Below are 144179 nucleotides of genomic sequence, written 5' to 3'. Positions count from 1 at the left end.
TGCTTTAAATACTATTAAGATTGAGAACAAAAATTGGTGGTTTTTAAAGAGAAGCCATTTTCTACTGGTGAAGTATATTTTTCTTATGCTAAGTTCAACTTTGAAGAAGAGATTATTCCAGAAATCCACCCAACTTCAGTCCCATCATTTGGAAGCCCACCATATCAAGAAGAACTGAGCTAATGTTCTCCTAAAAAGACTAGAGTGCTTGCCAAGCAAAATTCTAATAAGGGTAAAAGGAAGACTCTAATGCTATTATCCATACAAAAGGTGGAAAAAAGGAAGCAAGGCTAATGCCAAGCCAATACCCAAACTGCCTTATGTTCGAAAGACTCATAAGGCAGAAGTACCATTACCATTCCAAGAAATGTGCTAGCATATTCAACAAGCTTCTCCAATAGTTGACAAGAAGAGTTCATGTACTACATTAGGTGAGTCAACTATTGCCAAGCCTCCATAAGAAGAGTTCATGCAAGCTAAATCATCCAAAGTAGGTGATGACACATCTATCCAAGACTCCAAAGAATGGTTTGATCCCAAAGTCCAAAAACTCTTTAGAAATGCTAAGTATAGAAAAGGTGAACCAAGGAAGTTAGGGGAGTTCCATTTGACAATCATAGGGAAAATTCTACAGGCCCTAACAATGACTTAGCTAAAGCTACAGAGGGAAGGTTATGCCATTTTTTAATCCAAATCAAGAATTGGTTATGCCCCAAAGAAACTAGTGTACATTTCAAGGAAGAACACATCCTTAAACCGGATAACATCAAAAGCTCTCAATGAGTTTGAAGTAAAGAGTTCCTCTCAAGCTCAAGTCTCGATGTTTAATCTAATTGAAGAATCTACACCATGAGTTTCAGGGTTTAAACAACTCCACCAACAAACTACAACAAAACTTCAATTAACATCTTCACTCCAACACAACTCCATCTTCTCTTGACTTGGTCTACAAACTATAGATGTTGTTTCTTTGTAGGAAAAAAGTCCAAGAAACAATACAAACAAAGCATACAATAGGCAACCTCAAAAGAAAGTAGTGATATCTGAAGTGGTGTTAACCTTAAATGAACATATAATGCTCCTAGATAAGAACCTAAACTCTCTATAATGTTCCTAGATAAAAGCCTAAACTATCTACAATACTCCTAAGAGTTTAAATTACTAAAATCAATGTAATGCTCTTGGCCATGAGCCTAAACTATGAATGACCAAACAAAATAAAAAAAATAAAGTTTCATTATCTCATAATCAACAAAAGTCCATGGAAATATATTTTCATTAACAATAAACTCAAAATAAGAAAAAAGAGGGGAAACATGGCTCTATACTTTATCCAATTTAAGGAGTTGAGTGTTTGCTTCCTATCATTTGCTTATTCCTTTAAACATTGAAGGGTCTTATGATGAGCAACAAAACAAGTTGGGATTGACTCTTACCTTTTCATCTTTGCTTCTATTGATTCAAAATCAAGCTTTACAGACTTAATGGTGGCCTCCTTAGAAGGTAGTGCTATTATCAAGTCATATTCTTTTTCCCACAATTGGTGTAATTCTTCTTCCAACATAATGCACTTCTCCTTTTTTTAAAAAAAAAAGAATGGCAAGGTTAATCACATGCTCTTCTTGAGATATGGTCAAAGAAGACGATGTAAATTCTAACATATTTGCTAGTTGTTCCTTATGTTGCACCCATTCTATCATAAGCATATTTCACCCTATGGCTGTCTTGAGCTCCAATTGTCACCTAAGAAATAATAAGAGCTTTTAAGGATGAGGGATCTCTATCAAGTCTAGAAATGGCATGGTAAGTAGTAGAAGCATCTTCTTGGATCTTAGGAACTTGGTCAAATGGTGCATCTTTAAGTTTGACTAGCAAAGTGTGGCCCAATGTCCTTATGGCTTCTTAAAAGGGGCTAAAAGGGATTCCCTTCGTTTTCACCAAATTAACATCAATGGCAAGTTGATACCCTAAAGGCTTTGGAGAATGCTCCATCCCATTGTTTGCAACTTTTAAAACCTAATGGAAAATCATTTAATTAGAAAGAATACCTTCATAAAGGAAGTGATAAAAAAATCAAAGAGATTAAAAATATTACCAATTTATCTCATTGCATAAGTTTGAAGGTTGAAGAGCAATCGATGGAGTGAACATCAGAAGATAGCCTCAGGACTTAGACAATACTACCTTATGGGATTTGTACCTTGTACATCAACTTTAAGCTCCACTTGAGGTTATCAATTACACATTCTTACCTCTTGGAGTGGGAAGGACATGATTGACTTGTGTCAACCCTATCATGATTGACGATTGAAAAATCTGTCTTTGACTTGTCACTTTGCGAAACACTTTTTCTCTTCTTTACATGGAGTTCACAATCACCTGTCCTTTGGCGCTTGAACTTACAATGATCATTGTTGCGATCACTACCTTCCACCTCTTTAGTAGCTTCAATTGGCAGAGCATTCACCTCTTGTGGAAAATCTATGGATCTTGATCCCTTACGTGAGATTAATGACATAGGTGGCCTCAAGATGGGGTCTGATCACTAAGAATGCTTAAACAAGGAACATCCTTCTCACTAAAATTCTCAAGGGAAAAAAGGTCCTATGCGACATCACCTTCACTATTTGAGGTTTTAATAAGAGGGTTAAGACTGAGTATTTTCTTGCTTATGGGATCCATGTTATTAGAAAGATCCTTTGGACTATGATCAATTGGTGCTTAATGGTTCTAGCCCACTAAGCTGCATAACACTTTGTTACATGGATTTTATTATTTGAAGTAGGCCACTAAGTGATTGTTGCTTTACACAAAGATCCCTTGTAAATGTTGCATTTACATAAGAACACAAGTTACTTCAAAGTTGTTGTCCTAATGTCCTTTTGTAGAATCTTTGGTAGATCCTAACAATATGCAAACTATCTAGCAAAGCGATGAGGGCTATATGGTTCCACTATGTAATGGCTTCCTCTTCTCAAAGCCAAGTAGCATGAACAAAGACTAACAAGATACTCAAAATCATCACAATTCAAGATATGGCTTGAATCATCAAGAAGGGTTGTCAAACAACTTTCCTTTTTTTTTTCATTGACAACTGATACATCATAAGTCATGTTTTGGTTGTGACCCCCATAACAACACATTAAAGGCTTACTTGGTGCTTTATCAGAAGAACAATAAGTTTGAAAGCACATAGCCAACCATGCGAAGACATAGTGCCAAGGAAATATTACATACATGCACTAGGTCCATTTGCATGCATAGATATACAATTCAATCCATTATATGCTAGCTAAGACAAGAATAGCAAGATTGAAGTGTATGCCTCTAGCCATTAGGCTAGCCACTTTGAAAGTCTTAAGATGGATGAAGTATCCATGCAAGCTTGGTAAAGCAAAGCTCATAACCATGTAGCAAGGAATGCTGCCAAAAACACTTCATCCTCATTAGGGTTGTCCATACCAAGATCATTAAATACAGACCGATACATCCTACCCTTGATCATAGCATCTCGCTAGGTTTAGCAAAACCGCATTTATCTCACCTCTTTGATGGGATACCATGACCCCTAATAAATGCACGAGATCCTTGCATGGAACTCACTAGGAGTAGTGAGATCAGTCTTGTTCTATACTTACAATGAGGTACTACGGTCCCATTACTACCATATACTTATCCATTGTCTCACATGGTTTAAATTGAATAATATCCATCAAGTAAATAGGACTAAATGACTATTTTCAATGTAGTATCTCTACTAATAATATATAACATTGGAAATTGAGAAAGGTTTACTTCCCCTAATCTCAAAGTCCAATGTCACACTCTCTTTAATGATGGGCCCTGAGAAAATAATTTACAAACCATTTTCAAAATAAACTATTTATTTATATATAATACAAATATTGTAAATCGATTTCAAAACACATTGAAATCTACTGTATCAATTTTGTAGTTTCCATAAAAAAGAGTATGTTGGGAATACTCTCTTTATTTGACAAAGTGGTAGGTCCTATCACAATGATTACTAGAATATATATCATCCTAATATGCTCCATCATGCCTAGGTATTGACCCCAAAATTGCCTTACTAATTGTCATATAAAAATAGACAAGTTTGATACTCAATTTGGTATCATTATCAAGTCTAAAGACAACAATCAAACTACTCCACTAATTGAAAGGTTTAGGAGCATATTGAAATGGTCAAGTATAATGTTTCATAAACACCCATACTTATATAGTTATACCTTGGGTCAAATCCTAGATAGTTGAGACAAATTGCACCACTATTAGGTAGTATAAGTCATGCTTGTCTTATCAGAATAAATTGTCATAGTTCGTTCATTGATTTAGAACACTTTAGCCTATATACCGGTCATGAATGTCTCTATACATAATTTTATAATGTATATCAAGTTACATAAAGGTATACTCAATAACACCTGTAATGAACCAACAAAACCGAAATCTTATTCATAATAATATTAGTTTACATCACATTTGGATCTTGAGGGCATACACTATCTAACAACCAAGAAATCCTGCACCTTTAAGTATGGGAAGAACATGAAACTTCCAAATTAGATAGTTTTTACTGTCTAATCTTGATCGCGATGAGGTTGGTGAGACTATCTTAATTGTGAAGAAGATTATGCATCCTGATTGGAAGCTCCAAAAGTCATATGAGATGTTATTGCAACAAATTCAAACAGCCAAGAAACAAAGCACAAGAAGGTTTAGGTATCAAGCACTAATACCAAGAAGCAATTTGAACTGAGGAAGTAAAATCAATGTTCAATCTTCTGAGTCATCAAAATATCTATTTATATCTTCTCTTGAAGGTTGTTTACATCCAATGAAATGGTTATGTATAAAAAGAAGTAGATAAGTTCTTTATAGAAACATGAAACTACTAATGAGGATAACAAGAGAGAGATCTTGTTGATATGTTGGTGTGGGTTCCAGTGTAGGCCTGGTCATGTGCTTCATTATTTGTATATCTAGCAAAAAGCATAGTAAAACTATGAAAGCTTTGACAAATGTGATCTTGGGTTCTTAATATAAAAGCAAGAAACATAGATCTTGAGAGGAGGATGCAATGAAGAAGATCCAAGATGGAAAAAGATTTTTCAAAACAATAAGCTCAAAAGAAAATGAGCTCAAAAATTCAGTGGTTAAAATCTGCACAGTTGAATTATAGACAATGAGCTCAAAAATTGTTATTATATTATATCATCCAAAGGAATACCAACCTTCCAACCCTAAGTATCAATATCAAATTGAAGGAAGGTATAGCACAAGGGAGGACTTCTCAGATTATAGGTAAACAGTGTGGATATTCCTATATACAAAGTTTGAAATTCTAACATGTGCATATAACAAAATAGATCAAGCAACAATAGTAGGGATTAGAGATGAAGGTTACAAGGGGGCAAAGGTTAGGGGAGGCTTGCACAACGACAGGAGAGAGACTCCCATAATGCGAGAGGAAAATCCATATGCCTAACTTAGATTAGGGTTGTAAACCAATCAGAATTGAATATAATTGTCCTTACTGTTCATCCTAACCTAGATTCATTTTGCATCATTTATTACACTCCCCTTATTTTCTTATATCTCTTAGGCCTTGTTTGCTTTTCAATAAGTTACTTACCCGAGTAAATGCAAATACCTAGGCAAGTTTTTAATGAGAAACACTTACCCGGGTAAGTGCATTTACCCATGCTCTTTTATTTCCCATGTAAATAAGGTAACGACCATTTTAGCCATAAAAATTTATTATTAAAAATGAGCATTTTTGCCTCATTCAAGTGTTAGCAACTTTCCCCCCAGGTGGGAAAGTTATTTACCCACCTAGGAGATGGGTATCACTTACCGTAGTAAGTGATGCACAGGAAAATAAACTTTCCTTGGACCCTATTTAAATCTAAAAAATGAACACAGGGTTCTTCGTTAATGGGAACCAAAATCCCATTAACCAACTTTCCCTCTCTCAAAATCCAAAAAAAAGAATGCCCCCTTAATGTGTTTTCATTATTCGTCAAAATTCTATAGTGATCTAAAACAATTTTGATCAATAACCCTAAACCAAAATGCTAAATGTTTGTTTGCTAGTCCTAAAATTCAATTCAAATTTCTATTTAGCATAAAGCCATACACTTTCATCCCTAATGCCTATCCAGCCAAATGTTTAAGGGTCACTTACCAAAACACCCCCTATAGTTTTATGAGTTTACTAAAACCTACCCTATAGTTCGTGTTTGTCTTAACAGACTTATAGTTTGCAATCAATTTACTTAATCGACCTTCCATTATATGAGAGTGGAAAATGACTGTTTTGATCATAACATCAATTCAAATAAATTTAATCAAAAGAAAATAAAAATAAAAATGCTAATTTTGCCCCTCATAAGACATGAACAACCACTCTATTTTGTTATATTTGGTCATTATTTTCTATACAAAAAAAAAGTATTAGGGGTACTTTGGAATAAACAACTATGGATACATTACCCTTAAACATTTTCCACTCAGTTTATGGGTACTTTCGTAATAAACAGCCATGGATCTATGCCCTTGAACATTTTCCACTTAGTTTATGTGATCATGGTACTATTTTTAGATGCCAAACCAAATAGTTTTTAATGAAAGGTCAATTAAGTAAATAGGTTGCAAATTATGAGGGGTGTTTTAGTAAAATAAAAACTATAGGGTACGTATAAGTAGACTCATAAAACTATAAAAGGTGTTCTAGTAAATGACCCAATATTTAATTATACTCAAATTTCCTAATCAGTCCAGCATCATTAAGATCGTGCTCAATATCTTACCCATTTATAAAAAAGAAGAAATGGATGAATCGTCCGTCCAACACCTTGATTTTATATTTCCAGTCCTACCCCTCCCTGATTTTATATTTTCAATTGTATCCCCTGAAGAAAATGAGACAAGTAAACACTTTGATTTTATATTTCCAATCCTACCCCTCCCTGATTTCATATTTTCAATTGTATCCCTTGAAGAGAAAGGAACAAATAGATTTTCATATTTCCAATCGTATCCCCTGAAGAGAATGGGGCAAGTAAATTTTGGGCGAACACCTTAGACTCCAACACCCTGATTTTATATTTCCAATCCTACCCCTCCCTGATTTTATATTTCCAATCGTATCCCCTAAAGAGAATGAGACAAGTAAACACTCTGATTTTATATTTCCAGTCCAACCCCCTCCCTGATTTCATATTTTCAATCGTATCCCCTAAAGAGAATGGAACAAATAGATTTTCATATTTCCAATCGTATCCCCTGAAGAGAATGGGACAAGTAGATTTTGGGCGAACATCTTAGACTCCAACACCCTAATTTTACATTTCTAATCCTACCCCCTCCCTGATTTCATATTTCCAATCGTATCCCCTCTTAAAATGCCTGAAGAGAATGGGACAAGTAGATTTTGGACGAACACCCTGATTTGTCCCATTCGTAATATTGGGCAAAACACCCTCATTTGATCCATTCGTAATAGCAAATGCATGTTTCTCCCCTTCTCACCCCTACAATGCTGTCGGTTGTCCTACTTGGCAAACACCCTGTTATTGGCATTGGAAAACAGGAAGTTTCTCTTCTCCATTTCACGAATGATTTTGGTGCTAAGAGGCAAATAAGAGAAAGGCAGCAGAGGGTGTTTCGGCATTGACACTTGTCACGTATGGAACTCCAAGTGTTTATTTTCTTGGATTTCGAAGATAATCGGACTTATTGCGCTAAGAGGAAGAAGACCGAAGCGAAATGCATGTTGAAATACTTCTCAGCAGTGTTAGGATTTTCCCCATCTCAGTGGTAAGATCCTTTTAGGTTTAGGTTTTTTGTTTTGGTTTATCAACAATTTAGTTGTTCATAAATTTTTCAATATTTTGGGTTTTTTAGCTCAGACCTCCCAACAATGTAGTTGGGTTTTGATTTTTACTTTTTAGCAGCAAGTGAGAAATTTTCTATTTTGGTTTATCAACAATGTAGTTGTTGATAAATTTTTCAGTATTTTGGGTTGTTTAGTTCAGGCCTCCTAACAATGTAGTTGGGTTTTGATTTTTACTTTTTAGTAGCAAGTGAGAAATTTAAAAAATCCTTAGTTTTTGTTTGTCGGATGTTTTGGTTTATTAGCAATCTAGTTGTTGATAAATTTTTCAATATTTTGGGTTTTTTAGCTCAGGCCTCCCAACAATGTAGTTGGGTTTTGATTTTTACTTTTTTAGCAGCAAGTGAAAATTTTGAAAAATTCTTACTTTTTTTTTGTCGGAATAGTTCTCAGCAGTGTCAGGATTTTGCCCATCTTAGTGGTAATTTCTAACCTTTGTTTTTCTCATATATCTTTTTAGGTTTAGGTTTTATAAATAGATTTCCAAATTAAATAGAATTTTCTGTTTTGGTTTATCAACAATGTAGTTGCTGATAAATTTTTCAGTATTTCGGGTTTTTTAGCTCAGGTCTCCCAACAATGTAGTTGGGTTATGATTTTTACTTTTTAGCAGCGAGTAAGAAATTTAAAAAATTCTTACTTTTTGTTTTGATTTTCTCCACTATAACTTAGGTTTCTTATGTTTCTTTTTCTCTTGTGAAAGTCTAAAAATTTTGAGATTTTAGACTCTTTTCTAGAACATCAAGGTACTTTATATAACTTTGACTGAAATAATAACTAAAGTTACATGTCATTCTCATTTATCTTTTAGGTTTTTAATGAATATAACTGCATTATTCAATTGATTTTAATTAGATTTTATAAAAAGATATCCTGTTTTGTGTTTTTTGTTCCTATTTTTTGTGATTAAATTAAATAAAATTTTCTGTTTTGGTTTATGAGCAATAGATTACTGAATCATGAATGGAATTTTTACTATTTTGGTTTAACAATAGATTTTTATTGATCGGGTATAGGTATTTTAGTTCATTAACACTGAAGCATATTCAAAGAGGGTTAAAATCAATATCAATTTCGGTGGTTCAACTGATGGTAGTTTTTCAGCATTTTGGGTTTTTTAGTTCAGGCCTCCCAAAAATGTAGTTTGGTGCAACATAATGATAGGTAAGGATTTTTAGCAGCAAGTGAGAAATTTCAAAAATTCTTACTTTTTGTTTTGATTTTTCTCCACTATAACTTGGGTTTGTCTACTATAATGATAGGTTTCTTTTTCTTATGTTTCCAACTAGCACCCAAAACAAATGTTGTTTATTTATCCCTTTGCTTAGCCAATGCATCTGTCATTGCATTGGCTATTCTTGCTACCCAATTAAAACGATGCAAATCCCTTTACAACCTCTATCTCCCTCATGATGCTTCAATATAGTCATCTCAAATAATGACTTCTGCTATTCAATAGTTAATTAATTAAATTAACATAATAGCTTAGTTTAATTCTAACTATTAATAGTAATTATTTTCATAAGTTTTAAGTTATCACAAAAGAGGAAATCGGTTAAGAGTGGCATCTCCAATTCTCCATAAATTTTGTTTCATTGGGATGAAGTGTATCTGTATATAATGTCGTTGAATGTAATTTTATCATTGATTTGGTGAATTAATGTTTTAATCTAATGCACTTGCAACCAACATTTTATAATTATAAAATTTGGATCTTAGCATTTTGTGAGAACAAGGTTCAAAGTATCATTACGTATCGGCCGATACGTGTCGTTCCGGGACCCTTAGATATGCCCCTACAGTGGGTGTATCAGAGGTCTAGCCGGTTCAAGGGATGGAGGGGTCCTAGACCGGCTCCCCTGAACTAGTTTTGAAAAAAAAAATAAAAAACAAGTAAAAAGCACAAGTATCAAAATGCCCAATATGCCCATACTAGCATATCGAGCGTATCGATATTTTGAACCTTGTGTGAGGATAGTCTTTTTTTATGTATTATATAATTGTCTTAGGACTTGAACAGTATATCAACTTTCATTTATGCCTGAGATGTAAAAGCATAGTCAAACATCACCAATACCATGTGCATCGCACGGGCCATTCCACTAGTTATAAAAAAAAAAAAGAAAAAAAGATCGTACACGAAAGGTTATGGAGAAAACAATAAATAAATAATATATGAAAAGTGATAACAAAATATTAGGGCAATTTTCGGTAACCCAACTGAAATAAAACGAGAAACCATTTGAATTTCAAGTACATCATAAATCCAAAAGAAAAAAAAAAAAAAAAACAAAATGGCAGGTAAGCTCAAAAATCAATAGTTTAATTAATTTAATGGCAAAATTACTACCAAAAAAATTAATTTTATGGCAAAAGAATGGCAAATACAACTTAACCTGAAACCAGCCTGAACATTACTATTTACATATTAGATTGTCTATACACTTGAGTATGAATGTAACTTTGGTCAAATTAGAACTACGAAGGCATATTTGTAGTAACGAGTTTCCCTTGAAGCCTTGCAACCCGTTCCTGCATGTGAAATGACTACAGAATAAGTCAACAGAAAAAAAAATCTTTATATATTTATAAGGTCAACAATATTTTTGGAACGGAGTTTTGTGCAATCAAAAAACGTCCAAAAAATGAACATGATAGAAATGTGAATGCTGATATGGATTAATGAAAAAAACTATAAAGGATGGGGCACAGAAAATGAATTTATTTGAATAAAGTTAGGAGTAGCTCGAATAGGGGGAAAAACAAGGGAAACTAGACTAAAATGGTTTAGTCATGGTCAGAGGAGCATCTTTAACGCCAGTAAGAAGTAATCTGTAAACAGAAGGGACTAGAAGAGTTATGGGCAGAACAGAAAGGATATGGGTTAGGTAATGAGAAATTATTTAGGGAACCCATTACTTAAAAATGGATAAGGAACCAAATAGCACAGAATATAGGAATGGGATTCATGTAGCTGACCCCGTGTAGTTGAGACAACACAATGATATATATAGCCTGATCAAGTTGTTAAGAATTCAGTGTTGCAACCCTATTATAGTTGTTAACATCTAGATGAAATGCAAGTTTTCTTTGATGGATCAAGATGAACATTGCAAGCTCTGGCTGACGTGTGTGAGAACGCAAGTTTGAGTCTGAGACCAGCCACATGTGTAAGAAATGCTAAAGGTGCTTTTTTTAAAATGATCAAGGTAACATGAAATATGTATTTGTGCTTCAAATCTAGAAATACCACCAGAATCTGACCATTGACAACCATATTTCAGAAAGAACAATAGAACAAAAGGTGCATGCTTTCAAGTTTGAATGCAACCTATGCATGGGCCACTTACTTGATGTAATGGCAATGAAAATTGGGGACTGAGAAGCATGAGAATACAGATCCAAATCTCACAGTAGTCACTTTGTGCAAAAAAGACTAAAGTTCATATCCAGTCCACCCCTCCCAAGACCCAGGTAGCTAGGACCAACATTTGGTATTGTCCCAGTTGAAGTTGGGATGCAGTACCATCTTAAGAGTGAAGAATATAAACAAAACAGCAACAGTTTCTTGGTCCAATTTTATACTCTTTCCTGAAGACTACCTCAGGCCATGTCATGATGGGAATGGAGAACCCTCCATAGTTGTATCATGGACAAAGTTGCACCCAGGACAAAGTTGTATTCAAATCAAAAAGAGATTGTTCAGTTTTTTGGATCAGAGCAATGTGTGTGTGTTTTGGGTGTTGCAACTTTTTACGCCATTTTCCTTGGGACAGAAACACACAGCTTATGTTTAGGAAGGGAAGAAGTATTTTGCATGAATTATTATGGTACTGACTTCAAGGTGGCACCCATGGAAAGTGGGTTCTGATTTTAGTATTTTACTAAGGGTGGGCCTTGGCGCAACAGTTGGGTTGCTCCATTACGACCTGGGTGACCAGGGTTCAAAGTTTCAAATCTTGGAAACAGCCTCTGTATGTGCAGGGGTAAGGCAGCATACTGTCCCACCCCAGATCCCAATCATGACTCCTCTTCTATTTCAGTTTTTGGAAGAAATGAATGAAACCTTGAAAGATTTTGAACGGCGAATCGAGGGATCAATTTGTAAAGCAGTTAGATATGATTTCTCAGCTGCATCAAAATCTTCAATAGCCAAAAATGCATCACCTTGAGAGAGATAAGCCTGCAGCATTTAAACTAGTTAGCATCTAAAAAGGATGAGGCTTTTAGAAACAAATTATTTTGGGGTACAATTCCAAGCTGAGGAAATGTAAAGGAATAAAGGCAAGGCTAACATTTGTAATGGGGTGCAAGGAACAAAATATGTAATATAAATTCTTTTTTCATTATGTAATGAAGTTATTTTACCAATCAAAAAAATGGTTGTATCCATCAAAGAAAGACATTTTTTAATGGTTGGAACTCATTGTCCACCTAATAGAGTAGTCCTCTGGGACCCATAGGGTTGGCTACGTCTCTGCTTGAGAACCCTCCTGTATATTTCATATGTATATATAAAGGCTAGATTAGGTAATGTATTATATATGTATATAAAGGCCATTACTCCCAGCTATCTGGGGTCTTGGGGCGAGGGGGACTGTATACAGACCTTTTTTGGCACAAATGCTCTCATATAAATCATTTGTTTCCTTCATATTACATGCAAACAAATACAGCCTAAGGAGGAGGAAAGTACTGAAGCATGCTTGTTGGTTCCAAACTTGTAAAATGCTCTGCCCAATGAACAGTAACCCTTACCTGAGGGTATTGAGGAGCTATGGTAAAAGCTTCTTTGGCATCTTCAAGAGCCCCAGAATAGTTACCCATTGCTAATCTTGCAGCAGACCTGAAAAGCAAGGAAAAAAAAAGGAAACAAAGAAAGGAACTAGTAACAATGAAATTCCATCTAGTGTAATAGCATCAGAGAAGGAAAGAAACTATCCATGAATGTTCTAGGAATGGATCAAACTTCCTCCAGCATTCATGTCAGGTCCCTGATGAAAAGTAAGACAATGATCAAATGTGAGATAAGTTGAGAGAAGAAAAACACAAGTCTGTTTATGTGACCCCAAAGGATTGGAGACCTAGACCTAGATACTACAGAGCATATACAACTATACAAGACTCAAAATTGATATATTGTTGTAAACTTGTCATATTAAGCTGGAAATGGCAAACCACCAGCTCCTCTGAAGTATTACCAGAAAAAAAAATATAAAGGTATTTTTAACAAAGTGAAGCACATCGGTTGATTCAGTCATTTCCCTAAATTGATTACTCTTTTTACATGGAAGAAAATAAAAATTTTTGAGAATATGAATTCAGCCAACCTGCTTTTATAAATAATATGCAAGCCTCCAAGAGGTTTAAGATCAATAGCCTGCAACCATAAGACACATGGCATGGTTAGTGCCATATTCATCTCAATCCTTCTAAATTCAGGATGATCATAAACAGTGGTGAATGGCGATATCCCCCCTCCATACCAAAACAATAATAAATTACAAGTTACAAAATCATTAGCCTTTCTACAGTAGGAAGAGGAGGTTTCAAAATAAGTAGGCAATGCAAATTTAACAATAATAGGAGTAAAAGCCAGGGTACAAGTAGGATTGGAGACCAAGAGATAACTCAATGTGACCTCTTCCATTACCTTGGTTGAATAATTAATAACAAAGTGGAGATTGAGCATGTTGCCAATAGAGTTCATGGTTGTCAAGGCAACACCCAGGCGACAAAGTGCTCATGGAAGGTCACCTTGCTTAAACACCAAACTATTTTGTACATGGCATTGTTAATTATTTTTATATTCTTTACTTTTGAAATTATAATAATAAAATAGATTTTTTAAACAAAAATATTCATTTTGTGGGTTTATATATTAGTTTCTTTTTATTTTTTTCTTATTTGTTAGGGTTCAATCAACACACATGTTGGTGTTTGGTTTCTTGAACCTTTGAGAACTTAAGCTATCCCAATAACCAAGGAAGAACTTAAAATTTTGTCCAATCAACACATTCTTCCACACTTTCTTTTCTTCTTTTCCTAGGACAAAAATAGGCGCTCAACCCCTATATTTTTTGAATTTTCTTTTCTTTCTTATTATGCAAACTTAAAAGAAAAGAAAAAGAAGTGTAAAAGAAGGAAAAGGTGAAGGCTGGAGCATATATCTCATAAAGCTCCAGCATGTTACAGACATAACTCATCCTAGTAGGCTGGTACGACTTAAGCTCTTGGTGAATAAGTTTGCTAGTTAATCTTCTAATCTCACATATGATGTGACAACATCTCCACTTGTCACCTTTTCTTTTACAAAATGACAATCAACTTCAATGTATTTAGTCCTTTCATGGAAAACTGGATTGGAAGCAATGTGAGTGGAAGCTTGATTATCACAAAAGAACATCAATCTCGTAGAGAATATGCTTTAGCCAAATTAATTCACAAGTGGTGTGTGCCCAATGTTTTAAAAGTGCAAAGTGCATAAAAAGCACAAGGATCATTTTGCACCCAAGGCATGAGACGCGAGGCGCAAGATGAGGCATGCACCTTTTAGAAGCAAGGCAAAAAAATGCAATAAAAATGCTAAAACTATGGTATGAGACCACATGAACTTTCCAATATGGAACTAAATGTTCACAACCAATGGATAAACTTGAAGAGTTTATCCTGACAAAGTTGACATTCTCACACCACCCAAGTAATGAAGCAATCAGTCTGCTCAGGTTGTAACCTAAGGTGTGAGGATGTGTGTTTACTAGAAACATTTAACCAGACCATATCAGAGTAAAAATGTATTTTCTGACAGCTTTGTACTCTGAGAAGAGAGCATTACTGTACCTATTTTTTGGATACAATTTTGTGTTCTTTTGATAATTAACTTTTTGACCAAAGTTAATGCATTGGAGCATAAGATAGTTGGAGCATTTAATGATGGGCCCACACTTTTGCACCGATTTCAAACAAACAAGATGAATGCAAAAACGGTTTAAAATGTGAATCATGTTTGCATTCATGAACCGAAAAATAAGTAAATATGTAGTGTACATATTTGCATTTGCATTGCAACCAAACACAGCCTAGATATCTCACTTAATGTCCTAATGTATTTAGAATTCATATTAGGAATAAGGTAGTTAGGAGTCTTAGTGAGAAAGGTTTCCTATTAGTTTCTAATTAGTTAGATCCTTGACTAGTTTGACTAGGAAAGTTTCTAATTAGTTAGAACTCCTAGATAGTAGGAAAGTGGGCTGAAGTTAAGAACTCCCTAACTACTCTAATTTCCTAATAGGATTAGGAGGTTTAGTTATGAAGGGATTAAGGCACATCTTTAATATTTTATATTAATTAACTATATTAAAGAAAAGTAAGTGTGACAAAGAACAATCCTTATATTGATGATAAAAAAAAATGCAAATTTAAAACCAACCCAATATTGGAGTAATTTTCCTGTTTGGTGGTGAGCCAACATTCCAACCTTTTAGGTCAAATTTGTCAACCTTTGATGTCATAATTAAATAATAATAAAAATTATAAAAGAGAAAAGCACAGAAAAATATAAACAATATAAAAAAATTGTAGAAAACATCTCTAATATGTATGTTCATCATATCAAACAAAAATAAGTATAACAAATAAGAATAATTTTTATAGACAGAGAAATATAAAAGAATTATAGAAATTTTTGAAAATATATTATTTACTATCATCGTCATAAAAAATTACCAAGTGCAAATCACGTGGCACTTACTAGTGTATACAGAGATCGTTAACCCCTCCTCTCCACTTTCGCCCGTTTTGGAGTGGGAACTAGTCAACTAACGAACTTGTGTAAAGAAACAGGTCTTTCTCCGTGTATGGGAGGACACTAAGATGGACAGAGCGGGAATACAGAGGATCACATCCCAAAGAACCACCCCAGGTAAAATTCCTATTTATAACACCTGAAAAAATTCAATAATTGTCGCTATAGTGCTACCATTGCCTTGTTAACATTTTTACCTTTTTGCTTCATTGCTTTGTTAACTTTTAAGATTAACCAAAATAGAAAAATAAGGGAAAAAATCACATAAAACAACTGCTAAAGTAACTATCGTAACGGTATTTTCAACTGGAAGATTTGCAAAATGTTAAGTCATGACAAATTGAATACCTCAGAGAGTAAAGCCTCAGCCTCAGATAAGTTACTCTTCTCCAGCTCCTCCTCACCTCTCTTTCTTAGCGCAAGTGCCTCGAGATTCTTGGAAGCTTCGGACAAGTCCTTGCCGCAGAAATTTAGAAGTACTTCGGCGGCACGAAAGGCGGTTCCGCAATGACCGACAAAAATTGCATCAGGCAGGAAGACGAGGTTGGGTCCAGAGCCGCACCGGCCCAAGCAGCCACAGGAGTTGATTGAGATATCAGGAGGAGCGAGACCGGACAGAATTTCTAAGGTTCGCAGCGATCCCTGTCGACGGCAAGTCCTATTCGTGCAAACCCTAATTTCGAGCTCCGCCTTTACTGCATAATTGGGAAAAGGTGATTTGGGCTTGAAAAAACTGAGATCAAAGGGAGAAGAGGGATTCTTAGTGGGTGGAGAATTGAAAGACAATGTCGATAGTAATGGCGACAAGAAAAGGGAGATTTGAGGTTTGTTGGAGTATTGAGGGACAGTTTTGGGGTGGAAATTGAAGTAGCTTACACTGATTTTCATCTCAAGCGTATCTCGGTCTCTCAAAACACAAACAGAACACTCACTCACGTTCGTCTGCTGGTTTATTATTCTCGTTTAGTCGTTTGTTTTCTATGGACATCGTGACAACTAACAAGATAATCGGATTTGATTAAATAAAGGGATATTTAGTGTTCTCCACCTCAGATTTGATAAATTATTTTCTACCCCTAAAATTAAAAGGTCATTTATGAAGGACAAATTACAAGGACCTCCTGTACTGTGGCGTCAGTGAAAAGACCTTTTGCTTCTTTTCGATAAAGATCCCTTTAAACTTTGGCCATTAAACAAAACCCCTTTAGCATATCCTAATTAACTTCAAAAAAGATTCCATTTGATTGTTTAAAGTTTTTTAAATTTCTAAATTACCTTTTCTAATTTATTTTATCAGGCTTTTTTCCTCATCCTAACAAGGCTGAGAGGTACTTTTGGTGAATAAGTAGATAGGCTTTAGTCCAGGTAGAGGTAATGGAGTTAGTGTATTGTCCAATAAAGAGGGGGTCTTAGTCATTGACCCCATAATATAGGGGTCCTTGTAATTTATCCTTTATTAAAATACCTCCTATAATTTTATAGATTTATTAAAACCTACTTCTTGGGAAAATTCTACTTTACTACTTTAATCTTTGGGGGTAATGTCAAGTTAGTACCTGAACTTTCAAATGTATCACTGCAATACCTAAACTTTCAAAAAGTGTCAAATTAGTCTCTGTCGTTAACCGATCGTCAGTTATCTATTCAAAAATGTCAAAATTACCCTTTAAATGAAGACACTATTCATTGCCTTCTACCATAAGACTGAACTGGTTATCTTCCAAGAAAAATAGAGAAAAACATAAAATATAATAGAGGAAAACAATAACTAAAAGCAAAGAAATAACTAGACAAGAATGTGTTTCAGATCTAAAGGTAGAAGACAAATTTCATTAGTCTAGAATCTCAAACACCTCAACCAATTTAGTCTCAAGGTAGAAGACAATGAATAGTGTCTTCTTTTGAAGGGTAATTTTGATATTTTCAACAGATAACTAACAGTTGGTTAACGAAAGGGGCCAACTAAACACTTTTTGAAAGTTTAGGTACTATAGTGAGCTGTTTGGAAGTTCGGGTACTAACTTGACACTACCCCAAAGTTCAGGGTACTAAAGTGGAATTTTCCCTTTTGCATTTTATTAAAGCACCCCTTATAGTTTGAAAGCTACTTAATTAATAGACCTTCTATTAGATGACATTGGAAAATAATAGTTCTGACCCTAATGTCCATTTGAATAAATTTAATCAAAAGAAAATAAAAATTAAAGTACTATTTTGCCCCTAGTAAGACATGACGAACCACTCTATTTGGTCAATTTTGAAATAAACAATCATTGGGCCATGAACTTGAAAACATTTTTCATTCGGTTTAGGTTATTATGTTACTATTTTTAGATGGCAAAACAAACACTTTTTTAGTGAAATGTTGATTTAATAAATAGATTGCAAATTATAAGGGGTGTTTTAATAAATGAAAACTATAGCATAGGTTTAAGTAAATCCATGAAACTATAGGGGGTGTTCTAGTAAATTAACCTTAATAAAAAGATAAAATTAATCTAGATTTGTAGCACTCCTCAAACCAACCTCATCGTGCATCTCATCCGTGTATTGGAGACATCTTCCATGAATGGCAACATGCAAATACAAGAGATGTTCTTGATATACCATTGCAACATAGAGCGCTATGATATATATATATATATATATATAAGTATGTATAAACATGTATTTTATCAATAAATAATATATACTTATGTTCTACATGTAATATATGTATTACAAACGGGGACTTGTACATGGGGTACCCTTCCTTGTTCCTCGCCCCTATAAATCAAGACACTTTACTCCATCCCCACCTCGACCCCATTGGTGGGGTGGGTTCGAGGTGACGCACCCATTCCTCATCGAGGATGGGGAATCCCCAAATTTTTCCCACCCTAAGATAATCACCTAAAAAAATCAAATTTATAGACGTATGCAAATAGGATTATAGGAATTTGATTATGACAATTCGGGGGTATTTTAGGAATTGGATTATGACCAATTTGGGGGTATTTTATAAATGAAATTATGGGATCCTAGGACTATAAGAATATGAGAAAAACTTAGAGATATTTTAAAAATCAATATTAAATCTATGAATATTTTACTAATTTACCATCGGGTTTGAGGAATTATATGCAAATCCCATCCCTAATTTGGGGCAAAAATATTTTTCCTGTCTCCACCCCATCTCTGCTCGTCCCCGTTTAAGATTTGAGAAAACTTGCCCCATTCGGGGCAGGGCAAGGTAGGGCCCCAGTTTTATAGGGAAAATTGCCATTCTCACAACTCTGATAATTTTTTATAACTAATCAACTAATAGTAAATTAAATAACAATATTTTATGATAATTTCCAAAAAAAATATTGAAATTACAATTGATTGGTAGTAATGTATATAGTAAATTAATTATTTACAATAACAATAAATTAATGTAAATTATTTAATTTTTAAGCATAAATTATTTACTATTAATCAAAGTAAATATAATTATAGTAATTAATGTAATTATGGTAAATTATATTATTTTTAATTAAAAGTAAACTATTTTTTGTTAATTAATGTAAAACCAAGTATGGTCGAAGTCAAACAAGTGGTCTAGATCAGTGTGGATAGACTTAATAATTTTCCTAAATTATTTATTAAAATAATAATAATGGATTGTTATTTAAATAATAATGAAACAACTTCTAATAAATTGGTTTCCTAATTTTTTTTAAATTATTTAGTCGAATAATAATGGATTATTGTTTAAAAATTTGGAAAATATCTAAAATTTTGAGCCCAAGGTTTTTCAAAATTTTCTAAGATTCACTAAGAAATTTCCAACCCCAAAATTTTGGAAAACATTTGAAATTGACCAATACATGTTTGAAATTTGAAAAAAAAAAAAAACACATGTTACTTCATAGGCTAGTAGGAAAGGTACGATTTATTATTTTGAATTAGAGCCAATGTAATATAACTAATATTGGCACAAGCCGCACAACACATGTTGTGTATATGTTTATGGAGCAGAAAAAGGAATACTCAATATATAAGGACAAAACAATTGGTTTTCACCACCATGCTATACTCAATCCTCAAAAGTCTATCTGAAAAATCTTCTTCCTTCTTTGTTATTTTGTGTCTAGGGCTAGGGTTATTTCCTTTGTTTTAGGGTTAGTAAAGAAGAATAAAGGGTTAAAGAGTCTCTGAAGGATCGATTTTTAAAAGAAATATTTAGGTTGGACATAAAAGTTAAAGAGAAGAATAAAAAAGGTTGTAGGACACTAGATTCTAATTATGTTTTTCACCTATACAAGAGAAACTGTTCTAGGATTGGACGCTACAAGGGTAAGATAGCTCCTGCAAGTCTATCCGATTAAAGATATAGGTTGTACTTATAAGTCCTGCTGTTGTAAAGGTTTTTTTGGCACCTGAAAGTCTAATTAGTGTAAAGGTTTGGATGGCACCCATAAGTCTAGCTGGTTTAGTGTAATTCTTAGGTGTTGTGATTGAGGCAAGGAGGTATGCCTAATTTGGTCGAATCTCTATAAATCTTTTGTGTGCACTTTATTTTTTCTTGTTCTTGCATTTGTTCTTGATACTTTATCTTGAAATTTTTGCACATATTGCAATATAAACATTCTTGCTCTCCATCTTCATTATATTGCAATCAAGGTTTAAATTATCGGTATAGTTTGATACGCCATATAGGGTGTATCAAACTTTAAGGTCACATACTATTTTTTTTAGTTTTTTTCAACATGTTCAGGGGGTTAGTATAAGGCCTGGCTACCCCCTAAAATAGGTCTTACCTTGAAGCACCCTATATTTTGCATATTGGAAGTGTTTATTATGCTTTAAGAGACCCAAAAAGGTTAGACCTTGATGGTGGGAAGCATAGAGTTTCAAATTTCCTTTAGCCAAATCAGGATAGAATCGAATCCCTAAGGGAGAAAACAATTTAATTTCTCTATGTATTGATCTATGATAATCAACCAATTTGATTTTCAAGACATGGAAAGAATGCTTCCTAGTATGAATGCCACAAACTCAGCTCCCAATGTGGTGTAGCACACCCAAGAAATCAGCCAAACTCAAGCTCCAAGCTGAAGATTGCGCAACCCAATTCAAGAACTCGTTGTAGGTCAACTTTGTGAGAATCGAACCTCACTGATTTGCACTGTAATGGATTGATTAAATCTCCAATGGATTGCAGCTGTTAGTCACTCGAGAGACTAGGGTTTTTGCTAGAAAAACTTAGAAGATAAGAGATGAAAGGTTTTTGGGAGAATTGTTGTTGACGATATTGTTATCTCTCAACTCTCCTACACTCTATCTTATATAGAACTGGACTACTAGAATCCTAAAAGGAGTTTTCCAATGATTTCCAACTATTTTGGAGAATTTCTAATTGAAATAAAATTCTAAAGTAATTAGAAATTCTATGTAATGAAATTGCTAATTGAATATGAACAAATGTTTTTTAATAAATTTAGTTTTATTAATAATTTGTAGTAATTTTAATAATTTTTGTTCTTTTTATTATTTTTAAATAAAATTTTGATTAATTTAAATAAATAAAAATAATTATAAAATCTAACATTTTTATTAATTCCATTAATAATTAACAATTATATAGGAATGACAACGGGGTGGGTTCAGGGTAGGGCACCGCATCCCTTTTCCTACTCCATAGTCAAGACACTTTACCCCATCCCCACCCTGTCCCCAGTGTCACGTGGGTTAAGGGCAAGGTAACCACTCCTCAATGTCGGGCGAGTTTAGGGGCAAGGCACCTCATTCCTCATCAAGGATGGAGAACCCTCAAATTTCCCTGCTGCGTCCCCAGTATTGGGTGGGTTCAAGTAGAGGTATAAATTGGGTCGTGTTGGGTTGGCATGACACGACTCGCATGTCGCCCGCACGAAGTACGAGTCATGCCGTGTTGGCTTACGAGGTGTCCCGAGCCGTGCCTCCCTCCTCTAGGATAATAAATATACTTTTGTTTATAGTTATTTTCTATAATTATTAATTGATATAAGTGAAATTAGTTATTTACAATATTATTTAGTTATTGAAATAATATTGTTATTTAAATTCTTAAAATATTAATTATTTATTAAATTTGATAATCCATAAAATTATAATTATACTATTATTACATAATTCGTTATTAATTTTTTAAAATATTAAATTATTATTAATATAAATATTATGAATTCTATTATAATTATTTTTCTACTTTTAAGATTTTTTTTTAAATTTATTACATAATTTCGTTATTTTAACTATTTGAAATTTTATCATGTTAAATATTTTTTTATTTAAATATTTAAATAATATGTAAAATATTAAAAAATTTTCATTGTTTGAATTTTATTTATTTTAATGTTATTATGTAATATTAAATATTTTTTATATTATTTAGCTACTTTTAATGTTTTTTATTTAAGATTTTTTAGTTATTGAAATATTTAAATAATGTTTTATTTTTAATGTTAAATTTATTATTTTAATAACATTTAAATTGAATAATTCGTAAAAATATAATTTATATTGTTACTACATAATTTCATGATGAATTTTGTAAAAAATATAGAATTATTAATAATATGAATATTATTAAATTATTATTTTTTTTTGTGTTTTGAATAAATATTTTAAATTTAGTATATAATTTCGTTATAACATTTAAATAGTTCTCAATGTTTTTAATTGAAACTTTCTTTAGATAGATATAGATAAAAGGTGGGGGAGAGGATAAATAGGAATTAAAGATAGTTTAGGAGAGAACCTTTCTACTAAATTTGAGATAATTTAAGAGATAAATAGGAGTTCGAGATAATTTAGGAGATAAATAGGAATTAGAGACAGTTTTGGAGGAAGTGGGGGAAGTGGTGCCATTTGGCTAAACATTAGAAAAGTAAATCCCTCTTTCTTTATGGTTGTTAGAAATAATTAAGCATATGTGATTTCCTTATTGGTTTAATGGGTAATTATGTGAAATTAAAAAAACAAAAAATTTAAAAACAGAAAATTAGGAAGGGGGTTTGAAGCAAGGAGAGGTATGGTGACGTGGACAGACCAATTTTAATATATATATATATATACATATATATTTATATTTAAATAATGTTTTATTCTTAATGTTAAATTTTTATTATTTTAATAACATTTAAATTGAATAATTCGTAAAATTTTAATTTATATTGTTACTACATAATTTCATGATGAATTTTGTAAAAAATATTGAATTACTAATAATATGAATATTATTAAATCTATTAATTTTTTTGTGTTTTGAATAAATATTTTAAATTTAGTATATAATTTCGTTATAACATTTAAATAGTTCTGAATGTTATTAATTGAAACTTTCTTTAGATATTTTTAATTGAAATATTTTAATATATACATACATATATATATATATATATATATATATATATATATATATATATATATATATATATATATATATATATATATACTTCCTAGTTAAACTATGTAAGTTGCTAGTCAAACTTGCCTTGTTGGAATGTTACCAAAGCTTTCAAGTGAATGTTTATTCTCACATGACCGACCAACCTCCTTGGTTTTTTTCCTTGTATGGCATGGGACCCATGAAGCTCTCAAGTTATACCACATGGGTTTGACCCATATGTTGAAACACATAGGCCGAGTTCACTAAGTGATTCTTAGTAAATCATCCCCAATCCAATTGTGATTAAATTTGGCCCAATACTTTGTTGCAAGTGGGATTTGGGTTTCATCCATCGTATGAACCCAAATCCAAGGGTTTAACTTGAGAAAAGTACCCATCCAGTTTCAGCCCAAATAGACATTTGCTTTCAACCTCCCATCCCATAATATTAATACATTGCCTTATAGGGAAGAACCTCTTCCCCAAGTAAAGATGTAGTATCACACCCTCTACTTAGATAGATCTTGGGATCAAAACTTTTTACAAATCCTTATAAAAATAAAGTATTTATGGATATAAATACATTTTGCAAATTGATCTCAAAAGCATGTTGAATCTGCTATCAATAGTTTTGGTTTCCATAAAAGAGAGTGTAAATTAAAATATTCTCTTTGTTTGACAAAGTGAATGATCCTATTACAATGATCACCTACACTAGTGATATTCCAAACTACTCCAACATACCCAAGTATTTGATCCCTAGTAGGTGTTAGTGGTTAGCATATCAAATGTAGTTTAGTTTAACACTTAGTACAGTATCATTATTAAGTTAAGGGTTAAGTGCAACTTTCTAATTTTACCCATTTATCTCCAAGGTGCAGGGCATAATTAGAAATGGTCTTTGTTTAGTGTTTCACTAAACACCCACTCATTGTACCTCATGTCTAATCCTAGTAGTTGAGAGAAACTGCCTAACTAATTTGGCAATACAATTATGTTAGCCTTGACATTATAAACTCTTCAAGTTTATCAACTGGCTAAGAATATTTTAAACTAACATAATTCTCATAAATGTTGAGTTTAAGGGGTAATTAGAAAACATACTAAAATACATATGAAATAACAATATTTTGATTTATTTCACTAATAAAGATTAGATTACATTAGTATGGTTAAAGTTGAAGCCATATGTTGCCTAACAGCTCCCATTTGCATTCAAGTGCAATTAAGAGTTGTAGTCTCGTACTATCCACATTTTTGTCAAACACTTTCTACATGAATGGCTTAGTTAATGGGTTTACAACATTACCCACATATGCTACATTGTATATCTGGATGTCACTTCTTCAACTATCTCCTCAAAGATGTGGTACTTCCTTTCGATGTGTTTAGATTTCGAGTGGGCTCTTAGGCTTATTAACTTGAGCAATGTCTTTAGTGTTGTTACACAAAAATGAGATGGGTGATGTGCTAATGGGTATGATTCCTAGTTCTTGGAAAGTTTTTTTTTTTTCCATCTATACTACTTTTTTTGTAGCTTTACTTGCAATGTTATACTCAACTTTGATTGTGTAATGCATTTGTGGAACCTTATTTTCTACTTCTTTAACTAATTATTCAAGATCTTGACAGAAAGATATATGTAGATGTAGACTTTCTATAATTTGGATTTGATTAGAAGTCATCATTTGCATATTCAAAAATCTATAGTGAACTATCGTTGAATATGAGATAATAGTTTTTTTGTTCTTTCTAATTATTGAAGTATTTTTTTACTACAATCCAATGCTCCTATCCTAGGTTTAATTGACATCTACTTATTATACTAACAACTTACGTAATATTAGGCCGAGTGTACAACATGACACTCTTTTTATAGTAGTATATATGTTATATGATATAAAATATTTTATATGTAATATCTTGTATTAAAGGTTGTAGGACCAAAGTATGGTCTAAGCCTAGGCTATAGCCTTTATCATAGGTGGTAAATCTAGTCTAGACTGGCCCATAATCACCTTTAGTTCATAAACTTGGTAAATCTAGTCTACCAAGGAAGACCACCAAAGTATGGTCTGACCAAAGTGTTGGCAATGCGTTGAATATGGTCAGGTCAAGTGTAGACCTAAACCTAGGGGTGTAATTGGATCAAATTTGAATTGGATCAGGCAATACCAAATTCGAATCCAATTAAATATTCGAATACTCTATTCAATTTGAATTCGATTAATTAATTATTTTAGGTAATTAATAAATATATAAAATAAATATTTTATTTATATAAAGTATATAAATATATAAATAATTCATATAATTTAATTATTATATATAAATTATATGAGACATTTAAATATTTTATATATTATATATAAGAATTAAATAATCAGTTGAATTCGGATATTTATCGAATCGAATAAGGTTATATTTGAATTCAACTGATTAGATATTTGAATTATCTGATTCCGATTTGATTATGTCGAATCTTGAATTCGAAATTGGATTTCGAATACCGTTGACACCCCTACCTAGACCCAACTTGACAAGTAAATTTGCATAATTAGTTTTGAAGTAGACCTATAGAATTTGTAATCGAAACAATTAGATTTGACCCATTAAGACTAGGGGTGTCAACGATATTTAAAAATCCGATTTCAAATTTGAGATTTGGCATATTCAAATAGAATTTGGATATGGCTTGATTCAATTCGATAAATATCCAAATTCAATCGATTATTTAATTCTTATATATACTATATAAAATATTTTAATATTTTATATAATTTATATATAATAATTAAAAAATATAAACAATTTATGTATTTATATCCTTTATTTATTAATTACATAGAATAATTAACTAGTCGAATTTGAATCGTATATTCAAATATTTAATCAAATTCGAATTCGAACGTTGATTTTCAATATCCATCATATATTGAATCAAAATCGGATATTGAATTTTCTAATCATATTCGGATTTGGATTATGCCTGATTCAATTCAAATTTGGTTCGCTTATACCTCTAATTAAGACCCATTTACAATTGATAGTTATATTTTTAACTTGTAAATTAACAACAAACCCACTTATTTGTTAAATTAATATATTTGGATGTCATAATATGATAATATTATTGAGAAAAATAGGTATTACACTAGAGGTATATTTGTAATATCCCAATATGGATGCACAGAATTATATATACTGGTGGTTTAGGTCTTAATTAATTTGGAACAACCAAAACTGAGCTAACCCAATTATAATTGGAACATATAATACCCATGCCTTATATTATTGGGTTGGTTTTTGAGTCTATTAGATTTACCTCTTGAGTCCCCAGCTAGTTAATAGTTCTACCTACTTGTAACTAGGGGTGAAAATGGGCAGTCTTAGCACGCATGATAATGGTTATAACTCGTGCTTATTTCAAATTAGGCCTATGCCTCGAAGTATAATGTTGAAAAAGTATGATCTCAGAACTATGAGTACAAAGTATTTTGTCATGTATAGTCTAATACGCTTCATATAGTGGGTTACTAATACACCAAATATATAAGCTTTGGTGCTTCGACCTATTTCATGGGTAAAAAAAAGTCTAAAACTGATATCTCTGAATAGGTTTGAAAATAAAAGTAAAAAATAAAAAGGGGGTGTGTAGGGTTAAAACATCCAATACGCAGCATATTGGTGTGTATTGATACTTGGAACCTAAGATGAATACCATTATTACTTTTTATGATAATGATTCATTGGTTGTATAATAGAGCCCTATGCATTATATAATGTAGAATATCATATATAATATATACTACCTATGCATATTATAATTTTATATAATATACTCTTTATCTAAGCCTTCTCTCAATTACATGGGATTGGCTAATTTAGTCCTGTTTCACCATTCAATTCTAATTTTGCATCTATTATTAAGTTATTGGTGATAAATCATTTCTTATTTCTTATTACTCTTTATCTAAGTCTTTTATGCATATGATTAAGCCATTTCAATCTATTTTCTCTCATTTTATTACTTATTATTAGAGCTGTAAAATAGACCATGCCGCCTATGGCCCAACACGATTTTGAGCTGATCTGGCATGATTATGGGGTTGTGTCGGGCCTGGGGTTTTACGTCCATGAGCTGGCATGACATGGCATGACTGAGTGGGTCGTGCTCGTGCCGTATGCTATAATTATATAATAATATATAGTATATAATATATTAATAAAATAAATAATTGTTTTCAATTTTATTTAATTATTGTATAAATAAACAATTGTGTATATCAAAATTCATATAAAATAAAAATTTTAAGATTCTTTTTAATTTTTTTTCTAAATAATCCTTTCATAGCTTTGGCTCAGTCCATGACTCGACTTGGCCCAAGGCTCGGTCCACAAACGAGCCTGACCCGTGGCATGGCACGGGTTGTGGGCTGTGCCGGGCCGACCCCCCAAAACATCCCAAGGGAGGGAGGCACACATGGACTATGTCGTGCCGACCCAACATGATCCATTTTACAACTCTACTTAGTACATCATCATCATCAACTCTACTTCATATGACTTCGTTTTTCTCCTTTTTGACAAGGTTTTCAAAGCGCTATTGTCCCCATCGGTAGGACCATTTGATCCATAAACTGGCCATGCATGTTTCTGCCTTTCTGGCTCCTATTAAGGCCTAATCTAGTATTTTGTATGAAATGATTGATTTGGTTAAACAATTGTTGACTTGGATGGTTCACTGGTTAAACTGTCGAACCATTTGAATCAGACAATTGTTTGCAGGTTGATATCTATATATTTATTTTATCAAAAATTAAAAACCCAAACACTTTTATTCAATTTTTTGTTCCATAGGCTGTGTTCGGTTGTTGTGCAATTTTATTTGTACCAGTACAAATACATGGGAGTGCAAATGTAAAAAAAAATGCAAATTCTTGTTTAATTATGTTTTAGATTTTACTTTATTCTCCCTCATGTCTTAATTTACTTCATTTGTACTGCAACCAAACAAAATAAGCTAAAATTTGAAACAAAAATAGGCCAGAATTTACACTCAAATCATTTGCACTGCCATGGTTTTGCTTCAATGCAATTTTTTTTGTTTTACAATCAAATACTGAAGAAAATGGAGATCCATCATATGGATGGCCGAACCGTGCAGGGTGGTTGGGCGAAATTTCAAAAATTTCTTTCTCCCTTCTGGGAATCCTATTCCCTAATTTAGAAAAACTGCATTTTTAAAAGTTCGTTCTTGAAACAAACTAGACCAAATATGAAATCAAGATTAAGGGAGGGATATACCTGATATGGAATCCACGCAAGTATCTCCCAACGTAGGTGTTCACACCCAAAGAGGTCACCAAATCCCACTTCCATTGAAGATGATATAGCTTAGGATGAGGCAGGATCAGCAAAGCAATCTTTCAACAAGAATGACAATCCTTCAGCAAGGATCACGTAGGGGATGTGAGCACAACTTAAGATTTGATTCTTCAAGCAAGAATCAAAATCAAAAACAATTCTTGATTAGTCCAAGAATGGAGATCGAACTGGGTAGGGTGGCAAGAATAGAGAGAATATCTGGATTCAACAAGAGTGTTTAATAGAAGGATTTCTCCCTCTATTTATAACCTCTCTGGATCAGCTTCCTAATCCTATCAGGAAAGGGTTCTTTGATCAAAATCTTTATTTGGATCTGAACTCTTAAGTGGATAAGACATATCTTATCATCTTGCTGATCCAGAAGCAGATATAAACTCAAATTCGCGCATAATTAATTAATCAAATTAAGCCAGTTCGAAATGAGTTTTAGGCCCATTAAGTTATCAGACTCACTTTCCCTTTAATTTGCTAGCTAGCTTGGCTTTCTTTGTATGGCGTAAGACCCTAACATTGATCTCCACAAAAGCTATATGGGTTCAACCTAGCCTCTGTTACAAGGCCTGGCTGAATTCACTACTAAAGACAGTGAACCCCTGAGCCCATCAGTATGGTCTCTTAGCAGGCCCAACATTTACACTAAATGGTCCTTAGGTCCAGTCACCTTATGAAGGCCCAAGGACTATGGACTTAAGTGAGATTAGCCCTTCAGGTAAAGAAACCCAATTAGTCTTACACTTAACCTCTCAACCCATAATGATCAAACACTACATGACAAGAGAGAACATCTCCCTTGGCTACAAGGTGCAGTGTTGCACTCTTTCACATGGATCACAGGAATTAAAACATTTTGCAAACATTTTTGTAAAACCATAATATATATATATATATATATATATATATATATATATATATATATATATATATATATATATTGCAAAACAAATCTCAACAAGTTTGAAATCAACTGTCAACAATTTAGGTTTCTATCAGAGAGTGCATTCCCTGATCATTCACTTTGTCCGACAAAGAGCCTGATTTTGTCACTATGATCATCCACTCAGGTGAATTCTCAGACCGCCCCAATATACCCAGGTTTTGACCCCGCTAAGGATCTCATTGATTGGCATATCAAAGACAACCCAATACAACACCTAGTGCAGTACCATAATCGAGTCTAGAGGTTAAGTGTAACTTTCCAGTTTTGCCCATCTGTCTCCAAGGTCCAGGTCATAACTGGAAAATGGTCCGGTTCAGGGTTTCAAGCAAACCCACACTACATGTGCTTCAAGTCTCACCCTGGCACCTGAGACAAGCCACCCCAACTGACTTGGTAACACATTAGTGTCAGCCTTGGCAGGATAAACCTCCCCAGGTCTATCCAACGGTTGTGAAGATTCTAAACTAACACGAGTCTCATAAGTGTCAAGTTTAAGAGTATTACACAGAAACACACCATATATAGCATGAATCAATTACGTATTATTATTCATTAATAAATGTCAAAAGTACATCAATCTGATTGGAGCTAAGGACATACATTGTCTAACAAATACAGCAATAGACAAAAGCTAACTTTTCTGAGTTTTGAACAAGCATCGATCCACACCCAACATCTCTCTCTCTCTTGCATGAGCACCCCCTAATGTACATAAATCTAAACATCTTAGCCTATGAAATTAGTAATTCTTAGGAGGACACGAGAAGCATATCCTCTAAAACATGTAGCAAAGGGGAGGTTGTGTTATATTTCTAAACATTTAACGTCACGGGTTGACCATTTAACACAGAAAATTGAATGCAAAAATGGTTTCATGTCCGGGTCAATTTTTGAAACATGCTTTTTGATTTTACCATACATCCATCTAAGCATTTCATTTTTGTCAAGCCTTTTTTTTTATATGTTGTTTTTTCTACCCCATACTAATGGGGTGGGTCTAGTTTGGGCTAGGGTATATCAAACTTGTTCTGGTTATTAATCAGGAAAATAAGAGCTAGAAATGAACTATTTATTAATTGAGACAATTGGATATGTCCAATTAGACTTGATTATACTAAACACTAGACATGTTGACGGGCCGGGCTTCAGGCCTAACTTTCCACTGTGTCGGGTTTGGGCCTTGGACTGGGCCCATTCAAATTTTGACAAAAGTCAAGCCCGAGCCTGACCCATGAACAGGTCTACTCGACACCCATAATTAATAAAACAATTTAGAACATTATTTTGATAATGTAATCTTAATAAAAAATTAAAATACTAAATTACGTATATATGTGTTTTTATCCATAATCATCTCATCTATCTCATCTACCTTTTAACCATGATTATCTCATATACACTTTTAGATATAAAATATAGCAAAAATTACAAAAAAGACATATTTCTCTATTATAAACTACATAGGTAGTGCTTGGAACCAACACCATTTATTGAGTCACATTTTCTCAGAAAATGGTGCTGCATAAGCATTTTGTTTTCTTAGGTTTTTTATTTGGTACCATTGTATTACTACCACATAGGCATTTTTCAATGCCATGTCAACACAACATTAGAAAAAATGGGAAAACACTAAAAATGACATTTTCTCGTAGCACACCTTTCATGATTTCTAATACATGGTCTGATAAAACTTTTTTTTTTGAAAAAATGGCAATCAAACAAAGATGTTTTCCTAAAAACGGATTTATGATGTGACACTAATTGATTTGTATATTGATTTGCAATGGCATCAAACCAGCCATAACAATTATTAATTGGGACAAAATTAGATAAATAGAACTAGCATAATTAATATTTTTTGGGAAAATTCCTGATTAGTTCCTTGTACTTTGAGTCTAGTGCCACTTTGGTCCCTGAACTTTAAAATGCGATAATTCAGTATCCAAAATTTCAAAATGTGCCAATCCAGTAACTACTGTTAACCAACCCATTAACTAATTGTTAAGTAGCATTTGAAAAGACACAAATGCCCTTCGAATGTCATCTAATTCTCTTTACCAACCATCCAGACGTTGATAAAAAATGAACAGTCACAAATCCTTGCCTCTTCTATTCAAAAAAAGTTTGGGTAACGTCTCACCACCCCACCACACCAACATGATTATTTTTTCATGGAATATCTGGGGAGTAAATAACCCAAAGTCAGTGAGGAGTCTCAAAAGCCTGTGCTACAAAGAAAAACTAGATGTCCTCTTTTTGTATGAAACCTGTTTTAATGCAAACAAAAGTTGGGAACTGTCAAAAAGCTTGAACTACAAATACTTTTGCTATCAAGAAGCAGCATGACAGTTAGGGGGTCTTTTCTGTAGTTGGAAGGATAATCTCCAAATCACGGTTCAATTTGTATCTTATCACCTCATCCATTTGAAAGTAGAAAATTATCCACCGAACCATACATGGAATCTATTGTTTTTCTATGGGCACCCCCAGAAGAATCATAGAAAACATTTATGGGCTGAACTTACCTTCTTGGCAGAAAACATACAAACACCTTGGATCCTAATAGGGGATATTGAAGATATTAATCTTCCCCAAGACCAAAAGAATTATAGAAATGCCACTCCCAAACTATCCAAACACATGCAATCTTTCATCACCCAATTTCAGCTCTTGGATTTCACATACATAGGCCTACCCTTCACATGGACCAATGGACAATCAGGCTCAGCTAAAGTACTTGTGCATCTTGACAGAGTCCTAGCTACACAGAAATGGTCATACATATTCCCAAATTCTGTTCTGTCTCAGACCATGGACCCATTAAGTTAGACACTCACCCATTAAGTTCCCAAATTCCTCAGAGGCTTGAACTTATCAATTCATGGCAACACATGCTTTAAAGTCACCACCAAGCTCAAATATTGCAAACAACTCCTAAAGACATGGAACAGGAATTGTTTTGGTCGCATCCAATATCATCTGAGCCACCTACCACAGAAATTTTCAGTTCTCTAGATGAGTAATACCATTGCCCCAACTGATTCAGATTTAAGGTACCTCTAGAAACAACACCATTATTGGCTCCAAAAGGAGGAGTAACTTCAAAGACTCAAGTCTGGAGAGCTTTGATTACAATTGGGTGACAAGAATTCAAAATATTTTCACCAGGTGGTGAAGCAAAAAACCCTCAAGAATAACACTTTTTGGATAAAAGAATCAAATGGCGAGTGGACATCAGATAAAGAAAAGGTCTCCAAACCTTTCAGTCTTACATTTGGAACATACGGGGAGAAAAAGAGAACTTTAATTATGCTACCATGGCAAGCCTCACTCTTCCCCAATTACAAGAGAGCATGTATGTTTTCTCTTACAACCCCCAGAAATTGAGGAACTGAGAAGAATTACTAAATAGATGAATCCTCATAAAGCACCGGGTCCAAATGGTTTCATAGCCTACTTCTACCAATTTCATTGGCCCACCATTGAGAAAGATATATTTGATATTCTTCAAGACTATTTCCAGATAGAACAACTTCCAGAGACAATCAATAACACCAAATTGGTGTTTATACCAAAATGCACCACATCGGTGGACTTGTCCAATTATAGGCCCATAAGTCTTTGTAATTTCTTGTACAAAATCATACCTAAGTGGTTAGTTTTTCGGTTACAGTCCATATTATTAGAGATTATCTCTCCTTTCTAGTATGGATTTCTGAAGATCAGACAAATCTCAAATAATGTCCTTTTGGCCAAAGAAATAATCCATCACATGAACAACCTCAAGAAGTGTAAAGGCTATAAGGAAATAAAATTGGACATGTTCAAAGCTTTCGATAGAATGGGGTGGAAGTTCATTGTTGAGACACTCAACAAAATAAATTTTCCAACAAAGTGGGTTAATCTCATCCATCAATGTATTTGAACCCCTACTTATTCAATTAAGTTAGGAGGGGAAGTTTATGAACATTTTCAGCTCAACAAAGGGTTAAGACAAGGTGACCCCTTGTCTCCATATTTGTTCATTTTAGGAATGAAAGTCCTCACACAACTTATGAATAAAGCTTCATCTTAGGGGAGTATTCATGGGGTGAAACTAACAAGGGATGGGCCAGAAATTCATCATTTACCTTTTGCCAATGACATTATCTTGTTTTGTCAGGCGGAGATCAATCAAGTTCACATCCTCAAAATAATCTTAAAACAATTTGAAGTTCTTTCTAGTCAAAAAATCAATTTCAGCAAGTCATCTATCATGTTCAATAAGAACATTCCAAGACACCACCAAAAGTTCTTTGCCAAGTTACTACATATAAAGAAGCAAATGGGTGGGTCTAAATTCTTGGGGATAAAACTTGGAACCAATGACAAAAGTTGTGGCACTTATAAAGATCTTCTTGAGAAGATAAAAGCCAAAATTGACTCATGGAGTTCTAAGTTGCTATCTCAAGCAGGGCAAACTACACTAATAAAATCTGCGGTACAAGCATTGCCTGTGTACCCAATGCAAACCACCATACTTCCATCCAAAATACTTACATCACTTGACAAACAATTAAGAGACTACTGGTGGTGTAATTACAAAGGAGGGTCTAAACATACCATTTCCTGGGAAAAAATGTTCCTTTCAAAGTCAGCGGGAGGCTTGGGACTCGGACATAGTTTTCAGATGAACCAGGCAATGTTTAGTAAATAGATTTGGCGACTTCTCACCACAAATACTCTTTGAAGCCAAGTAAATAGAAACAAGTACTTGAAGGATGAGAGTATTTTTGAAGCACCAAAAGGACAGAAATGTTCCTTATGGTGGAAACAAGTCCATGGTATGTTTAAAAAACTCAAGTCCAATTGTCTTTGGATAATAAGAGATGGGTCTAATATCAAAACTTTTTAGGACCCTTGGATCCCTTCCCTACCAGATGGGGTACCGTTGCCTAAACCATAAGGTTCCTCATTTGATTGGAAATTAAGAGTAAAAGACCTTCTAAATGTTGATGGTTCTTGGAACAATCAATCTCTTCAAAATTTAATTCACCTTGATAACATCCAGAACATCTTATAGGTTCAACATCCAAAGCTTGAATCAGATGAACTAATTTGGAAGGGTTAAAAAAATAGGGACTTTATAAGTATCTTCAGTATATCATTTTCTGAACAACAAGAACCTTTCAATGTCTTCACCACATTTTGATAGGAAACTTTTGTGGAAAACAAGAATTTTGTTTAGATTCCAAATTTTCATCTAGAAGCTACTTTGGGATGGAATTCTCACAAAAAAGACAAATTTTCATGCACAGGTGGGTATTAATCCAGAAAAAAAATAAAAATCAGACCCCCTCTCCACCATATCTTCAAGGGCTGGGTCAACTCAGTAAGAGCTATCAATAGCAAAGAAAATATGTATTATCTTTTGGGGAAATGCTGCATTTTGCTTTATATCTATATGAATGTTTTCATAATATTTCTGGAATTTTGGTTGGACAAAAATTACCCTTTTATTTAATATTTTCTGAAGTATAAATAAGGGCAAAACAAGTATTTCATGTGTTTAATAAAACATATTTAAAGACTGTAATTGCTCTTTCACATATTTAATAATCATATTTAAAGACTATAATTGCTCAATCTTCATTGAATATAATTTTGGTAGGCAAAAATTACCCTTTTATTAATATTTTCTGAAGTATAAATAAGGGCAAAACAAGTATTTCATGTGTTTAATAATACGTATTTAAAGATTGAAATTAAAGACTATAATTGCTCTTTACATGTTTAATAATCATATTTAAAAACTGAATTAAAGACTGTAATTGCTCAATTTGTATTGAATATTAAACTGGTTATCGCTAAGTCTTCATATGTCCTAAACCCCATTTCACTTAACCTAATTTCCTGATCTGTTTCCTTTATCAGATCTCTGGGTCATTAGATATTTGGGAAATGCTAAAGTTTATGGGTTCAAAGCCCTCCAATGTCCAGCATGTCCAGCACATGGGAGAGGGAGCAAGTCCTAGAAAGACAAGTTCAAAAAGTTCTCCAAGTACGGGAAGGTGGTGGATCATCAGATCATTCGTGATCATGCAACCAAAATTTTGGAAACTTTAGATTCATTATATTTAACACTGAACGAGTTGTAGATGATACGTTAGCTAAGGTGAGTTTAATGAAACTGTTATTCAGGAAGTCATTATGTACAGCAATATGGTTTTACTTCATATTGCAACATGTAACTTCTAATTAAAAAATTTAAAAAACAAGTATTTTATAAGGTGCTTGATAAAACCTATTTAAAGATTGAAATTAATGAAGATAACTTCTCAACATGAATGGTAATTGAAAGTGCCCAAAGATCAAAGTATATTTAATATTACACTCCTCTATCATTATTGTAAATGATGTATTACAAGTGTCTTTCATTTCATGTATATTTGTCCTAAATTTTCATTGAATCCCATGTTCTCAATTGGTCATTGCATTGAAAGAATAATGAGTTTTTTTTTTTTTTTCATTTAAGGTATATTGCTGAAACCTCTCATGAAAATTTTGACCATTGCCTCCTTTGAAATTTGGTAATTGCAATCACTTTCCCTAAACTTTCTGGCACAGTTGTAAGTAGATCTCTTGTTAGAATCCTGTAATAATAGACACAAAAATGTTCAAAATACCCTACAGTTACTATTGAGGATGATTTCTGTGGAAAAACAATACAAATTTTATGAACAAAAGAAAAGAGTAATTACATGGGTATTTTGGTCAGTTCCATGTCTCTTGTTAGAGGATTCTAATAGAGGGGGGTCTATTTGCAATTGTATTAATTAGAAAGTTTAGAGGAGGTGATTGTAATTACCAAACAACAATTTACCCTTTCTTTTTAATTAGTAGTGCTATGTATTCAATTAATGTCAAGTTAACATCGAATGACCAAATCTTAGTGATAATTTAATTGGTCATCCACCTTCTCAAAGGGACAAAAAGGTAGAAGCGATTGTGCCAAATTGGAAAATGACGTGTACACTTGTAGAATTATTCCAGTCACCCATTTCTATATCTTTCAAAAAGATCATCCATTTTTTTATAAGATACATTACAATGACACATTTCAATGCTTATTTGTTTCTATGAATCGACACTATTCACTCTAATTTTAGGGATATGCTTAGCTTTATAAACATGGGATTAGGGATACTTTGATGGGTAGGGATGGCCAATTGTAGTTTAGCTCAGCCCGACCTACTTGGTTTGCAAATTCTTAAGCCTAGGCAATTAAATTTCTCTAAAGCCTAGTCTAAATTAGACTCACATCAATGTAGGTAGGGTCCGGGCAAAGCAAGCCCTATGTTGACAAACCCAACCCATCGCAAAAGTTGTTTGTATATTTATAATATATACTATAATATTGGTATAATGCCTTATTTATTTGTATAGTATCTTACATTTTTTATGATAATCATATAGTATTTTTCTTATATGGCATAGTATTTTACCAAATATATGTATATATGGTACAATATATTAATATGATAATCATATATGTATATATTAATATGATAATATGATAATATGATAATATTTATGATAATCATAATGTATATATGCTGTAATATGTTAATATGCACACCACAAATTTTCAAATATATTTTATGCAATTTTCTAAGCTTATTTCCTATAATTTGACTATAAAGTAAAGTAAATTTCATTTGTTTTAAAATACAAGTCCTATATATTCATATGGGCCAACCCGGATGCTGGGACCGAACTTGGATATGTATTATTAGGCCTAGGCAGGCCTCAAGGCTATTAACTACTTGTAAAACTTGACTTGACTCTTGATCATCACTATTGATGGGTTGGGTAGGTGTAGATTTGGTCCAATCTGAACTTGACCCAAAGCCCAATTAAGGCTAATCTGATCCAAGCCCAATTAAGTCATTTTGCTTATTTTATTAGTGCATTCAACAAATATCAAAATAACCCTAGAAAGGATCACTAAAGGGCTTTTAAAAAATCTCAACATATTTATGAATAACTAAAAACTCCATGCTCATCATAATAGATTTGATACCCTTAGGGTAATTATGCATGAAGATTTAGGGTCTATCTAGCAAGTCTTTGTAGAAGATCTTTTGAGTGTTTCAAAGATCGGTAGACCACAAAACAATCATTTTCCATTTGACAATGAAAGATGGGAAACCAAAAAGACCCATGTCCCATAAAGCTTAAGGAAGTCCAACATGGTTGAAAATGAAGGAGCTTCAAATTGAAGTTTCCTATCTTTATGCACTTAAAATCTTTCATTTAATAGCTTGGTAGACTACAATTGATTGGGATACTTATTACTCGAAAGTCTTGACATTTAAATACATATCTCTAATATTATATATTAGTCATATTAAACAAAGATAAGTGTGATAAACACTAATTATTTTTATTAATGATATAGATGAAATAGAAAATTTAAAATTGGTCTAAGAATTAAACCGAATTCTCCTCTTGATGGCAAGATAACAATCCAACCTTTTAAACCAAATAGGAAATCCTACATGTCAAGTAAAATTGAAAAAGATAGAAATACAAAAAAAATATAATGTATGTATATTTTGTAAAAAAACATGAGAGTACATCTCTCATTTTTTTTATGAAGGAAGGATGATAATAAGCTATAGTAATTAAGAAAATAGGGATGATGAACAAACAAAAAGCAACCCTTTAAACTAAAGGTAGACATGCATAGTTAGAAAAAAATGTTCTCTAAAAAGACCAAAATTTGCCAATGAGTGAGCTGCTTTGTTAAATTCCCTCAAGATCCATCTCTAGGAAGTCAAATATCTACACCTTGGTCCCTAGCCTAGTTGAATAAATGCTTACATGGGACCTTGGAAGCTAACCACCTAATTGTATTTGCAAAATCTCCTTTAATCATAAATGAACTTTAACCTTAGTAGTTTAGCTATTTGAAGACCGATGAACAAGGCTAGGATCTCTACCTTCATGGAACTTGTAGTCCTAATAGGCCCTCTAAAAGCCCAAACCTCTAATTGGCAAAAAAAAAAAAAAAAAAAAAACTCCCCCTACACCAGCTAATCTAGGGTTACCCAAGGACCTACCATCAATCTGAGAACGATGCCATTTGTGTCAAGTGAGGGTTGTCTACTAACTACAACAACTAGGTTCCTTTTTATATCTTCCACACTAATTCCCATGAACTTCTTACTATTGGAAGCCCAAAAATTACAATGACTCACTATGTGCTCAAGAATCTCCTCAAAAGATCTATTCTTTTTCTCAAAAATGTATAGGTTGCAGTCCTCCCAAATGGACCACATGATAGCTTGAGGAACAAAATTCTAATATAATTTCCCTCTCTTTTCTAAGCCTCCATGCCTCCATTGGAAAATTAGATTGCAAACATGATTCAAACTAATTCAATTCAAATTGAAAAGAAGAAATAAAAGCTAGACATTTTTACTCACATCGCAATACACATAAATGATTTTTTGAAGTATGAGCACTCCGATCTAACTGATTGAGTGAGATGCAAACATCAGAAAGTAAGGACTTTAAGTGATAAAAGTCCAAATTTTCATGGTCTCTAAGGGTTCAACACCAACTAAAGGTCCAAGAGACAATTTAGTTGGAATTTGACATAAAGCTTAAAATCATGCTTTCAGGGTTGAGCGGAAGATGAAAATGATAAAGGAATTGTAAGGCTAAAGGACTACTATGCCTCACCACATATCTATCTGAACTTTAACTTGGGACCCATTACCTACTAAGTATTTGATGCGGTTAAAAACCAATTGATAGATTTTAGTTATACCTTTCTAGATTGAATGAGCTCGAACTTTATTCATGCGGAGGTTGTTATCCCACCCATTGGGATGTAATCTAAGTGCAGAACTATCTTTCCTAATTGGAAACAAAAATATGTGTGAAAAAATATGATTTTTTTGTACTAATAATGATAGTGGAATACACTAAAATTGACCCAAAAGTAATCTGGTTTTACCATTTATGGAAGTGGTGGGACATTTCAAACCACCTACGTCATGCGGGTTATTCCATAATGTTATAATTAACTAATAAAAGTTTATAAAGTAAATAGAAATGCAATAGATCATAAATAAAAAGAAATTATATAGAAAAATATGGGTACATATCTAATATTATGTATTCATCATATCAAGAATATAAATATGATAAATAAAAAATATTTTTATTAATGATGAAAATAAAATAGAAAAATAAATGAAAAAGAAAATTAATATTTGACTTGTTACCCCATCAAGTAGGTCAAATAGTTAAGGGAGAATGACGGTTCAGCGCAGGGTCAGAATTTTTAGGCCCAAAGTACAGTTAGGGTAGGTGCCGGCTCGGAATTGATGCCAATTCACAGGCAGGCATTGGTGTATAGAGTGGGGTTTTTTCGACATTTTGAATGTTTATAGATCTATCGTGGAATTCAGATATTTGCATTGGGCCTGTCCGTACTTTTTCGAATAGTTAAACAATTCAAATAGTTGGGTCACCATATTATCAACCAAGCTAATGGCTTTTTATGAGCAAGTAATTTGATGATAAATGGACCCAAAATATTGGTGTGATTGGTTGATTTGACCATGGGTATTAAACATGTCTTTAATATTATATATTCATCATTATTAAACAAAAATATGTTAAAAATTGAGAATTGTTGTGATTAATGATGAACATAAGAAGAAGACAAAAGAAAAGAAAGTAAATGTATCATCCATAGCCTATTGACTTGGTCAAATAGATCATTGGTTTCATCGGTACACAGTATGCTTCTATTATTATAATTATTGTTCTTATTTTTTTGCTATTATTGTTGTCATTTGAAGCAATCACAGTATCACGTGCATTTGCACGTGCACGTTTACTAGTGATATGAAAAGCAAGAAATAAACTGCTATTTGAAAAAGATCTTATTTCTCCATAAATGACAATGAATAAAGGAAAGTTCTACTTCACTTCCCATTCAGTCAGCCAAATCGAAATGTAATCGTAAACCAAACAACAAATCATGCTACCTTGTGTACATTATACATTGATGGCTCTTACGGTAATGCAGGAGAAGCATTCATCCACCAACTCGAATCAGGGGAAGTTCTTGCAGAAGGAAAACAGTTGTGGGCCGCATCAACTTATGAAGCTGAAATAAGAGCTCTCTAGAAAGGTTTAGAAGCAGCTGCTAACAATCAGTGAAACTACTCAGTGTCACTATATATAGCGACTATCTCAAGCTAATAAACATGCTGAAAGAAAGAAAGGAACCAAGCGAATGGACAGAACGGCTACACTGAAATCAGATTGTTAATTTAACTTCCTCTAACAACCTCTTTCAAAAAAAAAATCCTCCAACAATATATTCGCGTATGCACACTTTATCACTTCTCCTCGATTCTCGAGTACACCCGAGATTGGATAGCGGAGAATTTTGACGTGGGAACTGGTGTACGGAATCTGACGTGTTCACTTGTAATTGGTTATACAGATCCGTTGAGGTAGAGACGAACGAACCAAGAGATCCCCGCCAACGAAGAAGTGAATAATTAAGTCAACGATTTCTGGCCTCATGCAAGGCATCCTCTGCGAAACGTTCAATAAGAATAACTCACATCACACTTATTCCAATTCGACGGTCAGAGAAACCACTTTCACTGAGGTTGTCCTTCGGAACAGAGACAGGATTACACCATCGTGCCTAACTCTCTACCTACAAAATGCAACGTGGCCTCATTAGAATAGAGTTCATCTTTGACCAAACGAACTTTTATGACCGTTCGATCAACATAATCTCCACAGTATTCTTAGAAAATCGTCGTAAACGTGGCATTCTGTACAAGCGTGCATCTTTGACAGCAAGCGTCTATTGACGACGATGCAGATCAACTTCATAACGAAAAGCATTAGATATGAAATAAAATAATAAAAATAATAATAATAATATAGGCTAAAAACAACGTTTATTAAGGAAGCGAAAGCTGAGAGAAGAGGTTCTCGTCCGTCAGCTCTCAATAAGCCGCGCCTTGCTCTCCGGAGACAAAAAACACCTCGATCCGATCGGAAAAACCCAGAATCTCTCTCTGGTTCGACCTCGGAAGGTCGGAGAGTCGTCGATCATGGAGGAACGAATCGAGGACGACGACGGGGACAAGTTAACATCTCTAAGCACGGTTCCTCCCCATCGGAAAATGCATTGCTACAGTCAACAACTAGGCGTACCTAGACACGAAAGGCCTCAACTAATGAGAAAGCACAGTCTTGAAGAAGTGCGATATCCTAAAGACGTCAACAGATACTACGACTCCTCTGATGATGAATTCTATCCCTCCGGTGGTGGTGGCGGCAATGGCAGGCGGTTTGGTGGTATTGCTAGTGCCAGCGAGCGGGAGTATGTCAGCCATTTTTTGGAGCAGAAGCTGTCGGATGGTTCAGACGAGCAGCGACGATCGTTGCCGGAGTTTATAGGCAGTGGTGGAGGGAATGGGATCTTTAAGGTGCCACTTCGTGCCGCGATGCATCCCAATCGCCCGCCGAGCTTGGAATTGAGGCCTCACCCGTTGAGGGAAACACAAGTGGGGTGCTTCTTAAGGACAATTGTGTGTACTGAGACTCAGTTGTGGGCTGGGCAGGAAGATGGTGTAAGGTTTTGGAGTTTCTCTGATATGTATACGACCTGGTACGGAATTAGGGGAAGGGCTCGCAGAGGGGACGAAGATGCAGCGCCGTTCCATGAGTCGGATCAGACGTCTGCGACGATGTGTATGGCTGTGGATGAGGGAAATAGGCTGATTTGGACGGGGCACAAGGATGGGAAGATTAGGTCGTGGAAGATGGATCAGTCCTTGGATGGGACTTCTTTCAGGGAAAGTCTCGCATGGCATGCCCATCGCGGGTCTGTTCTATCTATTGTTATGTCTGCTTACGGTTAGTTCTTTCCAGGGATTCGTCTTTTTGTTCTTCCAACTTTTGTTGTGATTAGTTGGTGTTTTTCTTTAAGTTCCACTTGTCTTTGCTTTTCCACAACACGGAGGATATAGTAAGCAATAGTTCTGGTCGTTTGCATACCAAGCTTGTTTCTCTTGAGAAATATGATTTAAGGATGGGAGATGAGAATATGATAAACTGTCTATCGCTCCTTGAATGTGTGACGAAGTCAGAAATGGATTCCTTTGCGATGACATTCCCACATGGCCAAATTATATACTTTTAGGGCATTTAAATGCACAAAAACACTATTTTAAATGCAAACCTCACTAGTATTATAGTAAAATTAGAGGTGAAGTAATTTGAAGATTTCAATAATTGAAGTCATTTTGATCTTCATTAATATTTTGGTGATGATTTTTAATTATGTACTTGTTGCAGAATCATCATAATCTAAGCTTTGTCCCAACTATATGGGGTCGGCAATCCTGTTTTTCCATTCCCTTCTGTTCAGTGCCATATCCATCATTAAATTATAGGTGCTTAAATCGTTTCTTATTACTTCCGATGTTCCACCCAAGTCATTTTCAGTCTGCTCCTAGCTCTTCTAGCCCCTTCAACTTGTAATAGATCATGGTGCTGTAGATGGTCTTCTATGCATGTGGCCATACCATCTCAATCTTTACCTATGGGAGATACTCCTAGGTTTCTTTGTATGACTTCATTTCTAAATCTGTCCTTTCTAATTTTACCACTCATACATCTAAGCATTCACATATTTGCTACGCTCATTTGTTTTAGACATGCTGTTTCTTAACTGTCCACACTTTGCTCTATAAAGCATAACTGGCCTTAAAACTGTTTATAGAAGTTTCCCATTAGGCAAAGTGGTACTTGCCAATGACATAAGACTTTAGATGTACCCCTCTAGTTTGCCCATCCTACTCTAATTCAATGGGCGGGACCCTCCTCAGTCTCTCCTTTGTTATGAATTATTGAATCTTTGTAATGGAAGGCGCCAAATTGAGTTATCTCTTGGTCTCCAATTTTAAGGGTACCTTGGTTTTCACTCTTATTATTAAATATACATTGCATACTAATGTAGTTTTTTTTGATCAGCATTTCTAATGTAGTTTTCTTTGATCAATAATTGAAATGAATTCATTAAAATTAAACCAAAGAGGTACAAAGTTAAGAAGAGAAGATAAACTCTCTTAACACTCACCAAAATAGAATTGCATGTTTACAACATAGCCCAAAAAAGATGATTCCTTCCCATCTCTTGTTTAGCCAATGCATCAACAAAGGAGTTAGCATCTCTTTTCACCCACTGCAGGTTAACTTCCATTCCCTGTGACATCCACTTAAACCTTCTTTTTTCATTAATATAATCCCACCAACCAGCCTCCTCCTCCTTTTGCAACCAGCTTATAATCAACTTTGAATCCAACCTCCTCCTCAGGGCGCCCCCCAAAACACCTTGAGGTATATGCCAAAGGCGTTGATGCCTCTAATGTGTACATCTCATATGCCTTTTTCATGAGGTGTGCTAGAGGCGTACACTTCGTGCACCTCACACACACACACACACGCCTTGTACAGAAAGACAAAAAAAGAAAAAAAGAAAAAAGAAAGGAAAGGAAAAGAAAGGGAAGGGAAAAGGAAAGAAAGAAAGAGAAGAAAAAAAGAGAAGAAAAAAGAAAAGAAATGAAAAGGGAAGGAAGGGAAGGAAAGGAAAGAGAAGGGGAAAGAAAAGACCCCCCCTCTTTTAGCTAGTGTTATGCATCTTCATTCTTCTTAATATACAATAGTTTTATTAAAAATAAAGAAAAATGAGATCCTCCATCCTTTTCTTCCTCCTCCTCATCCCCCTCCTCTTAAGGAGGCTTACGCCTTGTACGTCTGAACTACGCCTCACGCCTTTGGGTAGTGGAACGCCTCACGTCACTCTTCTGCATTTTAAAACATTGGTGAATACCAGTTAGATTAAATGGAAACTTCTATAAAATAGTTAGTTGTAAGGCCAACTATGTTGTATGGAGTAGAGTGCTGGGCAGTTAAGAAGCAACATGTCTAGAAAATGAATGTGGCAGAAATGTGAATGCTGTGACGGATGAGTGAATAAACAAGAAAGGATAGGATTAGGAATTAAGTTATCCGTAGGAACCTAAGAGTAGCTCCAATAAGTGATAAAATGAGAGAGTATAGACTAAGATGGTTTGGGCACGTGCATAGAAGAGCACCAATTGTGCTAGTTAGAAGAAGTGATTTGTTACACATTGAAGGGGTGAGAAGAGCTCGGGGTAGACCAAAAAGGACATGGGTAGAAGTAGTAAGAAATGATTTAAGTACTAATAATTTAGCAGTGGATATGACTTTAAATAGAACAGATTGGCGAAATAGGATTCATGTAGCCGACCCCATATAGTTGGAAATAAGGCATGGATGATGATGATGATACATAATGCATATACATTTATATATTATATATAAATAATATATGATATATATTAAAAATATATAATGTACATAAAAATATATATACTGGTCAGTTCGGTTAATTGCCGAATTTTTTTTCTAGGTTAATTGAAAATCGAACCAGTCCTTTGGTTTATCGAAAATACTGAACTGAACCAATTGGTTTGGTTAACCATATTTTTCGTTTCAGTTTTCTCGGTTTGGTTTGGTTGGTTTTTCGTCTTTTTATGAGCACCCCTACTCCACACTTCTTACCCTCTCCTTTTCAGAATTTCCTTTTTTAAAGAGGGCACTATCTCCTTGGTTATTTCTAGAGGGGAGCATGACCTCTTTTTCAACTTCAACTTCCGTAGAGCTTTATCTGATGAAGAAACTGATTATATGTCCTCTCTTCTGTCTTCTCTCTCCTCTATTTTCCTTGCCCCTCTGACCAATGATTAGAGAATTTGGTGGCCTTCTTCTTTTGATGTGTTTACTATGAACACTTTTTTCCTTAAGCTAGTGCAAGGCTTAGTTAACTCCTTCCCCCATAAGAAGATTTGGCTATCAGCAGTTACTCCTAGAGTTTGTTGTTTTGTCTGGGAGGCTTCCCATGGTAGTATTAATACCTGTGATAGGCTTCTGAGGAAAAGGAAAGGGTTCCTCTACATTGCTCCTTGTGTGTGTGATGTGTATGAATGATGATGAATCCTGTGGACATTTGCTCATTAACTGTGTGGTAGCAGTCTTTGTAAACAAATCACTTCTATAGAAGATTTAAAAGGCAAAATCAGTGCTATAGTTAACTTGTGGTTGAGAGCCTCTAAGCTGTTCAGAAGTGGCTTATGTAGGTAACTTAGAAAAAAACCTTGAGAAGATCTTGAATTTGTCACCCTTGACAATCTCTACAAAACCTACTCTTCTCCCAAGACCTCCAACTGAATACATTTTTCAGTTTGATGGTAGTTGCACCAGTCTTTCTAATCATAGATGTCAGATAGGTATTGAGGGTAGAATTCTAAATTCTTCTGGCGATCTAGTTTGGGCTTTCAGTGGCCCCATTGATGTGGCAGAAGCTGTAGAAGCAAAGTTCCAAGTACTACTGGTGGAGTCTTAGGGAGGTGTTAAATCTGAATGCCTCCCTGGTTATGGTGGAAGGTGTCAACAAGATGAATAGTAGAGAGTCTAACACCAGGTTTCAAGGGTGTCAAAGAATGAATTCGACCCCACCCCCAAAGAGCCTTAATATTATGAATATTTACAAGAAAGCCTGTATGAGCTCAAGGAATTTACAAGAAAGCCCTTATGGGCCACAAGGATTACAAGAAAGCCTTTATGGGGCTAATAGAGAAAAAATGAAGTAATAGAAGATACAATACAACAGGGGCTATAATATCATAATACATTAATACTTTCCACACTCCCCCTCAAATTGATGCGAAGGCATAAGCATCAGTTTGCCCACAAGAAATAGATGTCTTGCCCTTGTCATGGTCTTGGTTAAAATGTCTGCAATTTGCATATCTGAGGCCACATGAGGAAGAGAAATAGACCCTACAAGAAACATGTCTCGAACAAAGTGATTATGTCTTTGCTGGGAAAATGGTTGTAGAGGTATACAATTGAAAGGGATAAATCGTGGACTAAGATTGTGGCTATCATACATGGGCTGGAAGACAATGGTTGGGATCCTGGAATCGTGGCAAGGGCTACAGCTGCTGCTCCTTGGAAATCCATTCACAATCTGCTTCCAGCTTTTTCCCCTTGGATCAGGTATGGTCTAAACTCTGGTAACCGAATAAAGTTCTGGGAACAACTTTGGGTTAGGGATTCACATCTGAAGGACTAGTTTCCTTCCCTGTACGCTCTGTCAGACTTGAAAAATGAACCTATCTCTTCTTTCTTGGGTCCTTCAAACTCCACTTCTGGTTTTGGGTGGAACCTAGGCCTACAAAGGGTAATTAGGGATACGGACCTGGACAACATTTTACCTTTGCTAGCCATCCTTGAGAATGTTTTCTTAGATCCTAATAAGGAAGACACCAGAATTTGGACCCCTTCCACCTTAGGTACTTTCTCTTGTGCTTTGTTCTTTGAAACCTTAACTCAGCCCTCTGTCCCCATTGGGTTGTCCTTTCTGGCTAAGGAAATTTGGAGCAAGCCTATTCCTCCTCGGGTTGGTTTTTTTGTTGGGAAATTTTCCTAGAAAGAATAAACACAATTGATTTACTTCAGAGAAGGAGACCCAACTATTGTCTACTTCCTAACAGATGTTCTCTTGGAATCCGGTTACCACCTCATGGTCTCTTGTAAGGTTACTAAAACTGTATAGGAGTGGGTTTTTTCCCGCTTTGGGTGTTCTTGGAATCCTCCCGAGAGTGTCCAAAGTTTGCTCTCTCCTTCATTTTTCGGATGGCCTAAGAAGCGAGGGAAGATTATGTGGAGGAGTATTAGGGCAGCCATGTGTTGGTCACTGTGGATAGAAAGAAATTCATGTATTTTTTCAGACAAGGAAAGAACCCTGGAAGAATTGTTAGACCTAATACCATTAAGGGCTGCCCACTGGCTAAAATCTATGGAATTGTTTTCAGAATTTCCTGTGGCTGACTTGTTAAGAAATTGGAAAGAGGTAGCTACCACTGCTCGGTGCAAGATGACTCTTGGTCCCCTCCTCCCTCTGGATTTATAAAACTGAATTTTGATGGCAGTAGTGTAAGGAATCCAGGGCCCTCTAGGATTGGGGTAGTTTTCAGGAATGAGGAAGGGATTGTTATTGCTTTGTTCTCAGACCCTATTGGAGAAGGTGACTCTCTTAGGGCTGAGATCCTTGCAGTGTTGGAAGGAATTCAAAGAGAAAAGGAATTAAATATTGGTCGGTTGATCCTGGAAGGTGATTCGAAGGTGGTGGTTAGTTGGTTGAAGAAAGAGGATAGTGGATTGTGTAGGGACATTGAGATACAATACAGCTGGGTGAAGAGGAATGCCAACTCATTTGCGGATGGGTTGGCCAAGCAAGGGGTGAATAGGGAGTGGATCTTTTGGGCTATTTTTTAATTTTCTTTCATTGTTTTCTGTTAATGGGGAGCTAAGACATTTTATCTCCCCCTTTGTATCTAAAGTTTCATAGTTTTCTTATTATTAGTGAAGCTGTTGTTATTGATAAAAAAAAAAGGAGATGAGGAGGAAAAGAACATGCCTTGGGATAATGTGCCACAAATATATCGAATAATTTGATGAACATTAGTCAAATGGAGCTGACGAGGAGCATAAACAAATTGACTCACAACTTGAACCGTATGGGAGATGTTAGGACGAGTCATAGTAAGATAAATGAGAGAACCCACAAGTTGTCGATAGAGTGTGGCATCGGGAAGTAATGGACCCTCTGTTTTGGATAACTTGAGATTCAATTCCAAGGGAGTATCAACTTGCTTGTCATGAGTGAGATCCGCCAACTTGATAAGATTAAATGCATATTTTTGTTGACAAATGAAATATCTTCGATCACTTCATTGAACCTCAAGTCCTAGGAAGTAGGTTACAGTACCCAAATCCTTCATATGAAATGAATTATGAAGCAGGGATTTAAGTTATTGAATTCCCTCATCATCTTCCCCGGTCAACTAACATATCATCAACATACAAAAGGAGGATTGTGATGCCTTGAGATCTTTTATGAACAAATAGAGAATAGTCAGAAGAACGTTGGCTATAACCGGCAGCAACAACCACATCGTGAAACTTCTCAAACCAGGCTTGAGGAGCCTATTTCAGACCATAGAGAGACTTCTTCAATCTACGAACAAGAGAGGGATCGCTACAGTACCCTGGGGGAGGTTTCATATACGCTGTCTCCTTGAGTTGGCCATGAAGAGAGGCATTCTTCACGTCCAGCTGATGAATAGGTCAAGAGTGTACAACTGATAGAGCTATAAAGACACAAATTCTAGTAATCTTAGCAACTGGGGCAAATGTTTCTTCATAATCAATACCCTACGTATACCCCTATGCAACAAGGTGAGCCTTATATCGGTCTAAGGAGCCATCAGATTTCAATTTGATGGTGTAGACCCATCGACTTCCAACAACAAGAGCATCTGAGGGTGTAGGCACAAGATCCCAAGTGTCATTTTCATGTAAGGCATTGATCTTTGCATCCATGGCCTCTTTCGAATGAGGGCTGCTACTGGCTTACTGGTAGGTATGAGGAATATCTATAGAGGATGGGATTGTAGAAAAGGAACTATGGTTTGAAGGAAAACCATAGCGGTCAAGAGGTCTAGAAGTGCGAGTAGAATGACGAAGAAGAACAGAAGCAGGAGGGGTATCTAAAAAAAGAGGAGTATCACTTATAGGCACAACTGTGGGATGATCTGAACCGGTAGGAATGGGGGTTGCAGGAGTAGGGTTTGGTGCACACAATTGCTTGTGGGAGAAGACAAGAAGATCTTTTACAACCTTTGAAGAAGAAGTGTCCTATGAATCAAAGTCATACAAGATAGAAATTGAAGGAGCAGGTAATTTAGCAACACCATCAAAGAAAGAAATATGTTCAAGAAACATAACATTGCGAGAGATACGAATACGTTGGACAGACGGATCATAGCATAAAATCCCTTATGATCAGAACTATAACCCATAAAAGTACACATAGTAGATTGAGTAGATAATTTGGAGTGCTCACAGGAAGGGAGATGCACAAAACATAGAAAACCAAACACATGAAGTGAAGAAAAGTCTAGTGGATGACCAAACAACTTTTGAAAAGGAGAGACATTAGAAAGAGCAAAAGAAGGAATGTAGTTGATCAAGAACACAGCCGTACTAGCTGCCTCCATCCAAAAGGAAGAGGGTGCATGTGATTCCTGTAATAAGGTCCTCACAAAACTGAGGATGTCCATTCTTGCGCTTGACCACTCCATTTTGCTGGGTATCTAGACAACTTCGCTGAACTTGTATCCCATTAGACTTCAAATAAGAGAGGAAGTTTCCATCAATGTACTCACCCCCTGAATTTGAGCGGAGGATACATATACAAGACTGAAACCGAACTCGTACCATGGCATGAAATAACCGAAATGTTGGGAAAACTTCTGATTTGTGCCAAAGAAAATAAATCCAGGTGTACTTAATACAATCATCAATAAATATTACAAAATACTTGTATTAGATTCGATGTGATATTGCTTTGACATTTAGATTGCTGATTGTGAATTGAATTGAGAGCAAGAAAAAAACAGATTTAGGGGTGTCAAGAATAGTCGACCCCCACCCAAAGAGTCTCTTTTATATTAAAGAGATAAAAGATATGTACAGTTACAAGAATGCCCTTACAGGGCTGAAAGATAAAAAGAACAAATAAAATAATAAGAATACGATACTGTACAACAAGGACTACTCTAATAGTGTACATCAAGATATATCTTCACACTCCCCCTCAAACTGATGCATAGACATCAGCATTAGTTTGCCCACAAGAATGAGATGTCGACTTTTAGTCATGGCCTTGGTGAAGATGTCGACAATTTGCATGTGAGAGGCTACATGAGGAAGAGATATAGAGCCTGCAACAACGAGGTCTCTAATAAAGTGACAATCCACCTCGATATGTTTAGTCCTCTCATGAAAGACTGGATTAGATGCGATCTTGATGGCGCTGGTGTTGTCGGCATACAGAGGGATAGGAGTAGGAAGAGAAATACCAAGATCCATAAAAAGGGACTTCAGCCAAACAATCTCGCTACATGCAGAAGATATAGCTCTATATTCGGCTTCAGTAGAAGACTTAGAGACAGTTTGCTGTTTCTTGCACTTCTAGGAGATGAGAGAGTCACCCATGAAGACGCACCACCTAGTAGTGGATCGACGAGTGTCAGGGCTACCGGCCAAATCATTAGCATAAACCCTCAACTGTATGGATGATGAGGAAGAGAAAAACAATCCTTGAGAGGTTGTGTCTCTAACATAACAGATGATGCGACGGACAATAGTGATATGGGGTTGTCGCGGAGTAGAGACTAATTGACTGGCGACTTGAACAACATGTGAAATATTAGGCCTAGTCATAGTAAGATAGATCAAAGAGCCAACGAGCTGATGGTACAAGGTAGCATCAGGAAGGATGAGGCCTTCGGATTTAGATAGCTTGACATTCAGCTCCAGGGGAGTATCAACATGTTTCTCATCAGTGATTCCAGCTAATTTGACGAGATCGGAGACGTATTTTTGTTGACAAATAAAATACCCTCGACTACTACGATGAACCTCCAAACCCAAGAAGTAAGTGAGAGGACCTAGGTCCTTCATGTGAAATGAGTTATGAAGTAAGGACTTCAGCTCACAAATGCTGTCATGATCATCCCCTGTCAGAAGCATGTCATCAACATACAATAGGAGAATAGTGATACCCTGGGGTCTTCTCTTAACATAGAGAGTAGTCAGAGGAACTCTGATTATACCTAGCTGCAACAACAACATCTCGAAAGCGCTCAAACCAAGCCCTGGGTGCTTGCTTCAGACCATATAAAGACTTCTTCAGGCGACAGACACATGAAGGATCACTGTAATATCCAAGCAGAGGTTTCATGTAGACTGTCTCCTTTAGTTCACCATGAAGAAAAGCATTATTCACATCTAATTGGTAAATAGTCCAGGAATAAACAACAGATATGGCCATAAGAGTCCGAACCGTGGTGACCTTAGCAACCGGGGCAAATGTTTCTTCATAATCAATCCTATATTCCTGACTGTATACTTGAGCAACTAACCGGGCCTTATATCGATCAAGAGAACCATCTGACTTCAGTTTGATCGTATAGACCCAACGGTTTCCAACAATAGAAGCATTTAGAGGAGCTGGCACAAGATCCCAAGTATCATTCTCATGGAGGGCTTGAATTTCGGCATCCATGGCTTTTTTCCACTGAGAACTTCTAATGGCTTGTTGATAAGATATAGGGATATCTGTGGAAGAAAGTACGACAGAAAAGGAACTATGGTTTGAAGGAAAACCATAGCGGTCAGGGGGTTGAGAAATACGGGTAGAACGACGAAGTGGAATAACCAAACTACTATCTGAAATAGGAGGATATTGGTCAAGGTATCACTTACAGAGGATATCTGAGATGGATTCTCTAGACCGGGTGGAAGGGGGGTTGTAGGCGCAGGAGCCGGGACACGTAGCCACTTGCGGGTGAAGACAAGAAGATCTCTTTCAGTTGAGGAAGTAGTTGTGTCATTGGAATCAAAGTCCTGCAAAACAGAGATGGAAGGAGAAGACAATCTAGCAATCCCAGCAAAGAAGGAGATATGCTCAAGAAACACAACATTCTGAGAAATCCGAATACGATGAATAGTAGGATCATAGCACAAAAATCCTTTGTGGTCAGGACTGTATCCCACAAAAGCACACATAGCAGATTGAGCAGTTAATTTAGATCGTTCACGAACAGGAAGATGAACAAACCAAAGACAACCAAAAACATGAAGGCTAGAGAAATCTGGGGGATAACCAAAAAGTTTTTGAAAGGGAGAAGTGTTGCCAAGAACAGAGGATGGAAGAAAATTGATCAAATACACGGCTGTACTGGCTGCTTCTACCCAAAACGAAGTTGGAGTATGAGACTCCTGTAGTAATGTCCACACAACACTAAGAATATGTCCATTCTTCCATTCAGCCACACCATTCTGTTGCAGAGTGTCTGGGTAGCTGCATTGAGACTGAATTCCATAACTCCTCAAGTATGCCAGGAAGTCTCCATCTCTATATTTTCCCCTTGAATCTGAGCGGAGGATAGTCACATTGCACTTGAATCGATTTTGCACCATAGTATGAAACAATTTAAATGCACCAAAGACTTCTGATTTGTGTCGCAGAAAATAAATCCAAGTATATCTGGTACAATCATCTATAAATAATACGAAATATCTATACCCCAATCGTGAAGTATGAAGAAATGGTTTAGTGGCATGTTCAGATGTATGAAGAAATGGTAAAACATGACTTTTACTCAAACAACATGTAGTGCAAGAAACATCAAAAGTATGAACAGGAGGAATTTTATTCTTAATCAAACCAGAATCAAACAAAAATTTTAATTTTTGGGAATATGGATGACCCAATTGTTTATGCCATAAATCCCAAACATTATTTTTATAACTCAATAGAGAATCAGACAAAGAAGAACTAAGTAAAGCTGAGGATGCCTCTGATTGAGATTTCTCGAACTCCAGCACAAACAGATGGCCGACGGCCCAACGTACGCCCCTTCCCTTTCACTTTCCCAGTGTAGCGTCTTGTATCAAGCAACCATCATGAGAAAATGTGAGAACATTTCCTTCATCAACAAGTTGACCAACAGAAATCAGATTAGTAGTAAGGCTGGGTACTAAGAGGGTTTTGGAGAGGGAAGGATTTGGTTGGTGACAGTTGAAGGGACAGATCATTATTACCAATGATGTCTAACTTTTCACCATTAGCAGTAATAATATGTTTATGGTGAGTTTTAGTGGAAGGGATTGGGTGATTGAGGTAGTCTCCTGTCATATGGGTGGTGGCACCTGAATCTATAATCCAAGTATGTGAAGGGGAAGAACAATATGTAGAGAACTTACCGGACAAGCCAATAGCAGAGAAAACAGAGGAAATAGTAGAAGATACCAGTTGCTGAACCCTTTTTTCATCCATGACACCTGTTGAATCTCCTTTCATTGAAGACTCACCCTTGGTAGGTACAGTGTTTGTTGCTTGTCCATCTGTTGCCTGATAGGCCCGGGGCTGAGTCTTTTTCTGAGAGCCCTTGCTTGCAATAGGTACACACATTCTTCTTCTTACAGTGAGGTGCAATATGTCCAAAACCCTTACACTCATAGCATTGGGTTTTGGAGAAGTCCTTGGAGGTTGGCTTCTTACCCCCATGAGCAACAAAGGCTGTTTCAGCCCCAACTTCAGCCATCTTCCCAACAAAGGCTGTTCCCCTACTCAGAATGTTGGACCTGATTATCTCATATTCAGGTCTGAGTTTCATCAAGAACTGAGTCACCTTTCTCTTCTCAAAGTGCTTCTGAAGATATTTCACACAGTCTACTGGATCTGAGGGTTCAATGTGAACAATCTCATATTCGGCCCATATATCAAGAAAACCAGAATAATACTCCTGTATCCAACTATCTCCTTGGCTGTAAGAAAATATTTCTGATTCTATCTGATATTGTTTAGATACGTTGGATTGTTGATAAACTTTTTCTAGATACATGCACATCTCATATGCTGTTTTCATTCTCCTCATAGGTACAGATATATGATAGTCAATAGAACTCAGAATCCAAGAAACAAGTTTACCATTGTCCAACTTCCATTGTTGTAAAGCCTTGGCCTCGGTCTCAGCTGGTTTGGTGACTGTTCCATTCAGATATCCTTCTAAACCCTTTCCTTCAACATAAAAGTCGAAGTGGAACTTCCACATCCCATAGTTCTGTCCATTCATCTTCACAAGAATGATATCACCTCTGTTTGAAGTCATTACAGTAAGAAAGTAGCACAAAATAGGGTTTGACTGAAGTTTAAAGGAACTAAATTGAACTAAAAATTGATCCAAAAACAAGTGAAATAGGCTGTAATCAATCCAAGAGAGTCAAAAAATTGAGATAGAAACCCCTTACTTTTACCAAAGATTGTTCAAGATCCAATACAAAGGAAAACTGAATACAGTCCAGAAAAGGAAAGTCTGGGCGCAGCTGCCTAGAAGAAAAGTCCAGATCTCTCTCAACACTTCACGGATCTTCGTAAAACCTTCAGAGTATGTTGAGAAGGGCTAGGCGACAACTCCTTTCAAATCTTGCTGCAAATGGATTTCAAACGAGAGAGATCCAATAAAATCTCTCTCTCTGGGTGCGTAGAAAACAGAAAACGGGTTCCTGGAGAGATTAAAACAGTCCAGGACCACTTGGCGGAGATGAAGGCTCTCAATAGATCACGAAAACAAGGTGGATCAGAGAGAAGGAAGATCAAAGGGCAACCTGCTCTGATACCATGTGAACTGAATTGAGAGCAAGAAGAAAACAGATTTAGGGGTGTCAAGAATAGTCGACCCCCACCCCAAAGAGTCTCTTTTATATTAAAGAGATAAAAGATATGTACAGTTACAAGAATGCCCTTACAGGGCTGAAAGATAAAAAGAACAAATAAAATAATGAGAATACGATACTGTACAACAAGAACTACTCTAATAGTGTACATCAAGATATATCTTCACACTGATACACTTTCTTCAGATGGGAATACATTTCATAAGCAATGTGGGATTCTATAGAGCTTAGAATACAAGAAACAAGTTTGCCATTATCCAACTTACATTGTTGGAAAGCTTTAGTATCAGTTTCAGGTGGTTTAACAACATCCCCATTTAAATACCCTTCCAATCCCTTTTCTTCGACATAAAAATCAAAATGAAATTTCCACAATCCATAGTCTGCTCCATGGAGCTTCACTGGAATGACATCTGCTCTATCGGAGGCCATTTCAGCAAGAAATAACAGTCCAAACACAGTAATAACAGAAAATATAGGTGCGGCAATGGCGCACTTCAGTTCAGAAGATCAGAAAAATAATCCAGCATACAAAAAATTCTAGAAGTTTCGAAGAAATACCATAAACACCTTTGGAAGCAGAGGACTTAAAGTTGACAGTCCAGAAATAGTAGATTTCAGGATTGTCAAATCCAAGAAGGGTTTGAAACTCTCAACCAAGCAGTCTGATATCTGGGCTGATGGAATGACAGAATGAAAATCCTAGGGCGACACCAAATCCAGGGCTACACAATAATTGGAGCATCCGATTGAGAGAAGGAGATGATTAACTAATCTGTTAGGCGCCTTTTCCAGAAGAAACACTAGTAGAAGGAGAACAAAAAGCTCTTCCAGACTGATTTGAACCAAACCGGGTAAGGAGATCTCAGTAATGCTCCTCTGGGTGACACTAAATCCAAAGTTTTATGCAGGTCTGATGCTTCAAACAAGAGAACCAACAAAAACCCTAACTAAAGCAGTTTGCGCAGAAGTCCAGAACATGACACAGTATGAAGCTGACTGATCGAAACAGTCTACAGAACTTCAAACCAGATTTGGAACTCGAGATTAACCTTCAATCTTGAGCAGAAATCACTTGAATAAAATAAAATAAAAACAGATATGTGTTCTGATGTAATTCAGGATGCTCTGGTACCATGTCAACAAGATGAATAGTAGAGAGCAAGGTTCAAAGTATTGACACGTATTGGCCCGTATCGGCCGATACGTATTGTATCGAGAGCACCCCCATACGCCCCTACAAAGGGTGTATCGGGGTTTTGACCGGTTCAGGAGGTGGAGGAGCCTTAAACTGGCCTCCCTGAACTGGTTTTGAAAAAAAAAAAGTAAAAAAAAGGACTGATACTGCTCGATACGCCCTTATTGGTGTATCGATATTTAGAACCTTGGTAGAGAGTCTAACACCAGGTTTCAGGGGTGTTAAAGAATGAATTTGACCCCCGCCCCCAAAGAGCCTTTATAATATTATGAATATTTACAAGAAAGCCTGTATGAGCTCAAAGAATTTACAAGAAAGCACTTATGGGGCTAACAGAGAAAAAAGAAAGTAATAGAAGATACAATACAATAGGGGCTATAATATCAGAATACATCAATACTTTCCACAGAAGGCGACTCTAGAATTGTCATCAACTGGATGGGAAATATGAAGGAGGGACCTTGGAGATTTTCCTACATTTTTAATGAGATTAAAAGAAAAAAATCTTGTCTCAGATGCATTGCTCTTTTAGATGGATTCCTAGAGGGTTGAATAGTGTGGTAGATGCTTTGGCTAAATCTGGGCTGGGAAGAGATTCTTTGTATGGTGATTCAAGTTTACCCTTGTAAATGTCAGGGAGGTTTTTTGTTTTGGATGATGTAACCCTCTTGCATCTTTTGTATATCCTTCCCTCTTTTTGCTGTTAATGAAAGTAACCTTTTTCTCAAAAAAAAAAAAAAAAAGACTAAGTGCTAAACCTTGGTGAAGACCCATTGCAACTCTAACATTTGGTGTCTCCCCACAAGTGCTCTAACATTGGTTTTTGCATCTTCATACATATTCTTAATTACATCCACATACGTATTTAGGACTTCTTTCATTTCCAAAACCCACCATGTTACCTCTCCAGGGACTTTATCACATGCTTTCTCTAGATCAATGAAAACCAAATGAATATCTCTCTTCTCTTTAAATTTTAAAATCAATTGTCTTAATTTAGATGGTTTCCATGGTTGATCACCCAGTCATAAACCCAAATTGGTTTTCTAAAATACATGTTTCATGCTGTATGAGATTGATCTGGAGAAAAATTTAGAGGCACACTGTTGTGGTATTGGCCTGTTGGGGGAAAGGGAGATGGTAGTGAAGTTGGGCAAATTGAGGGGGAAGAGGTGGTAAGGAGAGGGGTAGTTGTTGGTTGTGGGAATGTTGTTGATGTAAAAGTGTAAAAGAGGGGAAAAAATATATATAGGACTAAACCTCTAACTGATGATGGAGAAGAGGAGGTTAAGTCTAATATAGGGGAGGATGTTGCAGATGAGATGTGCATTGATGAGACACATCCAGTTGAAGTGTGATTTATATAGAGTAGGAAGAGTGAGAAGTTAAATAAGGCTGAGGATGTTTTTAATTCGAGTTTTAAGGAATTTCAAGAGAGAAAAGGTCTTTTAGGTTATTGGAGACATTGATAAAGAGGGAGGTGGGAAGGGTGTGAAGGTTGCTAAGAAACTTCCAAACGCTGTTAGATGTTTTAGAAGTCAAAAAAATCATTGTCTTGTTCAGGTTTCAAAAGTCTTCGCTAGGATGAAAGGGGGATTATTTGTGGTTGGACCTAACAAAAGGTGAAAAATTTAAGAGAGTTTTTAAAAGAAGTTAAAAGGCTGTTTATTTTCTGTTTTTTTCTTCTGTTTAGTACTGCAGGGGTACTATTGTAATTACCTCTATCTTTATGTTATGTTATGACCACCCTAATATAAATATCAAAAGTTGGCGCCGCCAACTATGAGTTTTTGCTCTCAGATCTCTCTTCTCTTCTCCTTCTCTATATGATATCAGAGCAGGCCTATTTGATCTGAAAGGAGATCGAGAAAGTTTTCTTTTGCCTTCTCTCTTCACTAGTCACTAATCTCCTTTTGAACCAGAGTACAAATTTGGACTGATCCCAGAAGTTTCTTTCTCCCTCTTTTTTTCCTTTTTTTCTGGTCGTATACCAGGACAGAACCTAAAAAAGGGTTCGCTCAACTGATGTGAGGTGAGCAGCACCTGTACTTTCTTCTTTTGTAGGATTGAGTGAGCCTTGTGATGGTTGTAGGTCGGAGATGACCTGTATATGCTGTAACAACAACTCTGTGGTGTGTTTGTAGGTCAGAGATGACCTGTGTGCACTGTGACAGCAGTCTGGTGGTTGGTTTGTAGGTCGCTGATGACTTGTAAGTGCTGTAACAGCTGTAATTTTTTTTTTTTGGTGTTTGAAGGACTGTGTTCGAACTGAAAGGTGGCTGTCTCTAGTTTCCTGGTGCAATATTCAATTTTTCCAACAATAATACAATGTGTGAGGGAAACTGGTTGGACCAAGGTTTTTAAAACTTAACCGGACAACGAATCGGTCAGGGGTCCAGTTCCCAGGTCGAATGGTCCGATGGTTCGAATCGAACGGATGGGCCCGTTTTGACAAAAAAAAAAAATGGCCAAAACCGTTGGCGAAATAACGGTTATGTGGTAAAACGGAACCGGTCACCTGACCGGTTCCCGGTTTTCTGGTCCGGTCTGGTTTTGAAAACCATGGGTTGGATTGTATTTTTTAGGTTTTTGTGACTACTTTGAGTTTGACCTGAAGTCCTGAATCAGTTATCATGAGTAGTGAAGATTCTGTCACATTTGGTGTTTCATCGATGCAGAATGGAGTGAGTGGGGGTATGGATTTATCCTTCCCTATGGCTGTGATACCTCTTGATGGTCTCAATTACTTAGAATGGTCGAAGGGGATCAGGTTGTACATTACTGAAAGGGGAAAGATAGGATATATAAATGGAAGAATTAAAGAACCTAATTCTGGGAGTGCTGAACATGATAGATGGAACTAGGAAAACAACATGGCTCTTAATGTCTCTGCAATCTCAGGTGAGAAGAAATTTTGTGGGCTGAAACAATTTATGAGACTTGGGAACAAGCAAAGTCAACCTATTCTGAATTATGTCACTATGCAAAGATCTATCTGTTACAGGTAGAAATCTCTACTTGTAAATGGGGGGAGAGGAGTCTCTCTGTGTACTACTCGGACTAGACTTCTATCTAGAAGGAGTTGGATCACTATCAGAGTGTAGACTGGAAGTGTGGTGAAGATGCAAAAGCGTATAAGTCCCTTGTTTCACAGCAGCGAGTATTTGCCTTCCTCCTTGGCCTGAACCCTATGTATGAATCCATTGGAGTATAAATCCTTGAAAGCAATGATCTCCCATCTGTCCAAGAGGTATATGCACTAGTAGAATTAGAGGAAAGTAGAAGAAATCTGATGAATAATTTTGGGGGAGATGCAATTGTGTTGGCAGTGAAAGGAAGTGTTATTACAGGTGGGGGAAATTCCTTTAAGAAGGGGGATTTTCAAAAAAAAAGTGGATGACAAAGACAAACTATGGGTGCACCCATTGCCAAAAGTCTCGGCATACTCGTGATACATGTTGGGACCTTCATGGGAAGCCAAAATGGGCTTAGGAATTGAGTAAGAAACAGGGTTCTGATCTGAATAAGAAGTTAGGACAATCAGGTTCAAGAAAGCTCACTATAGCAAAATGGCTACTTAGGAGAACCAGCCATCGACTACTACTGTGGCTCAAACACACACCTCTGGCTTTGACCCTAGGGAGGATATCATTAATTCCTTCCGTGATCATTTAGAACTCTATGGTAGGGCAATTTGTCAGATGGATGCTCCTCCTCCATCAACTTCATATGTGTTTACATTAGGTAATTCTGCCATAGCTTTCCATGTATCATTTAATTCCTTCGACTCTCCTTGGATAATTGATTCTAGAGCGTCAAAACATATGATTGGCAAGTCTACTTACTTTCAGACTTATCATCTTCTCTCTGACAGAGACAAAGTGAGACCGGCTGATGGCTCATTCTCTACCATAGTTGGTCAAGGAACCATTTCTCTTCCTTTTGGCCCTACCCTTTCTAATGTTTTACATGTTCCACAATTCCCTATTAATTTGTTTTCTGTTAGTAGTATCACCAATTCATTAAACTGTTCAGTAACCTTTTTTCCCTTATTGTGTGATTCAGGATTTGGCCTCGGGGAAGATGATTGGTAGAGGACAGTGGACGGAATCTACATGCTAGAGAATAAGGTTGGTCTTGTAGTCATAGAGTCTAAGAGTCAAGTCTATTTATGACACAATCGTCTTGGTCATTTATCTTTTGAGTCATTAAAAGTTGTGTTTCTAGAGTTATTTAAGTCGGTGTCAGAGTTAGAGATTATATGTCAAACTTGTCAATTGAGTAAGCATTGTAGAACTCATTTTTCTTCAAAGAATTATAAATCTGAATTTCCTTTTCATATTGTTCATTCTGATGTTTGGGGCCTAGTTACTTTACCATTTGAGAGTGGTTACAAGTATTTTATTACCTTTATTGATGATTACTCCAAGTACACATGGGTATATCCTATCCCATGCAAAGTAGGGATGAAGTACCAAAAATTATTCAAGATTTCCAAAGAATGATCTTCACCCAATTTCAAACTGAAACCCAAGTCTTCCAGTCTGATAATGCTAAAGAGTACTTTCATAATGATTTTTTTTAGAAAAGGTAAAGTAAATTTGCTTAGACAGAAAATGAGAACATTACAACAAAACCCAGGCCAAAGAATACTTTCATAATGATCTCCTGGAGTTCTCTGCTTCACGTGGATCACTCTACCATTGCTCCTATGCCCAAACACCCCAACAAAACGGTGTAGCTGAAAGAAAGAACCACCACCTTCTTGAAGTGGCTCGGGGGTTATTGATTCGTATGAATGTCCCAAAACGTTTTTGGCTTGAGGCTATCCTTTGTGTTTCTTATCTCATTAATCACATGCCCTCTCGATGGTTAAAGTGCAAAGCTCCACATCAACTCCTATTTCCCAAGGCTCCCCTTTTCTTTATTCACCTCCATGTGTTTAGTTGTTATTGTTTTGTTCAAAACTTATCACCAACCCATGGAAAATAGGATCATCGTGTTATTCCTTGCATCTTCTTGGGTACCCCACAACTCAAGAGCTGTGGAGCATCTAGAAGTTGTACCACCAATGCCATCAAATTCTCTGGGGGTCGATCCTACTTAGCTAGGTACCTTGATTCCCATTGATATTTTTGACCCTATGGCTATTGATACCTCCATTGCTGATGATCTTGACTTTCCTATTGCTCACCGAAAGGGTGTTAGGTCTTCCATCACTGAGCATCCCATCTCCCATTTCGTTTCCTATGAAAAATTTCACCTTCCTTTCTTGCACTAACTGTGACCCTATTCCTAAGAATGTGGCAAAAGCTCCCTTGGTGCCTAAATGGACAGATGCAATGAAGGAAGAAAATGCATTGCATAAAAATGGTACACGAGAATTGGTGGATTTTCTTGAGGGGAAGGAACCAGTTGGATGTAAATGGGTTTTTCTAGTAAAACATAGGGTTGATGGCACAGTGGAGCGGTATAAAGCTCGTTTAGTGGTAAAAGGGTTTACTCTAGTGTATGGAGTGGATTATGCAGAAACTTTTGCACTGGTTGCTAAGTTGAACTCTATTAGGGTTCTTTTCCCTTTAGTTGCTAACCTTGATTGGGACCTTCACCAACTAGATTTCAAGAATGCATTCCTAAATGGTGATCTTGAAGAAGTGTACATGGTACAACCCCTTGGTTTCTGGGCTCAAGGTAATGAACAAAAACTGTGTAGGTTGAAGAAGTCATTATATGGCCTAAAACAATCACCAAGAGCTTGGTTCAATAAATTGCAGGTAACTGTACAACAAAGAGGCTACAAGCAATGTCAATTTGATCATGCATTGTCTATGAAAAGAGGGGAAGGAAAAAATGCAGCCCTGATAGTGTATGTTGATGATATAGTTATCATTGGTGATTGGAAAAATGGAATTCAAAAGTTGAAGAGATTTTTTGCTACTCAGTTTGTGGTGAAAGATCTAGGTCCTTTGAGGTACTTCCTTGGAATTGAAGTTGCCCGCTCACAAAAAGGTATCTTTATTTCCTAGAGAAAGTATGTCTTAGATCTATTATAGGATACAAGAAAATTGGGAGTGAAACCTGCTGATTCTCCTATTGATCCTAATCACAAATTAAGTGATTGTCAAGGTGAATTCATCAAGGATGTGAAGCAATTTCAGAGGCTTGTGGGAAGATTGCTATTATCTTTCCATGACTCGGCTAGACATTTCTTATGCAGTGGGTGTTCTTAGTCAATTCATGCATGCCCTTAAGACGACCCACCTTGAAGCAGCTGAAAGAATTCTCAGATATCTTAAGAAATTCCCAGGTGTAGGTTTATTGTTCCAAAAACACAGGCATTTGAAGGTTGAAGTGTATACTGATACAGATTGGGTAGGATTATTGAATGATAGGAAGTTTACTAGTGGCTACTGTACCTTTGTGGGAGAAAACCTAGTCACATGGAGAAGCAAAAAGTAGAATGTGGTGGCTAGGTCTAGTGTCGAGGCTGAATATAGAGCAATGTCTCATGGAGTGGCTGAAATAATGTTGCTAAAAAATTTGTTGAGTGAGCTTGGGATCTACAGTTGATGGACCTATGACTTTATATTGTGATAACAAGGCAGCCATAAACATTGCTGCTAACCTAGTGCTGCATGGTAGAACCAAGCACGTTGAGGTAGACAAGCATTTTATCAGAGAAAAGGTTGTCAAAGGGGAAGTGTGCAGCCCCTATGTCAGGTTTGAAGACCAACTTGCGGACATCTTCACAAAAGGGTTACATCACTTGTGGCATAATGATCTATGTGACAAGTTGGGCATGATTGACATCTATGTCCCAACTTGACGGGGAGTGTTAAAAGGCTGTTTATTTTATGCTTTTGTTTTTGTTTAGTACCAACCGTAGGGGTATTGTTGTAATTCCCTCTCTCTTTATGTTATGTTATGATCGCCCTAATATAAATACCAAAAGCTGGCACCACCAGCTATGAGTTTTGTCTCTCAGATCTCTCTTCTCTTCTCCTACTCTTCTAGATAATAGAAGTAAAGAGGATATTGGCCAAGTCTCTGAAGCAGTGAAGTAATTTTCAGTGATTTAAAAGGCACGCCTAGGCGCACAGGTGAGGCGCATTTTGGGGTATGTGCCTCGCCCAGGTCCTTGGCACACCCCTTTCAGAAGGTACATGCCTGGTGCGCCTAGGTGTGCGCCTGATGTGCCTTGTGCCTCAGCCCAAACATGTGCCTTTTTAAAATTTTGCGCATTTTGCTTTTTTTTGAGTATAACAGCTGGGCCGGGGGCTCAGAGAACCCCCTATTTGCTAATGTTGTTCATTCATTCATTGCAATAAAATATCTTCTTAAAAGGCAATGGAAGTTATAAAATCATTATTTTTTATGTGAGAAATAAGAATTTCAGACTTGTTCGCACTTGCCTCGAGGGGCGTGGTACAAAGGTGACTCATAGAATCAAGAATGCAATATGTTTTACATCACATTAGCTACTTGAAGCAATGCAATTAAGGAGAAAAAGATATTGTGGGTTTTACATGCTTGAAAATGCTTTATATGTTTGCTTTTATTTTTAAATTTTCATTTGAATACACTTTACATGTTATGTTTATGTATTTTAATTTTAGATAATAGGTTTTTTAAAACATTTATTTTAAAATTTAAGTTTATATTTTTTTATTAACATTATGTTTAATATTTTTTTGATATTTTTTTTGCATTTTTTTTGAAAATTTTTGGCATTTTCTTTTGATTTTTTTTTTTATTTTTTGTAATTTTGTGCCTTGCTTAAAAAGGCGCACGCCTCGCCTTGCACCTTGTGCTTTTAAAACACTGGTAATTTTGCAAAATCCAATTGGTGGTTGGTGTGGTCTCTCTGTGTCAATGGCTTAAGTTGGTGTTTAGGGGTTGGGTGAGTTTGGCATTTTTTTTATCAATAACAGAATCAAATTCACAAATTAGAAAAAAGTACAAATGGATAAAAAGAGGAGGTATAAACTCTCTTTGCCCTCAACAGAAATTTCAATTACAACATAGCCCAAAACAAGCTGTTCCTTCCCCACCCCTTGTTTGGCAAGTGTGCCAGTAAAAGCATTGGCATCCCTTCTCACCCATTTAAAGTTCAATCCTCAACAGAAATTTCAAGAGCCTTTGATCTTCCTCTTAGTGCTTCTAACTTGATTTAACTCTCTTTGTTAGTTTATCAATTCTATTCTCTCCCTCTTTAGTGCCTAATGTATGATATAGTTAATCATATGCCTTAAATTTTGCTTCCCTCACTTTTTCTTTTTTTTTTTTTTTTTAAACTTCCTTTCTTATGGTTTTATATTTTTCCAAGTTTTTTACATTTCTAGTCTTTTGCCAATTTTTATAGCATGCTTGTTTAGCTTTGATTATATTTTGAACATCTTCATTCCACCACCATTTTTTTTTTTAAAATCACTTTGCCGTTTCGTTTAGTTTCTCCTAAAATGTCTTTTGCCATTTTTAAACTGAGCTATATGTGGTGTTCAAATGCTAAACGAGTAATTTAGGTTGCTTATCGAGGATTTAAGGTTTGGAGGTTCTGCCACTAGTGGCCTATTGGACTCCTTTATGCATATTCTCAAATGAAATAAGCTTTTCAAATTTTGGATATCAAGTATCTTATGGGCATGTCTTTGCATGAATATGAGATTAAGAAATCCTCTTACCTAAGAAGGAGGAAATAACATTTCTTATTTTATTTCTAATCAGGGAACTAATTAATGATTGAGGGTTCAAATTCAAATTTCAACCAAGTACTGATAGTCCCTGTGGAGGATATAATTGAGAGGCATCTATCTATCTCTATTTTCTTGCAAATCAGAGAACTAATTAATAATTGAGGATTCCAATGGCCCCACATGATTCTCTTTATTGAAATTGAAACTTTCAATGGTCAATATTAGTAGTGAAAAACAATAAAAAAGGTGAACTACAGGGAAAACATGCACTGTAGGATTGAATAGGTGGTCAATCCAGAGGGTTCCCTACTTGTTGGATGGTTTATATTAGCCAGGTCATACCTCCACATTGGCAGAAAAATGACAAGTATAGAGGTGCTCCCCACTTGATCTGACTAGTGAACCTTTTCCCATTTATGTTACGACTTTTTTCCCATTTTAGCAAATATAACCATTTTGACTATTCATTATTTGGATATAGCTTGAAATAGAATGGAATGATGAAACAGGATTCTTCTGGCCAACCCCATGTAATAGGGAAGGCTTGGATATGTTGATGATGATGACTATTCATTATTTGGGGATAGGTGAGGGGATGTTATTGAGACCATTAGATGAATATTTTGCTACAGTAAACCTCTGAAATATATGACAAGTAGGATCAGGAAGATATCTAGGTGTATTGCAATCTACAAAGCACTTCTTTCAATCTGCACCAATTTTTTGGGTATCTATTCATTTCACCTGCACTGGTTTCTCGTTTACAATTTGCTGTGTTCTTTGAATTATCCACAATCATGGCACAAAGTGATGATATTTTTGAACAGTGTTCTAGGCCCTATTTTATCATTCTTTGTGCTACCTAATCTTGCAGTTGTCAAATATATAGCAGTGAAATAGAACTATTTTCACTTTATTATACTATTGTGCCAGGATTTGTTGCTTGAATATTTTACATTATCATGATAGTAAAGTGGACTTGAATTTCTAAAAGTGAAAGCACTTAAATGCGTAGTCATTCATTTACCCTCAAGATTTTGACATTGGATTACTCCAAAATCAGGTGATCTATGGTCAGGTTCTGAGGGAGGTTCTGTTAAAATATGGACTTGGGAATCAATAGAAAAAGCTTTTTCACTAACAGCAGAGGAAAGACATATGGCTGCTTTTTTAGTGGAGAGGTCATATATAGACCTCAGAACCCAAGTTACTGTTAATGGTGTGTGCTCCATACCTGCTACAGATGTGAAGTATCTTTTATCTGATAATTCAAGAGGAAAAGTGTGGAGTGCTGGCTACCAGTCGTTTGCATTGTGGTATGTACTTACTAAAAATAATTTCTTTTCTAATATTGACTGTTATCTATTATTGATCAGGCTAAAGTTTAGTGCTTAAGACTCTTGGCTGGGAACATTCTTTACAAATTTAACTTAGTTATCTTTATGGATTTTTAGAATGTTGTCAGGAGGATGTTCTAATACATAATAGAAGAATATGTATTAGAAACTTCAGATCATTTTGTTGTGGCCATTGGAAGTAGAAATTTTAACATCATAATCTTGGAAAACCAAATGGTATTCACCATTTCTTCAGTATGTATACATATATTTGTCTTATCCGAATAACTCTCTATAAGTTATGGTTTCACACTTAAATCTTTATCATCCTAAGTCAATCCAGATCTGGTGTTTACTCTGCAGGGATGCACGTACAAGGGAACTTATGAAAGTATTTAATGTAGATGGTCAAATTGAAAATCGTTTTGATATTCCACCAGTTCAGGATTCTTCTGTAGAGGATGATATAAAGGCTAAGTTTACTTCTCTATTAAAGAAGGAGAAGCCACAAGGTTCCATTAGCTTCTTGCAGCGCTCACGAAATGCTCTGATGGGAGCAGCTGATGCTGTCCGTAGAGTAGCAGCTAAGGGGGCATTTGGAGATGATAATAGGAGAACTGAAGCGATAGTCCTAACAATAGACGGAATGATTTGGACAGGATGTACAAATGGGTTACTTGTGCAGTGGGATGGAAATGGGAATAGGTTAAAAGACTTTCACCACCATCCTTTTGCTGTCCAATGCTTTTGTACTTTTGGGACACGATTATGGGTAGGCTATATAAATGGTACTGTGCAGGTACTAGATCTTGAGGGCAACCTGCTTGGAGGATGGATTGCACACAATAGTCCTATTATAAAAATGGATGTTGGAGTGGGTTATGTGTTCACATTAGCTAACCATGGTGGAATTCGTGGATGGAGCATTATGTCTCCAGGCCCTCTTGATAACATATTGCGATCAGAAATGACCAGAAAAGAACATCTATATATGAAGCTAGAAAATCTGAAAATATTGACAGGCACTTGGAATGTTGGACAAGGAAGAGCTTCTCATGACTCACTTATCTCTTGGCTGGGTTCTGCAGCATCAAATGTTGGCATTGTCGTTGTTGGATTGCAAGAAGTGGAAATGGGTGCTGGTTTTCTTGCAATGTCTGCAGCAAAAGAAACTGTGAGATTTCTTATATTTTCTTAGCTGATTTTTCTTAGTTGTATGGTCCTGACATTATTGTTCAAGAAGAATTAATCTAGAGAAAAAAAAGATAGGTGTTTCCACAGATTTATAGATGTCATCATTTTCATAGTTTGTTCTAATTGTTAGCTGATGTTTCCATTCAACCCAGGAACTCCATTATAGATGCATGTAACTATATTGTTTTATGAACGCCTTGATCTGATTATTTGTTTTCTGAAAGTCTAAGGCCTGATAATATATTGATTTATGAACGCCTCGATCTGCTTGAATCATGTGTATATTTGCTGCTGTGTGAGGCTTTTTTAGTAATTACAATTTGGTAATTGTCACCTTCTTTTTAAATACTTAGTAACAAGATCAATGACGTTTTACTAATAAATCAATAAGAAAGAGTTTAAGCATATAAAAAAAAAGAAGAATAAAACTGGAAGATAGTCGCAAAACTACCACGACGGATTATCACTACACACCCCATGGGAAGAAATGCAGTCAGGTAGGGCTGACCCCAGTACAACTCACTTTTTCCTACCTAACTTTGTCATCTGGGTTATTGTCAGACTCCTTATCCAATGTCAGAAGAAGATCTTTCCCCAAGTTGCCAAAGATCTACCCTCTTGTAATCAATGTCAGAACACCATAACCCAGGGGACCTGTCCACCTCTCATCCACCTAACCCTGAGAATGCCCCTCAATTTCCACTCTAGAGTCTAGAATAACCTAGAGAATAAACAAATGTAGACTCCTTACCTATCAGAAAAAAATGTAAATCCCTTCCAAGGAAAAAATATTTCCCTTTTGATTATTGTCCATTTTCATGTATTGGCTGATCTATGATTTCTATATGGCAAATTGTTAAAAGGTAATTGTAGAGAAGATGGGCCGAATTGCCCATAGACTGTTTGTCTTATTTTATTTCTTTATGTTCTTTGCTGTAATGGGCCTCAACTTGGGCCTTTTCTCTTATGTTATGTTTTTTAATTATCTTTCCAACTAAGGGCTTTTCTGTAAATTATAAAAATTAAGTTAATGAAATGGGATTAGGGGTGTAAGAGGAGATTATGTTCGAAATCTCTCTCAGAACCCTTATTGCCGCCACCTTCTTCCTCTTCTCTCTTCTTGAAACCTGATTTTTGCTATTCTTAATCAATTTTCTGCAACATTTTGAACAGTCCTTTCATTTCAAAAGGCTGTTTTTCTTCTTGGTATCAGAGCGGTCTCTTCTTCTCTTTTTCTCCTCTTTTTTTCCCATACACAGTGTGTATGGAGAACTGAATCGGATGAATAGTTAAAGAAACTTTTTTCATCCCAGTTGTTAGTGGTTTCTGGAGAGAAGGAGACTATCTTTGTCGTCCTCTTGACAGTTTCAAGTGTGTTGCTCGAAACCCTAATTAACCGGAGAAATCTGATTGTGGGCCCCACAGGGAGTTTGACCTGGGCGCTCAGTGGCTGAAAGATTTCTTGTTCTTCATCTTGAAGATTGATTCAGGTTGCTTGGTATTCTGTGAAGTCTACAAGGTGCGGCTAAGTTTTCTCTGTTTCTCTTGGGTTCCGGGTGTGACGCAGTTGACGGGTACGACTTCATAGAGGTTGATTCATAGCACTGTATTTTTTTCTGCCTTCATTGATTGTTATTTGAAGTTATTAGAGGTTATTTTTGAAGTGTTTTAAGAAGATGGACCCTTCAGAAGTTGAAAACAAGCATGTTGTTGAATCCGAACAGGTTCTGAGAGCCTTTGTTGACTCTCTACTGGCTGTGACCACAGTCAAGCTAGATGGAACTAATTATCTAGCATGGTCACAATCAGTAAAAATTCATATTCTGTAGTAGAGGCAAATGGGGTTATATCTCCGGGAGCCAAGAAGGCTCCCTCGGAAGATGATCCATCCTATGAAAAATGGATGCAAGAAAATTATATTGTAATCGGATGGTTAGTGAACTCAATGCAACCTCAAATTAGTCAACACTATTTGTGGATGAATTCAGCATAGGAAATATGGGACAGTGTTGCTGAAACCTATTCCTAGAAATTAAATGTGGCTAGACCATACAAGATGAGGAGTGATGTGAAAAATTTAAGATAGGGGGAGAAACCTTTGGCTGTTTATTTCTCAATACTGAAATCTCTATGGCAAGAAATTGATTTGATGGAAACTATAGCTTGGGAAAGCATTAATAATGCTGAGACCTATAGGAAACTTGTTGAGAGAAATAGGGTGTTTGAGTTTTCGGTAGGGCTGAATCCCGGATATGACATCACAAAGCAGAATATCTTATCCAAGGATAGTGTTTCATTGTCTTAAGCCTATGCCTTGGTAAGTAGTGAAGAAAGCAGGAGACTCGTCCAAGTTCAAGGGGCTGGTCTAAATGATCCCTTTGCTAATATGGGGGTGAAACCTAAGGGAATTATAGGAAATCCAGTTGGCTCAGGGAAAGAAATTATTTGTGAGTACTGTAAGAAACCAAAACACACAAAAGACAAGTGTTGGAAATTGCATCTGGAGATTCTTCCCCTTCGGTTTTAAAAGAAATCTAATAATATGAAGGTAGGGAGTGCCAATATTGCTGTTGGTCCAGACAGTGACAGATGTCTAACTGAAGAAAAGACTGCTAGTGAGCAATTAGTAGCTATGAAGGCAGAGTATGAGAAGTTTGGAAGGATGGTCAATCACCTAGAGGGTGTGGCCTCTTCTTCCAACCCTCTAGGAAATTCAACTTCTGCATTTGCTCATTCAGGTATATGGGCTTTTGCCAACTATGCAACTATCTCAGGTAATCGTAAGGTCCCTTGGATTATTGATTCTGGTGCTTCGGATCATATGACCAGCCTTTCTACCTTATTTGTTTCTTATGATTTGCTTCCTGGCCGTGACAAAATCACCCTAGCCAATGAATCTCTTGCTCCTATTTCTGGCAAGGGAACCATCAAGGCTACAGACTTTTTAGTACTTCCTTCTGCTCTTCATGTACCCAAACTAATACTAATTTGTTATCTATAGGCAGCCTAACTAAGTCTTTGAACAGTTGTGTACCTTTTTTCCTTCCTACTGTGTTTTTCAGGATCTGGAGTCTTAGAAAGTGATTGGGAGTGGCCGAGTGGCCATGAGGCGAATGGAATATATCTGCTGGACACTCTTGGACAGGGCCATGGACAACCTGGGAAAGCTGCCTTTGGATCTACATCTTCAGAGTCTGTCAGTCGTGTCATGTTATGTCATTTTCATTTGGGTCATCTTTCTTTTACTTCATCGAGTCATTTATTCCCAGAACTATTTAAGGGAATTAGTTTGTCAAGTCTTCATTGTGAGTTTTGTGAGTTGTCAAAACATTGTAGAAACAGTTACCCTTTGAGTAATAAAATATCTTCTCCATTCCATATTGTGCACTCCGATGTGTTGGGCCTTACCACTTACCCTCTATGGGTGGTGTTGGTGCTCGGAATGGCCGAGGACAACAAAGTAATTTCGCCCCTGGGCTCTAAAGGCCGGCCGAAGGCTTTGAGGACTCGGAGAGGTTGCTGGTGAGGCCGAGGTGGTTAGGTCGAGGCGGGGTGGATCCTGAGTACAGTAGAAGCCGAGGGTAGATGGCCGAAGTGTTGCAAGGCGGAAATTCGTTAGAGGCCCCGGGTGAACCCGAGGCAGAGTCTCCGACGGTCAAGTTAGTACAGGATACGAAGGGAGAGTACTAGGACAAGATCCTGGTAGGTAGTTCTATAATAAAGTCACAGTAGCAGTTATTGCAATAGCTATTATGACAATAGCTGTAGGTCTTGAGTTTTTGTAACCCCTTTACCTGGAGGGGGTACCCCTATTTATACTTGAGCTGCTTGGAGTTAGGTGGAGATGAACGCCTAGGATGGGAGCCGTACGAGGGCCTGCAGCGGGTTTGGCAGGGTCATGTGAGTGCATCGCGGTTGGCTCTATACGATGGGGGCAGGGTAACCCTTGCTGTAGTGGATCTCATTCCTTGATCTGGTGCTCGTGGGCTAGGCCTCCTAGCCTCAAATGGGCTGGGTTGGGTCACCCCACATCACTTGCCCCCCACTCCCGAGGCCGAAGAGGAAAATTCGGCTTCGGCTAATGGGAGTAATAATGGTGAGCGCTAGTGGGCCCGGCAGCCGAGGTGTATCATGTGGCGGCATCCTCTTTTGTGTCTTTGCTAGGTTCGTCTTTTATGAGTTGGGCCGAGGTTGCGAGTGGTTTACGACATTGCTGCATCGGACAAGTGATTCTGGAGGCACACTCAGTGTGGATGTTTTGGTGCCGTCATTTGGGCTGAGAGCATAGGGGGCCGGAGGTTGGTTAAGCCGAAGACCCGTGGAGCCGAAGGCTGTTTAGGCCCAAGACCTGTGAAGACCGAGGACCCGTGCACGGGATGACTTTCTGGTCTGACCGGTGCGCTCATTCGTGCGACCGGGTCGCATAAACCGGTGGTCCACAGTGGGCGGACATGTCGGTTCACTCGGAGCGTCGTTTCGCCTTCCGAGGTTGAGCGTTGTTTCGCCTTCCAAGGGTGAGCGTTTAGGGATGCGGCGTAGCTGGATCGCAGGTGCAGAGGCATTTGGCGTCTGTTGGATCAGGGACGACCCGAGCCATCGCTAGCGCGTCGTTTCGCCTTCTGAGGTTGAGCGTCACGCGGCGCGCCATGATCGGGTAGTGGAGGCGGTGGCTTCTTAGTCGTTGGATCTTGGGAAATCTGGGCTGTTCGTTCCTCTTTAAATAAGGCCCTTAGCGGCAGCATTCTTGTCGTTTGCCTCTAAGCGCCTTTGCCTTCGATTGAACTCAACTTCCAGACTCTCCAACCTTCAACACTTTACTCTCACTCTTTCTTTGTCCACATTACTTAGGTAACTTTAAACAATGTCTTTCTCAAATTCTGGACCTGAGTGCTATGAACTTTCGCACGAGTCGGAAGGGAGCTCTTCCCATACCCCTTCTCCCCTTTCCCCCTTGAGTCCTACTCTTGCCCCCCTTCGGCGGGAGGTCATGGTGCTCCAGGGAAGGGTAGCCCCTGAGGGTGCCGAAGGCAGCCGTCAAGGCGAGGACCCTCCTTGTGAGAGTGCCGCTTCTGTGACACCAAAGGAGGTCGAAGGGGCCTGCCCAACCGAAGGGGAGGGAACCCTAGACCATGTTCCCAGGACGAGGGCTGCCCATGTAGTAGCTGAGACTGATGTTCGCCCGGGTTTCGAGAACTCTTTGGATGGGGACCAGGTAATAGCTCTGGTAAGGCAGTACTTCATTCCCTCGTCCTATGGTATGAGGGTGCCAGAAGTAGGCGAATGGCCGTGGACTCCTAAGGAGGGGGAGATCTGCGTCTACCAACATTTCCTCTAGTTCAGTCTTCGGTTTCCCCTTCATCCGCTGATTTCCGAACTGTTGAGGGCGTATGGGATTACTCTTAGCCAACTGGTGCCCAATGCCATTAGGACCATGGTGGCCATGTTGGTGGTGGCTCAGTTCCAGTGGGTGGAGCTGACACTAAGGCTCTTCCGAGCGTTGTTTGTGCCAAGGAGGCATTCTTCCGAAAACGGCATGTACTACCTCCAATCCCGTAAGACCAAGCCGATAGACAACCCTTCTTCCGTGCATAACTGGAAGGGAAAATTCTTCTTTCTGTCATGCCCCAAGGATTGGTCCTTCAAGTCGGGGTGGGGAGAGGTTAGCCAAGCTACGGAGAAGAGTGTCCCCGTGCTCACGAGTGAGGGGAATGATGATCTCGTGTAGTTGCTTGACCTAGGGATAGTCCGAGTCCAACCCTTGGTGGAGGAGGAGGTCCCACTAGTTTTTGCGGGGCTCAGCCTTGTTCCCCTTGGTAGGAGAGACCCTGCAGTCCTTTAACACATTCTTTTTCCCCCTTGCTTTTTCTTCTCTCTTCTCTTTTTTTTGTTGCCTTACTGATGGCTTTACTTTGTTTGCAGAGGTGCCAATGGATGCCCGCAAGGCTGTTCTGGAACGTGCTCACGCCATGCAGAAGGAACGGGCCAAGACGCCTCAGAGGCCTTCTGATGGGCAGAAGGAGAAGGTCTCTACCTCTGCAAAGGGGGGGTCTTCCCGCTAGGTCCCTGCCAAGGGGACGAAAGCATAGGTCCCCGCCAAAGGGACTCCTTCAACAGCTCCCCCGAATGGAGCCACTCCGCAGATCTTTGCGAAGGGGAAGGGGCCCGTCGAGGAGGGCCAGCCGGGGCGCGAGGAGTAAGCGCCGCAGCAACCGGCTGAGGTGCTGAGATGACCTTCCGACGGCGCCGAGGCAAGGAGGAAGAGGCCGGCCGAGGGGGCCTTGGGGAGTCAACCGCAGCAGGTGGCCCACACTAGGAGTTCTGCCAGTGACGCCTCGAGGGCATCCCACACGGAGCAGATGGGGCCGTTTTCTGCTCCTACGCCGTTGGAGGAGCTCGCCCAGCGGTCTGATCAAATCTTCTGCCCTCAGTGGGAGGTCCATGAGGGGGACTCAATCCGCAACGCGGGAGTTGGTCCAACGCTGGTGAGCGGGTCCCTGTTGTCTCAGGACCGCTTCCAGATGTTGGGGATGGCCCCTGACAAGCTGTATGACCAAGGGTTGCAGAGCCTGGCCGAGGTAACAATCTGTTCCTCTTTGCTTTTCTTTTTTCTTTCGTTCTTTTTGCTGGGTACTGACTGTTTTCTTATTGCAGGTCTGCCTTCATTTTGTTGGTCTAGGGGATTGGCTGAAGTTGACTCTGGCCAATATGGATAAGCTGGAGGCTAAGAAAGACAAGCTTTAGTAGACTGTCGCCAACACTGTGGAGAAGCGTCGCGAGATGCAATAGTTCTTTGTTGACGAATAAAAGTTCCGCAAGGAGGCCGAGGAGAACCTGAAGAAGACATAGGATCTTCTTGCCAAGGAGTAGATTGAGAGGGCTTGGGTTGAGAGCCTCGTCTCCGAGGCCGAGCGGCATCTCCATCAAGCCGAGGAGGGCATCTCTGAGGCGAACAGGCGGGCGGCCGAGGCAGAGCAGAGGGCCAAGGAGGTAGCTAAGAGGGCTGTGGAGGCCGAGCAGAAGGCGACTGGTGCCGAGAAGAGGGCCCAGGAAGTAGAGAAGCGAGCTAATGAGTTGGCCGATGTCGCTTCTTGGGCTTATTTGGACGGGATCGAGGAAACCAAGAAGGCACTCCTGGCAGTGCTTCCGGACATCGATGTTGAATCTCTGAAGGTGATTTCTGATACTCCCGAAGAGGCTACCGACTCCGCACTTCCTTCTCTAGCTGGTGGCAAGGCTTAAGCCAGGCTTCTTTCCTTTTTTTTTTGTATATGTATTCGGCCTGAGGGGCCATGAAACAAATTTGTAATGCCAAAGGAATTTTTTGTGCATAATGAAAATCAGAGGAGTTTTTTGATCTTTTTCTTCGACTGTTGCACTTGTGTTTTGCTGTGTTATCTTTCCTTGTATGTTTTTGCATCGTTTTTTGCACTTATGCTTTTGTGAGACAAGCGTAGCGAAGCAGAGCGTGGTTCTCTTCGATTTACTTTATGCGTCAAAAGCGTGGTGAAGCCTCCGCGGTTAGACCATGGCTTGCCTGGCCTGGCACCCTTCTAAGTGTCCACTTAGGCAGGGCCAAAGAGGCTTGTGATGGAGGGTGGCCGGAGCAGAGCGTGGGGCTCGCCTTGCTCCCTTTCCTTTCCCTCTATTTGGGTAAATAGCAAGATGACCTGTCGACGCGAGAGTGGGGGCCGAGGCTTAGCCGAGGCTCACCTGCCTCCCATTCTTCTAAGTGTTGAATTCGGCGAGGCCGAAAAGGCCTGCCGTACTGTGGGGTGTCCGATATAGTGGAAAGGTCCGTCTGGCTCCGCGGCAGAGCCGAGGCTCGTCTGTCTCCCGCATCCCTGCGCCTTAGCTTTGGCAAGGCCAAGGTGGCTTGCCTTACTGGGGGGGGGGGGGCGAGACAGAGCTGAGGCTCGTCTGGCTCCATGGGGCCTAGGTAGAGCCGAGGCTCGCCTAGCTCCTGTATCCCCACATACTTGTTTCGACGAGGTCGAGAGCAACGCTCCGTAGGGGCTAGCTTTCTTTGTTGGTAGCACTAAGTGTGAAAGTTCAGGAGGCTAGTCGCCGCCGAGGTGGGGTGCCGAGGCACATGGGGCCCTCGGCCGTCTTGGCGTATTCTGACGCACTAAGTTATAGCTAAGGTGTCTGCTACTTATTCGTTAAGCCTTGGCGTCGGTCTAGCGAGGGGGTATAGCCTCGGAGGAGGCCGTGCGCCCCTACCGGTCGCGAGGCCGAAGAGTTATAAGGACTTAGTAGGTACACGCGCTGAGCATTGAGCCGAAGAGGAACTTTGCTTCACTCATTCCACAATTTCAAAAAGATGTTACAATCATTTGTAGGACATTCGGAGGTTCTCCGAATTCCATGTCCGAGGTACTGCTCTTCCATCTAGGTGTTCTAGGTGGAAAGTGCCGGGGCCGACGACTCGCTTGATTCTGTAGGGGCCTTCCTAGTTGGGGCCCAACTTCCTTACTCTGGGTTTGGGGACCATGACTTTTCTGAGGACAAGGTCTCCCTCTTGATCGTGTCTTTCTTTTACCCTAGAGTTGTAGTAGCGGGCCACTCGCTGCTGGTAAGCGGCTACCCTTATTTGTGCTTGCTCTCGGGCTTCTTCTTGTAGGTCTAAGTTTGCTCTAAGGCCTTCATCGTTCTCGGCTTCATTGTATGCTTCAACTCGGAGTGTCGGCTGGCCGATCTCTGTTGGGATTACTGCTTCTGTGCCGTAGGTTAAACCAAATGGGGTTTCTCCCATGGCTGGCCAAGGGAGAAGGGGAGGCGAAGTAAGGTACGCCTTGAGCTCGTCAAAGGCACGCTGGCACTCCTCTGTCCACTGGAACTCTTTCAACTTCTTGATGGCATGGAAGAAGGGTAGGCAGCGGTTGGTTGACTTTGAAATCTGCCAGGGCTTGTGCTTTGATCACGGGCTTCGGCTGGTGCTAGATGTCAAACTCCGACAGCTCGATGGCCCACTTTGTCAGGTGTCCCGAGGTCTCAGGTTTGGCAAGCACGGCCTTGAGGGGCTGGTTCGTCAGGACCACTACAGTTTGTGCCTGGAAATACGGCCAGAGTTTCCTTTTCGAAATCACGAGGGTGAAAGCCAACTTTTCTATCTTAGGGTACCTAGTCTCGGCGTCGCAGAGGACCTTACTGGCATAGTACACCGGCTTCTGCATGCTATCTTCCTCGATGAGGATTGAACTGACTGCTTCATCCCTGGCTGAGAGGTATAGGTATAGGGTTCCCCCCTCGGCCGACTGGGCGAGAAGGGGAGGCGAAGTAAGGTACGCCTTGAGCTCGTCAAAGGCGCGTTGGCACTCCTTCGTCCACTGGAACTCTTTCAGCTTCTTGATGGCACGGAAGAAGGGTAGGTAGTGATCAGTTGACTTTGACATGAAGTGATTGAGGGCTGCTATTTGGCCGGTGAGTTTTTGGGTCTCCTTCACCGTCCGTGGGGGTGCCATATCTAGTATGGCCTGTATCTTTTTAGGATTAGCCTCAATGCCTCTTCGAGTGATGACGAAACCTAGGAATTTGCCTGATGTAACGCCGAAGGCACACTTGCTGGGGTTGAGTTTCATGCTGTACTTCCGCAAGGTGTCAAAGGTCTCGACTAGGTCTGAGACGTGGGTCTCGGCCTTTAGGCTCTTTACTACCATGTCATCCACATAGGCTTCGACGTTCCTCCCCATCTGCTCTTTGAACACCTTGCTGACAAGGCGTTGGTAGGTGGCCCCCGCATTTTTGAGGCCGAAGGGCATCACATGGTAGCAGTATGTTCCATGCTCGGTGATGAATGAGGTTTTCTCTTCATCATCTGGGTGCATCTTTATTTGATTGTATCTGGAGAAGGCATCCATGAAGCTAAGCACCTCGTACCCTGCAATGGCGTCAACGAGGTGGTCTATCCTCGACAAAGGAAAACTGTGCTTGGGGCAGGCTCGGTTAAGGTCTGTGAAATCAATTCAGATCCGCCATTTGCCATTAGCTTTCTTTACCAGAACCACGTTTGACAACTAGTTAGGGTATTGTACCTCTCGGATGAAGCCGACGTTGAGTAGCTTTTCAACTTCCTCCTCTATGGCCTTCCAATGTTCCGGTGCAAAGTTCCCTCTTCTTTTGCCGAATTGGCCTAGAGCTCGGGTCCACGCTCAGCTTGTGTGTAATGACCGAAGGGTCAATTCCAGGCATGTCAGTGACGGACCAAGCAAAGACGTCGGCATTGAGACTGAGGAAACTTACCAGTTCGGATAGGCTCTTGGGGGCTCCGTCCCGATGCTCCGCGCCCCTCTCATGGGTGTCCGTGGCCGAGGCCTCTTCAACCGCAATATACTTCTGGGCCCTTTCTAGGAACTACAGCTTCGTCTTCGGTTGGCTTTTGGCCACAACATTTGAGGGCAGAGCCGGGGAGGAGCCCGCTGATAGCGGCATGCATGGAGACCGGGGGGTCGAGGTCGTGAACCTCAAGTTATTCTTTCTTGAAACGGTCAATGTATGGCCACAAGCTTTCCCCTCGCTTTTGCTTGGCAGTCATCAGTGAGACAACACTCTTTTGAGGGCGTCGGCTGCTGATGAAACGTGCGGGGAACATGCTGGAAAATTGCTCCCACGAGTTGATGGACCGAGGTGGGAGGCTTGAGAACCATCGCCGAGCGTCTCCCTTGAAGGTTGCCTTGAAAGTTCGGCACATCAATGCGCCAGAGTACCCATATAGGATCATGAGTGCCCTGAAGCTCTCCAGGTGGTCGTCCGGGTCAGAGTTCCCGTCGTACATCTCCATGGCGGGAGCCTTGAATTTCGGGGGTAGAGGCTCGACGATGATATCAGGGGAGAAGGCATCCATTCTTCCCCGGTAGGAGCTTTGTCTGGCCGAGGTGTTGGTTCGACCCTCTTTCACTTGTTTGAGCTCGACTTTAACTTTACCAAGCTCGGCGAACATGGGGTCGGGCTTGGCCTGGGCGCCATCCCGGTCTTCGTGGACGTGATGATGTGGTCGTTTAGGATGTCCTGGAGGTCCGAATGGCGCTGGGGCGATTGCGATTGCGATTGCGATTGCGATTCCAGGCCTCGGCCCTGGAATGGCGCTGGGGCGATTGCGATGCCCGCCTTCGTCCCTTGGATTGGCCCTTCAACATCGATGATGCTGCTCGGAGGGCTGATGGCTATCCTCCGATCGCTCCGGATCCTCCTCCCTTCAGCTGGGAGGTTTGGAGTTGTCCTCCCTTTGGCTGGGAGGTTTAAATGTGCTGAAGCGTGGGTCGACCAGGCGACTGTTGCCAGACTCTGAGGGCTCGGCCTGCTCTGTGTGGCCGAGGTTGGGGGCCGATTGGGTGGTGGACCCGCGCCGGCCCGGCTATGTTGACTCCTCGGCGGAGCGGTCACCTTGGGGGCAACCTCCTGCCTTGGGGAAGTTATGCTCGACTCGCAACCTACCTAATCAACCGTATGCCATCCAGGGTGTTGGGGTTTAAGTCTCCTTTCAGTCTTCTTCATCCGGGGCAAGGACCTTTTTCCTATTCCACTCCGTGTCTTTGGCTGCATTTGTTATGTACATATTCCAAGTGTCCAGAGAAATAAATTTGAACCAAAAGCCCACAAGTGCATTTTCCTTGGTTATTCCCCCACACAAAAGGGTTATTGTTGTTTTGATCCAAAGACTGGAACTCGGTTGTCTCAATGGATGTCACCTTTGATGAGCTTTCTTCTTTTTATGATCCTTCTCAGGAGAGGCATTGTCCAAAGGGGGAGAATTTGTCACAGTTGTTTGCTCTCCCCCTTCTTTTCCCAGTTGAGTCTTCTTTAGAGCCTCTTCCTCCTTCAAATGAGTCAAGGGAGGATCAGTCATCTCATTCTCATTCCAGTGTTCCTATCCCTCCTCCATTACCTCCTCGTCATTTTTTTTAATCCTAGGTTGTACCAATGGTAGAGAACTAGAAGTGAGCAGATTGTTTCCCCTACACCACATGAGCCTCCTACACTTCCAATCATAGAAGAGACAACATGTATTGATACAACCCCTTTGGAGCCATCCTTCACAGACCTTGATATCCCTATTGCTATCAGGAAAGGTAAAAGGAAGTGTACTGCACTTTGCATTTCCAAACACCTTTCTTATAGTTTGCTTTCTCCTTTATATTTTGGCTATTTTTCTTTTGTTTCTTTTGGGAAGTGGTTGATTTATTTGAAGGGAAGGAACCGGTAGGCTGTAAGTGGGTTTTTACCATCAAATATCATGTTGATGGCACCATTGAAAGGTATAGGGCTAGGTTGGTTGCAAAAGGTTATACATAGACATATGGGATTGACTATCTGGAGACCTTTGCTCCTATTGCAAAGATGACTTCTGTGAGAGTTCTGTTATCTCTGGCTGCACACTCAGATTGACCACTTTACCAGCTAGATGTAAAGAATGCATTTTTGAATGGAGAGTTACATGAGGAGGTCTATATGTCTCTTCCTCTAGGGATGTATGAAACAAACATGGAAGGGAAAGTCTGCAAACAGTCCCCTAGGGCGTGGTTTGAAAGGTTTAGGGCTGCCCTTGTTAACTTTGGCTATGTACAGACTCAGTCTGATCATACCCTCTTTGGGAAGAGGAGAGGATCTTTGGTAGTATATCTGATTGTGTGTGTTGATGATATAGTTGTGATTGGTAATGATGTATCAAGGATTAATAATCTTAAATCTTTCCTTCATACAGAGTTTGAGATCAAAGATCTGGGGGAATTGAGATATTTTCTTGGTATAGAAGTTGCTCGATCTAAGGATGGGATCCTTATCTCTCAGCGAAAGTATGTACTTGCTCACTAAAATAGGGAAGATGGGTGCTAGACCAGTTGCTACTCCTATTGATATGAGTCATAAACTCTCTGTCCCAGATGGAGTATTGTTGAAAGATAAGCCAGAGGCTACTTGGGAAACTGCTCTATCTGTGCATGACTAGGCCAGACATTGCATATGCTGTCAGTTGCATTAGTCAGTTCATGCATGCTCCTAGTGCTAAGCATGGTCATATGAAACTTGAAGCCTGCAAAGATGCTGATTGGGCCGAAAATATTGATGACAGAAGATCTACCGCTGGAGATTGTAGCTTGGTGGCAAGTAATATTGTTTCCTGGAGAAGCAAGAAACAATCAGTTGTTGCCAGATCTTCAACCGAAGCTAAATACAGAGCCGTGGCTCATGGAGTTTTTGAGCTTTTGTGGCTTCGATCCCTGATGGAGGAACTGGGTATTGAGCATGATAAGCCATTGATGTTATACTGTGATAATCAGGCTGCCATCAACATTGCTCACAATCCAGTGCAACATGACAGAACCAAACATATTGAAGTTGACAGACACTTCATTCGAGAAAGAGTGGCTTCTGGATAAGTTTGTCTACCTTTTATCACTTTTGAAGGACAGTTAGCTGATTTCCTTACCAAGGGCATCCCCTAGGCTAAACTTCAGCATGATACTGGCAAGCTTGGCATGATTGACATCTATGCTCAGCGTGAGGGGGAGTGTAGAGAAGATGGGCCGAATGGCCCATAGACTGTTTGTCTTATTTTATTTCTTTATGTTCTTTGCTGTAATGGGCCTCAACTTGGGCCTTTTCTCTTATGTTATGTTTTTTAATTATCTGCCCAACTAAGGGCCTCTTTGTAAATTACTAAAATTAATTTAATGAAATGGGATTAGGGGTGTAAGAGGAGATTATGTTCGAAATCTCTCTCAGAACCCTTATTGCTGCCACCTTCTTCCTTTTCTCTCTTCTTGAAACCTGATTTCTGCTATTCTCAATCAATTTTCTGCAACATTTTGAACAGTCCTTTCATTTCAAAAGGCTGTTTTTCTTCTGTAATGAAAATTAAGGTTTTTAATCTTAGTTTCAGTTTGCAAGGGCAATCTATTAGGATCATGGGAATATGTAAATTGTTGGCCTGATTTAGGGTTTAGAGCCTGTTTTCTCAGGTTATAAAGTATAGAGAAAAAAGTAGGTTTTGAAATGTAGAGTTGAAGGAAATCAACTGATGACATAAATCCAGCAAGTAGTGCTAGGAGGCTGTTGAATAAGATACTATCTTGTTGAAGGGATGAGAGATCCATCATATGGACGCCCAAATCTTGCGGAATAAGGTGGGCAAATTTCAAAAATTTCTCTCCCTTCAACTGAGAATTGCATTCCCTATTTAGAAAATCTTATTTTCAAGGATCAATCTTGAACCATAAACTGAACCAGATCTGAACAAAAGTAGTATGAGAGAATTATACCTGATACGGAGAAGTAATATCTCCCAATGGAGGTGTTCACGCCCAAGGAAGGATCCAAAGACTGCTCCCACTGAAGATGGCGCAGTGCAGGATGGAGCAGAATCAACAGCGTTCTCCAAGAACTTGATCCTTCGTAAGAATAGCTGGATGGCACGTGAGCACTGCTTCCAATCAGTCCTTTCACAAAGGGCTGCTATCAAGATTGAATCTTGATTTTTCCTACAAAGTTGGAGATCGAATTAGAGGTCTGGCGGCAGCAGGGAGGAGGCGACAAGAAAGAATTTCGCAGAGATTGTAGAAATCTTTCTTCTGTGATTTCAGCTCTGAAGATTAGAGAACTTGGTGATGTGTTTTCTGTTGTTTCTAAAGGCTACCACCCCTTCTTTTTCTTGTAACCCTAAAGGATCAGCTCCTAATCCAATTAGGAGTTGTTGATCCAAATCACATTTGGATCAGACATCTCTTTAGGTGATAAGGATAAACCCTTATCTTATCTGTGGATTAGATCAGTCCTCTCCTAATCCTATTAGGAGGCTCCTAGATCTAAATCTTATTTTGATCTTGGACTCTCTGAGTGAATAGGGTCAAGGCCCAATCCTATTAACTGATTTAATCCCAGATCCGCCCCTCATTTACACTGATCAAATCAGCCCAGTTCGAAATGGGCTTCAGGCCCATTAAGATTGTGTGCTCACTAAGCCTTCCAAACTGCTGCCCAGTTGGGCTTCCTTGTATGGCGTGGGACCCAAACATTGATCTACACATCAGCCACATGGGTTCGGCCCAGCCTTTGTTACAAGGCCTGGCCGAATACACTGCTATGGACAGTGCACCCCCTGAAACCCATCAGATGGGCTCTGGGCCCAACAATTACCCTAAGTGGTCCTTGGGCCAAGCCACCTTGTAACACCCAGGGACTGTGGGCAGATGCAAGATTAGCCCATCAGGTATTACCCTCAATGGTCTTACACTCAACCTCTCAGCCCATAATGATCAAACACTGCCCGAAAAGAGAGGACCTCTCCCTCGGCTGCAAGAAACAGTGTTGCACTCTCTACTTATATGGATCACGAGAATTAAAACCTTTGCAAACATTTTAGAAACCATAATATATATATACTTTTATATCTCATATAAAATAAATTTTGCAAAACAAATCTCAACGATTGAAATCGGCTGCCGGCAATCTAGGTTTCCATCAGTGAGAGTGCATCCCCGATCATTACCTTTGTCCGACAAAGGGGCTGATCCTGTCACTATGATCACCCACTCAGATGAATTCTCAGACTGTCTCAACATACCCAGGTTTTGACCCTCGCTAAGGATCTCATTGATTGGTACATCAAAGACAGCCCAATCTGACACCTAGTGCAGTATCATAATCGAGTCTAGGGGTCGGGTGTAACTTTCCAGTTTTGCCCATTAATCTCCAAGGTCTAGGACAATACTGGAAATCTTGTCCGGTTCAAAGATTTAATTAATCCTACATTGCATGTGCCTAGGGTCTCACCCTGGCGACTAAGACAGGCCACCCCAACCGACTTGGTGGCACATCAGTGTTAGCCTAATCAGGATAAGTCTCCCAAGACCGACCCACTGGCTATGAACATTCTAAACTAACACGAGTCTCATTAAGTGTCCAGTTTAAGGGTATTACACAGAAACATACCAAAGGAACATGAATCAAATATGTACTTTATTCATTTACAATAAACTCATAATGTACATCATTCTGATTGAAGCTAAGGGCATACAAAAGCTGTCTAACACTTGTCTAGTGGCATTTACCACCAACCTTCCATCAACAAGCGAGTAAGCAACCAATAGTGGGAAAGTAACAAGAAAAAACATCATGTACAAAATAAGTGCAGAAATTTAAACTAGAACCAATTTAGGGATCAATAAAACATGGAGTATGAGACAAGAGGATCTTTAGATGCATAAGGTGTAAACCTTAAACCTGGGGTTTTAGCTTCATGAGTCACCATTTTTTTGAGAAAAATGAGACAACAATGAGGAAAAATGTAGAAGTATGCAATGATACTACATTTTCATCTAGGAAATGATTCCAGTTCTTTTGCTAGTGTGAGATTATGGAATTAATAGACAATTAGACACTATGAATGCTTACAAGAAACTAATTGGAAGAGTAAAAAAGCAAAAGAAATTGATGGTTACAAAATATGGTAGATGAGAGAAGTAATTAATAGAAATGGAGTGACAATAATAGTAGACAAGGATCTAAGAAATAAAATTGTAAATGTTAAAAGAATTGGAGATAGAATAATTTTAATTAGACTTGTTTTAGGTATCATTAATATAATTAGTGCTTATGCACCATGGTGTCACCGGAAGCGTGTCGTTTACCATTTTGGAACACCAGTTTAATAATTTATAAATTTTTCCAATCCTCACGTAACCTTAGACAACGTAGTACGTGGTGAGGAAGGGGTCGAACCCATAGGGAAGCGAGGGAAAAATTATTATTTTCTCGTTCCAGACAAATAAAAAGAAAATGGAATTGGGAATTGTAGAAAATAAGAAAATAAAATCTATTAATGCTGAAATTAAAGGTTCGGAATTAAACAAGACAATAATTAAAATTCAGAAATTAAAGGAGTGCTGAAATCAACAAAAAAATAAACAAAAGTGATCCAAAGTTCGGATCCAGTGGCGGTAGCTGCAAATTGGCCGGATAGCTTGCAGGAACCCCTCTTGACAAGAACTGGGCGTCATTCCCTTTTACAACCCTCGAACCCCTCGAGACACCTTAGCCTTGAATCGGACGAATTCGGACCTACAAAACGAACAAAATTTAAATCTAAAGGAGTGCTGGAATAAAAATAATAGAAAAGAAAATAAAGATAATAAAAATATGGTTGATCAGATCCAGTGGCGGTAGTTGCAAATTGGTTGAATAGCTTGCAGGAACCCCTCCTGACAAGAACTGGGTGTCCCCCCTTTCTACAACCCTTGAATTCTTCAAGAAACCTTAGCCTTGTGAACTGGGTGAATTGACCAACCCTTTCTCCAGGGCCCCTGGGATCCTTTTTATAGACAAGGGTGGACATAACTGGGATTAGAGAGAAAGAGGGGGGCGGTAGCTGGGTTTTAGCAAAGATATGGGTGCCCTAGGGTTTAAATGAAGGGCTAGGATGGTTCTAAGGTGATCCTAAAGCTGAGAAGAAAAGGAGAGGGCGCCCAATATTATGTAGGGCTGAGATTTGGGGACCTAGAAATGGATGGTGGAGATTGAGGCGCCTAGGGTTGAAAGGTGGAGATTAAAAGGAGTGGGTGGTGCCCTAGAGTGAATGGTTGAGATAGATAATGGAATAGAGGGATGAGATCTAGTGGCTAGGGGCTGAATGGTGAGGATTAGAAGGTAGGTGGCGCCCTAGGGTTAAAAAGCTAAAAAGAGGGTGCCCTAGAATGAATGGTGGAGATTAGAAGGAATGGAAGGTGGAGATTTAGCAGCTAGGGGTGGCTAGGGTTTCTTAAGGATGAAAAGAATGAGTTAGAAGGCGCCTTAGGGTTTGCTAAGGAGAGGGGAGCATGCTAATTCAGTAGGAGGGGCGCCATTTTGGGTTTAGCAGATAGGAGGCGCCTTCCTATGCTCAGTTTTTCACAAAAACACCCCCTCTCTCAGCTGGACTTCACACCGGCTTCCCAAAAACTGCATTTCAGCCATGAAACTTCCCCAATTTTCCACAAGATTTGCACAGAGACCCTCAGAGTTCACAGTATTGAATTTAATTGGGAAGAGGGCACATTTTTACTATTCTAAAGCCAGAAATACCCCTGAAATGATGCCCTTGAGGCATCAAACTACAGAGTTATCACACCACAAGTGGGTTTAGAAAGCATTAAAAGACAATTTTTTTTTGATAAATAACTTAAATTTTATTAACAAACTTAATGTAACATCATTACAAGCATCCCTTAGAGAGGCACAAGCTGCTACCTCTCATACAATAAAGAAAATTACATTGTGCCAAAATAAAAATGACCTATTCACCCCTTGCTTAGACAAAGCATCTCCCATTCCATTCACCCCAACTTCTTGTAACAACTATTTCAGCCAAACAAGTTCACATGTAGTGTGAGCCATCACTCTATATTCTGCTCCAGCATTGCTTGTAGGCACAATATTCTGTTGTTTGCTGTTCCACGTAACCAAATTTCTAGCAAGAAATGTACAATATCTTGAAGTGGACCTCCTATCTGTTACTGAGTGGTCAATACTACACCGATGTAAACCAAACTCCTGCTCCACACTACTGCCTATCAAACCAAGCCCAAGGTGACTGTTTTAGGCCATAAATTGCCTTATTAAACTTGCACATGTTCCTAACAGTAATAAGGAGGAACATAGGAAAAAGGGTGCTATTTTGGTGAGACTACATTTACATGTAAACAAAACAGCAATTAATTTTTTCATTTTTTGGCATTTGTTTTGAATTTTCTGGAAATTTTCTTTCTTTTTTTGATTTTTTTGTATTTTTGCGCCTTGCTTCAAAAAGGCGCATGCCTTGGGCACAAATTACGCCTTGTGCCTTGGGTGCAAATTGCTCCTTGTGCTTTTTTTGCACCTTGTGCTTTTAAAACATTGAATCAATGTTATGAGAGGAGGGGTGAACATCTGATATGGTGTCCAAAGTTTAGAAGGCCTTGGCTGGATAGAGAAGTGGAGGAATGCATATCTCTACTGGAGAAACTAGAGGAAGTGAAGATATCATCTCAGACAAGGGATGAACTTTGGTGGAAAGAGTGCTCAATGGGAAGTTCTCTGTTAAATCATTCTACATGGCTATACTCAGGGATGATTTAGAACAAAATCAGATAGATGGTGTATGGGGAAATCCAGTTCCTCCAAGGGTTGAAGCGTTTGCTTGGCTTGTGGCAATGGACATTATATTGACTGTGGAGCATCTGATATCCAGCGGTTTCAGCAAGGCTGGCATGTATTTTCTCTGTAAATAACAGGAGGAAACTGTCAGCCATCTATTCTTCTTCTGTAAGGTTTCTGGGTTTTTGTGGAAGATCTTCATGGCTTTGTTCTGGTTAACAAACTTTCAGCCAGAACTTGCTGCAGAAATTTTTTCTACATGGCCGAAGATAAGAGGAAGCAAGAAAGCAAGATTGCTCTGGATATGTATCCCATTCGCAGTTTGCTGGAATATATAGAAGGAAAGGAATAGAAGAATTTTTCAAGACAGATATTGTATTCTGGACAAGATTATGGCAGCTGTTAGCAACTTGGTTGCAAACTTGGTTCTGTTATCTCCAGAATTTAATCAAGTTTCTAGGGAGGATTTTGGGGGACAAGTTGGGAGATATTTTGGGAGTTCAACTTTGTAACTTGAATGATTTATTTTAATTCTTTTCCCTAGATGTTCTTTTCTGTTGTTGTTTTGTTTGGGGGTGATGCCTTATCACGTACTAAATTGTAATCTTTTTTCTTATTTAATGAAATTTCATTTTACCATAAAAATATAATAAGGGTGTGGAATGAAGTGGCACAGTCTTCAAAAGAAAAGGAAAAGGGTGGTAACGGAATGGAAGCACCCAGCAAGTAACAAAATAAAACTGAATTTTGATGGGAGCTCCATGGGAAACCTAGGAATGGAAGGTATAGGGGGTGTTTTAGAGACTCTTTAGGCTAGGTGATCACTATATATTGGGACCTATAGGGGTTGGAGATTCATTGAAGGCTGAACTGGTGGCTTTATTACAAGGCTTAGAATTTGCTAAGCATTCTAACTTCAAGAACATGGAAGTTGAAGGGGACTCAAAACTGGTCTCCTGAACCACTACTAGGTACCTTGTGCCTTGGATTTATAGGCATGCCCTTGGGGAAATAAAAGGCCTGTCAAAGGATTTGAACGTTACTTTTGTTTGGATCAGGATTGCAAATGGGTTGGCCGAGACAAAAGCAGGGGGTCTATAGGCAGCAGCTGTTTTGGCATTAGTGTAACTCTTTTTTTCTTGGCTGAGACAAAATCATTGTTCTGGTTAACAAACTTTCACATATTAATACAATTAATAGATTTTCTTGCTGATAAAAAAAGTATCTTTGATCTATAGTGATTTGTGCAGCTCTTACTAATCAGCTGTACTTGTTATTTATTTTTGTATATGTTATTATTACAATATCTATTACTTCTCAGAATTAAAAAGGGGCCATTACCCAATGTGGGTCCCAGCTATCTGGATTCTTGGGGGGGGGGGGGGAGGGTAGACTGGATATGGTCCCAAACTTTGGCACTTTTTTTGCACACAGTGGCTGCTCTCAGAAATAAATAAATAAAATATAATGCCAGAAAAACCATCATACATATCTTATTATCCTTATTAATGTTGTGAGCATGATATTACTTCGTTGCGTCAACAGAAATGAATAGCGGGCAGCATGAAATGAAAACCTTTTGCATTTTATGCCATTTAATTATTACAGGTATCATTGATCTATTAGAATTCCCAAATAATCATATTTTCCAATAATGGTTTTCTTTTATTCACTTAATCTTCTTGATGTTGGGGTCTTCCGATCTGCACATCTGTTTCATTTACCAATTTATGCTGATTATAGGTAGGACTTGAGGGGAGTTCTATTGGGCAATGGTGGCTTGATACCATAGGAAAAACCTTAGATGAGGGATCGACTTTTGAACGTATTGGTTCTAGGCAGCTGGCAGGCCTGCTAATAGTTATTTGGTAAGTTTGCCATTGCGAATAGTGTTATGAAGATCTCTTTTCTTTCCTCATTTTTTGGAAGTCAAGTTTTTTAATACATAAATGGAATGTTAGTTTGTCTCCTTTTCTTACAGTAAGGGTCTATTTTACTAAATATTCTTTAGGATTTCTATCCTTGTTAAGTTCTTTAGTGGCTGATATTGTGAGTTAATTGTTCATTCCAGGGTTAGAAAAAATCTTAGAGCACATATTGGAGATGTTGATGCTGCAGCAGTTCCATGTGGCTTTGGGCGTGCTATTGGTAATAAGGTATATGTTCTTTATTTATTTAGAAGCAATCTTGGGGGGGATGTATCCTCTGCTTTATTTATTTATTTGGATATTACTATTAAGAAAAGATAATATCATTTTTTTAAGTTTGTTATGTTTTGGGTCTTCATGTTGTTATTCCTATGCAATATTTTGAATTGACATCGTATTGTAAATTGTAGAGGAGTTTTAGTGTTCAGCCCTAATAGGTAATAAAAAGAGGAAGAGAAGAAGATTGAAGAGAAAGGGGGTGGCAATTAAATATTCTTTCTTGCCCAATCCTTAATATCTTATATATGTGCAGCTTTGAAAGATGAGGGAATTACAAAGATGCCCCTAGCAAGGTGGTAACATTAAGAAAACAAGAGAATGCGGAGATTCCATGATTTGATGTACTTTATTAGTATTGTCCCTTGTTTATTATCCTTTTTCTCTTTCATCCCTGTAAGAGCATTCTTGCAATTGTACTGTTATGGGCCCGGGAATAGGATCGCGCCACAGGTCGGTCCACGGGGAAAAGCTCCTGTTTTCCTTTGTTCCTCCCCTTCCTAGCTGAACCTATCTTGGCATCCTAAAGGGTGATTTGTCCAAGAGATCACCAAACTCTCCTTTTACTCTCTTTCTTGACTGGAGATTTGATATCTTTATTCAATAATTTCAGCTCCTTAAATAGGAGATTACAAGAGGTAAGAGTCCTCCTTGTAGGAAGACTCCTTGATAACTAAAGTGCTTACAGATAAGATAGATAAGACTCCTAGATAAGACTAACTAAACTGCTTACAGATAAGATAAGAGTAAGAAAGCAGATAAGACAAGGATGAACTGTGGCTAGCTAGATAATCTGATGAGGGTCCCACGTTACTGCTGCTGCCGGCGGCGGTACTTCTTCCCCACGAATGCGTCCATAACATGTACATACCAATGTTTTAAAACGCGGAGGTGTGATGCGAGGTGTTCCACTACCTAGAGGCATGAGGCATAGTTCAGAACATAAGAGGCGTAAGCTTCCCAAACACAAGGAGACATAAGCCTCCTTAAGAGGAGGGGGATGAGGAGGAAGGGGGAGGAGGAAGAAGAGGAAGGAGGATCTCATTTAAGATTATTTTTAATAAAAATCTTTTATATTAAGAAGAATGAAGATCCATGGATGCTGGCCCACTGTCTTTCCTCTTATCTTTTCTTCTCTTCCCTTTCCTTTCCTTTTCTTTCTTTTTCTCTTTTTTCTTCTCTTTCTTTTTTTTTTTGATAAATGTTTTCTTCTCTTTCTCTTTCTTTCCCTTCTCTTTTTTTTCCTTTCTTTTCTTTTTTTTCTTCATTTTTCTTTATTTTTGTCTTTTTATATGAAATGTACATGAGGCACATGAGGTGTACGCCTCTAGCACGCCTCATGAAAAAGGTGCATGAGGCGTACACTTCAGAGGTATCAGCGCCTCTGGCATAGGCCTCAGGGCGTTTTGGGGGTGCTTCCAGGCGTATGCCTCCTACGCCTTTTAAAACACTGGTACATACTTATTAATATAAAGGAGGCTCTTTGCGGTGGGGGTTGATTTATTCTTGTTACCCCTAAATCTGTTCCAAGCTCTTTCTCTAATTTGGTTAAGAGGGTTAACATGGTATCAGAGCAGGTTCTCTATACTAGCTTGTGATCTCAGTTTTTGAGATTGAAGGGTGATCTTAGGGACTTCCGGAGCTGTATTCAAGTTCTGTGTTGGAGTTCATTTGAGGACTGTTTGATCAGCACAAAGGATCTTATTTTTTTCTACAAAGGATGCCTATCAGGTTGGTAAATCTCAGTTTTCTCTCATTTGGCTGATCCAATCAACCTGTAACCCTGGATTTGGTGTCACCTTAGGGTCTTCTTACTTCCCATTTACCTGGTTAAGTTTTTAGATTGTTCTTGGAGGGTTTTTGATCCCTTTCTCTGTTCGACAGTTCTGAAAATTACCTTGTTTGGACTGTCAACACTGAGATTTTGTGTTTGTAGTTTGTGGTGTTTTTTGGAGAGTTTTGTTTTCTCTAAGTGTTGGAATAGTTCTACAACTACTTGTAACTAAGTAGATTGAAATATTTCTGTGCTGTTTCTGTTTTCATACTGTTATTTTGTGCTGAAATTGCTTCTGATAGGGTAGATGTTATTCTTGTGAAACATGATGGATCAAACTATGGGATGTGGAAATTCCATTTTGACTTCTATGTTGAGGGAAAAGGTTTGGAAGGGTAGAATGGGATTGTTACTGAACTGGCTGAGGCTGATACTAAGGCTTTTTAGCAATGGAAATTGGACAATGGGAAAATTGTTTCTTGGATTCTTAACCCTATAGAGTCTTATATTTCTGTTTCTATGAGGAAGATGAAGACAACCTACGAATACACAATATCAAATTGAACCAGAGATCTTTGCTTACTATCAGGGAGATTGGAAGGTCCAAGAGTACTATACCTCATAGGTGAACAACCACTAAAGGTCCAATTTCCTTTGCTTTATGCACTTTTCTGCTACAAGTTTGAACCCATCTCTAAGTCTGTGAACTTATCTGCATCGGACCTAAATTGGGATCTTGGATTCAGAAGGGTCATTAGGGAAACAGAATATGAATCTCTCATTATTCTTTTGTCCAGATTTGACTCTTGTCTTTTTGGCTCAAAATGTAGAGGACAATAGGGTTTGGTCTATTGCCTCAGGTGGTCTTTTCACTTGTGCTTCTTTTTTCAACTTCTTATTTCAGCCTTTTACCTTGGGGGTAAATTTCCCGGTGAAAGAAATTTGGAGTAAGCCAATCCCTCGTCCCTCCTAAAATGTAGGCACTTTATTGGTAATCTTTCCTTGGAAAGATTAACACTTGTGGTATGTTACAGAAAAGAAGGCCAAATAAGTGCCAATCCCTCGTCCCTCCTAAAATGTATCTTTTTGCCCTGTCCTTTTGTATTTTGTATTTGGGAGCATCTTTGTTCTCATTTTGGGTGCAGGTGGACTCCTCAGTATGTGGTGGGTCTCTTTGACTCAAACTTCTTGAGAAAACCGAAGAAAAGGGAAAAAATAATGTGGAAAACAATGAGAGCTGCATGTTATGGATTGTATGGGAAGAAAGGGATGAGAGGATCTTCAGTGAAAAGGATAGATCAAAGATGGGGATCTTTGATACTGTGAAAATTGAAGTGGCACAGTGGAGGGGTGTTGTTGTAGACTAACAAAAGTCATTTGGGTGCTGTGGAGGTTAACGTCGCCGGAATCAAACATGAGAGATTGCCCAGGTCTTTTGAAGTCTACTCAGATGGTGTATGGTATAAGGTGTGGGTGGCTTCAGAAGTTGAACAGGCCTGGTGGGGAAGATTTCCCAAGGTTGAAGACGAAGGTGAGGTGGCAGGCTAGTGGACATGTGGAGGAAAGAGAGTGGGGTGCGAAAAGGAACTGTAGGGAGAAATTAATTTGGCCTTTAATCTATCGTCTGGGGTAAACCAAATGACAAGCATGCCTGTTAAGGCACTTAATTCAAATTTATTTGAATTAATCACAGGTAGGGCGGGCCACCTATCTTCTGCTGATGTGGCGAGGAAGTTAAAAGGACAGAACAACCGAAATGCTTGGTCTGAGCCACTTAAATGGTTGGGTGGGCCGACTACCAAACTGGGGTGCAATATTAGTGACCCACGTGATAAACTTAAAGTCTCACGTGGGTCAGGGCATGGGCCTGAAACAGACATCGACTATTGAATACCCATGTCTTAGTAAGCCCAATACAGATTGTGACCCATGTGATAACTTAAAGACTCATGTGGGTCGGGGCAAGGGCATGAAACACGCAACGACAATTGACCGAACTCTCGGTCTATCATTGTCCAAATCAGTGTGTTCGGCGAAGGAGAAGTTGTAGTGGCGGAGAGAAGACAAACATGGTCTTCTACAGTGGATACCCCATGGAAATTTTGAGAAGTTTAGCTCAGTGCAATGCTCCTCAGAGAAACCGAACCCAAGATATGCAAGAGAGAGAAATGAAGAAAGGGAGGAGTTGGACGAAGGTTGGGTGCATTGTAACGTAAATGATGAAGAGTTGGATGAGAGCTCAGACAAAGGCACCAGCATTGGAAGTGTAAATGATGATGGTGGCGGCGATGTGGGTGATACGGGTTTGCTAAACTGTGCAAGTCTCTTTCAGGGGGTTTAGAGGAGAGACGGATTTCTACTCCAGATGGCCAGGAAGGTTTGGTAGGTGATGGAAGCAAATATGAGACTTGTGAAGCAGGTGGGGTAAAGAAATTAGCCAGAAGAGTCCACCCCCTAGATTTCAGATTGTGCAAGGCACAAAAGAGGGGGTTAACCAGGGGAACTTGAGGCAGAGCAGGTATGTACTAATAAGGGGTGAACCAAGGGTAGAGAGGAGAGATTGCCTTGCTGTCCAAAGGATAGAGGTGCTTCCCAACCAACCTAGGGAGACAGTTATTTACCAAACTTCTGAACAAGGAAGGGAGGCTGTGAACAGTGTCCTATGTACTTCCCCAATTTTCCAGTTAAGCTTAGGTAACCAAGTGAATTCAGTTTGTGCTACTAATGTTTTTTTTGTGTCCTACGTTCCAGATTCTGCTCCCATTCCAAGTCCAGCAGCTTGTGTAGCCAACCAAGGTGGTGGGCCTTATAAAGTTATGGAGAAGGGATTGTTGGACTGTGAGGAGGTGGTGGAAGGAAGGCATAGGAATGAGAAAGTATGGGAAATTATTGAAAAAATTTTTAGTGAAGTTGAAAAAAATATGATGTTGAGGAAGGAGTTAGAGGAAAAAATAGGGGAGGGATCAGCTGTGAGGGGAGAAGGAGAGGAGGGGAATATTTAGAAAGGACAGTGATGGAGGGATCTAATAGAGAAGACCTGATAGCAGATTTTGTGGGGAAGCTAGGATGCAGAATGGAAGATTTAAATGGACTGAAGAGTGGTGTTAAGATGTGTCGAATAGGGGTAGTTTAGTCTTCTTCTGTTTATTAAGTAACTTGCTTATGTGGCTGTGTTATTAGAGTTACTCTGCCCCACACTTAAGTAAGGGCATTTCTGTCTTTGTAAACATGATTAGAAGCTAATATAGATTAAGGGGGTCGACTGAATGGGTTAACCATCAGATTTTCGACTGACCCCTCTTCTTCTCTTCCTCTTCTTCTTCTTCTTCTTCTTCTTCTTCTTCTTCTTCTCCTCTTCCTGTTCGGACTACTGTAGCAGCAGTCGAAATATGGTATCAGAGCAAGGTTCCTGATCTAAGTCAGTTGGTAAAGCACCTCAGTGTTGTTCGTGACTCTTCACTTTCGTTTCTGGTCAGTCGATGGAGAGGACTGGTTCGCCCTAGGTCAGAAACATTACAGCTTGTCTCTCTGCTGCGCATAACTCTCTTCAACAAGGAAAGTAACTTCAGCAGTGAATGGTTGATTGATATTCTCAAAGGAAGGTCGGTTCTCTCTTCTTCTAGTGTCACTTATATTTCTGGGTAGAAACCCTACAAGAAGCTGTTAGTATTGAGTAGAACCTAGAGAACTAGGTTCATTGTTGCCCTAGGTAGGGCTGTGTGTGCAGTAGCCGAATGGTGTAGGGCTGCTGTGAGTTGTTGAGTGGCTGTGTGTGCAGTAGCCGAATGGTGTAGGGCTGCTGTAAGTTGTTGAATAGCTGTGTGTGCAGTAGCCGAATGGTGTTAGGGCTGCTGTAAGTGGCTGAGTGGTGTAAGGTAGAATGCAGTGAACTTGCCGAACTCCTTGTGGTTGTGTAATGCCCTCTTAAGTGTGTTAAACAAGTTTGAACTGGGTGCAGCAGATTTGGCTGTGTTGTGGTGCTTGAGTGGTTGTAAGAGGGCCTCTACTTGTGATTAATGAATGGTAAACTGATTCTTATGTGGGACGTAAGTGTGTGAAGTCAGCAGTAGAGTGAATAAGAACAAGTGTGTGCTTCCACTGTGGTGTTTAGAGACTGCAATAGGTGCTGAAATATCAAACTGTGAACAACATCAATCAGCTTGTAGCTGAGAAGTAAAGTTAGAGACAACTGTGAAAGAGTACAATGGCAGCAATAGGAGATGGCTCCAATGATCAGAAACCTAGTATAGTAATTTCCTCCGACTACCTAGGGGTACAAATGACCTCAATTAAGCTAAATGGAGAGAACTATGTTCCATGGGCTAAATCAGTGGAAGTTTTTCTCAAGGCAAAGAAGAAAGTAAAGCATGTAAGAGATGAGAAGCCACCGGTTGACTCTCCAGGGTTTGATGATTGGGAACAAGAAGATGCTCAAATCATGACTTGGCTGTGGAATAGTATGGAACCCAAAATCAGTGCCAACTTCATGTTACTTGATACGGCTAAGGATATATGGGAGCATGCTAAGAAGCTATATTCTGGACAAGACAACACAACAAGAGTATATCAGCTGTATCAAGAGTACTTTGATCTACAACAAGGAACCAAAACACTAGAAGAGTACTATGCCTGCATGAAGAATATAAGGAATGAACTCAATGTCTATCATCCCCTTACTTTAGATATTCAAGTTCAGCAACAGCAAAAGGAGCAACTTGATGTTACAAGATTTTTAGTGGGGCTGAAGTCAGAATATGAACCAATTAGAGCTCAAATATTGGGGGGCTCTACTCTTCCATCACTTGAGGAAGTATTCTCAAGACTTCGTAGAATTTCTTTGGGCCAGACAGAGAACCCCACACAGTATGATAGATCAGCACTTGTGACAGCTAGAGGTGGTGGACATAGTACAAGAGGGGGAGGTCATTCCAGAGGGGGCCGTGGCAATTCCATGATTGGTCGGGGTGGCCGTGATTCAGGGGGAGGCCGTGGTAGAGAAAAAAATAACTCTACAAGGAAATGTACTCATTGTGGTAGGGATGGACACACAGTGAATTTCTGTTATGACCTACATGGCCCTCCCTCTAAATGGGCTAATCATGCTGTAGCAGGCGAGGTTGCTATTAGTGACAGTAAACTGGCAGACCGAACACCTCCCACATCTACATCTACTTCTGGGAGGGAGATGGTGAGTGTTCCGCGTGATGAGTATGAACGGTTCCTTCAAACTACTTCACAGCATACCACTGCCACATATGCCCAATCAGGTATTGCTTGCATGTCATCTAAAACTCCTTCTTGGATTATTGACTCTGGAGCCTCAGATCATATGACCAGGACTCCAGGTGTGTTCTCTTCTCTTTCTGAAACCTCCACATTACAAACTGTTACACTTGCCAATGGGTCCTCATCTCCCATTTGTGGTGTTGGTAATGTTGACTTGGTTTCTGTCCCCTTATCATCTGTTTTATATGTACCTAAGTTTCCATTCAATCTTATGTCTGTTAGTAAAATAACCAAAGCTCTTAACTGTTCTGTTACCTTCTTTCCTTCCACTTGTGTTTTTCAGGATCTCAAGACGGGGAAGAAGATTGGTGGGGGGCATGAAGCTGGTGGATTGTATTACCTTGACGGTGGTGGATCTTCAATTGCACTTCAGACCTCCCTTACTCCTCTACAATGGCATTGTCGACTGGGACATCCATCTCTCAAGGTTCTCAAGATGTTGGTTCCATCATTGAGTCAGTTGTCAGTTTTACAATGTGAGTCATGTCAGTTTGGTAAACACCGTCGTGTGTCCTTTAGTCCGAGAGTTGAGAGTCGCATGTTGAGTCCTTTTTCTTTGGTTCATTCAGATGTTTGGGGTCCAATCAAAATTGAGTCTTACAATGGGTACAAGTATTTTGTCTCCTTTATTGATGATTGTTCAAGAATGACATGGATTTACTTAATGAAAGAAAGAAGTGAATTATTTTCCATTTTTCAAAAATTTCATGCTGAAATACGTACACAATTTGGTGTTCCAATCAAAGTTCTCCGTTCAGATAATGGTCGTGAATATTTTCTTACTGCATTTCAACAGTATTTAGAACAGCATGGCATTATTCATCAGACATCATGTGCTTTCACCCCTCAACAAAATGGGGTGGCTGAACGGAAGAATCGTCATCTTCTTGAAATTGCTCGGTCTATGCTTCACCACATGAATGTTCATAAACGGTTTTGGAGTGATGCTGTACTCACTGCATGTTTTCTCATTAATCGGATACCCTCTTTTATTCTTCATGGTCGGTCACCCTTCTCCATCTTGTTTCTCACTTTATCTCCGTTTCCATTCACTCCTCGTGTCTTTGGTTGTGTGTGCTTTGTTCATAATCTGAGTCCTGGAATAGACAAGCTAGATGCACGCTCAATTAAATGTGTCTTCCTTGGCTACTCTCGGACTCAAAAAGGGTACAAGTGTTATAATCCCATTGCCCGAAAGTGCTATGTCTGCCCTGATGTCATCTTTTTTGAGTCTGTTCCCTTCTTCTCCCATCCTGAAGCACCCTTGTCCTCACCCTTACCTCCTCTTCCTCTTCCTGTCAGTGATTCAGTTCCAGAGGCTGTTGTTGGAGTAGACTCATCTCCTCATCCAGTGCAGGTCACCACTGAACGACCACCGATCCGACAAGTGTATACACGTCGAACGACACCGGCCCCTCCTCCTACTTCTACCTCGTCTGCGGATCCTCTCATGGCTCCTATTGCTGAACTTTTAGATCTTGACCTACCCATTGCCTTACGGAAAGGTAAACGTAGTTCTACACTCCATCCCATTTCCAATTTTGTTTCATTATCTCGTCTTTCTATCTCACATCGCCAGTTTGTTTCACTTTTGTCTTCTATTTCCATACCTAACAATGTTCAAGAAGCTCTTAGTTCACCTGGATGGCGGCGGGCAATGGAGGAGGAACTTTTTGCTCTTCGACATACTCAAACGTGGGAACTCACTACTCTCCCACTTGGGAAGCATGCTGTGGGCTGTAAATGGGTGTATACTGTGAAATACTTGCCAGATGGTAGTGTGGAGCGTCTGAAGGCCAGACTTGTTGCTAAAGGTTACTCACAGTCGTATAGTGTGGACTATATGGAGACATTCTCTCCGGTGGCTAAAATTGGTTCCGTTCGTTTTCTAATTTCTTTGGCAGTTATGTATGATTGGCCTCTCCTTCAACTTGACATAAAGAATGCCTTCCTTCATGGTGATCTAGAGGAGGAGGTATATATGGAGCAACCACCTGGGTTTGTTGCTCAGGGAGAGGGTGGTAAGGTGTGCAAGCTGAAGAAAGCAATTGATGGGTTGAAGCAATCTCCACGTGCTTGGTTTGGGAAGTTCAGTGAAGTGGTGAAGAGTTTTGGAATGAAGCAATGCCAGGTTGATCACTCCGTGTTCAGCTATGACTCAGAAGCTGGGAAGATTTTATTAGTGGTCTATGTGGATGATATTGTCATCACTGGTAGTGATAAATTGGGAATTGGCAAACTAAAGGCATTTCTGCAAAATCATTTTCAAACAAAGGACCTTGGAACATTAAAGTATTTCTTGGGAATTGAGGTTGCCAGGTCAAAACAAGGTGTGAATCTGTGTCAAAGGAAATATGTCCTTGATCTATTGGAAGAAACAGGACTGTTAGGTGCAAAACCGGCTGAGATCCCTATGGAACCAAATGTTAAGTTGAGCAGTGATACAGGAGAAGTATTTGAAGATCCTGGAAGGTATAGACGACTAGTGGGAAAGCTGAACTATCTGACTATCACGAGACCCGACATCTCCTTTGCAGTCAGTGTGGTGAGCCAATTCATGCAGAACCCTCGTATACCTCACTGGGATGCAGTCCTTAGAATTGTGAGGTATCTGAAAGGAGCTCCAGGCCGTGGGCTATTGTATAAACCAGGAGGAAAACTTGAAGTAGTTGGGTATACAGATGCAGACTGGGCAGGCTCAGTGAGTGACAGAAGATCTACTACAAGCTATTGCACATTTCTGGGAGGAAACCTTGTGACATGGAAGAGTAAAAAGCAGACGGTTGTAGCCAGAAGCAGTGCTGAAGCCGAATATAGGGCCATGGCTCACACTACCTGTGAATTAGTGTGGCTGAGGAATCTTCTACAAGAAATTGGGTTTCACATGGATAAACCTATGAAATTGTACTGTGACAACCAAGCTACACTCCATATCTCTTCCAATCCTGTCTTTCATGAGAGAACAAAGCACATAGAGGTTGATTGCCACTTTGTGAGAGAGAAGGTTCTTGCCGGAGAGATAAATACAGAACATGTGAGCTCCGATGACCAGTGGGCAGACTTGTTTACAAAAGCTCTAAGCTCAGGGAAAGTGAACTATCTATGTAACAAGCTAGGATTATATGACATATATTCTCCAGCTTGAGGGGGAGTGTTAAGATGTGTCGAATAGGGGTAGTTTAGTCTTCTTCTGTTTATTAAGTAACTTGCTTATGTGGCTGTGTTATTAGAGTTACTCTGCCCCACACTTAAGTAAGGGCATTTCTATCTTTGTAAACATGATTAGAAGCTAATATAGATTAAGGGGGTCGACTGAATGGGTTAACCATCAGATTTTCGACTGACCCCTCTTCTTCTCTTCCTCTTCTTCTTCTTCTTCTTCTTCTTCTTCTTCTTCTCCTCTTCCTGTTCGGACTACTGTAGCAGCAGTCGAAATAAGTGGCTTACAGAAGAAGAAGAAAATCAAAATAAAGAAAAGAAAACTGAGTGAAGTGGAGAGGCTGAAAAGAGATGTGGAAAGTGATAAGAGTTTCGGGGTAAAAGGAGACAGAAGGAAAAGGGGAGAAGTAGTGGTGGGTGTAGTAGGGAGTTAAGGAAGAAGTGACTATGAAGATACTTAGTTGGAATTTGAGGGGCATAGGAAGTGCGAGGGAAAGAGCTACGATCAAAGAGGTAATGTTAGGAACCTGCCTAACTCAGGGCTCTTCGAGGGGCCAACCTCCTGAATTCTTGGAGAGAGAGAGAGAGAGAGAGTTTAATGCTGAAAGAGACATCCCCTATTCCTTTTCTGCTCTACTACTTATAGTTTTACAATCTTGATTGTTATAGTTGTTACAAGTGGATGGCAGTTGTTACAAGTGGATGGTTAGTTGTGCTGATGTGGCCTCTTGTAAAACTGATTAATTGCCTTCTGTTGGTCTGTTCCAGCAGTCTTGACAATCCCCCCTTCCTTTAGAGCGACCTTGCCCTCAAGGTCTAATGTAGGAAAATTTGATTGCAGATCTAAGTAGGAAAATTTGAGTCCATGTGCATGAATATGGGCTGATCTGGATCTCCTCTTTGCTTTGTTAGTGTTGCAAGACTGATGGGCCTTGGGCCCTTGCATGTTTGCCCTTGTAGATGGATTGTAGAGTTTCTTGATGTGAAGTCCATGGTGAGACGGGCCCAGTCACAGACCACGGGTCCTAGTTGTCTTAACCATTGAATGCCTAGCACCACGTCTGCTCCACTGAGATGGAGAGGATATAGGTCCACCGCAAACTGATGACCCTGAATCTTTAGTGGTAGGCCCATGGAAATGCTATTGAAAGATAGGCTATTACCGTTGGCCACATGAACCGTAAAGGCTGTTGTTGGTTGAACCATAAGTCCCATTTTCTCCACCAAGACTTGAGTTATGAAGTTAAGGGAGCTGCCACTGTCTATGAGGATTGACACTTGGCGTCCTAGAATCATCCCTGCAACTCTCATTGTTTGAGGGGACGCAAGTCCCGTAAGGGCTTGTAAGGATATTTCAGGCGTGCCATTGGATTGTATTTCCCACCCTGGGTTAGATTCTTCGCAACCGGTGATGTCGTCTTCCTCTTCAGCATCTGTTTGGAGGAGAAACGCTTGTTGTTTCCTGCAGCGATGGCCCGACTCAAATTTCTCTTCACAGATGTAACAGAGACCTTTGTCTCTGTGGGCTTGCATCTCTGCCCAGGTCAGCCCTTTGAAAGGAACCAGTGGGCCTGGGCCCAGTACTCCTTCCTCCTTGTCTGGCGTTGTCGTCCTTTCTTGCTCCCTTCTTGCTTTTGGACCCCATGGTCGCTGCACCTTTCTTGCTCGACTGAAATTGTCCTCATACAATCTTGCTAGTGCTGCCGCATTGATGACCGAAGTGGGCTGCATTGCTTTCACTTCCAATCGCAGTTCTTCTTTTAGGCCACCGACGAAGCTTCCCACCAATGCCTTCTCCGTCCACCCTTGGACTCTCACGGCTAGCCTTTTGAACTCCATCTGGTATTCTTTTACTGATCCCACCTGCCGCAACTTTGCCAAATTTTCATCAAGATCTTCGAACCCAGATGATCCAAAACGGACAGTCATGGCATCCGTGAAGTCTGCCCAGGTTTGACGAGGTTGCCCCCTTCTGTACCATTGAAACCAGATTATAGCTTCCCCTTCAAGATGTGCAGAAGCCAGAGCTACCCTATCTTGCCTCGGTGTTTCATGGTAATCGAAATACCTTTCGTCTCTGAGAATCCAGGGAGTTGGGTCGCCGCCTGAGAAGATGGGGAAGTCGATTTTGGCTATTCTTGTTGCCGCCTCTGTTCTGCGGCTGTTTTCATTGCTGCGCTCTTCTTGGCTTCCTCTATCAGTGTTCGTTGCCCCCTTCTCCAGTTGAAGGAGGAGAGCAGTGAAGCCTTCCTTCATTTCTTTGAGATCTGAAGACATTTGAAGGATCTCTACCTCCATTTGATCCATTCGGTTGTCTACTGACGTGTTTCTTGTGTTGGTCATGTTGGCTTTGATACCAAATTGTTAGGAACCTGCCTAACTCAGGTCTCTTCGAGGGGCCAACCTCCTGAATTCTTGGAAGGAGAGAGAGAGAGAGAGAGAGTTTAATGCTGAAAGAGTCATCCCCTTATTCCTTTTCTGCTCTACTACTTATAGTTTTACAATCTTGATTGTTACAGTTGTTACAAGTGGATGACAATTGTTACAAGTGGATGGTTAGTTGTGCTGATGTGGCCTCCTCTTGTAAAACTGATTAACTGCCTTCTGTTGGTCTGTTCCAGCACTCTTGACAAGTAATAAATAGGTATGACCCAGACATTGTTTTAATGCAGGAATCAAAGAGAATGAAGTTTAATAATAGATGGGCAAGGAGTGTTTGGAAAGCCAGGGAAATTAGCTGGGTGGCTGCTCCCTCTTGGGGCTCTTCAGGGGGGATAGTGACAATGTGGAAGAGGGATGCAATTGAAGGCTTGGAGGAATTGATTGGAAAATACTCAGAGTCTCACTGAAGTTCAAGCAACAAGTGGATGGCTTTGTGTGGGTGCTCACAAATGTTTATGGACCAAATGACTATAGAGAGAGAAAGGAACTGTGGGAGGAGTTGGCTGATATTAGAGGGCTATGGGATGGTCCTTGGTGTGTGGGTGGGGACTTTAATGTTATTAGATTCACGGAGGAAACCAATAATACTAATCAAAGGGTGACAACTAGTATGAGGAAGTCTAACCGGTTTGTGGATGCATTTGAACTTAAAGAGATACCTTTAGCCCACTAAACAGTCACTTGGTCAAATCTCCAATCGAGTCCCATTTGCTCCAAGTTGGATAGGTTTTTGTTTTCTTTGGATTGGGAAGAACATTGGGGGAACTTAGATTCTAGAGCTCTTCCTCGATTGACCTCTGACCACTGGCCTATAGTGATTTGCAAGGAGCAAAGGAGAAGTGGAGGACCCTCCCCATTTAGGTTTGAAAATATGTGGTTATCCCATCCTGGTTTCACTAAAAGAGTAAGGGAGTGGTGGAATGAGTGTAATTCAGGGGTGGAATGGGAAGAGATGATGTTCCATAAAAATTTACAATTTCTGAAAGCAAAAATCAAGGAATGGAATCAGTTGAAGTTTGGAAGGCTTGAAGAAAGAACCACATCCATTGTTCTACTATATTATTCCATGCTACCCCTCCAAAGGGTGCATGGAGCCAACTGTTTCAGCTGCATAACCCCACCACCTTTCTATGAAGGATCATAGCCACTCATCTTATGAGCTTTCCCTTTGGCCTCTGTCAGACAAGGTTCATTGCCATTTTAGGTTAAACCTTTCTGTCCAGTGAGTTCTCACCCATCATATTCATGAACGCCAAGGTACCGTGAGAGAGTCTTCCATTTTAGGATAGGCCCCTCCCACATCGGTCTATGACGCCCCTATCATCTTATTAAACATTCCAACAGATCCAGTAGAAAATGGATAGTCCAATTTTATGGTGTGTTTCCTCATTACTAAATGACCCATTTTCTTGCTAATGATGGAAGGCCTTTAGAGAGTTCATCATATGAATTTCCTTATCACATGCACTCGTATTTTAGAGGAGGGAACGAAGAAATACGCCCTAGTTTTAATTTAGGTCAAAACTGTTGTTTTCTATTGTTGCACATCCTCAAACGGATGGTCAAACTGAAGTAGTTAATAGGACACTCACTACTTCGATGCGTGCTATCATTCAAAAGAACTTAAGGCAGTGAGTGAAGTGTTTGCCACATATTGAGTTTGCATATAACCGGTTTGTTCATTCTACTACTTCTTTTTCACCTTTTGAAGTTGTTTATGGCTTTAATCCTTTAACTCCTGTGGATATTTTACCTTTGCCTACCAATGAACATGCTAATCTTGATGGTGAGAAAAAGGCAGTAATTTGTGAAGGATTTACATGCCAAGGTTCGGGCTAACATTGAAAGAAAGAATGAGCAATATGCTAAGCAAGCTAATAAGGGGCGTTTGAAGGTTGTTTTTGAACCTGGAGATTGGGTTTGGGTACACATGCATAAGGAGAGGTTTCCTACACAAAGGAAATCAAAGTTGCAGCCTAGAGAAGATGGACCTTTTTATGTCTTGGAAAGAATCAATGATAATGCCTACAAGCTAGATTTACCAAGCAACAATGGTAATGTTAGTGTGACTTTTAATGTTGCTGATTTATCTTTGTTTGATGTAGGTGATTCGAGGACGAATCCTTTCGAGGAAGGAGGGAATAATGGAGATCGAGGTGCTGGCCAAATGGCTCAAGCTAATATTCCCAAATATTTTCAAGATCCTTTGAAAGGAATTGGTGGGCCAATGACTAGGTCAAGGACAAAGAGGATGAAAGAGGCTCTACAAGGATTCATTAGGGAAGTGCATGACAAAGAGGCTGTTCTAGAAGATTCTAAGACTGTTCTACCTGTTTCCAAAGCTTTACCAAGGATAATCACCTATCTTTATGTGCAAGACGATGTGCAAGGCTTAGAACTTGAAGAACAAAGCTTGATAGGCTTGGCGCATGGACATGATAAGAAAATGCCCAACTCGCATGCAAAGATGTATTGATGGGATTGTTTTGTCTTGTTGGGCTTGCTTTTATCTTGTTTTGTTTACTTTGACTTTTCTATGCTTAGTTGTCATTAGTTGTAGCCTTTTAGAAGGATTCTTATTTCAAAGCAGATTTGTTTTCCTAAATTAAAGGGATCCTCATCAGTTAGGTGTTTTCTGATAAGATAATCATTAGTTAGGAGTTTCCTTATAAGATAATGATGTTTACATGCCTATATAAAGGCTACAAATATGTAAAACGAAAATCATCAATAATATAGAGGTATTTTCAGCAAACTTAGCTTTGCCTTCTTGTGTTCTTGGTAGAATACAATATCTTGACTTATCAAGGGAGTGATCAACCTTTGTGGCATCTTCAAGCTTGGATTCTTTAAGGACTTAGTTTCCTTAAGGTTCTAATCTGATCAACTACAACTTGTTTTTTAGCTTCTAGGTGCACATAACAAATTGATTCAAGAGTTCCTAGAGCAGGTCATCTAGTGGGTTCTTATCATTTGGTTTCAGAGCTTTGGTTCTAGAAATAGGCTACTTATCCTTTTCTTATCCTTTGTTTTGTGTTTTTCTTTGATCTTTGTGCGTTTCTTGTGTTGTCCTTGCATAGTTTTCTTTGAATTCTTCCATTCGACTTCCTTGTGTTTTTGAATAGAGTCAATTCTGTTTTGTGTGTTTAGTTTGGAAAAAAAAAAAAGAGAGAGACAGAAAAGAACATCCAATTAGAAAAAAAAAAGGAGGAGGAGATTGCAGATTTGATTCTTTAATCATTTTCCCAGCATGAATGGGATTTCTTGAATTACAAGATCATATTTCCTTTTTTTGGGTTTGACTAGTTGTCTACTTCAACAGCCAGCTGTATAATCCTTTTTGAACTGGGATTTCTTTTCCTTAAGCAGTTGTCTTACTATATTAATTAGTACTAATCCTTATCAAATAAGGATTCTTGTGTCTAAATTAATTTAATTTCGTACTCTATATTCTAGTGATTTCTTTTGCATGTCTTTTTCTTCCTCTTGAAGTTTTCTTATTTTTTTTGGCTCCTATAATTGGTTTTTCCTTCCTTATTTCTACTGTTTGCCTCAACTAAGTTTTTAAAGTTCTGATTTTGAGATTTGCCACCATCTAACCAATTACTCCTTGAGCTTTATTGATCTTGATTCTGTTAAGAACATTAAGGGGGCTAGCTTGAGTGAAAAAAAAAGGCAAAGAGAGGTGAGATCATCATCGAGAATAGTTAAATAGTGATAACAATCTGATTTGAGTGCAAACACGTGAGGGAGTGTGTGAGGAACAAAAAAAAAAAAAAGAGGCAAAGAGAGGTGAGGAACAAAATTTCTTTCCAACGAGTTTTTGTAGGTTATAAACATGAGTATTGATGGAGAACAACAAGAGATTGACATGAAGTTATTCATAAGGGCTATTAATGAACAATTTAGAAAGTTGAATGCGAGGTTGGATGATTTGCAATCCCCATCTATTTCTATGTCCACTAGAAGATGTGTGTTTGAGGAAGAAGAGGAAAATGATTCGGATTTGGAGGAATCAAGTTCTAGACGAGGCAAGAAGGCAATTTACAAAAGAGATAGCAATTTGGGCAACATAAAGATGAAGATTCCGACCTTTCAAGGAAAGAATGATCCTGAACTATACTTGGAGTGGGAAAGAAAGGTTGAGCACGTATTTGATTGCCATGATTACTCCGAGGAGAAGAAAGTAAAACTAGCAGCCGTGGAGTTCACAGATTATGCAAGCATATGGTGGGATCAATTGGTGATCAATAGGCATAGGAATGGAGAGAGGCCAATTCAGTCATGGGAAGAGATTTAATTGGTAATGTGCAAGAGATTTATACCTAGCCATTACTATAGAGATTTGCATAGAAAGTTGCAGGGGCTGGTTTAAGGTTCCATGAGTGTAGAGGACTATTACAAAGAGATGGGGATAGCCAGAATTAGAGCAAACATAGAGGAGGACCGAGAAGCAACAATGGCTAGATTTATTGGCGGCTTGAACAAGGAGATTGCTGATGTGGTTGATTTACAACACTATGTAGAGATGGAGGAGCTGTTGCACAAAGCCATCAAAGTGGAGAAGCAAATCAAATCAAAAGGGTTCAGATCTGGTTCCTCATGGAAACCTAATTGGAAGGACAACAAAGCTGCCTCAAAAACAAAAGAGGAAGCAAAGCAAAAGGATTTGGTTACTGTTCATAAAGGTAAAACCGAAACTAAAACTTCTTATAAGTCACGTGATGTTAAGTGTTTTAGGTGCCAAGGATTCGGGCATATTGCTTCTCAATGCCCAAACAAAAGAGTTATGATTGTGTTGGATAATGGAGAAACAAAATGTGCTAGCTCAAGTGAGGGTGAGATGCCACCATTGGAGGATTGTTTTGATGTTGAAGTTGCAGAACCCATGCATGGTGATTTGCTGGTTACAAGGAGAGCCCTAAGTATACAGCCTAAGGATGATGGTGATGAGGAGCAACGTGAGCATATTTTTCACACAATATGCCATGTGAAGGATAAGGTATGTACTATGATTATTAATAGTGGAAGTTGTACTAATGTTGCTAGTACGTATTGTCTGATGTACTGTGCCTTCGTTTATTGGGCTTGTTGTATTTTTGTGTTTTCCATAATAAAATACTTTGCCTTTTCCGAAAAAGCAAAAAGAAAATAAAAGGCAATTGTGCCATGGTTGATATCTTGCTCAGCTTGAAAGGGAGTATTGAGATATCTTATTTTATTATATTGGTGTTTTTTTTTTTTTTTGATTGATAAAGTTAAAATGTTATTAACCAATATAAAGAATTGGTAATGTTCAAACAGATTTAGCCATATTGGCTTGCTGTCTGGTCCGTGTGTTAGCCATACTGTTAACACTCCTTGCCATCTGCCTGATTATTTTATTCATTGCTGCAGCTGATTCTTTGATTTCTCTCACCAAATATCTGTATCTTCAGGTTCCTATATTGCTATTGTTAAGCCAACTCATCATTACCTTCGAGTCTCTTTCCACCACAACACTCCTATACCTGAGATTCCACCCAATTCATAGTCCTTGTAGAACTGTCATGAATTCTGCCCTTGTTGAGTTTCTGTAAGCTATAAGACCTGAATAGAGGGCCATTATATTTCTATTATTGGTTCTGTTCATGTTCAGTTCTGTTCATGACCCCCAGTTTCTTCAATAATCTTCTTCTCTTCCCCCCTTTTCTCCTCTATTCTTCTTTTCTCTTGATCAACTTCCCTTTCAATCTTTGATATTATAACAGATTCAAGTTTATGTTTATTTTATCACATACAAGTATTTGAGGATATAGTAATCAATCCATCTTGAGCTTCATCTATTAATGAAATCACAACCTCAATTAATTACTGAAAGACAAAATCAAGCCATTCAATTCAGACGCTTCATCCAATAACAAATGTTCCATTAGAAAAAACCATTACCCAATGTTGGTCCAACCTATCTGGGGTCTTGGGAGGGGTAGACTGGTTATGGTCCCAACCTATTGCATTCTTTCACACAAAGTGCCCGCCCTCAGACTTGAACCCCATGCCCTCATGCTTGCCATTCCAAGATTTTACCATTACAAATGGTGCCTTCACCCCCACCACCACTCACAAAATAAAGGTGTAAGAAAATTTGGCTTTAATTCCTACTTTGTATGGTGAAGATATTATGTAAATTTTGTTCTGGTTTATATTGTAAATTTGTTCTACTCTCCCATATTTCATTTATATGGGTGATTTGAGTAAGAATTGTTTTAAGCAGGGAGCTGTAGGCTTGCGGATGAGAGTATACGATCGGATAATTTGTTTTGTGTGCTGTCACTTTGCTGCACACATGGAAGCAGTCAATCGCCGTAATGCTGATTTTGATCATGTATATAGAACAATGATCTTCAGCCGTCCATCTAACCAGCTTAATCCTGCTTCTGGTATGGTGCCAAACCTGTTATTGTTTTGCTCTTTTGCCAGCTTTGCATATTTGTTTTGGCTGCTTTATTCTTCTAGCTTGCTATTGATCCTCTATTGCAGCTGGTGCCTCATCTACCATTCAGGTTCTTCGTAGTGCAAATGTATGTATACTCTTTAATTGGTCTTGCGGAAATCAAATCTTTATGTTCACTCTCTTTTGGCTACTTTTTTTTCCTGGTTAGAGTTAAAGGTAACGTTGATCTTACAGGCAGTTCAAGAAGATGGGAAGCCTGAGTTGTCTGAAGCAGACATGGTTATATTTCTTGGTGATTTCAATTATCGGCTTCATGGCATTTCTTATGATGAAGCAAGGGACTTTGTTTCTCAAAGGTGCTTTGATTGGCTTAGAGAAAGGGATCAACTTAGAGCAGAAATGAAGGCTGGGAAAGTTTTCCAAGGGATGCGTGAAGGGGTCATAACATTTCCTCCCACATACAAGTTTGAAAGGCACCAAGCAGGTTTAGCAGGTAAGCTTCACAAAGTGTCCTTTTCTGTCTTGGTGATTCTTTATGGTTAATAATAATTAAGCCAGATGTGCCAATGAAGCAGTGCATTTGAGTTTATCTTGTGTTCCCAGTTTATTTTTTATTTGGTTTTAAAATGTAACTCGTGCTATAATTTTCTAGGATACGACTCCAGTGAGAAGAAACGCATCCCTGCCTGGTGTGACAGGGTATTATATCGTGATAGTCGGTCATCTTCAGCATCTGAATGCAATTTAGGGTGCCCTGTAGTTTCTTCAATTTCACAGTAAGTTTTTCCTTTTCTGGTCAATGATTTTCATCTTCTTATGTTTTGAGAATTGGCATATCCTTTATATCAGGTATGAGGCGTGCATGGATGTCACAGACAGTGATCACAAACCTGTTCGTTGCATTCTTAGTGTTGATATTGCTCGGATAGATGAGTCAATAAAGAGAGAAGAGTTTGGAGATGTCATCAGATCTAATGAGAAAATTAGGTCCTTGCTTGAAGACTTATGTGATGTTCCTGAGACCATTGTTAGCACGAACACCATAATCCTTCAAAACCAGGACACTTCCATTCTAAGAATCACCAACAAATCTGGTAAAGACAGAGCTTTGTTTGAAATTATTTGTGAAGGTGAGGCCGTTATAGAGGATGGTGTAGCATCTGATCATCGTGTAAGAGGCTCCTATGGATTTCCCCGCTGGCTTCAGGTGACTTCTCTTGCTTTTATGATGAGTTATATCAGTCTGAATTCCATACTTGTTTTGTTCTTTGTAGTTTGTGCTCTTTTTGATTTTTTATGATGAATAATGGGAAATTTATTAGTAGGAAAAAAAATAGAATTTGCAAGGATAACGAACTGTAGTGCAGTGGTTGGAACTGTTTTTTTGTGTGTGACGGGCACAACCAACTTTGTAGACTGAAATGGCTTCGATGGGAGATGCGAGTGGTGACCAGAAATCGAGTGTCATGATTTCCTCTGATTTTCTAAATGTCCAGATGACCTCCATCAAACTTAATGGTGAAAACTATGTTCTGTGGGCCAAGTCGATGGAGGTGTTTTTGAAGGCTAAGAAGAAAGTGAAACATGTACGGGAGGAGAAGCCTAGTGCTGAATCCCCGGGTTTTAGTGATTGGGAGTAAGAGGATGCTCAAATTATGCCTTGGTTGTGGAACAGTATGGAGCCTAGAATCAGTGTTAATTTCATGTTTTTAGATACAAGGGATATATGGGAACATGCCAAGAAACTCTACTATGGACAAGACAACACCACAAGGGTTTATCAGCTTTATCAGGAATATTTCAATTTGCAGTAGGGAAACCAGACTCTTGAAGAATATTACGCCAGTATGAAGAATCTTCGGAATGAACTTAGTGTCTATCATCCCTTAACACCGGACATTAAGATTTAGCAACAACTAGATGTTACTCGGTTCTTGGTGGGACTGAAAGCAAAATATGAACCGGTCAGAGCACAGATATTGGGAGGATCTGCTCTCCCTACTCTAGAAGAGGTGTTTGCCCATCTCTGTAGAATATCTCTTATCCCCACAGAGTGTAACATACCTTCCGATAGATCAGCACTTGTTGGCACTCGAGGTGGTTCTTATGGACACAGAGGAGGTGGTTGTACAGTTAAGGGAGGCTGTGGTAACCCTATGGGTGGTCGTGGTGCTAGAGGAGGTCGTGATTCGGGGGGAGGTCGTGGCAGAGGAAAGGGGAGCACTACTAGAAAATGCACACATTGTGGGAGAGGATACACAGTTAACTTCTGCTATGATTTGCATGGCCCACCATCAACATGGGTTAATCATGCAGTTGTTGGTGGTAGTAAAGTCGGTGATATTCAACCAGTTGATCCAGCATCCTCTACAGTCACTACTTTTGGGAAAGAGATGATGAGTATTCCAAGAGAGGAGTATGAGAGATTTGTTCAAGCCACCTCACATCAGAATACTGCCACTCTTGCTCATTTAGGTATAGCTTGCCTAGCATCCAAACCTTCACCTTGGATAATTGACTCTGGAGCCTCTGATCACATGACCGGGACTCTAGGTGTGTTTTCCTCCCTTTCTCCAACCTCTACATCGAATAATGTGACCCTTGCCAATGGATCTACTTCCCCCATCTATGGTGTTGGTAATGTTAACACAGCATCTCTTTCTTTGACTTCTATTTTATACATTCCCAAGTTTCCTTCCAATCTTATGTTTGTTAGTAAACTAACCAAATCCCTCAATTGTTCTATCACATTTGACCCTTCCTCTTGTGTTTTTCAGGATCTAACGACGGGGAAGAAGATTGGCGGAGGGCATGAAGTTGGCGGATTGTATTATCTTGACGGTGGTGGGTCTACGGTTGCACTTCAAACCTCTTTGACTCCTCTTCAGTGGCATTGTAGACTCAACCATCCATCTCTTAAAGCTCTCAAGCTTCTTGTTCCGGCATCTAGTCGTCTGTCGTCTTTACAGTGTGAGTCGTGTCAGTATGGGAAACACCATTGGGTTTCCTTTAGTCCTAGAGTTGATAGTCGTATGTTGAGTCCTTTTAATTTAGTTCATTCAGATGTGTGGGGTCCAATCAGAATTGAGTCTTATAATGGTTACAAATATTTTGTTATCTTTGTTGATGACTGATCAAGAATGACATGGCTTTATTTAATAAAAGAAAGAAGTGAATTATTTTCCATTTTCCAAAAGTTTCATGCTGAAGTGCGTACACAATTTGGTGTCACTTAAAATTCTTCATCCTGACAATGGCAGAGAGTATTTTCTTTCTTCATTCCAGCAATACTTGGAACAACATGGTATTATTCATCAAACATCTTGTGCTTACACCCCTCAGCAAAATGGAGTGGCTGAGAGGAAGAACCGGCATCTACTTGAAACAACTCAGTCTCTCCTTCATCATATGAATGTTCCTAAACGTTCCTGGAGTGATGCAGTCCTGATTGCTTGTTTTCTCATTAATTGCATGCCGTCATTTATTCTGAATGGTTGTTCTCCATTCTCTATCTTGTTTCCCACTGTCTCCATATCCTTCGACTCCCAAGATCTTCGGGTGTGTGCTTTTTTCAGAATCTTGGTCCTGGACTAGACAAGTTGGATGCTCGTTCCATTAAATGTTACATTTTTCAAAAATCCTTTGTGTCCTGATATTACATTTTTCAAATCGGTGCCATACTTCTCTTCTTTTGATATCCTTTGTCCTCCTACAGAGGTTCCTCTTCCTCTTTCAGTTGATAATTCTATCCCGATGGTTCCCATTATGCCTGAGTCTACACCTTCCCCAATGCAGGAGCATACTGAAAGACCACCAATTCGTCAAATGTATACTCATCGATAGAGGCTAGCACCTCCACCACCTTCTACTTAGGCGGCTGATCCAGCTCTTTCCACAACTGAATTGCCTTCTAACCTTGACCTTCCTATTGTAGTGTGGAAAGGTAAACGTAGTTGCACACTACATCCTATATTCAATTATGTTTCTGTATCTCACCTTTTTGCTTCCCATCGTGAGTTTATTACCTTGTTATCCTTTGTATCCATACCTAAGAATGTTCAGGAGGCTCTTACCTCACCAGGCTAGCAAAAAACTATGGAAGAACTCTCTGCCCTTCATCACAATCATACATGGGAATTCACCAATCTTCCCCCAGGTAAACATGTTGTTAGTTGTAAGTGGGTGTATACCGTTAAGTATCTACCAGATGGGAGAGTGGAATGACTGAAAGCCCGTTTAGTTTCAAAAGGGTACTCTCAACTTTATGGTGTAGACTGTCGAAACCTTTTCTCCAGTTGCAAAGATTGGCTCAGTACGTGTGTTGATTTCCGTAGTTGCACTGCATGATTGGCCTCTCTTTCAGCTTAATATTAAAAATGCCTTTCTCTATGGTGATCTGCTAGAGGAAGAGTACATGGAATAACCACCAGGGTTTGTTGCTCAGGGGGAGGATGGTAAGGTGTGTAAGCTCAAGAAGGCGATCTATGGGCTCAAACAGTCTCTTCGTGCTTGGTTTGGAAAATTCAATGAAGTGGTGAAGGAGTTTGGAATGAGACAATGTCAAGTTGACCTTTCAGTATTTAGCTACGACTCTGTGGCCGGGAAGATTTTGTTGGTAGTTTATGTGGATGACATAATCATAACTGGCAGTGATAGAGTTGGGATTGATAGATTGAAGACATTCCTACAAAATCACTTTCAAACAAAAGATCTTGGGAAGTTGAAGTATTTTTTAGGTATAGAAGTTGCTAGATCAAAGGAAGGCATCAACCTCTATTAGCGGAAATATGTTCTTGACCTATTGGAATAAATGGGGTTGCTAGGTTTTAAACCAATTGAAACTCCCATGGAACTGAATGTGAAGTTGGGAAGTGGCACAAGTGAATTGTTTGATAATCCTGGAAGGTATAGAAGGCTAGTGGAAAAACTGAACTATCTAACTATCACTAGGCCTAACATCTCTTTTGCCGTCAGTGTGGTAAGCTAGTTCATGCACAATGTCGGGTGCCTCACTGGGATGCAGTTCTTAGAATTGTGAGGTATTTGAAGGGGGACCCAGGTTGTGGGTTACTATACAATCCAGGAGGTGACCTTGAAGTAGTTGGATACACCGACACAGACTGGGTTGGCTCTGTATCAGACAGGAGATCCACTACAGGTTATTGCACCTTTCTGCGAGGAAATCTAGTGACTTGGAAGAGCAAGAAGCAGGATATTGTAGCAAGGAGCAGTGCAGAAGCAGAATATAGGGCCATGGCACATACTACATGTGAGCTAGTATGGTTGAAGAATCTATTGCAGGAAATTGGGTTTTCAATAAGCAAATCCATGAAGCTATACTGTGACAACCAGGCTGCAATTCACATCTCATCCAACCCAGTTTTTCATGAGAGAACTAAACACATAGAGGTAGATTGCCATTTTGTAAGGGAAAAGGTCGTCAATGGTGAGATAGGTACTGAGCATGTGAGAACAGGTGATCAATGGGCAGATCTGTTCACAAAAGGGTTGAGTTCGGGAAGAGTGAGCTATATATGTAACAAGTTGGGATTATATGATATACTCTCCAGCTACTCTCCAACTTGTGGAAAGGTAAACGTAGTTGCACACTACATCCTATATCCAATTATGTTTCTGTATCTCACCTTTTTGCTTCCCATCGTGAGTTTATTACCTTGTTATCCTTTGTATCCATACCTAAGAATGTTCAGGAGGCTCTTACCTCACCAGGCTGGCAAAAAACTATGGAAGAACTCTTTGCCCTTCATCACAATCATACATGGGAATTCACCAATCTTCCCCCAGGTAAACATGTTGTTAGTTGTAAGTGGGTGTATACCGTTAAGTATCTACCAGATGGGAGAGTGGAATGACTGAAAGCCCGTTTAGTTTCAAAAGGGTACTCTCAACTTTATGGTGTAGACTATGTCGAAACCTTTTCTACAGTTGCAAAGATTGGCTCAGTACGCGTGTTGATTTCCGTAGTTGCACTGCATGATTGGCCTCTCTTTCAGCTTAACATTATAAATGCCTTTCTCTATGGTGATCTGCTAGAGGAAGAGTACATGGAGTAACCACCAGGGTTTGTTGCTCAGGGGGAGGATGGTAAGGTGTGTAAGCTCAAGAAGGCGATCTATGGGCTCAAACAGTCTCTTCGTGCTTGGTTTGGAAAATTCAATGAAGTGGTGAAGGAGTTTGGAATGAGACAATGTCAAGTTGACCTTTCAGTATTTAGCTATGACTCTGTGGCCGGGAAGATTTTGCTGGTAGTGTATGTGGATGACATAATCATAACTGGCAGTGATAGAGTTGGGATTGATAGATTGAAGGCATTCCTACAAAATCACTTTCAGACAAAAGATCTTGGGAAGTTGAAGTATTTTCTGGGTATAGAAGTTGCTAGATCAAAGGAAGGCATCAACCTCTATCAGCAGAAATATGTTCTTGACCTGTTGGAATAAATGGGGTTGCTAGGTTTTAAACCAATTGAAACTCCCATGGAACTGAATGTGAAGTTGGGAAGTGGCACAAGTGAATTGTTTGATAATCCTGGAAGGTATAGAAGGCTAGTGGAAAAACTGAACTATCTAACTATCACTAGGCCTAACATCTCTTTTGCCGTCAGTGTGGTAAGCTAGTTCATGCACAATGTCGGGTGCCTCACTGGGATGCAGTTCTTAGAATTGTGAGGTATTTGAAGGGGGACCCAGGTCGTGGGTTACTATACAATCCAGGAGGTGACCTTGAAGTAGTTGGATACACCGACACAAACTGGGTTGGCTCTGTATCAGACAGGAGATCCACTACAGGTTATTGCACCTTTCTGCGAGGAAATCTAGTGACTTGGAAGAGCAAGAAGCAGGATATTGTAGCAAGGAGCAGTGCAGAAGCAGAATATAGGGCCATGGCACATACTACATGTGAGTTAGTATGGTTGAAGAATCTATTGCAGGAAATTGGGTTTTCAATAAGCAAATCCATGAAGCTATACTGTGACAACTAGGCTGCAATTCACATCTCATCCAACCCAGTTTTTCATGAGAGAACTAAACACATATAGGTAGATTGCCATTTTGTAAGGGAAAAGGTCGTCAATGGTGAGATAGGTACTGAGCATGTGAGAACAGGTGATCAATGGGCAGATCTGTTCACAAAAGGGTTGAATTCGGGAAGAGTGAGCTATATATGTAACAAGTTGGGATTATATGATATACTCTCCAGCTTGAGGGGGAGTGTTAGAGTCAACTAAAGAGGGGTATTTTGGTCTTTTCCCCCAAGTAAAGTGTTAGTTGTATGTCTCATATGCAGGGGCACTTCAGTCCTTGTAATTTTATTTTTTTGTAATGTTTAAGCTTGGCCGATTGGGTTAGACGTTTAGTCTTCTCAGTTCGACACTGTTCACCTTCTTCTCCCTCTTCTCTTCTTCTCTTCTTTCTTCCTCTTTTCTCAGTTCGGCTGAACAACACAAACAATCACCATTTAAGAAGGCATTTTTGATATCCAATTGATGAACATCTTTGCATAATGTACTCCATACACTTGAGTAAACCCTTTTGCCATTAACAGAGCTTTATACCTTTTCATTGTGCCATCAGCCCTGTGCTTCACTGTAAACACTCATTTACACCCTTCCAGTTCCTTTCCTTTAGGAAGATCCACCAACTTCTATGTACCATTTTTATGTAAAGCATTAACCCTACTTTCCCTATGAGGAGAAGCCAAAGAAAAGGGATGGAGGAGGAAACAAAAGCCTTGTTAGTTGCCATTGAAAATAGATTTTTGGTGGGAAAAGGATAAAAAGAATAGAAGATAGTCGAAAGAGTTGCTGAGATTGTCTTGGGGCTTAAATGAAACCGTCGGGAGTGTAATTCGAATCAATGAAAATACAAAAGGTTAAGAAATGGAGAGAATCAAAGTAATTTCGTGGAATGTTTGAGGACTAGGCTTTGATAGAAGAAGAATGTTAATCGGTGGTTTTTTAAAAGACAAGAAGCCTGATTTTCTTTTTAGGAAACCAAATTACAAAAGTTGACCTTCAGAGTGGTGAGTAGCATTTGGGGTTTTGATCCTTGCGACGAAGGATTAAAATTTCGTCACATATTGGGGCGTATCGGCCGATACGCATCATATCAGGGCCCCTCTGATACACCCCTATACATAGTGTTTCAAGGTCTCACCTATTTCAGGGGGTAGACTTAAATCGACTCCCTTGAACTAGTTTGAGAGAAAAAAATCTAAAAAAGAAATGAAGGTGAGCTTCAATGCAGGCTGATACACCCCATCCGGTGTATCGGCCATATCAATATTTTGAACCTTGCTTGCGACTAGCTTGAAATCCCTATGGTGAATACTTATGGTGGAGTGGCTCTATTTTGGAACAATAATTCCTTAAAGCTCTTAAACAAGAAGATTTGGGTGTTTTCCATCTTAGTTATGTTTTTGTCATAAACACATAACTTACAGATAATGGTAATAAGGGTGTATGGGCTGGTGGACTCCAGCCTGAAAGAAGATTTTTGGGAATAACTAAACTCAGAAGATTTTGGGGAGGACCTTGGGTGATTGGGAAGATTTCAATGCTATTGTCAATCTAGAAGACAAAAAAGGTTGTACAAGGATTAATAAAGGTATTAGACTTTTTATGGAATTCATTCAAAGGTGGGAGTTAATTAATCTGCCACTCTCTGGAGCAAAGTACAACCAAACCAATAATCCTTCACTAGTAAGATTAGACAAGTTTTGGATTTCTCCGGAATGGGAAGAAACCTTCCCCAACTCAAGGCGGGGAACACTACCAAGGGCTATTTCAGACCATATTCCTCTTCAGCTAGACACAAATGGCTTGAGTTCACAATCAAATCCTTTTACGATTTTCTAGTGGGGAAGATTGAAGTCCCTTTCCCCAATCAAGCCACTTGGGGGAATATGGCTCCATCAAAAGTCAAGTATTTTGTTTGGGTGACAGCTCTGGAGAGGTGTCTATCCAAAGAGATGTTACTGAAAAGTGTCTCTAACATTTTAGACTTATTGTGTTGTTTATGCAATATGGAGGTGGAGTCCTCTTGGCATCTATTCCTTCATTGCAAATTTAGCTCAGCAGTCTAGAATCTCTTTTTGAAAGCCTTGAACTTGAATTGGTGCATGCCAGTCTCAGTTAAAGCTCTGTTGGAGGAGTGGCATCTACCTGGGTTAACCAAGAAATGGAAAATTTGTTGGTCTTCCATCCCTTCAGCAGTTCTATGAGCTGTGTGGTCAGAAAGGAACAAAAGGATTTTTGAGAACAAAACTACTACTAAAGCCGAGATCATTAATTCGGCTATAGAGTATAGATGCTGTTAGGAGTTGATGTCTATACCAATGATTTAAAAGGCGTGCTTGAGGCGCGCCTAGGCGCACAGGTGAGGTGCATTTTGCTTTTTTTTTTTTTGAGTCTAACATTCATTCATTCATTGCAATAAAATATCTTCTTAAAAGGCAATGGAAGTTATAAAATCATTATTTTATGTGAGAAATAAGAATTTTAGACCCTAACATAGACTTGTTCGGGCTTGCCTCGAGGGGCATGGTACAAAGGCGACTCATAGAATCAAGAATGCAATATGTTTTACATCACATTAGCTACTTGAAGCAATGCAATTAAGGAGAAAAAGAGATTGTGGGTTTTACATGCTTGAAAATGCTTTATATGTTTGCTTTTATTTTTAAATTTTCATTTGAATATGCTTTACATGTTATGATTATGTATTTTAATTTTAGATAATATGTTTTTTAAAACATTTATTTTAAATTTTAAGTTTATATTTTTTATTAACATTATGTTTAATATTTTTGCATTTTTTAAATTTTGTTGTTTTTTTTTTTTTTGAATTTTTGGACTTATTTTTATTTTTTAGATTTTTTTTTTGTAATTTTGTGCGTTGCTTAAAAAGGCTTGTGCCTCAGCACAAATTGGCCCTTGTGCGTTTTTTGCGCCTTGCGCTTTTAAAACACTTGTCTATACATTCTGGTTTTAAAGAAAATACTTCTAATTATACTTTTTTGAGGGTGCCCTTTTTTTGAGGTCCTTTTGGTTGTTTTTTGTACAACTACTCATTGTACACAATGCCTTTTTATTAATACAAAATCTTTTCTCAAAAAAAAAAAAAAAACATAATACTACTTTTTGGAAACATAACCAAAACATTGGTAACCCTTTTGAAAAGAAGGGTAACCCAAGAAAACATGGGGAATAGTATGGGGATCAAGCTTACCACGAGTGGTAGACAATTCTTGAATGACACAACAATCAAGCACACATATGGGAATAGGAAATAAGGGAGCTTTGGGAAACAAGAGTTGATGTAGGGCCTTGTACTCCAACAAACGAGATGGAATATGGTTAACAAGGTATGTAACAAATAAGACAATATCTAGCCAAAAATGTTTTGGAACATTCAAGGAGATGGTGGCTTTTTCTTTCTATAACACCATTTTGTTGAAGCATTTTGGGACAAGAATTGCAGTAAAGGGATCCATACAAAGCAAAAAATTCCATAAGGTCACTTTGGAAATACTCTTTGGCATTGTCGGATTGGAAAATTTGGATTTCAATTTGAAATTGGTTGAATATCATGGCGTTAGAAATCTTTTACAACTTTTGGCACTTTATCTTTAGAACACATTGGATACATCAATGTAAATTTGGAATAGTCATCAATAAGTGAAATAAAATGTTTATAACCAGGCTCGAAAGGTAAAGTAATAGGGCCCAAACATCAGAATAAACAATATGGAAAGGAAATCCAAATTTATTATTTCTTTAAGGAAAATGATTTGTACAATGTTTGCTTAACTAACATGTTTGACATGTAAATTCAGGCATTGACATTGACTTAACTCTAGAAACAAAAATTTTTAATGACTCAAAAGATAAGTAACCCAGATGACTATGCCATAAATAGGCTTAACTCTTACTAGACTGACTTGTAGACGTTATTGCCACAAAACAAGCTTTATTCTCTAACATGTAGAGACCATCCACCATACTACCTCTACCAATCGTCTTCTTTGAGGCCAAATCTTATATCACACAAGAGAAAGGAAAAAAGGTTACTAAGCAGTTTAATGAATTTGTAATACTACTAATAGAAAACGAGTAGAGAGATGGTTCCTTGACCAGCTATGGTGGAAAACGAGCCATCAATTAGTCTTGCCTTGTCTCCAGTAGTAAAAGCTTGTAGACTGAAAACAATTAGACTTACTAGTCATATTGTTCGAGGCTCCAAATATATTATCCAGGGAGAGTCTAAGGAATGAGAAGACACTTGGAAAGTTGTGGTCATGGACGAAGTCAAGGGAAGAGGGGCTGAATCCATCTGATGAATTACCCTACCATACAATTCCAAATGGTCATGGAAGGACTTAATGATATCTTCCTTGGGATTAGTCTCGGAAGAGCATTCCTGGCTCATAGCAGTTGTAAAAGATTAAGTCTCATAAGAAGCCAATTTTGCTACATTGAACTTCTTTTAACCCTGTTGTCCTAGTTTCTTATTTTGATCTGATTTCTTACTCAACTCCTTGGTCCATTTCGTCTTTCCCATGAAGGTCCCAACATGTATCATGAGTATGCCTTGACCTTTGACAATGAGTGCACCATAATTTATCCTTGTCATTTGTTTTCTTCTAGAAACCACCCTTCTTATAAAGACTTCCGCCACCTACTACTACACTTCCATTACCTGTCAAGGCAATTGGCTCTCCCTTGGGATTATTCATCACATTCTGTTTGCTCTCTTTTGACTGCACTAGGGCATACACTTCCTACATTGATGGGAGATCTTTACTTCCCAATATTTGAACCCTAATAGACTCATACATAGGGTTCAACCCCAAACACAACTTTAGTAAGCAGAAATGCTCTTACTTTAGTTTTTTTTAATCAAGGCTTAAAGTATCAATGCACCTCGATATGGTAGAAGGGATATATCAGTACTTTGAACCTTCTGCTTCATTTGTTTTTTTTTTTCAAAATTTAAAGGGGGTTGGATTAATGTTTATTAACGTTTATCTTTTTTTTTAAAAAAAAAAAAAAACTCTAAAAATAATGTATGGGGGTTGATGGGTTACGAAATTTTGATCCTTGTTTTCAAGACTCTTATCTGATTAGTTTACGATACAAAGATTGTTGTGATCTGCAAACATGGTTGGCATACAAGGAAAAAAAAATACTTATTTCAGAAGAGAAAAACATAATTTCTATAATTTGTCCCATGTTTTTGATCAAATTCTTCTTATGGATGATAAGGTCACTCCAGCATCTGGTGTAATTAAACCTGGCCATATTGCTGAGGTCTTGGTGCGTCCTGAGGAATTTAATACCATAGAACAGTTTGTTGATGGCATTCAACAGAGCATTTGGTGCGAGGACAACCGAGACAAGGAAGTGATACTGGTGGTGAATGTTCGAGGCAGTTGCAGCACTGAGGCAAGAAACCACTGGATTCATGTGCGTCATTGTTCTTCATCCAAAACCAAACGCTCTAACTCAAAATCCAGCAACTCTAGAAGATTCCAAGCCAATGTCCTTCACCGATCTGATTTCCGAAACCTGAGTGCCCCCTCTGATGTGGCCGATGACTTCCGCAATTTGCATATTCCGTGAAATGGCAGAAGATTGAAAGGTGGGAATGAAATCCATGCATCATTCTGTGCAATGGCCGGTGCAGGCATGCTTGTGACTAGGCGTCCTTTTCTACACCAGCATACATGCATCTGAATGTAAATACCCTCGTAGCCTGGATACCATTTTTATGTATAATGGGACAGGGTCGATCGATTGTTTACTAGAATTTTTGTCCATTCCGCTGCAATTGACGGAGCCAATTCTTTAAACCCCATCCCGAGTTTCTCTTTAATGTTTAATCAAATCACATTGTAATATTCTTAGAGTACCATATATTCTTATTTGTGTAAAAAGAAATACAGCAAGCAGCAGGAGTGGTAATTTGCTTTTGTTCCTTGTAAAAGCCATCTGAATGACGGATTATTGGTTTTGTTTTGTAACAGGTGAAAGGGAAATAGAACTCTAAGCTCAACTAATGGCTTTCAAGAAATCTTGTTTTTTTTTCTTTTGGTTAATATTTACCTCAGTTTGTATTTAAGTTATTACGTATAGAATCAAGATTTTTGAATCTTGTTTTTGCTTTCCCTTTTTTCCGAAGAATGATTCACAAAAGATGTATCCATATATCAGTTTGGGAGGGCTTCGTTCCATTATATTGCTTTGATTTTTTCGCTTAAAAAATGAATCTATTCAACTCATAGAAGCTTTAATGCATGGAAGAGGGATATCGTCGAATGTTAAACGTTTACAGCAACCATGATATTCCTTTGCAGCAGTCGCTCTTTTTTCTTTTTTTTTTTTTAAGGATAAATTGCTGAAACCTCCCCTAAAGTTTCTACTATTGCTGAATTTTCTGACATAGTTGCAAGTACACCCTCATTTGGTAGAATTTTCTAAGAAAAGTAAAAAAAAATATCTAAAATACTCATGCAATTACTTTTAACAAAAATATTTATTTTCCAAATTTTTTCTTTATATGAATTACTATCCCAAACCCTTCTGATCTCTTTTCTGAAATTGATTTATTTTTCAAATTTGCCTTCCTATCAATCACTCAAAGGCAAAGATGCAACTTTAAAATCTCTTTGTTTTTGTTGCTCATGAAGTTTGTATTGTTTTTTGTCTGTAGAAACCGACTTCAATAGTAATTGCATGGGTATTTTAGACATTTTTATGTTCTTTTCAAAGATTCTATCAGAGAGGTTCTACTTACAATTGTATAAGAAAATTCAGGGGAAGTAATTGTAATTATTAAATTTTAGGAGAGCTTTCAGCAACGGTCAAAAACTTCAGCAGAAGTTTCAATGATTTACCCTTTTTAAAGGCAAAAGGCAAATGCATTTATTAATGCTCACATTACAAGGAGCAAGGTTCAAAGTATCGACACGTATTGGCCCGTATCGGCCGATACATATCGTTTCGGGACCCCTTAGATACGCCCCTACAGTGGGTGTATTGGGGGTCTGACCAGTTCAGGGGATGGAGGAGACCTAAACCGGCCCCCTTGAACCGGCTACGAAAAAAATAAAAAACGTATAAAAATGCAGTATCGATTCGCCCGATACGCCCCTACCGGCATATCGATATTTTGAACCTTGACAATGAGAGATTCATGAGACCTCTCTCTCTCTCTCTCTCTAAAAATGTGTGAATTGCACAACAATCATTTGTTCCACTGCAATATTTATAGATATAGGGGAATACTCTTGAAACTTTTGAGGTCGATGCATTTGGGTGTAAGGGATTCAAGAATCAAGATCAAGAACCCATGTAACTAACTAGCTAAGCTAATCTCCATGTGTTGTAATATGCCCCCTCAAGTTGGAGCGTAGTTTTGAATAATGCCTAACTTGGAGAGTAGGGATGTGAATTGATCAAGCCCAAGTGTTTTGGTGAAAATGTCTGCAGGATGAAGTCTAGTCGAGAGATGAGAGGCAATGATAAGTCCCAACTGAAGATGGTCTCAGATGAAATGACATGTCAATTTTGACATGTTTAGTGCACTCAAGAAAGACAAGATTAGTGGCTATGTGGAGTGTCGCTTTTTTGTCACAGTAAAGCTTCATAAGTTGCAAGGAAAAAAAGACCTAAGTTACTGAAGAGTCATCTGAGCCATACGAGTTCACTTGTAGTAGCTGCCATAGCCCGGTATTCGGCTTCTATGAAGAATAGGAAACTATCGATCGTTTTCTTTGTTTTTCATGATAATGGAGATCTTCCAAGTGTACTAAAGTAGCATGTGGTTGACTAGCACGTAAACGGTCATCCAGCCCAATCTAAATCACAATAGGCTCGGATCCGTAGATCACTGTTGAATGAAAGAAGCAACCCTTGATTAAGAATAGACTTCAAGTAGCGCATGACCCGAAGAGCTGCATCCATGTTATCTTTTCTAGGATTGCTCATGAATTGATTAAGAACATGAACTGAGTACGTGATTTCTGGCCTTGTAATAGTTAAGTAAATGAGTTGGCCCACTACAATCAGGCTGAACTAAGGGAGGTTCATCATCAGGTCTGAGTTTGTTTTGTTGTTCCATGGGAAATGAACATGGTTTGCAAGCCAGTATGCCAACATCTCTGAGTATGTCTAATAAATTTTCTTTGGAATAGAAAAATGTTGTCATCACTTTGAGATATTTCAATGCCCAAAAAATACCGTAATGGGCCAAATTCCTTGATGGGGAAGCATTGACCCAAATACTATTTAAGTGTTGTAATATGATCTAAATCATCACCTACTATGAGAAGATCATCAACACAAGCAAGAATAGCCAAAGTTCTTTCGTGTTCAATTGAGGTGAAGAGTCAGAGGATTGTGAAAAACCATGTTGATGAAGTTTGTGAGCTAGGGTGTGAAACCGATTCTGTAAGGCTTGTTTGAGGTCATATATTGATTTTTTCAGACGATATACTCTTGTATCACCTGGTTGGAGAAGTCCTGGTGGTGGTTTCATGTAAACTTCTTCACTAAGGTCTCCATGAAGGAAGTCATTGTCAACGTCCATTTGATGGACATCCCAATGTCGAGCAACAGCTAAAGCCAGGAGACAATGTACAGTAACAAACTTGGCAACTGGTGTGTATGTTTCAGAGTAATCGATGCCTTCCTGTTGAGTAGAGCCCTTAGAGGCAGATTGGCCAAATCCTAAGTGCTGGTGTTGCCTAATTTTGCATAGCTTGTTGCCAGCAAGAGTATCTGCTAGCTTGTTCATAGGAGGTGGGTTCAGTTGGTGGGTTATGTGAGGAGAATGATGTATGAGTATAATGGGAAATGGGATATCTAATGTTAGGGTTGGTGGCGGGATGAATGGTGGGGCAAACAAAGTCGGAGAGATGGGTGGGTGGGTCTACATGGACGAGTAGGTCATGTACCAGTGGTTTCAGGTGTGGGTTCAAGTATGGATCCAATAGTGTCAATTTGATTTGTTGGGGAATCAATGGGCTCAGTTACAAGAATGTGGGTTTGGGCTGGTATACCATCAATATTAGAGGGACTATCAGTAACAATATGCAAACAAGTTCATGGGCCAATGGGCCAACATCATTTGTGTATTCAGCAACTGACAAAGGAAAGATTGGGCTCTGTCGGCCATTGGTACGTTCCCTTTGGAATGGGTATTGGTCTTCAAAGTTTCCCTATTGTATAAATGGTAATCCATCTGGCCATGGAGATACCCAATGAAGGCACATTTCATGCGTAACATAAGCATTCAAAAACCCGTAAATGCTCATTTGAGGGAGCTTTCTTGAACAGAACTTCATATGGTGTCTTGCCGGAGAGGCGGAGAGAAGATATGATGTTATGAGAACGCATTCTCCCCAAAAGCTAATGGGTAAATGTGCTTGAAAATGTAAGGCCCAAGCAATTTCCGGTAAGTGGTGGTGTTTCCTCTCAACAACCCCATTTTGTTGGAGTGTTTCAACACTTGAATGTTGATGTTCAATGCCATGCTCATGTAAGAAATCCAATATTGGTCCTGATAGGAACTCCAACCCATTATCTGACCATACACATTTAACAATGGTTTAAAATTGATTTCAAACATGGTGAAGTAACCATATGCATCAGATTTATGGTTAAGAAAATAGACCCATGTGGCATGTGAAAAACCATCTACAAGTGTTAGAAAATAATGTGCATTTACAATGTAAAGGAGTACTATACCCATCCCATATATCACAATGTATTATTTTGAATAGAGAGGATGTATGAGAATGACTAAGTGGGAAATAGAGTGTTAGAAGATAACTGTGAGAAGACTAAGAATCATAGATAGCCTACCATATGAGGTGTGACCCAACTTGGAATACCACAACTCGGAATTGATATAGGCCATTATGCACTGTTCCCACCCCAATCACCTTACTGGTTATCAAGTCCTGTAATATACAAAATGTGGGCAAAAAAGGACAGCCTTATGGAGATTAAGTTGCATTGAAAATCAGGGACAAAATGAACATCATTCAAAGTTAACTCAGGGGAGAGAGAAACTTCTCCCTTGAAGGCCACAGGTAATAAGGTACCATTGGGAAGTTGTACTGGGTTATAGACTCAAGTGGGATTGTGTGAATTTGTGATAAATTGTCTGTTATAGTGATAGAATTTCTAAATTTTATCACTATAGATAATGTATAGTGATAATCAATTTTGTCACTATTAAGCATTTATAGTGACGAACATTGTTGTTATTTATGATATGCTAATATATCTATAGTGACAATTTATATAATTTGTCTGTGTCAGTATATTAGATATTGAGTATCTTTAGTGAGGACCAATATTGTCACTATATAATTAACTTGCAAATATAATGGCGGTACTATATCTATAGTGATGAACAATACCATCACTATAATAATTCATCTTAATATTCACAATCTTATTACACATTGATATATGAATAACACATGTATGAATTAATAATAATCACATTATTATTCACCTTATGTTAAATATATATGCAATAATACAAAATTATATTTAAATTTTCACATTTATAATTTAGTTTCATAAAATATAATGTTAAGTATATTATACAAAATAATAATAATAATAATAATAATAATAATGAAGTATCTTTAAATAGTGTTCACATGTCAATTTTTCAATAATTTGTAATGCATTTTACAAAAAAAAATGAACAATAAACATTAATCCCCAACAACTTTATCAATAATCGAGATCTAAACAAATTCAATTTACGTTTTACAAAAAAACAATATACATTAGCTAAAAATCATATAAACAAATATAAATGTTTTTATAACAATATACATTTACTAACTTGGGATCATCTTAGACTTCTACTACACAAATCTCTCTCTCTCTCTCTCTCTCTAACACACACACACATTAGTAAGGGAATTATGTTACTAGGTGTTGGATTGGTGCACAAAGCAAAATCCACTTTAAGTTCGGCTTTTTTGGTGGTATGGAAGCTAGGATATATTCAACTTTTTGGTAAATCATGTTCATGTTGTGAAATGAGACGAGGATTTGCTAATTCTCTATCATTTTTGGTTTGTTTAGTATGACTTAGCATCCTCAGATGGGCGACATACAATCAGAAACCCACATGCCCTCCCTCGTACCCTCAGTGTAAGCATCCATTCGAGTTTCTCAATGTTCATAGGTCACTTGATGGTAGGTACAAGAACACTTCTTGCTTTTGTTGGTAGAATAAGACAGGGAGGTAGAGCCAATTATATGCTGATGACCAAAATGTTCCTGCTCTTGACACCATCCATGACTGCATCTTTGAGGAGAGTGTTTGCCTACTTCTTAGAGCTACATGCATGGTTCACACATTGACAATGGAGGTTCGGGGAGAGGTTTATGATGAATTTGATGACCTTTATCAGTATCAGTATGAATATGAGTACGAAGATGATGATTTGGATGAAGTTTACTTTAGTAGTTCATCAGATAATGACATTGTATGTGGTTTTAGGACCTTGATTTCAAGCTGTAGCTGGGGAATTCAAGTGAATTGATCCTTTGTTGGGTCATTTATATTTAAATTCCTCTTTACTTGTTACTCTGTTCACCTAATCTTTTTCTTCCCAATCAAAATGAATCATAAATTTGTTGTGAAATTTGTATAGGTTCCTTGTTTAGTGACGATCCCTACGGCTTTCTTAGTTATGACTTTGTGTGAAGAAGATATTGCTTGGAACTGAACTGATGAAGCAAACATTGACTCGATGGATATGGTGAGGGTGTAAGAACATAGACTTGCAAAGCCATATACCTGGTTGATGGTTATTACTTGATCTAAATGGCAGATAGCATGTGGAAAGAATGACCATGGAATATCCGGATTCAGTCCTCACAAAATTTATCTTCACACCATCCTCACAACACTTACAGTTATGCACTTGGAACAACACACCAGAGTTTAGTTAACCCATATGAAGATGAGTAAGAAGAATTCATTATTAAATCCTTTAGGCCATTACTTGATTCAATTGATAGTAGAACTAGGAGTGGTCATGAGTCGAGCTCTTCACGAGCTACTCAAGCTTGGCTTGTGAGACTTTAATTACATACATACATATAATAATAATAATATAAAATTATAGAATGAAAATTATATATATATATATAATAACTAATTAATATAATTCTTAATTTTTAAATATCAAATAAAAATATTATATATATATATATATATATATATATTTTATTTTTATAAAACATTTTTCTCAAGTCAAACTTAAACTTACGAGCTTTTAACTCAAACCGAATTCAAACTCAAGGTTCTAACTCGAATCGAATGAGCCGAGCTCGAATCCACCCCAAAATAGAACCAAATGATGAAAGAGTACTAGAGTGCTAATATGTGAAAATAAAATGGTATGAATGAAACACAATTGGATGTATACCACTTTAAAAGACTCCCCACGGGCCCTTTCGCTAGTACTGCTACAAATAGGTGGGTTGGTATGTACTCTTCTGGCAGGTGCATCAATAATCAAACGACACGTGGGCATCAATACAATATGGGTCCCACTTGACCAGCCAATCACGAGATCATTCTCGTCTCTAACAGACCATGATCATGAATTGGATTGTAGCAATAGGGAGAATCCTAATGTGTCGTTTTGTGATTGTGAGTCACCAATTTGAATGGATTTCAAATTTTCAATTTTCAATTTTATCTGGACGGTAGGGACTAGGGAGAATCCCAACTTCCTCTCAGCTCTTAGTCTCTTACATTCGGTGGCGGATTCAGGTTGGCGCACACCTCTGGCCTTTTAAAACCATGGAAAAAGATGTTATTTAAGAGTTAAATTTTATTGGACCCCTATTATTTTATTTGGGTGGGGTAATTGTAAAAAAATAAATTTCTTTTATATACATGTAAAAAATTTTCAAATCTCAGTAAGGACAATTACCCACATTGGCTTTTACATAGAACAATTTGTCTTTTTTTCATTTTTTATTTTTTGTATTAATATTTGTATTACTTTTCTTAATATAGTTTAGTATTTTATCAATATTCTAAAATCTTGATAAAAAATAAATCCAACTGAGAGGGATAGCTTTGGCCAACTGAACCAGACCCCTTTTTTTTTTTTTTTTTTTTTGCTTTAGAAGTAGCTTTGGCCAACTCATCCACCAATACACTTGTATACAGGCCAGGCTTTGTCTCTTTATCAATAGAAAATGTCCAGGCCCGAGCCCAACCCTGGGTTGGCCCTTATATAAAGTCCAATGCCCCGTCTAGACAAAAAAAAATTGTATTTATGATGTAATTTAATAAGTTAATAATAATATTAGTTTGACCATAATTGAATAAATTAATATATATTATATACTTATTATATATTTTTAATATATGTTATATTATCTGGTGGGGTTCAATCTTGGGCTATGTTGGGCCAGCCTATTGAACTATCCGGCTTATGAACAGGTCTATCCATCAACTTGCTAATCCTACGTGATCAATCACATAGTTCAGGTTATATGATTAATTTGCAATAAAAGAATTGGGAGGACGCCTTTGCCTGAGCCGAATCTAGGATAGGCATTAGACCTATTCATGGGCCGAGTAGTCCGACAGATTGGCCTGGCCCAACCTGCTTTAAGTCGGGCTTGGACAAAGTTTTATGCCCGTGGGCTTCGGCTCGGGCTTTCCCAAATAAGCCTGACCCAATAATATTATATATAATAAAAATATAATATATGTTAATAATACATAATATATAATATATTATAATAATATTAGTAATAGAAAAAGTATTATATATTATAATATATAGAATATCATAAATATATAATATATTATTAATGATATAATAAATATAATACAAAATATTTGTCTACATTGGACTTTGGGCTTTATGTCGAATCGGGCTTGGGCTCGGGCTTAGGTCTGGTCATTTTCTAGAGGAAAAGCTCGGCCCAACCTATGAATAGGTCTAATGGGCATAGAGCTATCAGTGGGTTAGGTTTGGTTCAGGACAAAGTGTATCAGTTCCATTCTGATTATCAGAACCATAAGAAGGACGCAGAACTAACCAATTATAAATTGAGACAATATGGTCTGATGACCTAATTATACTTGGCACCTATAATTACCAATGATAAATTTATCTTCATAACATAACCTTAATAAAACTGAAACTAAAATACTAAACCATTTATATATTGCTAAAATATGTCTTTTAGTAATAATTATTTCATTATTATTTGTGAAATTTGTTCTCTTAAATATAAAATATAACAAAAATTATCAAAAGAAAGATATATGTATATATTATTCCTTGCATAATGTATGAATAAACCTGTTCACAGGCCGGGCTTTACCACTTTATAAATAAAAAATGATAAGGCCCAAACCCAAAGCCTAATCTAGGCAAATATTTTATATTATTAATAATATATTATATATTTTATAATATTCTATATATTATAATATATATAATGCCTCTTTCATTACTAATTTTATTATTATATAATATATTATGTATTATTAATATATATTATATTTTTATTATATATATAATATTATTGGGCTGGGTTCTGGCTCAGGCCAAGCTTATTTGGGAAAGCCTAAGCCCAGCCCAAAAAAAGTCAGGCCTGATGTTTAAAGCCCAAGCTTAAGGGGTTAAAACTTTGTCCAAACACAATCTAAAATGGGCCAGACCGGGCCAACCCATCAGGCTATCCGATTCATGAACAAGTCTATATATGAATCAGTTCGGAAGAGCAAGAATCAATTCCAACCCAATTATTAATCGGGATGAAATCACAGAACAAGAACTAACATTAATTTGGTTGGTTCGGTTCCGCCAAGTAATCCGACCCATTGACAACCTTAGATCGGCAAGGAGTCCTTCCTGAATCCTGATCCGAGTCTGACCCGGGCTTGAACCGAGTTGGTATTCGCCAACAGAAACTTTAGAAAACCCAGGTGGGTTGAAATGCCATCCCTGTGGGAGGGAATGTTTTTCTTCGTAAAATGGGTGTGTTGGCTGGTTAGGACTTGGGACTTGGGAGTTAGGACAGCAAACAAAGTTTCTTTGTTTTCGTCCACAAAGAAACCAACAAATTATTAATTTGGGAGCTAGGGACCATTTGTGTGGTCGATCCGTGTAAAGCCTCTTCAGTGACCGTCGGATTGGAATATATTTTCCTTGGTGCTCTGCTTTGATTACAAACTTTGAACGCTATTGTTTTACATTCTTGGTGATAATCTGAGGGAAAGATTCTTTTGCCAACGGCAACTTGGTCTCATTGTCTTGATAAAAGTGTTTGTTTGAGTAAATTACAATGGGCAGCCCTAATAAACAGAATCTTTCCTTGGTACATTAAAAAGTCCGTTTAAATTATATTAACAGTGGAGGTTGACAGTCGACCAAACAAGACTTTGTTGGTATTTGGGCCTCAATCACCCACCTTGGGACCTTATTTGTGGCTACAGGTCCCCTAGTCCCTACCATCCTTAGCCGTGGGGCTCACACAGGAGAGAGAGAGAGAGAGAGAGGGGTGAGTAATTTAATTGAAGGTTAGAAAAGCTGAAAAAGTGGGGTATGGCAGAGAAGAGGCAGAGTGGGGGACTTTTGTTTTGTTTGTTGGAGTTGGGATTTTATGTTATGTGATTTTCTTACTGAGTGAGGACTCACTTGTCTCAATTTTGAGATAGAAACTTTAAAGAAAAGCCATGTTTTCTACTTTTTTTTTTTTGGCTTAAGAACAGTAAATTTGAGTTTTATGGGTTTTCATCAAACATTAATTATAGGCTGTTCAAGTAGTAAGGTTCAAAGTATCGATACGTATTGGTCTATAATTGTGCCGATGGCTTCCTGATATGCCCCTTTGGGGGTTGTGTTGTATCAGACACTGATTCAAAGGATAATCGAACCTTAAATCGACCCCTCTAAATCAGTTTCGAAAAAATAAATAAAATCTAAAAATAGTACCAATACAGGCCGATATACCAGCCTGTGTCAATACTTTGAACCTTACCAAATAGGGCCTACCTTGCAAGGCAAAAAAGTACCTGGAAAATAATTCCTCTAGAAGGGGCTTTTCCAAAGGACCCATTAAGATGGCTGAGATGAAGATTCAGTTAAGCTGCTTTAGCCACTTTGAAGCACTCAGGATATGCTATTCTATAAGGCTGAAACGGACAGCCCTTCAAACAACTGACTGACATCTGTTTGGGCCATCCGGATAACTGGATTTTTCAGCAAAAATAGTTTATAGGCTGTTCCTGAGTGAGCATGTCTTTATCTTGAATTAATCCTTGATTTAAGGGCATCTGGTTCCTTATAGATAAGTAAGATTTCATTGATAACCATTGACCATCAGTATATAAAGACAAAGAAAAAGGTCTCCCACATGTGAAATATCTCTAATAGGCTTAAATAAAAAATAAATTAGACCAAATGAAAGGAACTTACTAAAGTGACGTATGTCTTAAGTTGCTTTCTGATAAATAATTTAATATAAACCTATTGAGAAGCCAAACACTACATTAGGGTAATCTTTTCACAAAGTATGACAAAGATGATGAGTAGAATTCCTATTAATGGTATAACTCGCCAAGCCAATCCAATCCAAGGGGGATAGAGAGTTTTATCTTTAGTCCATAGCTAGGGCTGTAGACTCTATTAATAGTATAATATTGCTCATGGTTTTCAAAATTAGACCGGACTGAAAAAACCAGGAACCTGTCAGGGATTCAGAACTGTTATTTTGCCAAAAACTGTTGATTTGGTCAGTAAACCGTTGATCCGGATGGTTGAACCGTTCAAATCGTCCAATGGTTTTGGCGATTTTTATTTTATTTTTTTAACTTTTTTTATCAAAACAGGTCGTCTATTCAGTTCAAACAGTTGGACCATTCAACCCGGAAATTGGATCCCTAACTGGTTCCTTGTCCAATTCAGTTTTAAAAACCTTGATATTGCTTGTTATTTTATTTGCCAGTGTGTTCTTTCATCCTAGATCTCATACACCTAATTTTAGATCATGGGCCTAATCCAACATCTCATTTTTTTCATTCATTTCAGAAATATACTAAGATTTATACTGATTTTAATTACTCAATTGACTATAAGAATGTTTAATATGTAAGAAAATTTGCATTTGGCCTACAATAGACATAATATGTGTTTCTAATCTTATTAAGTGCTTTACAATGCTACGATAATGCTAAAAACTTATTTTGGGTGCTATTTATTTTGTTCTAAATTGCCAATGGATAAGTTCTAGGATTTGTGCTTTTAAAGCCCAAATGCAATTTTGGGGCTTGTAAGTTTTCTAAACTTCAGATGGTTAATTATCTTTAAAAGCAATTGGTACCAAACATACAAAACACTTTTTTGGCTCATTTTTGTCTCCCAAACCACAAATCTCAAAAGCAAAAATTCATCCAAAATTTTATCCACTATATCTTTTCTCATATAACTTATATTTTACAACTTACTGATATAATCTTGTTTAGGATTTTTTTGTTGCAAACCTCATTTGCACACATAAAGACAAATAAATTCCAAAGTCATTCAAGGAAGAGGCAATAATGCAGCATAACTGATCAGCTTATAACCACATGAGTTGTCCATGTATGATCATGAGAGCATCCCATTATTTTCCAACTCTAGTAACTCCCAGTCTCCCAGACCCACCTCATGTATTGTCAATGAAGCCCACCTAACACTAGGCCCCACTCTCAAGCAGGTTCCTACCAGAAAAAATAAAAAGTAATTAAAAAGAACTCAAACAGGTTAGGTGGTTGCATGAGAGCTCTTGCCAAATGGCTTGGTTTGTACAAACCCCTAGGCCCTAGTATCATTTCTTTCTATTTACATTTTTTTATTTTGTTTATATTATGTTCAAAAGTTTCTTCTTTGGGTGGATAGATCTAACATGTAAGTACACATGGGGATCAAAATTAAATGGAAGCTTACTAAAAATTTCTGCCTTAAAAATTAGTATGATCAACTTTGATTTGTCATTATATGTAGAGCTTCTTTCAGTTTCAATATAAAATTTTCCTCACCATTCAAATTAAGTCTACAAAGCTATGAGGACGCTAAACTGCAGCTATGGAGGTGCCATTTCACACTCTAGAAATCACCTTAAGCTTTACCAGCCTTCTGTTTGAGGATTTGGTTAGTTAAGAATTTAAAGGCCATTGCCCCTTATTTGCCCTCGTTCTTTATGGTCTTGGGGGAGTAGATTGGACATTGTCTTAACCTTTGTCATTTTTCGCATAAAATGGTAACTTTCAGACTCAAATCCATGTTTTCGGACTCTGAATCTCCTACCCACAAAACATTATTTTCGTGCATTGAGAACATCTCCCTATGCCTAATAACATGTAAGAGGATGATATGTTTCCCATTTGTGACTGCGATGTTATGTGGGTAGATGTAGGTAGAATTGTCATGGGTAAGAAATCCATACTCAAGTTTTTACACATGTAAGAGGATGAGATGTTCCCTATGTCAATCAATCTAGTCCTGCCTTCACCCGGGTTGAGGGAAGGCATCTGTTATATAGCCCATTTGCCTATCAGAAAAAGAAAGAAGAAATATGACGTTTGGTATTCCTGATAGAAGTTTGGCTTTAAGATAGTTCAACCTAAAGAGGTTTTCTAAAAGTCTGGTTAAAGAATTAGGGCCCGTTTGGTGCATCTTTCCATGCGGTCTTTCGGCTGTTTACAAGCCGGGAGGACCGACTTTCGGTCTATTCCCATTTGGCTCGTGGAAGATCTAACTGCCAAAAGACGGAGTGCCAAAAAGACGTGAAAAGCCCATTTCGGGCTGATTTCGGGAAGCTTCAAATGAAGCTTCTCGTATCTTTCGTGTTTTAATCTTGTGCGAAAGACGTGAAAAAAACGCACTGAAAGATTTATGTCTGCCAAACGTGCTTTGGGCTATTCAGATCTTCATACAAAAGTTCAATGCGTCTTTTGCATGTCAAAGCTACTAAAAAATCTTCCCAGAAAGACACGCCAAATGGGCCCTTATTCTTCAAGGGTATCCAATCTTTTTCATCTTTACCACCCAATACCTAGAATTTGACCAATGCAAGAGATACAGTGCAATATGAATGAGTATTAGGGAACTCTACCTAGGTATAGTGCATCCTTCTAAAATCCGATATTTTTTTGGCCCATGTAGGCTGAAACATGTCTATATTATTTTAAACCTTGAATTGAAGCACAAGTGACAAATGTGCTTCTTAGACAAAAAGTTTAATTTCATATATATGTTTATTCATGTGGGAGAAGAGACAACCCGAAATGGGTCATATGTACATTCATGTCACCCTCCCCCACTGTGACAAATTTTACCCTCCAAATCTCCAATCAAGGTTCAAAGTATTCATGCATTTCTGCGCATCAGCAGAGGTATTGATATTTATTCGATACTTGTTTTTTGTTTTTATTTTTCATTTTCAAATTTTATTAATTTTATATGTAGATAGATATATTGAGTCTCAAAGATATGATACGATACACCCTATATCAGATTAATATATCCTATCAGTACTTTGAACCTTACCTATCATGGTTCAAAGCATTCCATATGCATGATAAAGGAAAAATCAGTATAAAGCGATTATAGGGTGTTCGAGGATGTAAATGATTTAATTTGTTTTCTAAAATATCAATAATTACAACTTCAAAAAAAAAAATTGTATTGTTTTTGCTGACATAACAACTGTGTTTTTGCTTTAAACCTTGTCAAACACCCCTAATCATGGTTCAAAGTATCCATATGCATGATACAGAAAAATCAGTATCAAGCAACAAATGATGTGAATGGTTTGATTTTCTAAATAAAAACAACTGCCACATCAGCAAATTTGTATTGTTTTTGCTGACATGTCAGGCATTTGGTTTAACGAAACAAAACCATTCACATTGTTCAATCATTAATTTACATTTACTACTATATAAACTTGACAGATGTCTTTAATTCCTAGTATTTAGTGCATCATTCGGTTCAAAATCAAGGAATACAATACATTGTGAGACTTTGAACCTTGAGTTCAATTAAAAAAATGAAAATAAAAAAAATTTAAAAGTAAATATTAAAAAAATTAGTGAAACTATATAAATAAATAATGAATGCTATGATAATAAAGAAATTAGGAAACTCAAAGAGGTTGGAGACTCAATCACCCAAACAACAGCTATTGATCTTGAAGATTTCAAATCTTGTGTATACAAGATCTGGCATATATCATCCTCGGCCAAATTGAATAATAATGAAATTAGATACTAAATAACCCATGGAGGGTAGAAGGTAAAGCCCATTTTCCCAAAACACCTGGTCGAAAAGCGCAGTTAAGATAATTCAGGTGCCACTATACATAATGTTTAAACAGATAATTACGAGTCTGGATCTCCTGCCCACGTCTACTCACATACATCATAGTCATACATGAGGAATATTTCATTCTTCTACATAGTATTATGCACAGGGAGATGTTCCCAATGTACAAAGCTAGTGTGTTGTGGGTAGACATGGACAGAGTTCTTGTGGGCAGGAGATCCAGAGTCAAACTATGATTCCATTGATTGATGTCACCACAAGAATATGCAAAGGAAAAAAAGAACCATAAATCCATTAAATAAAAACAAAGAAAATGAAAGGAAAGCTTAAGGCCATGTTTGGTTTGAAAGTAAAGGTAGGGAAGGAGGGGAAAAAATAGGGAAACTTGTATAAGGTTTGTACTTTGTACAGGTTTTCCTACCTTAATTTGTTTCAAACCAAACACAACTAATGAGAGAGATTTCTCATAAATCAGAGAAATTGTTTGTTTGGTACCATTGATGCCATATCAGCCAATTTCTGAGAAATCAACAATATTGACTTTGTTTGCTAGTATCTCCCTTATCCACATCAGATGCCATGTCATCTAAGAAATGACTATAATTTATCTACAAACTCATATATAGAATTTAGTAAAATACATATAATAAAATCTCCCTTGTTTTAGTTGAGAACCTTGCTCATGAAACATAGAGATGAGATAAAGCAAGGAACTGATCATAGCAAAGCCATGTTTGGCTGGACACAAAATAACAGAGAAACAGAAACTTGATGGTAAGTTGTTAAGGAAATTTGTAAAATTCCTTCAGAACTTTCACTCAACTCTTGTTTCTCTCTTATTTTCTGTCAAACCAAAAGGGTACCTTTGATGCTGCCCACCATGTCAACTCTATACCTGGTGGAAAATTCCTACTGATGAGGTAGGTTTAAAGTAACAGCTGCAAGCAGAAACCGTTTGGCCTCAAGCAAATAAAAGATAAAATTTGCAAAGGTAAGACCCATGTAAAACAAACTCTGCCTTCTTTTTTTTTTCATTTTTCCTTTTAACAAGGGGTTATTAGGAGTGGGAGAGGTTATATTCTTCCTCTGTACTTATTTATGCATAGTTTAATAAACAAACAAAAATAATAAATGGGTTTTGTTGTTGTGTGGTCTGTGGTGGCCTATTTGCCTCTCCTTTCACAAAAAAGGTTCTCTACTGCTAGCAAGACTTTTTGTCCATGCAAGTCCAAACTCAAGCAAGGAATCCAGTTTTGCAAATTGACAAAAGAATTCCAAAACAGTAAGAAAGCACGCTCCTTGACTTTCAGAGGCTATCGTGTGTGTCAGGTAGTGTATAAAATAGTAAAAAGTTTTTTTTTGCCACCAAAACAGTTGTATTGCTAAGGAGCATGAAGGATTATAGTCCATTATGGTCTAGATTTGGGTTGACCATGGCTGAACTCTTGATGGGTGTGAGTCAGATGGACCACTTGTAGGTTCTAAAGATGTGAAATGCATTGCCTATGATGCTGCTTGGGAGCATCATGTACCCTCACTTGATTTTAGAGACCAGATTGCAAAATTAGTTTCATATTTCTTCAGCATCTTCTCTCTCTCTCTCTCTCTCTGTTGTACACACAGTGATTTTTCAGGTGAGTTGAATTTGAATCAGCAATGCATGAGCTCTGCGATCTGAGAATCCTTGTAAATGGGCAACACACATTCCTTCTAAATGAGGTAATCTGAGCTTCCATTAACAGTCTTGTTAGTTGTTTCTTTCCAACCTCTGCTATTATTTGCTTTGTTTTTCCTTCATTGGTAGTAATTTTAAATGCTTTCTTCTTCTTTCATTATATTTGCAGAAGACTATCTCAACATTCTCGGGGAGATTGAGGAAGATAATAAAGCAAGAGAAGAGAAAAACCCAGATCAGAAACTCAGGAATTGAAATCGATGATTTCCCGGGAGGCCCAGATGGGTTTGAGCTGGTTTCAAGATTCTGCTATAACGAAGGCAGAATCCCTATAACGCCATCAAATGTCTCCCTCCTCTATTGCTCTGCAGCCTTTCTTGAGATGACAGAGAAGGTCTCAAGCTGCAATCTCCTGCAACAGACAGAAACCTTTCTTGAAGGGATGTTCTACTGGTCTTGGAATGATATATTGATCTGTCTCAAGAGCTGTGAATCATTCTTCTTGGCTGCCGATTCATCTGGTCTTCTTCAAAAGCTCGTCTGTTCACTTCTGGCAAAGATTGCCCAGAATTCAGACACAATACTCAATGCTTCTTCCCCTTCTTCTTCCTCATCTCCTGAAACAACATCTGGGTTTAGATTCTCTTCATCTGCCAAGACCACACCAGAATCCATGAAGCCATGTTCTTCTGCAGGTAAGGCATGGTGGTTCGATGATTTGACCATTTTACCCCCCAAGATCATTGAAAAGGTCGTCAAGACGATGGGTGCTTATGGAACGGAGAACAACAGCCTAATCCTCACCAAATTCCTCCTCCACTACCTCAAAGCTTCTGTTCAGAGAAAAGGTGGTATTTGGTCCAAGTTTGACTGTGGTGGACTTGCAGATACAGCAGTACATGGAGTAGTTTTGATGGGAAAAACCGCTTTTTCTTGCAGAGGGCTGTTTTCAGTACTGAGAGTGGTTTCTGGTTTGGGTCTGAGCAGAGAATACAGAGCTAGGTTGGAGAGACTGATTGGTGGGATGCTTGATCAGGCAACATTAGATGATTTGCTCATTTGTGGACATGATGGGGGTGTTTACGATGTGAATCTGGTCTTAAGATTGGTCAGGGTGTTTGTTAACGATGACGGATTGACGACACAGAAATTAAAAAAGGTTGGGAGATTGATTGATAAATACATGGGAGAGATCTCTCCTGATCAGAATCTCAAGATTTCAAAGTTTCTTGCAGTTGCAGAGAGCTTGCCTGACTCTGCTAGAGATTGCTTTGATGGTGTATACAGAGCTATTGACATCTATCTTGAGGTAAATATCACAATTGAGAATTTTCTAGTTCTCAAGGACTTTCCCCTATTTTTTATTAAATCTTCCTCAATTCTTCACTCAAGTAAGTTTTTTTTTTCTTCTTCTGTCCACAAAAACTGTTTTTACTTCTACTTTTTTTTTATATTCAATTTCCTCTTGATTTCTTGCGGTAAATGACTTATTTTTTCTATTCTTCTCTAATTTTTTAGCCCATTTTAGAATTTGTGTAATTTAATGCTGGTATGTAATGACTATATATAATTGGTTGGTGGTGGTTAAATTCCGTTTCCTTGATGCTACAATTCAGTTATAGTAAATTCATTATTCCAAAATTACCCCCTACACTTCTAAGGCTGCATTCGGACTTCATTTTGACATAAACAGCTTCTAAAAAAGACACTTCTGAGTTTTGAAACGGGCTTTATGAAAAATCACTGTTTTGGTGTTTGTCTCATCACCAACCAGCTTTTTCTGTTCAAAATAGAAGTTAGATTAAGTTTTTGTTTTTTCCCTGCTTTTTTCGAATAGGCTTTTCTGATGTAAAAACTAAAAAGCCCATTTCAAGCTTTTTTTCACCGGACAATTTTTTGAGTGGCTTTTGGCTTTCCCAAGATAAAAAAAAAAAAAAGGTCCATTGAAGATAATTTGGTTTAGCTGAATGTGATGGCTCTTCAGCTGGCTGTGCAATCAATGATAATATTTCATGTTTGTGATAAATTCATATTTTCATAGGTCCCATTAGGGGTTTGCATCTGCCACCCACTAGTTATCCCCACATCCCTACCCACCTAACATAACAGTTAGGTATTGGGAATATCTCACTTTTCATTTATAGGGAGATGGTTCATGGGTATAGATGTGAGAACAACTAGTGGGTAACAGATTAGGAGGCCCCACTCAGAGGTGTGGGTCTCGTGTATTTTCTTAGTAGCATGGAAAAGTGTCAACACTTTTATAACTTTTTTTTAGCTTTCTTAGTAGCATGAAACACCCCTTATTTAAGGTATCCAAAGTATCGTATCGAAATTTTGAAATTCAATTCAATTAATCCCAATTTGGTTATTTAATTAAGTGAATCAAATCCTGATTATAACTGTAATAAGGGGTAATCTGTGCAGTCACATCCCACACTTTCTTTTGAGGAACGGTCAAGGCTATGTAGATGTCTGAAATACGAGAAGCTAACGCTGGAAGCCTGTAAAGACCTAGCGAAGAACCCTAGAATTCCTCCGAGGGTTGCTGTGCAAGCGCTCGTCTCTCAGCAATCCAAGGTACAGCAGAGCAATGATGTTGTCCCGGACAGTCCGAGCCCAAGTGAGACGCAGTTGGTTTTGTACAACGAATCGGATACCGAAAAGTTTTCAGGGTTTTCCGAAGAGAAGGAAGATATGAAGATGAATTTACAGAGGATGCAATGGAGGGTGGTTGAATTGGAAAAGGTGTGTAGAGAGATGAAAGGTCAGATGACAAAGATTGTGAAAAATAAAGTCATCAATGCCCCTGCTCACAATAGAGCATTACCTAGACTATGTTGAATCTTCCTCTCTCTCTCTCTCTCCCTCTCCCTCTCCCTCTCCCTCAAAGAGTATATGTGTTCAATTGTAAAACATTGTATTTTTGTGATTTTTGAGATAAAGGGTAATTTTGAAATTTTGTGTTTTTTTCTTTTTTTTTTCCTATTGAAGCATTTAATCCAGGGGAAGGAGTGTATGGTGGGTAGGAAACAGTGGGGATAGGATGGATTTATTTAGTGAGTTTGGGCCACAAGTACACTTAAAACCCAGAATTTTTTAAAGGGTTTATGTAAAATTCCCAACTCATTTTTCTAGGAATCTCTTAAATTTATCCTCACTTTTCCATACTTCCAAAAGACAGAAACCCCCTGTAAGACATATTTTATCTGTTTTAGTGATCATGATAGAAGTGGTTCACAAGCACCATTAGTATTAACTAATGATAAAATTAACCTTTGAGTCCTTGACCAACCTATCAATCTTATTCTATAAATTTTCTATTATAGAAAAACCCATTTGGGAGGGCTTAGCTGAACATTCAACTAAGTTGGTTAAGCTTAAAAAAAAGACGAATGGGACGCCGGATCGGGGCTCTCCGATAAGTCATCCGGGCTCGTGAACAATACCGATAAGGTCTATGGGAAGAATTGGGATTTTCACACAAAATTGGTCTTTACACTTACCTCACAGTCCTTACAGCTGTACATCAAGAACATTTCTACACTTGTATGTTTTTATTCATAGGAGATGTTCTCCATAAACAACTGGTGTGAGATGGGTGTGAGGACCAATTTTGTGAGGATGGGAGATGTTATTAATTGGAAATCCAATTTCCAACGATGGAAGTGGTTGATTCAAGATCGGATTCAGTCCTAACAAAAATTGTCCTCGCAACACTTACAGCTGTGTATTTGAAACAAATTTTGCCATCCATGCAAAGATGTTTCCAATGCATAGCTATAAGTGTTGTGAGGACAGGACAAATTTTGTCAAGATTGAATCCCGATTTGGTTAATTCTCAGTTCTCCCTAAATGGAAGGACAAGGTTAGTACCCGAACTTTCAAATATGTCATTGTAGTACCTAAACTTTCAAAAAGTGTCAAACTGGTCCTGTTAATCGATCGTCAGTTATCTCTTGAAAATGTCAAAACTACCATTCAAAAAAGATACTGTTCATTGTCTTCTACCTAGAGACCGAACTGGTTTATCTCCAAAGATAAAGAGAGAAAAAACATGAAATATGATAGAGGAAAACAATAAATGAAAACAAAAAAAAACCATAAGAATGTATTCCAAATCTAAAGTTCAAAGGCAATGACTTCATTAATCTAGAATCTCAAACAATTTAACCGATTCAGTCTCAATCTCAAGATAAAAAACAATAAACAGTATCTTCTTTTGAAGGATAATTTTATCATTAACTTGAGAAGATGAAGAATGTTATATAGGTTCAAACCCTCACAGGCTTAGAGTTCAGATTCACGCGCGCCCACAGAGCACGTCAGCACATTCCAACCGTGTCTTGGGAACATCTCCCCATGAGAGATGCAGGAGATGTTCCCAATGCACGCTGAAAAGTGCAATCCCAGGAGTACAGCCTGCAGCGCACGAGAAGATGATAACAGAAAGGAAGCTAACGTGGCAATCCTAAGTCCCAACTGGCTTAACCAGGCATGCATAGCTGGCAACTTCCCAGTTGAGATCCTCTGTGACCGACAGATTGAGAGGTCAGTTGGGCAATGATGAGAGTTTTCTAGTAAATACAGCAGTAAATAACGGATGTCTTGATTGGCTGCAATGGATTCCTTCTAGTACGGATCAGGAGAAAGGATGATTTGAACTAGGAATTTCCCAAACAGTTCAGTAGGAAATTCACCGTTACAGTGGTTTTGCAACCACCAGAAAGACTGGGACCCAGTCCGTGTGTCCTGGACCCTGGTCAACAAGGGTTGAATTGGTTGGTCTCAATTCTCTAGACCCTTCAGCCTTGGGAAATGAATATTAAAGATGGGTTTGGATCTTTACACCTTGTATTGGTATCTATCTGGTATTTGATATTTCATGTGAGTACTGTTAAAATAAAAATATAGATATAGATATGTTTTGGAAATACATGGATATAGACAAAAGATATATAATTAATTGAGTGGTTTAGAATATAGACTGAGCTGGTTTAAATTGGGTGGTCCTAAAATAGATGCGATTTCGAGCCCCACTAATTGCTCCCACCACTATTTGGAGAAAAGTTATTTGATATGTATGAATAAAGTTTTGTACTGTGCCAAAATTATATACAGTCCCTGTGGGGGCACAAAGGCGAATGATTCAATGCAAAAAAAAAAAAACAAAAAGGACAAAAGATGTATATAAATGCTTGGATACACTAAGGAAATGCATATAAATTATATAAATACATTAATAGCATTAAATCTAAAGTTGAATTATCTATGAAAAATGTATAAACATATGATAAATGCACACTTTAATAGATTATTTGAAGAGAAACATCAGCAATTCTCAGACTCTAAACCATGCCCACGCCATACAATAATTATCACTCTATTTCAACTTTTATAACTACAATTTTCAATTTTTGGAAAATTTTACATGTTTAGTATTTTTATATAAATAAAAACTATATTCAAATAATAAACATGTTTTCATTTTTAACATATAACTGTTTTATTTTACATATAATTGTAAATTAAAATATATAAATCATTTAAGGTTGATAAAATAAATTATTTTTTACAATTTTTGTTTTTTATTAAACTTTTTGTGAAAATTAAATCTTGAATTATGTATTTTTAACATATAACTGTTTTATTAATTTTTTTGGGAAAAATAAATTTTCTGGTGCAAGATATTGTAGGGCATTTAATGCTTGGAGTTCAGATGGATGGACTATTGTCTTTTAGTATTTAGGTATTGCTTCTCTTGAAATAGAAAACCTGACCTCCGATTTGTTTTCTAATTGGATGTGAATGAATGTAATTCTGGTCTCAAGTTTTGAGGTCTTGCCTATGTTAAATTTCTGTTTCTTTTAGACATTTAAGGGAGTTGTTCTATACTTCTATGTACATCCTGCAGATTGCATATGCTTGCCATTTGCAGAATTGATGTATGAAGAGAGTCAGCCATCTTTGCTAGGGAAGAGTGGAAGCTTTCTTTTATCCTACTTAGGATGATTAGTTCATTATTAAGGCTGTAAAGGTTAATTTCCTACCTTATTCTTTGAATTTACTACTTTTTTGGTTTAAAAAGGTTAAATATTTTGTTTGGAATAATGTTGAATTGATCAAGGTTTCTCAATTCTCATTTGATTAGTAATAAATCCTGGGTGGATTTCTAGGGATTAAGCTAGGACATTTGTGTAGGTCTTATTTTCCCTTGTTTGCAAGCTTTGCCATGCTAAATAATTTAATCCTTTTTGCATAGGGTTTATGAGGTGTGTATTTTCTTCTTGAACAAAACAAATGTTTTGTTTTCAAATATTGTTTTGTTGATATTGGGGGTTTTGATTTATTACATATTTGTTTGTTATTAGTTTCTTATTTTGGTATTTGGTTTGCTTAATATAATGGGTTTGTAGGTCCATTTTTTTCTTGGTTGTGATTCAGTGATGGAAGTTGAAGATTAAGAGTTGTAGAGTTGAGGGTTGTGCTTAGTTGCAAAATTCTTGACATTGTCTTTTTTTTTTTTTGCTTTCTTTAAGAAAGAATCTGGGTTTGATGTTTTCTTCAGCCTTCCTTTTCTATTGTTAGTACGGATTAACTACATATGCTATTCAAGAATGCGAAGGTTAGTGGGCTCTCCATATAGACAGTGATTTTCTTCTTCTTCTTTTTGGAAATTTAGGCCATGTTTGTTTCAATTCTCGTTCTTTCTCATTCTTATCTAAGATAAAATTCTAAACTCAACAAGAATGGGTTAAAATGAACAGAATCAGAAAATATTGTTATGAATCAAACACTTTTTTCCTAAAAATGATTCTTTTTAAGAATGACAAGTGCCCTATGTCCTATGATGCTCATTTTCATTCTACAAAAAAAAACTCAATGTCAGTGGTCATTAATTGTCAGCCTAGGTCTCCAAAACTGTCAGTATAAATGTTTATCGGTGGATGGCCAATGTTCAGTTCAGTGTCCATCGGCATAAGTTTCCATGACAGTCCACCATTAAACATCTATGGCAAAAATTTTGTAGACCTAGGCCGGCAATTTACGACCACCGGCATAGAGTTTCTCTAATGAATGAAAATGAACAAGATCAGACATGATTATTTTTCATGCTACTGGCTACCTCAAGTTTTATGTTATAGGCTGATTTCTCATTCTAAAAAGAATGAGGCTTATGGCAAGAATTTTGTAATCAAACACTCTAATCTTATTCATTTTTAACCATTCTTGCTTAGGAAGAGCAAGAATTAAAAGAATGAGGCCCAGAGCTGCGAACCAAACATGGCCTTAAATAATTTTTCTATTGAATTTTAGTTTACAAATTTTGTAGATTGATCAAAATTT

General features: G+C 38.1%; 3 protein-coding genes across 6 annotated transcripts; 2 read left to right on the top strand and 1 right to left on the bottom strand.

Annotated features, from left to right (window-relative positions):
* Positions 1 to 10220: 10220 nt before the first annotated feature.
* LOC104611788 (tetratricopeptide repeat (TPR)-containing protein) lies at positions 10221 to 16721 on the bottom strand. 2 transcript variants are annotated; one of them, XM_010278999.3, is made up of 5 exons: positions 16071 to 16720; positions 13249 to 13298; positions 12677 to 12764; positions 11985 to 12101; positions 10221 to 10450 (listed from the first exon to the last, which is right to left on the bottom strand). In XM_010278999.3, exons 1-5 carry the CDS (start codon positions 16608 to 16610, stop codon positions 10397 to 10399), a joined length of 849 nt encoding a protein of 282 aa, XP_010277301.1. In that variant the 5' UTR covers positions 16611 to 16720; the 3' UTR covers positions 10221 to 10396. The 2 variants fall into 2 exon arrangements, with proteins under 2 accessions (XP_010277301.1, XP_010277303.1); XM_010279001.3 differs by lacking the exon at positions 11985 to 12101 and having other exon boundaries at positions 16071 to 16721.
* Positions 16722 to 41429: 24708 nt separating this feature from the next.
* Positions 41430 to 120846, top strand: LOC104611791 (type I inositol polyphosphate 5-phosphatase 13-like). Of its 3 annotated transcripts, none has more exons than XM_088902967.1 (11): positions 41430 to 42391; positions 65889 to 66141; positions 66526 to 67336; positions 88198 to 88322; positions 88526 to 88610; positions 107573 to 107738; positions 107839 to 107879; positions 107987 to 108245; positions 108405 to 108528; positions 108602 to 108959; positions 110530 to 113305. In XM_088902967.1, the coding sequence occupies exons 1-11, from the start codon at positions 41584 to 41586 to the stop codon at positions 110884 to 110886; spliced, it is 3387 nt and encodes a 1128-aa protein (XP_088759093.1). In that variant the 5' UTR covers positions 41430 to 41583; the 3' UTR covers positions 110887 to 113305. The 3 variants fall into 3 exon arrangements, with proteins under 3 accessions (XP_088759093.1, XP_010277306.1, XP_010277305.1); XM_010279004.3 differs by lacking the exon at positions 110530 to 113305 and adding an exon at positions 120800 to 120846 and having other exon boundaries at positions 41432 to 42391; XM_010279003.3 differs by lacking the exon at positions 110530 to 113305 and adding an exon at positions 120039 to 120846 and having other exon boundaries at positions 41433 to 42391.
* A 15846-nt stretch (positions 120847 to 136692) lies between these two features.
* On the top strand, positions 136693 to 139791 carry LOC104611792 (BTB/POZ domain-containing protein At3g19850-like). The gene is made up of 3 exons (XM_010279006.3): positions 136693 to 136876; positions 137002 to 138141; positions 139260 to 139791. The coding sequence occupies exons 1-3, from the start codon at positions 136814 to 136816 to the stop codon at positions 139674 to 139676; spliced, it is 1620 nt and encodes a 539-aa protein (XP_010277308.1). The 5' UTR covers positions 136693 to 136813; the 3' UTR covers positions 139677 to 139791.
* The last annotated feature ends 4388 nt before the right edge of the window (positions 139792 to 144179 follow it).

This window comes from Nelumbo nucifera, chromosome 4 (assembly GCF_055504915.1).
Source record: "Nelumbo nucifera cultivar China Antique chromosome 4, China Antique-T2T, whole genome shotgun sequence".
Lineage (NCBI taxonomy): Eukaryota > Viridiplantae > Streptophyta > Magnoliopsida > Proteales > Nelumbonaceae > Nelumbo > Nelumbo nucifera.
Note: the sequence above shows the minus strand (reverse complement) of the source record. Positions and strands in the feature narration are given on the sequence as shown.

Coding starts and splice junctions, on each gene's coding strand:
- LOC104611791 (XM_010279003.3), top strand. CDS start 41,584: ATGGAGGAACGAATCGAGGACGACGACGGGGACAAGTTAACATCTCTA. Junction 42,392..65,888: donor TATTGTTATGTCTGCTTACG/GTTAGTTCTTTC, acceptor CTCCAAAATCAG/GTGATCTATGGTCAGGTTCT. Junction 108,246..108,404: donor GCACCAAGCAGGTTTAGCAG/GTAAGCTTCACA, acceptor ATAATTTTCTAG/GATACGACTCCAGTGAGAAG.
- LOC104611788 (XM_010278999.3), bottom strand. CDS start 16,610: ATGAAAATCAGTGTAAGCTACTTCAATTTCCACCCCAAAACTGTCCCT. Junction 12,102..12,676: donor TAGCTCCTCAATACCCTCAG/GTAAGGGTTACT, acceptor TAAATGCTGCAG/GCTTATCTCTCTCAAGGTGA. Junction 10,451..11,984: donor GCCGTTCAAAATCTTTCAAG/GTTTCATTCATT, acceptor TTTCACATGCAG/GAACGGGTTGCAAGGCTTCA.
- LOC104611792 (XM_010279006.3), top strand. CDS start 136,814: ATGCATGAGCTCTGCGATCTGAGAATCCTTGTAAATGGGCAACACACA. Junction 136,877..137,001: donor ACACATTCCTTCTAAATGAG/GTAATCTGAGCT, acceptor TTATATTTGCAG/AAGACTATCTCAACATTCTC. Junction 138,142..139,259: donor CTATTGACATCTATCTTGAG/GTAAATATCACA, acceptor TAATCTGTGCAG/TCACATCCCACACTTTCTTT.